Source organism: Eleutherodactylus coqui, chromosome 12, assembly GCF_035609145.1.
Source record: "Eleutherodactylus coqui strain aEleCoq1 chromosome 12, aEleCoq1.hap1, whole genome shotgun sequence".
NCBI lineage: Eukaryota > Metazoa > Chordata > Amphibia > Anura > Eleutherodactylidae > Eleutherodactylus > Eleutherodactylus coqui.
This window is the reverse complement of record NC_089848.1, coordinates 57,407,160-57,551,338: the sequence shown is the minus strand read 5'-3', so window position 1 is coordinate 57,551,338 and position 144,179 is coordinate 57,407,160. Positions and strand designations below refer to the sequence as shown.

General features: G+C 43.1%; 1 protein-coding gene across 2 annotated transcripts; it reads left to right on the top strand.

The window, feature by feature from the left end:
- The first annotated feature begins 45,863 nt into the window (after positions 1–45,863).
- COLQ (collagen like tail subunit of asymmetric acetylcholinesterase) lies at positions 45,864–140,498 on the top strand. Of its 2 annotated transcripts, XM_066584611.1 has the most exons (17): positions 45,864–46,172; positions 83,779–83,894; positions 86,852–86,953; positions 89,296–89,340; positions 94,735–94,761; positions 98,347–98,418; positions 100,199–100,261; positions 103,920–103,946; positions 109,972–110,016; positions 110,406–110,441; positions 116,300–116,380; positions 125,153–125,240; positions 125,762–125,880; positions 126,573–126,692; positions 128,723–128,828; positions 132,878–132,980; positions 138,645–140,498. In XM_066584611.1, the coding sequence occupies exons 1-17, from the start codon at positions 46,067–46,069 to the stop codon at positions 138,712–138,714; spliced, it is 1,326 nt and encodes a 441-aa protein (XP_066440708.1). In that variant the 5' UTR covers positions 45,864–46,066; the 3' UTR covers positions 138,715–140,498. The 2 variants fall into 2 exon arrangements, with proteins under 2 accessions (XP_066440708.1, XP_066440709.1); XM_066584612.1 differs by lacking the exon at positions 103,920–103,946.
- Positions 140,499–144,179: the final 3,681 nt, after the last annotated feature.

Sequence of the window (144,179 nt, the reverse complement as noted above, 5' to 3'; positions counted from 1 at the left end):
GCGCAAGCCTGCTGTAACGCTCAGCTGCGTATTAATTAGGACTACTACCCCCAGCAGATAGATACTGTAGGCAGCGTATAATATTATGTATACTGTTTCCCTCTGGCGGGATGACGGTGCTGATGTAACAGAGACAGCAGATCCAGGAAACAATTTTGCGCAAGCCTGCTGTAACGCTTAGCTGCGTATTAATTAGGACTACTACCCCCAGCAGACACGCAGTAAACTGAAGACGGTCACAGGCAGCCCAAATATAGTATTTTTCCCCAATTTTTTGGAAAAAGCCCACTGCCTATATAGCCTGAATATCTCTTTCCCTGCCTCACCAGTACTGGCCCTATACTCTGTACAATGACTGCAGACTGAGGATGCAATGCTCTGCACGGCCGATATACAAAAAAAAGCAGCCTCAACAGTACTGCACACTGTCAGATGTGGCCCTAAGAAGGACTGTTGGGGTTCTTGAAGTCTAAAATCACTCCTAACGCTCTCCCTATAGCAGCTCCGGCATCAGCAGCACTTTCCCTGATCTCTGTCAGAATGCATCTGTGGTGAGCCGCGGGAGGGGCCGATTTATATACTCGGGTGACACCTGATCTCCCTAGCCACTCACTGCAGGGGGGTGGTATAGGGCTTGAACGTCACAGGGGGAAGTTGTAATGCCTTCCCTGTCTTTCTATTGGCCAGAAAAGCGCGCTAACGTCTCAGAGATGAAAGTGAAAGTAACTCGAACATCGCGTGGTGCTCGCCTCTAGTAACGAGCATCTCAAACACGCTAATACTCGAACGAGTATCAAGCTCGGACGAGTACGTTCGCTCATCTCTACACGCAACATTTTGCAGCTTTTTTTGCCTTTTCATTGTTGTTTTTCAGAACTTTATCAAAATTACTGTGGCCAGATATTACTTTATATTAATATTGTAACATTTTGTAGCATTTTCAGAGTAGTTTCCTAAAAATGAAGCAAGCTTTGGTTTTGTTTGTTTTTCTTGATAGGACTCAAAAAATACCAGAAAAAAAGCACATTTAGGGCTTATTCACAGGAGCGTATGTTGGCCGTCATTTTCACGGCCGGACGATATACGGTACCATCTGAGGCATTGGCTTGGTGTATAGGACGTCGGGCGGCAGGAGACTCTGCTGTCTTTCCCTTCCCTCCCGCTCACCGCCTCTCTGCAAGGGGAGGAGGCGGGACGGGGCAGGAGCTAGTGTGCTGAGCTCCTGCCCCACTCCACCCCTTGCCGTTGTTTGCAATAGCAGGGGTTGGGGCAAAGCTTAGCTCCATCCCCATTCCACCCCCTCCCACTGCAAACAGCGGCAAGGGGTGGAGAGGAGAAGAGAAGGGGGAGAGAGTTTAGCAGTCACGCTGCCTAACTCCCTCCCACCTCCCTTCTCCGGCCGCTGTAATTGGCTCCCATAGGCCGTAGTCCGGCCAGGAAGATAGTTCCTGCCCAACGTAAAAGCTGCGGGAATACGCCTGTGTGATCTGATGCATTGGAATTCAATGCATCAGATGGTAGCGTATATCAGCTGTGAAAACGCCGGCCGATATACGCTCGTGTAAATAAGCCCTTAGGCTAACTTCACAAGGACAAGTGCGATATTGGGCAGTGATTCACGGCCTGATATTGCGCTCGCCAACATATTAATTCCCCGCGGATGCGAGGTGTTTTTATATTAAAACCGCCTTGCATTAATTTGAGACTGTAGCGATCCTACGCCACAGCTGACAGCCATGCCAGAGGATCGCGGAGTTTCTCCCAGTGCTTTCAGTGGGGAAACATCGCATCGGGTGCACCTAGCGCATGGCATAATGCTGCCGTTGGCCCTATTGAAAACAGTGAGAGATTCAATGCGTGAGCACGCACAAGATAGAACATGCTCTGATTTGTTTACCGCATTGCAATGCCATGCAAGAAAACATCAATCATGTATTTGACTTCATTCAAAAGAATGGGGTTCGTATTCGCGCAAGATTTGTGTGTCTCGCAACGCACAAATCTCACTCATGTAAAGGCAGCCTTACAATGTATTAAAATTTAAAAAACATCAAAACTGCTTGAAAAAATTGCAATACACTTGAAATTCTTGTTTGTTTTTTTTCAAAAATTAAAAAAAAAATTTGGAAAAAAATGGCATATGTGAAGGACATACATAGAGATCATAGCAGGTTGGGTGACAACGCCCTACTTAGGTCCATCCAGTCAGATGATCATCCTTTGTGCCGTCTTGTAGAGCTATGTGCATTATCCTTCTCATAGCTCTGTATCCGCCTGTCTCATGTTATGAGGTGCCGCTGTCAGCTCATCAGTGCCCCCACAACATAATGACTTAGTTCTGCTACTGAATCTGTGTTATGAGCTTGGTTCTGGGGCTGTATTTCTGTTATCAGTTTGTCTTTGTAATTGTATCTAAGTACTGAGGTTAGTTTGTGGTGTATTTATGTTAGAAGTTTGACTCTAGCGCTGTATATGTTATGAGCTTGGTTCTGTATTTATATGCCAATCTTGGTTCTGGTCATGTAATTAAGTACTGGGCTTGATTCTGGTGCTGCATTTATGTTATGAGCTTATTTTTGGTATATCCATGTAAAAGCACCCTTATGGTCCATGTATACATAATAATTATCGCTCAAAATACGTTCCAGTGATTGAATTTGAGCAGTAATCGCTCAGTGTAAATGCGGGGGGGAAAAAAAATTAAAAAAATAAGAAAAAATCCCTCACTATTCGCTCACTTGTTATCACTGACTTTCAGTCAGCATAAAAACTATTGCGGGATCGCTGGCTTCTCGTTACGTGTGAATACTCCCCGTCAGCACTTCACATAGAAGGTGAAGCACTGAGTGAGAACCCAGTGAGAAGTCTAAACGCTCTGCATGAGTGCTAACGACCCTAGCGGTGACATCAGTGCTCATGCAGTCGGTTAAATGACCGTTGGCCATTACTGCAGCTTCATGGGTCATTTTGCACAATGGACAGAAGCTGACCCATTAGTCTCTATGGAAGACTGTTCTAGGCATGTTCTGTGACTTTGCAGAGGTCATTGTACATGGTGATAATCGCAGCTTATCTACTTCCTATTGTAAATGATGAATCCTAGATATAGGTATTGTCTTTCAGTAATCCTACCTCTGGTGATAATTATGAGATGACTGCTGAAAAGGTTATTTTTTCGACAGAATAGGAATGTCAGACTATTAATAGGCGTAGTGGTCAGTGTGAAGACTGCTGGACTTTAGGATCTTGTTTGAATATAGATCATGAGATTTATTTATTTAAATGACCAAAAATGACTTAAAAATGTGTTTAACATAAAGACTTAATTTTACACTGAGAAGGTACAGGCTCATAAAATGGAAGAATCTGTCTCAAAATGGCCGCTAGATACAAAATGGAGCATTATAAGATATAAATAAGCTTGTGTGTAGTGAAACAATAATTCAAGCAGAAATAGCTTTAGAACATGAGATACGGTACAATGTCTAATGATTTGTTTCTATTCTTCCAAGAACCAAGCCTAGTACAATCGTTATCAGAAGAGACTCCCCCACGCCCTGAGCTTTGGGAAAGAACGAATCATGCTAATAAGACGCTGCGACCATCTAAACTCATAAGGGAGGACGAGATAACGTCCGGGAGGAATAAACATTTGAAGGCCATATATTCTCACGTTGCGCTATTACTGAACAATGCATGATTCTTAAATGTTTGTCTAAGCCAATGAGATTAATGCCGTGACTAATGACGCATTCCTTTCCTGTATTAGAAATATACCAAGTCAATAAACGCTCAGAGTACGTACGCCTTAAGCAGAGTGAGCTGTATACTTGCCGGGGCTCTCTCTACGTATCTGAGGAGAACTGGAAACTGACTCTTTGTGTAGTTCTTGGCCTCCTTGGTGCACCGGATACGAATTGATTTGGAACCCAAGGCTTGAAAGGTTAATGTGACCGTGCAGCGGTCCTTAACACAATCGGCCATTTTTCTGATGATGCATTCCCTCTTAACAGCCGACCAGGTTGCATGTTGCTCACCTCTAGTGACACACCATCCTGATGATACAATCCAAAGAAAGGATTGTTGAAACGCGTTGATGGGGAGTAGGGGAACTATGCTAAACATACCCCATGTTTATCAAAAGATCAGTTAGATAGATAAAAACAAAAATCTTAAAAAAAATCTTACTGACCATAAGAAGAGAGGTTTATTTACATAGAGATGTTATTTACTGGGCTATAGATCATCTCATGTCATAGCTACCGAGACTTTTATCAACAAGTCAGTGGCTACCACATTAGTTGAATAATACCATGTGGGGCTAGTGAAGAGCACATACACTAGTAACTGGTCAATTATCGGTAGATCCTTATATCTGGATCATGATTAATTTAAATGATCAGGACATACTAGGTAATAGGTACTACCAACTTTAGTTGATACTTGTGTGAACTGGCTCCAATCATTTATCTTGTATGGGACCACACATGTACAACTAAGAAGATTGCCCTATTGGTGTGCTCTAAATCAGGAGTATAGACCTTATTGTGGCAAACTAAAAGTATCTGAGCGGTCTAACTCTTGATGATTTGAATGATAGTTCGTTCAGGTGGGCATTATTGATCGTAAGACCTACGTACCGAGCTATGACACATATTGTGCTATAACATCTATTAAATTACAGTTGAGAGAATATATATTTGAAAAAAAGGGACATATAAATTGCCCGGTATAAGATCAACTCTCTTTTTTATGTTGTCTGTGGACACGCCATTCTTTTAAATATTGGAAATAAAGGTTATATTTTAATTTTATTGGTCCTTTCGGTGAAAATTCCTCTTTAGTTAAAAGGACATTGCTGTCACGGTGACATTGCATTCCCTCTTAAGGCCACTTTTACATGGGCATCATTTTGACGCTCCGTTAGCCGCGCTCAAAAATTGTGACTGTCGGAACATAAAATCAAATGAAAGAAGAGTAGCCACGACCAAGTCACAGCTATTCTCTGCGATTTTTCATGGCCGGCTGCAGTGTCTTGCAGTGAACCGAGGCCGCAGCCCCAAGATCCCTCGGTTGGAAGAACTACTTAAATCACTTTAAATGCTCACTAGAGGCACCTATCATTGTTTAACAGTGCTAGCCGCTATTAAACTCCCTCCCCCTCTCTTTTTCGGTTGGCTCCCATAGGAGTCTGTGGAGCTTCCTGCATAGTGCTGTCAAAACATAGGACAAGACCTATATTTTGACATGAAAGAAAGTCGGGCGATGAAATAACGCACCTATGTTTTTGTTTTTTTCCTTTCTTTTTTTCAGGCGCTTAAAAAAAATCATTCAGGGAACTCACAGGAAATCATTGGTTCTAATAAATGCAATATTTTGACGTGCCTACTTTGCTTCAAAAAGACACATATGTGAAAGAGGCCTAAGTGTGTGTACTACCAAATTTGTTATATATACACACTTTATATGGACCAATACATAAGGCCTCGGTCAGACAATCTTTTTTGTGCACCAATAGGCGCACAAAAAACAAATGGCCGCTCGCATGTGTCAAAATCACAGAAGACGCAAGCTTCATGCGCACGAAAATCGCCCATTCATTAAAGCAGCTGCGCATTAAAATGAACAGCTGCTCCAGGAGGAGAGAAAAAAGAAGCCCTGCAAAGCTTCGGGATTTCCCCATAGCAGAGAGAGAGCAGAGCTATGGGGGATTAACCCATAGCAGAGAGAGATGGAGCGGGGCTATGGGTTAATATCCCATAGCTCTGCTCTCTCTCCCTGCTGTGGGGAAATCCCCCATAGCTTCACTCTCTCCCTGCTATGGGGGATTAATCCATAGCCCCACTGTGTCTCTCCCTGCTATGGGGATCCCTGAGGCATATCCCCATAGCGCAGAGAGAGTGGGCAGCGCTTCTCACAGATAATCCTCATAGCAAATATAGAGGGGTTGGGGCTAGAGGGTGGATTCCGCTAGCCCCTCCCCATGCTTTCGGAAAAGCCCTGTAACCCCACCCCTGTCCCTCTGCCCGCTAGAGGGAAATCTCTTGGGGAGAGAGAGGGAGGAAGTCTCCTATTGCCCCCCAGCAGGGGGACATGAGGAATACCGCGCGGCTTACAGCAGGGCATTTAAAATGTGCTTTCTGGGCGGCAGGTTTTAAATGTCCTGCTGTAAACAGTGGGGAATCTATTCCCTGCGCAGGAGTTTCTATAAACTCCTGCTCCCATAGGAGTCAATGGAAACTCTTGCACATCGCCCACCAAAGATAGGTCCGATCCCATCATTGTTAGGTGCGCGCCGTTCACCGTACCTAACATTCTCTCATGTGAGTGCTTCTATAGGAACCCATTGGTTCTTTTAGAAAGGCTCTTCTTGCTTATTGGTGCACAAAAAAAAAGCTCGTCTGACCGAGGCCTATACAATTAAAATTTAATATAGGTTCTAATGAAATCATACTGCATCTTCTGGTCTATAATTGAAAACAGGATATTAGTTCCTGTATAATCCCAGCATTTTGGTCTTTATGACCTTCTATCAATGAAAAATGGCTGTGAGACTGTGTTGCATGAAAGAGCTGCCCGGACTATATTATCTAGTTTCACTCTAGTGGTAGAGTGGGCTGCACATCTAATCACTCATGTTCTCAAATATTCCGTGTGCTGATGAGCGCAACTCTTTAAATCCATCAATAAACTTTTCTTTTAATGTAAAAAGGAGAAGTTCTCAATGCTGGAGCTGCCTTTTCCTCTACTTAAAAGGACAACGTTTCCCGTAACTTGTGGAGTGTCAGAAATGTACAAGCCTTTTCACCAATTTCCCAGGTTTATTACCAGAGTCCATGGTATCCTTTGCACTGAGGCTTCTCTAACTGGTGTATGCTGTTGCTTGATTCTATCCGATTCCAAACAATCATTACCCACAGAGAACAGACAAAAAGGTTGCATGGCTGTGATTGTGATTGGTTTTTAAGCGCCATGGCTCAGCCAATCAGAGCTGGCGCTAGATAAACCAATCAGAGGCAGCACTTCCTAGAGGCGGGCTTGTTAAAACCCCTGACCAGAAAGCCTTGCCTGAAGACCAGTGCACGGGGACCTGCAGAGAATACATCCAGGAAGGAAGGCTCCATAAGAAAAAAAATGGGCAACAAAACCTCACAAATTGCTGCAATATTTAGCGCAATGTCGCAGGTTACAAAACATCGCTAATGTGAAGGACCCATAGGACAGCCTGGGCTTCACATACATACAATTTATAGCACTGTCGCATTTTGAGAAAATTGTGCAATTTGGTCGCCCCTGTGAAAGCGAGCTTAAGGGGGCTTAACGGTCCCACATCATCTGAAATTGGAGAAGACAATGGCTGATCATGTTGATATTAGCATGCCTAATCCTCCTTTATCCTGTCAAGGGTAATTGGGAGCAGTTTATCACCGTGTAAATAAACCTGCGCACACAGATGACACACATGAGCTTATTGGGGGAGATGAAGGCTGTCATTGAAATAAACAAACATTTGAGTGACTGCTATATTATGAGTACAGTGAACAGATTTCCATTTTTTTAGGGTATGGCAGTGTTACTGTTGTCCACTAGAGGGCAGAATAACCAAGCCTTTTTTTTCTCTAATAGACAATTTTGTACGTGAGATTTGGCTGGCAGACTTCATTAAGATGGAAAGCTGTATCTGACAGCTTCAACACCCAGAGTTTTGAGGACACTTGAGTCATTAGGCCTCATTCATATGGGTGTAAATACAGCGCATATTGCATGTGTAATGCACAGTGAATAGCACCCATAGGGTTTATTCACATCTGCATATTTTTCAGAGTCTTGTGGTCGCGTGTAGAAAATAATTTACAGTATGTCCTATTTTGGTGCGTATTACACACTGAAATAGGCCATAGAAATTAATGGGCCAGCGCAAATATGCAGTAAATATACAGGGAACCTACTTCTTTGGACATCAAAACAATGGCCTTTCTGCATATTTTTTGAGCATGTAAATAAAATGCAGAAAAGCCGAATAGGTGATTTTTTTTTGGTCTGTGAATATGCCGTGTCCTCAAGGATCAAAAACCGCTTACGCCCGTATGAATGAACCCTTACTGTAAACTGTGTAGAGAGGAGCAGAAGTTAATTTCTTAAGTTGAGTATGGGTGACATAGACCCATTACAGAATAAACCAAAGACCTGTGCTACTATTGAAAATTGTGAACAGCGGGGCATCCACGATGAAAACAACCTAAAACCAGTGCTTGCAGAGCTCAAGCATTGGGGGTTGGTAGTTCCTTTCTCTGTTACAGTAGTGCATTGCAGGGCAATACTGTGATATCCAGTAGCAACTGAGGCGATGAATGAACACTGTGTCCTTGACTCACAGACAAGGTTACATTTTGCAAGTTCCGCTGCCCTACTTTTCACGGTTGCCAGGAGCAGTGCAGGTCTTTGGTTTATTGTGGCCTGTTGAGAGATACTTTATCTCTTTGCGGCTGAACGATGGATTTTAAGTTCACCTTAAAATCATTGCTCAGACAAAAAGTGCACGATGGCAGCGTTTACACATAACGATTACCACTCATTACCGGTCGTTTGAACGAATTTTGAGCAATAATCGTTATGTGTGAATGGGCCTCAAGAAGTGAAAGAAAATTGATATTTTTTTGATTATTGCTGTGCTCTAGCTTATACTTGAAAGACTTTGAGACTAGATTCACACGGGTGAGCATGATATAGGGCAGAGAAACTTGGCCCGATATGGCTTTTGCCAATATGTGATTTTTGCAGCAATGCAGAGGGTTTTGGGGGGGGGGGTTTCATTAAAAAATTGCATCGCCTCTGTGAAATTACAGTCGACTCAAGTGTTAGGAGCACAAGTGTTTCCCACTAACTTCAATGGAAAACATCACATTACAGTCGCTTGCACATCGCACGGCATGCGTGTGCCATGTTGTGCCTTTTAAGAGCCCCATTGAAAACAATGGACGAGGCATTCTGAGGGAACGCCGAAAAATTGCTTGTGTGAATGAATCCATTAAAAATAATGGATTTCATATTTGCGCAGGCTTTGTGTGCTTTGCAGAAAACTCGCGCGAGAATATCGTTCGTGTAAATGCGCCTTGAGAGGGATACTTTTTCTTTATTTCATTGGCACATTACAAAGTTATTACACTTTGGCGAGGACGGCTAAATGCATTAGTTCAAATTAAGATATCTGCAGTTGGCAGCCATGTGAGTCATTGCTACTGGCTGAACCACATTGATCTACTGTAAATTAATAAAAGATAGATTTCTATGTAATATAGTCTGTAGAGAAAAAACAGCCCTACAGGGGTGTTGCTGAAGCACTGTCAAACTAAATGTTTAAAGGGATGATACTCCGGATAGGCTGCCAGTTCCTATAGCTAAGGATCCCTGTTGATTGGCCCCACTGCACTAACAGCAGGTCAGACAGAGATCATTGCCGGTTTAGAATCAATGGAAGCTGAAGCCGGCTATTCCATTTTTGCCTCAGATAGTGGGGTTGGACATGGAAGTGTAATAGTAGGCTCCAGCCCCTATTGATTTCAGCACCCATTGACTTCTGTGCCCAATGATGGTGTCATCAATCTCTTTTGCCCAGAAAACCCCTTTAATTAGCTCATTGCTTTTACTGCCAAACTCAAGTTACTCTTCCAGTCATTACCTTTCGCCTTAATAGTCTTGCTTCAGAAAATAAATCCAACTTCATTAAAGGGTTTTTCCGGGCAGCTCCCGCTGTCCGTTCAGGGATACACAGGGGTTGGCGCGCAAGCCACTGCTCCAACCCTTGTGCAGTGGTCGGCGTTTGCAATTGCAGGCGCAGCTCTCATTGAAGTCAATGGGAGCTACGCCTGCAATTAAAAAAATAGGCCACTACATGGGTTGGAGCAGCGGCTTCTGCTTCAATCTCTGTGTATCCCAGCACTGACAGCAGGTGCTGCTTAGAAAAACCGTTTAACCACTTCAGTGGCAGGTTTATTACCATGTCATGCCTCACGGGGCAGGATTTTAAAATCAATCAACAATGCAATTAAAACCCCGGGAGATTTTAGATGACAGCTCAGTGCTTTGCATATTTCAGCACTAGAGCTGTCCACGGAAATCTTCCGGGGTTTAACTGCATGGTCAGTTGAGCAAACCCCGGAGATTTTTGAGGCGTGCCACTAAAGGGGTTAATAGAAGAGCCACCATAGGAACCCCCCTCTTAAGTGCAAGAACGAACAGCCACTCTTACAGAGTATCTTTCACTCTAGCAGTCTCAAGCCATCCATGTATTACATACATTTATCAGGCTGTAGCTTCTCCTTGCAAAATCAGTTGTTAGCTGGGAATGATGGAACTCAACCTTGCTATGTGAATGAGATTTATCATTCAAGTATTGAACTAAATTCTAAAGCTAAAACCACTGTAACACTTATTGACATAATTCTATCCTAGCCAATGTAAATCATCATATTCAGATGTACGTACTTGTAGTATGTCTATTATATAATCCTTTCATGTATAATTTAATCATTACTCAGCTCCCTCATGCACAGAAAACACTGTCTTAGTACTGCTGCTGATTGGTAAGAAGCATGGCGTACTAAGCGGTTCCCCCATAGGTCAATACAACTGTCTCCTCAACAACTACCTGGCTGTACCGTACCTGACTATAGTAATCTTGTTAAACCTGCTTTTCTTAATGTGCCAAGTATAATCCACATCCAAGTCATACTCTATTCAGCATACAGTATATTACAATGACTTAGTTTACAAATCATTGGCCAAAAGTTTACAGTAAATCTCATATAGACAAAATTTGCTTCTGCACAATGGGAACTTGACGCATTTTGGGCACTGTGGTAACTCACCGTAAGTATTCATACTACCCGAATGTTAAACTGATTTTATGAACTCTCATTCAGGCACTTCAGTAGCAAAATTGCTTTGTTCTCTGGGCACTCAGTGTTATTGTTTGTGGTTATGCAGAGTGTTTTCCCATTGATTTCCCTTTAAAAAAGATTCATCCCCAATTGGGTCAAGTAGTTTCATGCAGTTTTCCAACTTTGGAGATGATGCGTCCCTCTGCCTTATTATGCAGTGTGGGTGAGCACCCTAGCTTTGTCCAAAATTTGAATGAAATTATAGTAAACAAGCAGAAAATCTTATTTTCAACTTAAGGGCTTATTCAGATGACCATATATCGGCCGGGTCTTCATGCCAGCCGATATACGGCGTTCTTCTCTGCAGGGGGAGGGGGCTGGAAAAGTTGGGAGCAGTGCACTGAGCTCCGCCCCCCTGCATTATTTGCAATGGGAGTGGGCTGGACGGGGGCAGAGCTAAGTCACAGAACCACCTTCTCTCATTGTAAATAGTGCAGAGGGGCGAAAAAAGGGGTGGAGAGGAGGCAGAGAGAGGGCGGGAGCTCAATGCACTGCTTCAGGCTCTTCCAGCCTCCTCCCCCTGCAGAGAGGGACGCCATTTATCGGCTGGCGTGAATAACCGGCCGATATACGGTCATCTGAATAAGCCCTAAAGGGGGCTTCCAAGGCTAAAATAAAATAAATTTATTGGTATGAAATAGGCTAAAATTAAAAAAAAAAACTGTATTCACCCAATGCTCTACAGTTGCCCTAGTCCCCACTGCTATGTCCCTTGAAGCTGCAGCAGCAGTCAAATGCCATTCAGTGACTGCTGCAGCCAATCACTGTCTTCAGCACTTACTTTTCGTGACACTTGTTTTAATTCTAGCTCTTTCCCTGCCCATTTTTTTTCCTTTTTTTTAATTTCAGAAAATGCCTTAAATAACCAATAAGTTGGGGATTGCTTACTATGTAATTAATAGTGCAATGTTTATCGATGGAGGTGACTTTGAAGACCTGAAAGCATGAGTGTGTTGTTAAGGCAAATATCCAAGAATTAAGAATGTGAGGTGAATTAGGGTAACCTCATAAAGTTTTGCACGTATCACTGTTTGGCTTGGATGCCTGCCAGATGATCTCTCAGCTAATACCATCAATTGCTTTTCAATGTCACAGCCTTGTTAAAAACTAGCAGGCAATGTCTGCAACTCATATGGTAATGGAATTTAAAGATGCACAGCAATTTAACTGTCAGGTGTCCTCATTAAAGGGCTTTCTTAAAGCACCCAGCACTACTTCAATAGAAATCCAAGTCACTACAGATGATGATAAAAGTGCAGTCAATTGTCTTGCGTATACCAAAAAGGAGAAGGGATTATCAAGTTTGTTTGGTAGATTATTATTTTTTTACCCATTTGATTTTCTGATTCAACTCAGTGAAAAATCATCCAGCAAAACACTAATGCCTCTCACACAGGCGCTATTTAGTGCGATTAACGTGGCTAATACGCTGTGTTAATCGCGGTATAATGCTCCCATTGAAATCAATGGGGCCTCACAGACATGTGTTCACTTGCTTGCAGCGCTTTCAGCAATTTTCAAGCGCTGTTTGCTCTATATTTGTCAATTTAGTGCAGCTTATCACCCGTTACAATGATGGAGTGCACTCAAATGCGCCATTGGCTGCAGGGAGCTGCAGCCAAAAGCAAAAGTAAAATCACGGCAAAGCGCCAAATTAATGTGAGAGGGGGCGTATGACTGCGGGCATTTGGAGTCTTTTTAAAACTGATTAGTTTTTAACTGAATGTGGACTGATTACAAATTGAAGTATAACTGATGCATGCATGAAAATACCTTTTTTGGGGCTATTGTATTTGCAGGTCATTTCACACGCCATGATTTTCACTCTGGGAGGTCTATCAGAGCTCTTCCTCCAAGCTAGCACAGTGCAAACTATACACACTCCTGGCTGGTGGGTGGCAGCTGGGCTTCTTCCTCCCCCTCCTCTATCCGGTGCTTCGCTTCCCTCCTCCTCCCTCTCCCTCTTAGGGTGCATTCAGACAATAGTATATCGGCTGGGTTTTCATGCCCAGCCAATATACGTCGTCCCTCTCTGCAGGGGGAGGAAGCTGAAAAAGCCGGGAGCAGTGCACTGAGCTCCCGCCTCCTCTCCACCCCTCGCCTCCTCTCCACCCCTCGCCACTGTTTGCAATGGGAGGGGGCAGGGCGGGGGCGGAGCTAATTCCATGGATGTAGCTCCGCCTCCGTTCCACCCCTCCCATTGCAAATAGTGGTGAGGGGCAGAGAGGGGGTGGAGAGGAGGTGGGAGCTCAGTGCACTGCTCCCGGCTCTTCCAGCTTCCTCCCTCTGCAGAGAGGGACAACGTATATCGGCTGGGCGTGAAAACCCAGCCGACATACAATCATCTAAATGTGACCTTAGGCTGGGTTCTCACATGCCGGATTCCCGGCGTAAATCTCGCGGTTTGGCCGCAGCGAAAAACCGTGAGATTTCCGCTGGGAGTGGCGCTACTTCAAAACCCGCAGCACTTGGCCCCAGGTTTTGAAGCGACCTGGCCACTCGCTCTTCCGCTGCGGCTGGCGCTCCCATAGAGGAGAGCGCGGCCACAGTGGAAGAAGAAAAAAAATGAACATGCTGCGGCCAGCGAGTACGCACCGCAGTGTCGGCTTCTGCCGACTTTGCCGCGGCGGATTTGCCGTCCCGTGTGGACGAGCTTTCAGAAAAACTGAAAGTGAATAAAGTCAAACTGAACCCAAACTGGGAGCAAAAAAATGTATCCCTCTCTATGGGTCCTCTTTGCTTCAGTTTTTTAATTTACAAAAATGGCTAACAAAGACTGAGGGACAGACGCAGATGTGAAATCACCCTAAGATTACATTCACATGGGCACGCATGATATTCGGCCAGTTTTCATATAAAAACTCCTTGCACTGCAGGCGGCTGCAGACGACCGTATATCGGCTGGGTTTTCACGCCCGTCTGATATACGGTGTCACTCTCTGCAGGGGGAGGAGGCTGGAAGAGCCGGGAGCAGTGCTCTGAGCTCCGACGTAATGGGAGCACGCCGACGTAAAAGCAAGCATGCTTCTATTCATCGAAATGGGCACTAAAGTCAATCGGTTCAGTATGTGCTATTTCTGTGCGCAAATGCACAGGAAAGTAGAGCATTCTGTGTATTGTTTTGCATGAATGAAATGTGCTTGCAAAATACGCTTACGTGAACGATTCCACTGAAATAAATCGGTTCTATTCACTGCACAATCTCTGCTCAAATACACGTGTGACACGGGCCAGAATCATGGCCAGATATGTGTAATGAATTAGGAAAAAATATAGTCCATCTATGTCAGGGGTGTCAAACTCATTTTCACCAAGGCTTATGGTGACCTTCAAAGGGCCAATTGTAAGACAGTATAGTAAGGGCCTGTTCACACAAGCGTATTTGCACACATAATATGCAGTGAATAGAAGCCATTGATGTCAATGAGTTCATTAACATGAGTGTATATTTTCACACAGCATGACCTATTTTGTTGCATACTACGCACCCCAATAGGCCATTGAAGTGACTTGGCCGCGCAAATACATGGTGAATGCGCAGGAAACCTATGTATTCACTGCATATTTGTGCACCATTTCAGTGGGCTCATCTGCGTTCTTTTTTGTGTACCCAAATTTGCAGGCATAAGCGATTTTCGATTGCGCAAATACACAGCGTATTTGTGCAACTGAAATACGATAACGCCCGTGTGAATGAGCCCTAATAGTGACCCCTATGGTGGTCACAGTAGTAATGGTGACTCTGATAGTGGCCCCAGTAAAAATATTGACCCCCACAGTGGCCAAATTAGTAATAGCACCCCCCACAGTGGCCCAAGTAGTAATAGCGCCCACCACAGTGGCCCCAGTAGTAATAGCGCCCCCCCACAGTGGCCCCAGTAGTAACAGTGACCCCCACAGTTGCCCCAGTAGTAACAGCAATCCCCACAGTGGCTTCGGTAGTAACAGGGTACCCCACAGTGGTCCCAGTAGTAACAGGGTACACCACAGTAGCCCCAGTAGTAATAGCGACCCCTACAGTAATAATAATGCCCTCAGTAGTAATAACCCCACAGTAATATTATCCCCCTCGGCAATGTTAACCCCCCATTGTAATATTAACCCCCCCCCCTCAGTAATATTATTCCTGTCAGTAATATTATCCCCCCTCAGTAATAATATTATCCCTGTCAGTAATATTAACCCCCCTCAGTAATATTAACCCCCTTCAGTAATATTAACCCCCATAGCAATATTAAACCCCCTCAGTAACAATATTATCTCTATCAGTAATATTAACCTCATAGCAATATTAACCCCCTCAGTAATAATAAACCCGCCTCAGTAATAGTAAACCCGCCTCAGTAATAATAAACCCGCTTCAGTAATAATTACCCCCCCTTCAGTAATATTAACCCCCCCCCAGTAATAATAGTTCCCTCCCAACCCATATACTTATCTCCTCCTTGCTGTCAGCGCCGCACCCCCTCTGCTCGCGCTGAGACAGTGTGCACACTGACATCAGAGTGCTACCTCCCCGAGTCCTCTCCTGCGAAAATGAAGAGCAGGGGACTTAGGGGAGGAGGATCCCTGCTGCACACTGACGTCAGAGTGTGCGCCGGGATCAGCGCTGCCAGCGTGATTACCAGCGGGGAACTGCAGCACCCCAGCTGGTAATCTCTACAGTGGTGAGCGGCCATCGGCACGCCGCGGGCCAGATAAAATGAGGCAGCAGGCCGGATTCGGCCCGCAGGCCTTGTGTTTGACGCATGTGATCTATGTCATCTGATCTTAGGCAAGGAGCTGACATGGAATTGCAGGCGGACTGGCATGTATGTGAGCATTTAAAATATCAAAATGTGTGTTGCAGGTGAAAATTACTGGCCAAAGGTTTGCTGCTTTGGAATGACAGCCATACATTACCCAAGACACTTTGAATGTCTTGCAATGTTGGAATTGTGAGATTTTGAGAAGTGCTACTTTTAATAAAGACTTGCTTTAAGGCAGCCTTCACACGAGCGTTTTATTGTCGCTATTTTGCCGCGATAAAACATTGGTCGAAAATCACGACCATCTGAAGCGTTGGATTCCAATGCATTTTTTTCGGATGGGCGTTTTTTGGGTTTTTTTGTGCGTACAATTGGACGGCCAGAAAAGATAGCGCATTCCCGGATGCTCCCATAGACTTTTATAAGAGCCCATGAGAGCTGGCAGAAAAGGGAGGTGGGAGGGAGTTTAGCAGCAGCTTACTTTGCTACACTCCCTCCCTTTCCCCTTTCCGGCAACTCCCATAGGCTGGGGAGGGAGTTTATCACACTAGCTCTGCTAAGCTCCCACCCAGTCCCACCCCCTCCCCTTGCCAGCAGCCGGCAAGGGGCGGAGAGAGGGAGGGACTTTAGCACACTAGCTTCCACTGCCTCCCCATGCCGGCAGCCGGCAAAGGAGTGGAGAGGGAGTTTAACAAAGCTGAACTCTCTCCCCTCAGCTGTCTAAATGAGCATCATAACGGGAGATGCAGCCACGACTTGGTTGCGGCTGCCTCTCATTCATGCAATTTTGAGCTGTGATGCGGGCGGCCGAAAATCACAGCGTCCGTGTGAAGGAGCCCTCATTCTGATGACAACATCAAAATAAAAGTCAGGGGGAAAAAGCTACTTGAGATGAATAAATGTTTTCATCTTGGTCTACTGTCTTGCTTTCGCAACAAAGTATGAGGTGATAAAAATAGGTAGCACAATTAATTGTAACTTTAATTAAACTACAAATTGAAATAACAAAGACCCTAAGGCCTCCTAACCACTTGCATTTTTTTTAACGCTGCAATATCGCTGCATTTTTTAACGCAAATGTCAATGGGACTTTCTAATTTTAAAAACTAGAGATGAGCGAGCACGCTCGTTTAAGGCTGATGCTCGGTCTTGTCGAGTAACTGATTACTCGACTGACCACCATGCGGGGGGGGGGGGGGGGGGGGCGGGGGTGAGCAGAGGTGGAGAGTGAGAGAGCTCTCCCCCCTCTCTCAGAATTCCCCACATATGTTGCCACATCTCGGGTCATAAACAACATATTTCTTTCAGTGATGTTACTAGCATAGACTACTGTAAACCTGTATAGCAGAATAAAGAAGAATGTAAGTAAAAAAACGCACTATATTTACAAATTAGACATATCAGATTTTCCCATAATGTAGCGTACGCTTTTCACTCCCGCTCTAGAACAGGATAAGTGTGGGGTGAATTTAGAAAAATTGCAAGTATTTCAGATAATGAAACTTCCAACACTTTCTCATAAATGCTACAATAATATATTAGAATCTAAGATTGAGCCGTGTATCATGAAATCATGCATCATTTCTGATAACTGTATACCATCTATACCATCAGATTATAGTATTTCTGAAGCCTCCTTGTCTCCTCCCATTGTTTGAGATATTCCAAGTTGAACTTCCTCCAGTTGACTAATCACATTGGTATGTCAAGTTCCTCTTCTAAGTAGAGGATAACAGCTGAAGCTAATCCAGCTTCATTTTGGCATTTTCCAGGGCTCTACAGACAGGGGTGCATATTATGTTGTTATTTATAATAGCATGCTTTGCATTAATAGTCTTCTTACAAGTCCAGGTGGAAAACCAATATCTATCCATGTAACTCCATAAGTAATAGTTGAGTAGGTTTTTATGCAATGCCATTTGTAAAATTCATTCAGAGTTTGACAAATTCTATAAAGATGGATTTCTTACAGAGATTCTGTATTGTGGTTGTGCCACTTTAAATGTAAACGCGAAAATATATTCTATTTGGGGAGTTTTCATTTCAACAGAAAAATCAATATTTTCGTCTCAAAGTATTTTATTAAGTTTTCAGTTTTAACAGTAAGATATATTCTGAAATATCCCCACGCAGGGGGTCTTATATAACAAGTTTGTGATCAAAATGTAAAACTTTTTTTTTTTTTGAGAATAATTTTTTAAGATTGTGAGTTCTCTGGTACATAGCAAGTTTACATGTATTTGAAAATGACATAACATTTATTAAACAAAATGAACATTTGTGAGTCCACACTGGCTGATCGTGTTTGTTAATTTGCTTAGTTTGTGAGTTGTCTCTCCCCCCCCATCCGTTACTCCCCCCTCTCGCTTATTATACCTTATGTTGCAGTTTGTCTTTAACCTTTTACTTAAAGGGGTTGTCCCGCGGCAGCAAGTGGGTCTATACACTTCTGTATGGCCATATTAATGCACTTTGTAATGTACATTGTGCATTAATTATGAGCCATACAGAAGTTATAAAAAGTTTTATACTTACCTGCTCCGTTGCTAGCGTCCTCGTTCCCATGGAGCCGACTAATTTTCGCCCTCCGATGGCCAAATTAGCCGCGCTTGCGCAGTCCGGGTCTTCTTCTTTTCTGAATGGGGCTCCGTGTAGCTCCGTGTAGCTCCGCCCCGTCACGTGCCGATTCCAGCCAATCAGGAGGCTGGAATCGGCAATGGACCGCACAGAAGCCCTGCGGTCCATGGAGACAGAGGATCCCGGCGGCCATCTTCAGCAGGTAAGTATGAAGACGCCGGACCGCCGGGATTCAGGTAAGCGCTGTGCGGGTTGTTTTTTTAACCCCTGCATCGGGGTTGTCTCGCGCCGAACGGGGGGGGGGTTTAAAAAAAAAAAAAAAACCCGTTTCGGCGCGGGACAACCCCTTTAAGTACGTATCCCTGTTTTTGAGATTGGTCGGTCTCTCTTCCTAAGTTTTTCGCCAGGGCATTTGTTCTCTGTGGGGTTGTTGTTTTTTGGGTTTTTTTTAAGGTTACCTTTGTCCTTAGGCTGTGGGGTTATTCCTTTCTTGCTTTTCTTCCTTTTATGCACTAAGGGGTCTGGCCAGGCCTGGAATTTCCAGGTATTCCGCCCAGGGTCTCCAGGTCTTTATAAATAGTTCCATGTTATCTTCTCTCATGGCTGTTAATTTCTCGTAGAGCATCATTCTTGATACACTAGCGGTTATCGGTTCTAGAGAGAGAGTGGGTTTCATCCATTGGGATGCAATATAGATTCTCGTTGCCATATATATTTGTTGAGAGAGTTTATGTTGTTGGTTGTTATAGCCTTGTCAAAGCCTTGTCACATTTGACATAGAAACATTGGAATTCGCAGATGTTGAGAAATCACACAATGAAAGGATAACCCCTATGCACTCCATCAATCTCAATGCATCCTGATGCCATGATAAAGATAGTTTCCAGCACAAACATCCTTGTACTAATTACTAGTGTGCATGACATGCTAAGTCAGCACACGGTTCATGACCAGGGCAGTGTGTTCTTCTCTGAAGGCCTTAAAGGGATCTGCAGAGTGAACCAATGTCAGTGAACCAAACTATATCTCTCACAGCCTAAAGGCTTGTCAGCTAGTAGACAGATAGATGCCACCGGGCGGAACACCTTGTCCAGAACCCCTGAAACAAGTCTGGATACTTCTTTCCATAGCCTGGCCACTCGTGGGCAGGTCCACCAGATGTGGGTTATCGTGCCCGGGCTGTTACATCCCCTAAAGCAATTTGGGGAGGTCGAAGGGGAATATTTATGTTTTATTGTAGGTACTATATATGATCTGTGTAGGATTTTAATTGACGATTCTGCAAGGGTTACTTGGTGACTACCTTTTGTGATAGAAGTGCAGCAGTGATGCCAACGTGGTAGTGACAGGGAGATGCCAAGATCTGTTGCCCAGCGTAGCATGTAGGGTAGTTTCGTTTCCCTAATGGGCTTGTTAATGTTAGAGTATAGTTGCGATATTATGCCTGGCTGGAGTGGGGCCCATAAACATGTTCCTTCGAATGGCGTTGGGACCAGTGGGGGATCAGTGGGGTCTATTAGGGAGCGGAGGAAACTGTAGATTTGTTTCAGTTCAAGCCAAAGGTGGTCTGGGATTTTATGTTTTTCAGTCAGTTGTTGAGGGGAGAGAAGCTTACCCCAGGACATAAACCGGTGGATTGACGTGAGGTGGTTGGTTTTCCACCATTGGTAGTTTTCTTCTCGTAAACTTCAAGGAAGGGCTTGATTAGGGATGATTGGTAGTAGCGGGGAAGTTTTTGAAATCAGGGCGTACTTAAATCTATTTCTTCTCCATATTAGGAATTGGTGATGAGTTAATGGGGCCAGCTGATGTATATTGATGGCTTTCCACCTTCTGTCCCAGAAGATATTCTTTAGTGTTACTGGGGCCAGGAGGGCGGTTTCGATATCTACCCATAGAGGCCTTTTGCTCCCTGCGGATATGGCTGGAATTTGTGCTAGTTGTATTTTTTTAAATTAGCTACGGATAGGCCTCCGATTCTCTTGTGGTAATGCATTATTTTTTGCTTTATTCTGGGTTTTTTGTTTTTCCAGATGAAATGGGAGATGGAGTTTTGCATCTCCTGAAGGTCTCTTGCGGGGCTTTCTATCGGGAGGCATCTGAATGGATAAAGTAGGCGGGGTAGAATGTTCATTTTTATTGAGCTGATGCGTCCTATCCAAGAGATGGCGTGCTGTGTCCAGTTTTTCAGTTCAGCTTTTAATGAGGCGAATAGAGATGGGTAGTTCCATTTGTATAGATTGTCTAAGTTGTGGGTGAGTTTGATGCCTAGGTATGTGATGTAGTGTGGGCAAGCTTTGAATCCGAAATTTAATTCTATCAATTTCTGGGCGTGGGCAGGTATATTGTGAAAAAGGGCTTCTGTTTTTTCCATATTAACTACCAATCCAGATACCTCCGCAAAAGAGTCCAGGGTTTTTATTAGGTTGGGTAAAGAGGTGAGTGGTTTCGTTATGGTGAGGAGGATATCATCCGCGAAAAGGCTGACCTTGTATTCTTTATTTTTTACTGATAGGCCTGATATGTTTGGGTTATTTCTAATGAGTTGAGCGAGGGGCTCCATCGCCAGGGCGAATAGCGCTGGGGACAGGGGGCAGCCCTGACGGGTTCCTCTTTGTACCGATATTTTGTTTTCTATCGATGTTGGGAGTTTTAGCTCTGCTGAGGGGGTCGAGTATAGTGTACGCAGGGCTGTGATGAAGTTACCGTGGATGCCTACTTTACCTAGTACTTGAAATAGGTATTCCCACAAGAGGCTGTCAAAGGCCTTCTCAATATCTAGGGCCAGGGTTAGCAATGGATTTTTGTGCGGGTTGGCGGTGTGTATGAGATTTAGGACTTTCCTAATATTGTCTGGGGCTTGTCGGGAAGGGATGAAACCTACTTGATCCTTGTGTGTCAGGGACGGGAGGTAATTGTTTAGCCGTTTTGCTAGGATGCTGGTCAGGATCTTATAATCTATATTCAAAAGGGAGATTGGTCTGTAATTTTTGGGGGAGGTGTGATCTTTATTTGGTTTGGGGATGATCGTTATGTGTGCTTTTAGAAATTCGTCAGGGGTCGGTTTGCCTAATAAGATGTTATTATAGAAGCGTGTTAGGAGCGGTGTAAGGAGTGTGCTAAATTTTTTGTAGTACAGAGCTGTTAATCCATCTGGGCCTGGTGCTTTTCCTGGCTTTAGGAGTTTGATAGTTTCTTCTACTTCCTCCATTGAGATGTGTTGGCCTAAGTTTTCGTTTTGATGTTCTGCGAGTCTTGGCAGTTGTATATTTCTTAGAAAGTCCTGGGGGGCCGAAGGGGTTCTTTGAGGCTTGTATTTGTATAGCTTATTGTAGAAATCTAGGAAAGTATGTGCTATTTTATCTGGATTTGAGGTGCATGTCGCCTTGTTTGTTCTGATAGAGTGGAAGGAATTGATTTTTTCTTTTGCTTTTAGGCGTGCCGCTAGTAATTTATCGGGTTTGTTAGCTAACTTAAAGTAGATTGATTGTGTCCATTGCAAGGCTCTTTCCGCCTGGGATGTATAGAGGAGGTCAATTTGGAGTTTAGTGTCTCGTATGTTTTTGATCAGAGCTATACTGGGGCGTTGTTGGTTAGCCACTTCTAATAGTGCCAGGCGCCTCTCCAAGGCTTGCAAAGCTTGTGATTTTTCTTTTTTTTTAATGGAGGCGATTTTAGATATCTGTCCTCTCATAAAGGTTTTGTGTGCCAGCCAAATCCACACCGCTTGAGATGCTTCATTATCGTTGAATGTCATGAATTCATTAAGTTTTTCTGAAATTTGGGCATGGGTTATAGGGTCTTTTAATAGGGATTCATTGAGCCTCCATCTTCTGGTATTAGGTCGGGGGGGTGAATTTATGAATTGCGTGAGGACGAAGTCATGATCTGACCATGCGCAGGGGATGTGTCTGGCTTGTGCGAGGGAAGGTAGGAGGTGAGTTGATACTAATGTCCAGTTGATACGTGAGTATGATTTATGTGGAGCTGAGAAGAAAGTATAGCCTTTGTTCACACCGTGGGTCTCTCTCCAACTGTCCGCTAGTGCTAAGTCTTTTAGTGTAGAGGTTATTGTGGCTCTTTGGGAAAGGCTGATTTTGTCTTGACTGTGGGAGGAGCGGTCCAAGGTCGGTGATAGGACCATGTTGAAGTCCCCCATCCAGTAGATTGAGGCTTGAGGTAGTGCTTTGATTTTTCTAGATATATGCATAAATAATTTGTAGGGGTTATCGACTGGGGCGTATGAATTCACTATGATTACGTTTTGCTTGTGCAGTATACCTTGTAGGATGATACAGTATATCTTCCAGATGCATCTAGCTCTACTTTATCAATTGTTATGGGAAATGAATTGTGTAGGAGGATTACAACTCCCTGATGTTTTTTTGTTGTTACCGAGGAATAGAAGCGAGAGTATTGGGGTGGAGGTATCTGGGGGCTGAAGAGGATGTAAAGTGAGTTTCTTGGAGGCAGATAATGTCAGGTCTGTTTTTAATGTACTGCATAAACGCTTTTTTCCTTTTAAGTGGGGAGTTGAATCCTTTGACATTGTGTGATATTATGATGGCCATTGTGGTGTGGAGGGGGGGGGGGGGCTGAGCTTGCTTAGTATTTTGTTGTGTCTCTTGGGGGCTCACATAGTGATGTGTGGTGTGTGAACACAGTGTGGAATCACGTTTCTGCATAGCAAGTAACATAAAATACAGTGTAACAAGGGTCAGATTAGTGACCCGAATTGGGTTCCAAAACCCAAGGAGTCCCAAACTGGGCTTCCCTCTTAACATTTGGAGGGAAGCATCCATAGTCTGGAAGGGAGAGGGCATCAAGTAACTCCGCCCCGTCCCAGTGCTAAGTCACAGTATAGAGTTAACAGAAGTGAATGAACCTATAACTTTAGTTCGTTGAACTTAAACTTAAACGAACTGAACAGCCCGAGGGCTCTGTATTCTGTCTAGTTCGGTGCCCGTCCGAGCGGCCCCCAGAGCATTTTGGTGCTATGTATGCCCTGTTTAATTCTCTGGCAGTCTCATACGTGTGTTTGGGGTGCTACTGGGCCCCCTCGGACACGCACCGACAGGCAGACAGGCTTTTACTATATACACTACCGTTCAAAAGTTTGGGGTCACCCAAACAATTTTGTGTTTTCCATGAAAAGTCACACTTATTCACCACCATGCGTTGTGAAATAAATAGAAAATAGAGTCAAGACATTGACAAGGTTAGAAATAATGATTTGTATTTGAAATAACATTGTTTTTACATCAAACTTTGCTTTCGTCAAAGAATCCTCCTTTTGCAGCAATTACAGCATTGCACACCTTTGACATTCTAGCTGTTAATTTGTTGAGGTAAGCTTGTGAAATTGCACCCCACGCTTCTAGAAGCATCTCCCACAAGTTGGATTGGTTGGATGGGCACTTCTGGCGTACCATACGGTCAAGCTGCTCCCACAACAGCTCAATGGGGTTCAGATCTGGTGACTGCGCTGGCCACTCCATTACCAATAGAATACCAGCTGCCTGCTTCTGCTGTAAATAGTTCTTGCACAATTTGGAGGTGTGTTTAGGGTCATTGTCCTGTTGTAGGATGAAATTGGTTCCAATCAAGCGCTGTCCACTGGGTATGGCATGGCGTTGCAAAATGGAGTGATAGCCTTCCTTATTCAGAATCCCTTTTACCCTGTACAAATCTCCCACCTTACCAGCACCAAAGCAACCCCAGACCATCACATTACCTCCACCATGCTTAACAGATGGCGTCAGGCATTCTTCCAGCATCTTTTCATTTGTTCTGTGTCTCACAAACGTTCTTCTTTGTGATCCAAACACCTCAAACTTGGATTCATCCGTCCACAACACTTTTTTCCAGTCTTCCTCTGTCCAATGTCTGTGTTCTTTTGCCCATCTTAATCTTTTTCTTTTATTGGCCAGTCTCAGATATGGCTTTTTCTTTGCCACTCTGCCCTGAAGCCCAAAATCCCGCAGCCGCCTCTTCACTGTAGATGTTGACACTGGTGTTTTGCGGGTACTATTTAATGAAGATGCCAGTTGGGTACCTGTGAGGCGTCTGTTTCTCAAACTAGAGACTCTAATGTGCTTATCTTCTTGCTTAGTTGTGCAACGCGGCCTCCCACTTCTTTTTCTACTCTGGTTAGAGCCTGTTTGTGCTGTCCTCTGAAGGGAGTAGTACACACCGTTGTAGGAAATCTTCAATTTCTTAGCAATTTCTCGCATGGAATAGCCTTCATTTCTAAGAACAAGAATAGACTGTCGAGTTTCAGATGAAAGTTCTCTTTTTCTGGCCATTTTGAGCGTTTAATTGACCCCACAAATGTGATGCTCCAGAAACTCAATCTGCTCACAGGAAGGTCAGTTTTGTAGCTTCTGTAACGAGCTAGACTGTTTTCAGATGTGTGAACATGATTGCACAAGGGTTTTCTAATCATCAATTAGCCTTCTGAGCCAATGAGCAAACACATTGTACCATTAGAACACTGGAGTGATAGTTGCTGAAAATGGGCCTCTATTCACCTTTGTAGATTTTGCACAAAAAAACAGGCATTTGCAGCTAGAATAGTCATTTACCACATTAGCAATGTATAGAGTGCATTTGTTTAAAGTTAGGACTAGTTTAAAGTTATCTTCATTGAAAAGTACAGTGCTTTTCCTTCAAAAATAAGGACATTTCAATGTGACCCCAAACTTTTGAACGGTAGTGTATTATAACTTGTAGAACAATGGTCTGCTGACGACATAACCGTGAGCGGAGAAGGGAATGAAAAATCAATATTTTAAAGCAATTTCTTTACGTAGATGACATCTTTATATAATTGCAGTTTTGCAAAGTCATTATTAGGACAAGCCGGGATAATTATCAATCATGAGATCAATGTCTGTGTATAATATGAGGCCCAAAAGGGAATATTTGCAAAATCTACAGTATAATTTAATTAAAGCGAACATGTCACTTCCCTACAGAACCATAAACTAAGTTATGGTGCTGTTAGGGGATGTGACAGAGTCGGGTTATACATTTTTTTATACTCAACTGCTCCTGTGATCTGACTCATTTCAGAGTCCCATGCATTCGCTCTCCTATACAAGTCCATGGGAGATTACGTGCACAAGAATCTGAAAAGAGTCGGATTTTCCTGTGCCAAACAATCTTCACCGGGTGACAGCGCTGGATCGCGGGTGAGTATAAAAATTGTCACGCAGCCTAACAGCACCATCAGGGCTGTTTCAGACGACCGTATATCAGCCGGGTATTCACATCGGCCGATATACGGCGTCTGTCTGCAGGGGGAGGAGGCTGGAAGAGCCGGAAGCAGTGCTCTGAGCTCCTGCCCCCTCTCCATCCCCTCTCCGCCCCTCTGCACTATTTTCAATGAAGGGAGGCTGGATGGGGGTGGAGCTAATTCCCGTCGACTAAGCTACACTGTACGTTGATATGCCTTTTGATTTTATATATTTTGGATTTTGGCCATTACTGAAGTTGCTTCCAATTAGCAAAAAAAAAAACTTAAAAAAAGATGGTTTTCGTTTGTTTCAATTAAAAATATTGCTGAAGCAATGAAGCACAAGGTATATTCCTTAACGTGTACCCCTACTTTTTAAATGTACAGAATAGGCAATTGTAATCATTTTTGCAATATGTTTTATCAGCCTATTCTGTACATTTTTCTTAAAAAAGGCGAAAAAAATCCCTCTTCAGCTGGGTGAAGATGGAGCTGAGAAATGCGTCTCCACCTAGCTGCTTAACAGTCATAACAGTAGAGGGCGCTGCATCCAGGTGTGTCCGTACCTGTTCTCTACAGAACAGATGCAGATACAAATGTTCTGTTGTGTATTACAGTATAGCAAGAAGACTCTATATTCTTTATTTTCGGTAATGCTGTTACCCCTGTGTTCCACCATTCGCTTGGGCATTCAGTTCAAACACATTCTTTATTTTTTTTACAGGATCGTTCAGTCGTTGTTATTCACTGGAACAGTGAACTGAACGATGGGTATTTAAACCGAATGATTAGCGAACGAACCAGCAATGTTTCTCATGCTTGCATGAAATGAACAATAAGCAAACAAATTATTATTCATTGCTCGATCGTCTGTTGGGTTTAGGCCGCATGATTATAGTTCAAATTTAAGCAATTTTTTTTCTTTGATGATATTGCTCTGTGTAAAAGGCTGTCCCAAATTGCACTTATGCTAAAAAAAATGGAGTACAAGTAGAGATGAGCGAACGTACTCGGTAAGGCCGTTTTCGCAATCGAGCACCGCGATTTTCGAGTACTTCACTACTCGGGTGAAAAGTACTCGGGGGCGCTGTGGGGCGGGGCGTGGTGGAGCGGGGGGTAGCAGCGCGGAACAGGTGGGAGCTCTCTCTCTCTCCCTCTCCCCCCCACTCCCCTCTGCAACCCCCTGCTCACCCACAGCGCCCCCGAGTACTTTTCACCCGAGTAGTGAAGTACTCGAAAATCGCGGTGCTCGATTGCGAAATCGGCCTTACCGAGTACGTTCGCTCATCTCTAAGTACAAGGCTTACACCAAATGTATATGGTTTAAGTGCTTTTAATGCTTATTACACAGTTTTGAATAGTATCTACAGAAATGGGCACAGCTAAGAGGCACCATCTTATTAACCTTGGCGCAAAATAGCGGACATGGTACTCAAGCCATGAAGTGGCATAAAGAATAGAAACGAGCCTAAGATGCCTAAAGAGTTACACAATTTGCAACATGTTGACAGCCGCTACATTCAATCAATACTACTGAACAAAATCTTATTGTATCAGTTTTTCTCAGACTGTTCCTCTTATGTATTGTTATAGTTTGGTACGCAGAAGTTGACTTTAGAAACATTAACAGTTCCTGGAAGAGAGTATTGTATGTAGACTGTGTCCATGAACAGGGAATAGACACATAGGGGCAGATATACTAGTCAGTGTAATAATAGTCTTTAAATGCAGCAGATTTATCACAGTAACTCTGCTGAATGATAAATCTGTCGAAGTTTAAGGATGTCTAGTCTAACTTTAAACCACTTGTTAGTTGGCTTGGTTTACGCCAAAAACTGCACCAAATGTTGGTGCAATTCTGTACATTTAGGCCATGCCCCTTTTCCATAAAGCCATGGACCTTTGTCAGACATGTCGCAAAAAGTGTTTACAATTTATCATAAATGTGGTGCAATGTATGTTAGGCAGTTATCATTTTTTTGCGCTATTGCGCCAAAAATCTGTCTAATTCTCAATAGTAAACCTGCTCCTTGAGCTAACTTCACCCGGGCGAGTGCGATATCAGGCTGTGAATCGCGGCCCGATATTGCGCTTGGCCACATACGATTTCCCGTATCACTTCGGGGAATTGGCTGTCATGTGCGGCAGAGCATCACAGCATGCCCCCCATTGTTTTCAATAGGGAGACACCACATTGCACTCGCGTGCACCTAGCATGCGGTGCTATGCTGCTGCCGACCCCATTGCAAACAATCTGTTATCAATGGCCAATGTTTCCTGACCACTGCCGATATTTTGTGGCTCAAATCATTATAAGTAGAAATGAAGGGAATTCTGTCACAAATTACTGCCTGGGATTTTGGTGTCAGTAAAGAAGAGATTTGGGATATCCCCTCGCAAGAAATTTGTCGCACATTTCATTGAGTCTAATATCAACCCGATCGTCATGTGCGACCCTTCTGACACGCAATAGTTGATTCCAAGGTAATGAATACTTCATCGGGGGCCGGATGTAAACTATCATAGGATAGTAAACTATTGCGGTCCGTTGTTTTAGTACATACGTCGGTAATTAGACAATTATCCACCTTTCTGACCAAGACATCTAAAATTGGATTTCGCTGTTGGATTGGGTCAAAGTAAATTTGAGTTCCGAATATATTCCATTCAATGCCACGTAAAATGACTGGAAATCCGTAGCAAAACCCTCCCAGAGCATGAAAACATCATCGATATATCGATGCCAGCATTTAGTATGACCAGAAAATGTTGAGGAATACATGAATTCATCTTCAAATTGACACATATATACATTGGGTTAGGTCGGTGCTACATTAGAGCCCATTGTGGTGCCCTGTCGCTGTCAGAAGTACACCCCCTCGAACAAAAAATATTCTATTGCAGAATTACTACCACACTGACACATCAGTGAAGGATTTTCTGGAATGACATGTATTACTGGAAGTGGTCTATGTCTATCACCACACTAGCAATTGTCAAACAAGGGCCCCTATATACTGTACTATCCCTGCACATTGTTGCTGGGGTCTGTTCTTGCCACCATTATTTCCAGACACTTTGCACCCAGAAGGTTCATTATATGACTCTGAAAATGTATTTTATTATTTACTGTAATCCGTTGATCATCTACAAATGTTGGAACCACAAATCATTGTTTATATATGCACTTAAAAGCGCTTTGTTCTAAATATGTCCACTTAATGAAGACTCATAAATGGTATTCACAGTTGCTGGGTTTTGGTTTTGGAAACTCAACAGGCGAGCACTGTACTTCTGTGTTTTACAATAATGTAGTGCAGTGTCATCTAGTTTATATTTAACTTCCCAGTCCTTTAAGTCTTGGCCAATGGTATTTACAATTACACAAAAATAGACCATACTGACTCATATCTATTGCGCTATGGGAAACAAAACAACAGTGTGTCTAGAATAGAAGAACCATCGTATGCACCAGGATGGATAAGGCAGCAATTCATAAGATACAGTGTGGTACTGTCTAGCCATAGACAGAAAATCAGACAGAAGTTAGAGGATTATGAGTATCCCTCTTCTCTTCCCTGACCTATTGGCAGTGGTGAGCACCAGGGGTGTCACTAGAGACCTACGAACCACAGAGCAAACTTTGGACTGACCTCTCCCCTAAGGCATTACTGCATAACCCAAAAATAGTATGCTTCTTTTCCCACACTACACATTAATAGTCAATTGTCGAAGTGGAGACACATAGGAGCAGATTTATGAAAACTATGTAAAAGAAGACTTGTCTTTGTTGCCCATAGCAATCAATCACATAGCAGCTTTCATTATACGGGAGCACTATGAGGAATAAAAACTGTGCTGTGATTGGTTTCTATGGGCAACAAAGACAGTTTTTGCGTTAAGACAGTTTCATAAATCTCTATAATGGGCCGGATTTGTTAATGTCCAGTGAATATGTAGCCACCAGTCATTGAACAGTCTAACATTGCTGCCAGTTTGCAGTCTAGTGTAAATGCTTTCTACTTTCGATCTACAGTCTAGTGTAAACGTTGCCACCGCTCGGTCCACAGCCAGTGTATATGCAGCCAATAGTCCATCCAGTTTAATGTAAATGCTGCAATCAATCAGTCCAGTCTAGTGTAAGCTCTGCCACCAGTCGGGCCACAGTCCAGTATATACAACACCCCAGTCAGGCCACAGTCTAGTATATACAACACCCCAGTCAGGCCCCAGTCCAGTATATACAACACCCCAGTCAGGCCACAGTCTAGTATATACAACACCCCAGTCAGGCCACAGTCTAGTATATACAACACCCCAGTCAGGACACAGTCTAGTATATACAACACCCCAGTCAGGCCCCAGTCTAGTGTATACAACACCCCAGTCAGGCCCCAGTCTAGTATATACAACACCCCAGTCAGGCCCCAGTCTAGTATATACAACACCCCAGTCAGGCCACAGTCTAGTATATACAACACCCCAGTCAGGCCACAGTCAGGTATATACTACTGTAGTCAGGCCACAGTCTAGTATATACACAACACCCCAGTCAGGTCTCAGTCTAGTATATACAACACTCCAGTCAGGCCCAAGTCTAGTATATACAACACCCCAATTAGTCCCCAGTCTTGTATATACAAGGTCCCAGTCTAGTATACATACTACCCCAGTCAGGCCACAGTCTAGTATACATACTACCCCAGTCACGCCACAGTCTAGTATACATACTACCTAAGTCAGGCCACAGTCTAGTATACATACTACCCAAGTCAGGCCACAGTCTAGTATACATACTACCCAAGTCAGGCCACAGTCCAGTATACATACTACCCAAGTCAGGCCACAGTCTAGTATACATACTACCCAAGTCAGGCCACAGTCTAGTATACATACTACCCAAGTCAGGCCACAGTCTAGTATACATACTACCCAAGTCAGGCCACAGTCTAGTATACATACTACCCAAGTCAGGCCACAGTCTAGTATACATACTACCCAAGTCAGGCCACAGTCTAGTATACATACTACCCAAGTCAGGCCACAGTCTAGTATACATACTACCCAAGTCAGGCCACAGTCTAGTATATATACTACCCAAGTCAGGCCACAGTCCAGTATATACTACCGCTGTCAGGCCGTAGTCTAGTATACATACTACCCAAGTCAGGCCACAGTCTAGTATATACTACTGCAGTAAGGCCACAGTCTAGTATACATACCGAACTACCCAAGTCAGGCCACAGTCTAGTATACATACTACCCCATTCAGGCCGCAGTCCAGTATATACTACCGCAGTCAGGCCACAGTCTAGTATACATACTACCCAAGTCAGACCACAGTCTAGTATATACTACCGCAGTCAGGACCCTGTCTAGTATATACTACCGCAGCAAGGCCACAGTCTAGTATATACTACCGCAGTAAGGCCACAGTCTAGTATATACTACCGCAGTAAGGCCACAGTCTAGTATGTACTAGCACAGCCAGTCCAAAGTCTTGTTTAAATTCTTCCTATGTTTAACATGTAGTCATGTTAACTTTTAAATTGGTGACCAAAGTCAGTGTGCCCCCACACCAGGGAACAGAGACAAGTCACTCCAATTCTCAGGCCAGTCCCAGTGGTTGTCAGCCCCCTCCTTATTTCACACTTTTCACATACTCTAGTAATCTATACCACATATCACACTTTTACAGTTAATGGATTATTCCCCTCTCAGCACTGTAGCTCCTATGCACAGGATAGGGGATAACTTGCTGATCAGTGGGTTTCCAATCACTAAGACACCCACAGATCCCGAACTTTCAGCCTTAGTATGTCCTGAAGTTCTAGCAGCGTAACCCATGCATGCCTGCCTTGCTCCATTCTCTTCAATGGGACCACCAGAGATAGTCCAGCTATTGGACTCCCACTGATCAGGAAGTTAGCCTTTGGATAGCGGATATATTGTTATTTAATAAATTAAAGTTTATTGTAGGAAAACTACCTTAAGGCCGCCTGCAGACGGGACCCGACCCGAGCCCCTGCAGGGACCAGTGTGATGCTCATCTCTCCCGCGGCTTCAGCTCTTTGATGTGCCAACTGCTGGCCAGCCAACGCATGCGCAGAGCGGAGCCAGCGGCCCGGGAGTGACATTTCTCTGCGGGCCTCTGCGAGACCCGCACAGAAATAGAGCATGCCACGATTTGTTTTTCGTGTGTGATTTCACGCGAACAAATCCCGGCCGTCTGCATAGGATTGCGTATTGTAATGCAATCCTATGGCAGCGACCACAGGCAGAAATTCTGCGGGAAATCCTGCCGCAGAATTTCCGCCTGTATGCAGGGAACCTTATAATGGGTTTTTGCATACTGCTTGATCACCAGCAACATTATGTATAACATACATTATTATTATTGTACCCTAATCGGCACTCCACAACCGGACACATTATTCAGCCATTACCCAGCTGCCTTGGTCTGCAGGCAGCCTGGATATTTTAAATAGCCGCAGAAACATTACCTTGCTCACATACGCACAGGTACAGTGCTACACTACTTCGAGTCCAGAGTGCAATGCTTGCATACGAGCAAGGAAAGAGAGTGCCAAGCTGCTTCAATATGACAAAATTGTGGCACCACTGGGATCAATCGAGTTTCCCCCTCTCCCTCCTTGACAAATTGGTGGCAGCGTTGGGACTGATCGGGTTCCCCCCTCTCTCTCCATGATAAATTGCTGGCAGCAGTGGGATTGATCAGGTGCCTCCCTGTAACTCCCTGACAAATTGGTGGCAGCGGCGGGATCAATTGAGTCCCCCCTCTCTCTCTCGGACAGAAAGCTAGCGGACCCTTTGCGAAAATTGCCACGAGACTTTTACAAGGTTTTGACTCAGTGCTAATATATAATTTTTCTTTGGAATAAGGATATACTGTGTGTACCCTCAGGCAGCCCCCCTTCTTTTTTATGTTTCGTTGCTATATTCCTGGTAATTTGAAGACTAACTACAGAAATGGCAGCTGCCTAAGAGGACGAGACCAGGGAAGCGCTGATTGCTCGCTGCGTGGAGAGAGATCTGGATGCGACCGAGATGACAAGACGCCAGATGGTAACCCTGCTGATGGGGGACGATGTTCAGCAGCAACTCACAGCAAGGCCCATGCAAGGAATTGATGTTTCCCCAGCAAAGGCAGCAGTGGACTGAGCCCCAGAAGTTTTAGGTAGCACCTGCTCTCAGGAGGACATGAACTTGCATACGCACAGGGCCCTACAACTATTGAGAACAACGTACCCAGATCGGTGCATGCAGCTCATTCTCCAGCTGCAAGAGGCTGCAGAGCGCAAGGCAGAGAGAGAGGCTGCAGCTGCAGAACATCACGCAGAGCGTGAGCACCAGCTGTGGGTAGCAGAGCTCCAGGCACAGAGTCCAACACCACAGACAGGTGAGTCCTGTGGCACGAGGACCATGCAAACCTGGCAAGAACACTTCCCTGTCCTAGAGTAAGACTGGGACTTGGGCATTTTTCTGAGAGGTTTTGAAAAGGGTTTGCTGTCAGTACTAGCTGCCTACTGAGCAATGGGCCAGGTACTTGACCCCAGGGCTCAAAGGCAAGACCCTGGAGATGTTTACGGAAATTTCCCGAGAGCAGAATAGTAACTAAGAGGTCATTAAAGCAGCCCTCATCCGGCAATACAACCTGCTGAAGGTGCAGCTTCTGAAGACTTGTACGGCCAACATCTGCCAGTTCGTCTTGAACTGTGACTCCAAAGCCACGAATGAAGCCACCCGGCACATGGACAACTACATCGCGAACTGGAGGCGGGATCTGCAGTAATCTGGAATCAGCTGGGAAGGGGGTTAAGCAAACAATAACTCTGACAGAACCTCCCCCTTGGGCCTAAATCCTCAGGGGGTCTGCTCCCTCGCATGTCAGCACTACCTGCCCAGGCAGGAAGAAGAAGGCTCCCTTCCCCAAACCCCCTGGGTCTGTTGCAGATATTCTCCTGGCAGGTGGGGGTGGTAGGAAGGACACTGACAACCTGCAAGCAGTCACTGTGGGAAAGACTGACTGGCGGCGCTGCGTGACACTTGTGCAGAAGTGACCCTCATCCGCCCTGAACTCGTGTACCCCAAGGATATCATTCCTAGGAAAATGCAGACCATTAAAGGAATGGGGGACGCCATCCCTACAGCCCATGACCTGGGTCTATTTGGATTAGGTGCGGGGAGGAGTTTGCGGGAGATGGGGGTATGTGATAACCTGCCTACAAATGTATTGTTGGGGATGGATCTTGAGCGTTTAGTGGATCGGTATGAGACAGCTGAGTGCTCAAGATCTGATGACATGTACAAGAGTATTTATTAATCATCAGAAAAAATGTGATATCAGCAGCACAAAAAACTATACCAATTGTTGGGAAGTGTTAAAGATGCACACTCAAATAAGGGATTCAGACTCCAAATCAGTCAGCATAAAAAGAGTCCATGAGCAGCGTATAGGGGGCAAAACCTTGCATCAGTATCGAGGCATCTTTATTTTCTCCACACAGATACACAACGTTTCGACCACATATAGCAGTCTTTATCAAGTTAATAAAACACTCAACGGATGTACATTAAATAAAGCACATAAACCTATCACAGGCCACCACTTAAAACTAACCTCCCACATCTAGGTGCGGTAACTCGGCAACTAGGTTTCTCTCATCGACTATTAATCACGTACAAGACAACTATCCGTGTAGATCCCACGTGAACTTCGTAAACTCACACACGTGCAGTGTGGCAATTGAGATGCCAGCCTGCCCGACTGAACATCCGTCTCAATTCAATGGGGCAGGCTGGCGTCTCAATTGCCACACTATGCATGTGTGAGTTTATGAAGTTCACACAGGATCTAAACTACCATCTTCTACACTGTCTAACCCTCAGGGTACACTGGCATCACAATGCGCACAGTGCTGACGTGGGTTTCACCACAGCAAAGCCTGTTCATACCACCACAAGGGGTGGTGCGAAAGGCAGACGTCCACCAGTACTAAACAACAGTCTAGAAGTATGCCCAGCTGAATGTGGAGAGGTGGTATCTCCCCAAGGTCTAGCTGGCATACTGACTGTCACCCACAACCAGAGTGCCCAGAACTCAGGAAACTCTCTTCTGGACCCTCTCCCTCCCCATCCAGGTGGGCAAGCAGGACAGGGGATAGCTTAGAGCCTGCTCTGGAGGGGCCCCATGGAGATTTGTCCTTACCTCCCTCCTAGCTGCCCCAAGCCAGTAGTTCCAGGTCACTGTGCATTCCGATGCCAACTTGGGGGTGTTAAGGGACCTTGCGGGGGAACCTCCTTCTGTGTCCGATGAGCGAGAGGTCCTGGTGGATCTGCTAGCTCCATCCATCGAGAATGCAGATCTCAACCTGCGGATTTCTGGAGACCAGCGGTCCCAGCTGCAGGAGGTCCTGCTTCCCTTCCTACCCACCTTCACTGGGAAACCAGGGAGGCCCCACTTGACAGTTCACCAGGTGAACACTAAGAGCCGCCCCCTGGTTAGTTAGTCTGCCTTCTGAGTCTCCCTAGAAGTGCAGGAGCAAATGAAGTGGGAGCTTGAGGAGATGTTGCATCTGGGAGTCATCCAAAAGTCCCAGAAAGCATGGACTTCCCCTGTAGTTCGGATGACCTGGTTTTGCATGGACTATAGGAGGTTAAATGCCATCACAGTATCTGATGCTTATCTGATGCCTTGCATTGATGAGCTATTAGACCGGCTAGCCAGTGACCAGTCCTGTAGGCCCCGGACTTCACCAGGAAGTTTGTGGTGCAGACCAATGCCAGTGCATATAGCCTAGGTGCTGTTCTCAGCCAAGTCAATTCGGGCAGAGAGGAGCACCCTGTGCTATATCTCAGCCGCTAGCTCCTACCCAGAGAAGTGGCCTATGCCACTATAGAGAAGGAATTTATGGGCGCGACTTTACTATTGTGGAGACCACAACTCCCTCAGCTGGTTACACCAGGTTGCGGGGCGAAATGGTAGACTTCTGCAATAGTGAGCATGGCAACGCTGATGGACTATCCTGTCAGGTGGAGGCAGCGGAGATGGGCATAGTAGGTGGTCTTTGGGATCAACCTACCATGCCCATTCAAAAAGGGGGAGGTCTGATAAAGAGACTGGTAGACCGTCAGCCATTTTTATTGTGTGTGTCAGACCATAGACCTATCTCAGGTTCCATTTTATATCCACTGTATTATTCCATTCAGACTTTCTGTAGTTAGGTTGCCCTTTCACCCATTTCCTCACTCCTGCCTTTCGAATGGCAACCGGTCTGACCTTACCCTGGACAAGAGCTGTGGTGTAAATAGGTCTATTTGATTTAGAGTTAGCATGAGGAAACCAAATTGTGTGACCATTTACTTGTTAATGCAATCTAAGGAAAATTATCCAACTAGATGCTGAGTTCTCACAGACACTCCGGCTCCAAGATTGAAATTAGGGGGAAATCTTTTAATAAGGATTATATTGGTCGTGTGAAGGTCCTGGCCCGATATGAATTATATTTTTGCAGAAAAATGGCCGTTACTTGCTGAGTAAGGAGTGCATATAGATGCATCCTCCTCTCACCATGCAGGTAGCTGACTACCAAATGGAGGAGCCAATAACACCTGTGCAGGACACCGATAAGACAGCCACTCACACTGCCTCTTGATAATGAGGGGGGTGGCTCCTTGGCGTACACTCCAACACATAGTGGATACAGGGTGCCAGACCATTCTGATATATGTAGTTCACCATGCAGACCAGCAACCTATTAATGACGCCATGATAATTCGGCGGGTTGCCCTGCATTTCCTTCAGTGAACCACATTGGTACTGCCACCCTGGGCTCCCCTTGGAGTCTCAATGCCACACTGATTCTGCATGCGGGAGGTCCGCAGCGGATTATAGCTGTGAGACAGGCTGGTGATCCTGCGTATGGTACTAACCTGTATTGCAGATGACCGTGGAGGCTCGCAAGTGGTCATGTGCAGTACAGGTTTTTTTTTTTATTTCTGACACGGGTACCCACAGCCCATATGCAATGTTAATTGCGTAGGGGCTGGGGTTCAGACGCCTCCATTGACTTCAGTGGAGGCCGCCTGTGCAGATTCCGCGGTAAAATAGAGCAGGGCGTGATTTTTTTTTTCCCGCTTGCAGAATACACAATTCATATAGGCGAGTGTGAAGGGAAATGTAAAAATACATGCTTTTTAATGCGGACGTTAATCACACAATCCGCCATTCAAATCTGGCTGTGTGAGACCAGTCTTATGGCCAATTTTGATCCACAGTATGGACCAAAATAGGACATGCTGAGATTTTTTCCACAAACGCAAAATACACAAGTGTGAATGCCTCAATGCAAATCAATGATGTTTATGCTGACTCTATTACGTACATGAAAAATTCACATGTACTACGAAGTGTAATAAAATCACGGGTTACTGTGACCTTTAAAGGGATTGTCTTTATGGAACAAAACCTTAAATCATATAAAAGTCATGGGTGATTTTAACAAATCGCAAAAATTCCAACGTCGTCGCAGTCATAACTTTACTGCAACTGGAATGAGACCAAATTTTTCCAAGTAGTAATGTGCAATTCATCAGACAATCTATAGAGCTTGTAGTTGTTTTCTGAACGACCATGACTTTGGCTATAGAAGGGATAGTTGGGCACCAAACCAATCAGCATTCCAGTATTCTTCAAAACCAGGATGTTGCAAAAGGTATGCAGGATGAATGCCATTCTGCAAATATTGTTCTTATGGCTTATTCACACAGACATAGTCCTCCTTGTGCTGTCTGCGTGTGCAGCTGACTACACTTGGACAGCAATCCAACCCATTACAATAAAAAGGGCTATTGAGTTACATGCTTTTTTCACAGGGACTGAAAAAAAGTGCATCCTATTCTTGTCCAATTTGTTGTATGACAGTCAAAAAAACCCAAAAAGTCGAAGAGCACACAAACAGACATCCATCCGTATGCACTTCATTTTTCACGGATTTTTGCTAAGTGATGCTAGAAAACTGGGCCTTCTTCCGTATCTTGTGTGCAAGAAAGACAGATGATACACCCGTGACACAAGTAACAAACAGGGACACACCACAGACCAAAATCAGAAATGCCTTATGCACTGCTGTACCAGAGTAGCAAAAATCCATAAATTCCTGGAAAGTCCATAAAAATAGCAGACTTTTTTTTTGCACCTGTGATAAATTTTTAAGCTTGGTAAGCATGTGCATGTTGTCATGATTGTGTTACAACCTGTGTGTGAGGCCAACTGTCGCAGGCTGGTTATTGCGGCCAACTTGTAACATATAAATCCTGTGAGTGACTGCTGACTGTAACCTACCCTGAGGCAGTTACCGGAGCCACCAGATGTGGCTCTCTATCCGAACATACGGCTGGAGTTGGGAGGGTGTAGTGCGTGGACCTGTGACAGTGGCACTTACCAACTCCTGGTCCCGGAGGGAGTTACCGCAGTATAGGATAGAGTTAGTAGTCCTTAGGATGAGGGGGGTAGTAGTTGTCACTTCATGACGCCACCGTTCCACACACCGGCATTCATACACGGCGGATTAATAACACTGGACAAGTGTATCGTACCTCGGGTCCTCAGGAATGGTAGAGGCCCGGTAAAACTTTACTAGTGACTTTTAAACACAATACAACATACTTTAGCAGGCAGACTTTACAGTGCAGGCAAATTAGTATTATTCAAACAACTTGACATGAAAGTCAATGGCCACAGAATGGCAGTAATGATCACCCCGCTCTCATAGACTTCAGCACATGTGGGTGTCAGTTAAAGGTGTACCACTATACGGTGATCCAGACTTCAGATGACCGCATAGGAATCATAAAACATACTTAGAATTATCTTCAGAGGTGTAGTAGACTTCTTCACTGATCTTGTTGTAGAAAACGTATAGTCACTAGAAGAGGTAGTTACTTATAATGGCTCTCTTGGGATAGGAGTTTTGGGGAAGAAACATTTAGGCCTCATGTCCACGGGGAAAATCGGGCCCGCTACGGATTCTCCATGTAGAATCTGCAGCGGGTCCCTCCTGCCCCGCGGACATGAGCGCTGAAAATACAAATAAATGACAATAAACTCACCTCCCATCTGCTCCGTTTCTTCTCTTCGCGGCGGCGTCATCTTCTCTCGTCGCGGCCGGATCTTCATTCTTCGGCTCGGCGGATGTGCACGATGACGTCGGTGACGTGCCCCGCGCATGCGTCGGGCCGAAGCAAAATGATCCGGCCGCGGCTGAGAGAGGATGGCGCGGCGCCGAAGAGAAGAACCGGAGCGGGTAAGTAAAATGTGATTTTTTGTGTCCCGCGGATCCGGACGGCTTCCATAGGCTTCAATAGAAGCCCGCGGGAGCCGTCCCCGCGGGAGACCCGCATGAAAATGGAGCATGGTCCAGATTTTTTCATGCTCCATTTTTTTTTAAATCACTTTTATTGACGATCCGCGGGTATTTATCTACCCCGCGGGTGGTCAATGCATCCCTATGGGGTGCGGATCCGCGGGCAGGAGAAGAGTTAAAATCCGCAGCGGATTTTAATTCTTCTTTTCCCCGTGGACATGAGCCCTAAGGCTCACTTTCGTGTGCTTCACTTGTACGACATGACACAGAAAGAGATACATTCAACATGCAGCAAAGCTCACAGGCAATGATTTTAAGGGGGTTAACCCTTCAGACACACACAGAGAACAGACATGACAGATTTACACAGTGCATCCACATAAGACATACATGTATGACAATTATAGAGAGGTCCAGAATGATGTTGTAAATATCAAAATTGTACACTTAATTGTACTATATTTTACAAATAATCTTTATGTTTAGAATAGTTTTTCTATTTGCCTGTAAATAATTTTGCCTTTCCATGACTTTTTGATACGATGAAAAAATCAGGTTGGCAACCCCTATATTATATGTGTAGTTCCTCACATCAGAGCAGCACTCAATCAGTTACAACTAATTGAACACGTTCATCAGAAACGATTATTTTGGTTATGCAGGCATAACAATGTATTGTCAGATGTCAAAAGATCAGAAATCAAAGTGGTATTACAAAATGGCACAAAAACATAATAATAAATAATCATTCTGGCTAAAATGTTCATAAGAATTAAACCCTCACAGCTCCTCTCAATATTAAAGGGGTATTTTGAAAAGGGACTTTTCAATTTTTTTTCAATTTTCAAAACTGATAGATTGGTGGGGGTTTGACTGCTCAGACTCCGAGAATGGGGGACCCTGTGCTCTCCCTATTTCACAGTTCAAGTTACAGTCTTGCATTTCTGTAGTGTAGTGGGGAATGGAGCCGCTGGTTGCACATGTACAGTAGCGCCTCCATTCTTCTCAATAGCGCAGAAAGCCGTGCGTTGTGCTCAGCTATCTCTGTTTGCCCCATTGAAATTAATTCATGGGCGACGGGCAGGGCCTGGCATTTAGAGCTGGAGAAGGTCTTCACATGGCGCTCTAAGGTGCGGCCAGATAAGACAAATATATTAATACACTTGTACCTCTTACTACATAGTCACTCTAAGGGTGCCTACCCACTGGCGTTCGCAATTTTCGTGCGTGAAAAACGCAGCGTTTTCCGCGCGTTTTCCGCGGCATTTTCGCACCTTTTCCGTTAATTTCCATTGACATTCATGCGTGCATTAAGAGAAAAATAAGGACACATATGCAACTGACAGTTCGTATGTTAAAAATTGCAACGGACTGAAAAAAAACCCGCAAGTGGACAGGAACACATTCAATTCTGATTGCTCTTCAGAAAAAACGCAAAGGAAAAAGAATCGCAAGTGGGTAGGCGCCCTAAGCTTGGCACATAGTTTACTTAAGGCTCTTTTACACGGTCCAATAAATGACTCAGAGTCCTGCATTATGCGGGTATGTGAACTATATCACTCAGTGTGAATGCTTGCCTGACTGAGCACCAAACAAGAATTCTTGTGCTTCTCATTCGTGGTTCAGTTTCTGCATGCAGAAAACTAGAAGACGGATCTGCCCATGTGAACAGGCAGCCGTTCACTTATGAATGACTGCCTGTTTACTGTGAATGGAGGCGGTGCCAGAACGATCCTCGACCCACTCCGCCTCCATTCACTACCCATGATTGTTCCTGTGCAAAAGCACAGGAATGATCATCGCTGGGACGAGCTGTCGGAAATCTATGCCTTTACAGGTCTTAAAAGGATCCTTAGTCGGCATTACATATGCCAGACGAAGATCTGTATCACATGGGCATATTGTCACAGCGTTTTGTACAATACGCTATGAATAGTACACATTGATTTTAATGGATACGTTCGCATGAGCGTGTTTTGCTCGTGCATTTTGTTTGCGCAAAACAGTATGCAGCATGCTCTATTTTCCTGCGCATTTGTGCATGAAAATAGCACATATTGAACTAATGAACTTAATTGCCCATTGTAATCAATGGGAGCATGCTTGCAGGCGCAAAAAATCACAGTAAAGTACGCACAGGCGTGTGCAAAAATGTGACGCCCATTATGCAAATAAGCAAGAAAATGCATGTGTAACGGCCCCTTCACACTGGCAATTGCGATATCGCCACAAGAAAACCGCGACAAAATCGCAATTTTTTCCCGCGATTTTTGAGTGTCAGCACTGCATTTTCTCGCAAAACATCACTGCTACTTGAGATTTTTTCACGCACTTTTGCTGCAATTAGTTAGCGTGAAAACCAATTGGACTTTATAATGTTAAAAACGCATTGCATGAAAATTGCAAGTTCGTGCTTTGCGATGTGATAAAAAGCAGGCTCCATAAGGAAGCATAGGAGATAAAAAAATCACTCATGGCAGAAAGATAGGGCATGCCGCGATTTTTTTTATCGCAAAACCGTATGAGTGAAAATATCACAGATGTAAAGGAAACCATTGAAAATCATTGTTCTCAAAATTCTGTGTTTTTACTAACTCTCTCATCGCGTGAAAAATGCAATATTTGTCTGTCAGTGTGAAGGCGCTCTACATGCACCTGTGTTGCACAGCCTAAGTTAATATACCCCAGTATATTTTGAAAGCTAGCTGATATATCCGGCTGCGCCCAAGTTAATTTGGTACAGGTGTTTACCTGTTGTTTGCACTGAATATTTTATCAAGTCATGGTTACTCCAGAGGAACCAAAGAATAAAATATGTATACACAGAGAAGAGCGTTAGATTCTCCTCAGACTGCATGTACCAATGTCCCTCTGCAGAATGTGCCACCCCTCCAACTCTCCTCACTTTCTACCTTTAAAGGTAATGCCTTTTTTTATTCAAATTTAACCCCAGACTGAAGGTTGCAGCCCCTTCTTAGCCTTAAAGGCATGCTTGATCCCTGCAGTCCATGGCCGCTTTCGAATATGCTATACAGCCTTTCAGTATATTCTTCTCAGTATATACACATAGAGGTGAGGTAGGTTCTCCTCAGTATATACACATATAGGCCAGGTAGGTTCTCCTCAGTATATACACATAGAGGCCAGGTAGATTCTCCTCAGTATATATACATAGAGGCCAGGTAGATTCTCCTCAGTATATATACATAGAGGCCAGGTAGATTCTCCTCAGTATATACACATAGAGATGCAGTCGATTCTCCTCAGTATACAAATCATTTCCCTAGGCTTTATGATTTCTAAGAAAAGAACTATGCAATGTATCGCAGATTTTCACAGTTTTTCACGCTTAGAATTTTAATATTGAAGTTGAAACCCCTTTACTTTTCCTATTAGGATGTAAAGAATGGTCGTGGCAAATTTCAAGTTTAGTTTTAGTTTTGCACTCAGCATTAAATAATCGAGTTGTAACCCCTTTACTTTTCCTATTTAGGACCTAAAGAATGGTAATGCAAGATTTCAAGTGTGAACGACATCGGGAAGTTAGAGAATTACATTAAGTACATTACATAGGGGTGTGCTTACGTTTGCACTTAGCTTTGAATAATCGAGTCGTGACCTCTATACTTTTCTTATCGAGAACCTAAGGAATAGTCGTGCCAAATTTAAAGTGTGTATGACACCAGAAAGTTGCAGAACAAATGGGGTGCACTTACTTTTGAGTAGCAAAAATTAGCATTGAATAATCGAGTTGTGACCTGCTTATTTTTCTATTTAGGACCTAAGGAATGGTCGTGCTAAATTTCAAGTTGGTACGGCATTGGGAAGTTAGAGAATTAGATTAGGTACATTACACAGGGGTGCGCTTACTTGTGCGCTTGGCAGTGAATAATCGAGTTGTGAACCCTATGCTTTTTTTTCATTGAGGACCTAAGGAATGGTTGTGCCAAATTTCATGTTTGTAGGATACTGGGAAGTTAGATAATTAGATTAAGTACATTACATAGGTGTGCACTTACTTTTGCACTTAGTATTGAATAATTAAGTTGTCACCCCTTTACTTTTCCTATTTAGGACCTAAAGAATGGTTGTGCCAAATCTCAAGTTTGTAAGACATTGGGAAGTTAGAGAAATAGTGGCCAGTCAGTCAGTGAGGGCTTTTGCAGATAGATAGATAGATGAATGTGTATATAATATATATATATATATGATACAATCTTGTGAGCTAAAGGGTGACTACCCACTACAGGTTTTTTTCTGCAGGGGTCTATGGGACTTGTAATGTTAAAATTGCGATCGCGCAAAATTGCGATTTTGCGCGATCGCGATTTTAACATTACAAGTCCCATAGACCCCTGCAGAAAAAATAAAACGCTGCGAATTTCGCAGTGAAAAAAACCTGTAGTGGGTAGTCACCCAAACCCAGAAGTAGATCCAGCAGGATGGAAAAGTAAGGGCTCCCTCACTGGCGTATTTTTCATGTGCGTAAAATACGCAGTACACTGCAAGTAAGCATGTATATGCTGCCTATGTTAGATCCCCATAGCCTATATTGGTGCGTATTATGCATCAAAATAGGACATGCTGCTGTTTTTTTCCCCCACTTGCATAAGGCCCCCTGCACACGGGCGGAAATTCTGCGGCGGGATTTTCCGCAGAATTTCCGCCTGTCACGCCTGCATAGGATTGAATTACAATATGCAATCCTATGCAGATGGCCGCGAATTGTCCGCGTGTGATTTCAAATCGTGGAATGCTCTATTTCTGCGCGAGTCTCGCAGAGGCCCGCACAGAAATGTCACTTCCGGTCCGCCGGCTCCGCTATGCGACGGCTGGCCGGCACATCAGAGAGCCGGAGCCGCGAGAGAGGTGAGCGCCACACTGGTCCCTGGAGGGGCTCGGGTCAGGTCCCGCTGCGAAAATTCTCGCAGCGGGATCCGACCCGGTCGTCTGCAGGCGGCCTAAGGCCTCATGTCCACGGGCGGGTTTGATTTGCGAATCCCTCACGGGACACCTGCGCTGAGATCCGCAAATCAAGCTGCCCATAGAGAGACTTGGGCGCCCACAAAATAATTAAAGCATGCAGATTTGTTTTGTGGACCTTTTCCACTGCACATGTGGGTGCGCCCGCCCACATCCACAGAGGAGACGACGGAAGATCCGGACTGGTAAGTAAAGTCCTCTTGCCGCGCGCAGGGCGGGATTCCGCGGCGGGCTCCAGCCCATGGAATCCGATCCACCCGTGGACATGAGGCATAGGGTTTAAACAGATGGCCGTGATTGTGGGACGTTTTGCAGGCGTGAAAACACGACAAAGCGAAGCCAGTGATTGCAATGATTTCGTTTTCACGGCCAAAATTCTTGCGCAATATTTCTATGTGCAAGAATAAAATAGGGCTTACCCAATTTTTCTGCGCGGATTTTATACCTGCGAGAAAATATGGACCTATTTTTAAGCTTAATTTTTTTTTACCGTGCGCAATAGTGCAAAGTTTAAACAATTAAGGAGGAAAAACACTTTTAACAGATTGATGCGCAAATACGCTCCCAAGCAGTGAGCATATATGCATCTGCGCTCGTCTGTCGAAGCCCTTATACATGTGTGAAAAAAAATAACGCAAGTGTGAGTCCCACTAGACATTAAAGGGCCTTGAGCACCGCGTAATACGCAGGTGGCATATCCCCGTGTTACTGAGCCCTCAGTCTACATTGATTTTGGATGAGCGCGATATTGCGCCACGAAACCCTGTTCGATATTGCGCTTGTCAACGTGCGTTTTACCATCGGGTACAAGACGTTTTTCATGCAGAAAACCCCTTGCCTCGCTTCTGTGAATCAAACGCAACGGAGGATCGCAAGTATTTCCCATTGGAAAACAACGCATCGCGCTCGCATCACACGGCATAAGGTCCCATTAAAAAAAATAGGCGATGCTTTTCTGAGGAACGCGAAAAAATAGGTTTTTAGTTACCTCGCAGCATCGCTCATATAAATGACTCCATTCAGAAGAGTGGAGTTCATATCCGCACGTGTTTTGTGTGTCTCTCAACGCACAAAACTCGCCTGCGTTTTGTGCTCATATACATGTCGCCTTCAGGCCTCATGCCCACGGCCGTGGCGGACTCCGCCAGTGGAATATCACAGCAGAGTCCGATATGGTGCCCCCTAAAGACGAGTCCTATCTGAAGCACCAGCGCGAATGCGCAGTACAGCGCATGACGCGCCGGCAGTGGGCGATGACGTGGCCGGTAGTGATGCGTAATCACGTGATACTAATGGACAGCTTCAATTGACAATGGAAGCCGGACGTGCGTTTTTCCGAGGCAATTAGAGCATGCTGCGATTTCTTTCACGCTGGTAGAATTCCGCAGCTGAGCTATGAGGTTCAATAGACCCTAATAGCTGAGGGATAACACCGCGGATTTCCGCAGCGTGCAACGCGGCAGAAATCCGTCCGTGGGCATTAGTCCTTAGTCCTTTCATATTTCCCATTACTTCTGTATCTAATTTCTGGTTTTGGCTAAAAAAAAAGGAAATCTCTGACAAAAACTGTGTTCCCCCCACAATACGCTGATGTGAAACCCCCTTGCAGATGTATGGCAGCTCATGTAAAGCTGTTATTACACGGGGGGCTGACTGGTGGTCGTACAGCAAGACCCCTGAGAAGGGCATATAGTTTGACTGTTATCCCCGAGGGTCACAGTGGAGTACAGAGGTGACTCTCCCTGCCCGGCCATCACTGCCGCCGGGCCGCGTCCTCCTGACAGGTCTCGGCGGTGACGCAGGACCCCTCACTGAGGTGATTCATGGCCGCCTCCTGTCTGTTGGAGGTAACAAGCCGTTCACCCGTCGGAGGCTTCCCTTGTGTGAGCCATATTGTCTTAGCCAGCCGAGCCGTGTGAGTTATATATATCAGAGGGGCAGACTGGCTGCCATTGGGCATGTCCTCCCTGCGGAGGGACACAGGGGGGTCACACTGTACTTCACTAACAGGGCAGACTGGAGGCAGAGCCCTGCTGCCCACTCAGGGCAAGGTGGCAGCCACAGCAGGCAGTAGTCAGACACACACCCACTCGCTGGGTGGAGGCAGCAGGGTGCACACAGACACACTGGCACAGGCACAGTCACTCCTGCACACACATCCCCCTCAGCCTGGGCTCAGGGGCTCTGCCTGCCAACATGCTTCTGCTCAGACTTATGGCAATGGGATTTTACCTGCAGCTCTTCTTCTGCCTCATCCTCTCTCAGACTTCCTTCATTGACAGTGTCTTCCCAATTCCTGCAGGTAATGAGTATTCTTATGCATGTGCCATCCTAGCTGCAAGACCCCCATAGGGCTGCAGTGGGACCCCCCAATGTTCTGCACTGGGCAGTAGAGCTGTCTGCATGTTCCCTTCTATTTTGGTCAGGGGGTCGCCAGAGATTAGAACCAGGAAAGACAATTATTTCTATTAATATCCCTATTAGAGGACTCAATGCTTGGCAGAATGCAGGGTGATTTCTGATGAGGCTTATTAGAAGAACACCCTGTTCATTATAAAGCCGTGCATGGGAATGTTTGCTTAGAATGCGATATACGGTATATCCTGTGCTGGTCATTTTTATGGATGTACTAGTATCTGCAGTGATTATCATATTGGGATGATTATATAAGGCTGATAAATCCTGTAGTTATTGCTATTGTAATTTATTGCATAGCACTCGCTGTCTTGAAATGATGATGGCATAAAAAGGACCTAAAATAGTTATTGTATATGATGTATATATAATAACCTATCATTTCAATAGATTAAAATAATCGAGTTCGTAAAAGCAGAATGGATGATATATCACATTGCGGTGCAGACGGATTCTTCTTTGCAGTGGAAGTCCGTGTTGTCTCATATATTCGCACACGGCAAAGGAGCCGTGGAAATGTTTGCAATTGAAAACATCCTATTCGTATATTTAAATGGGATTGTTTCTGCGAAAGGCGCATGCGAGTCCTCTGCAGCCGATGGGACTGTTGCAAATCTGCTGCCTGTGATATATGTACTTATAGTAATGACACTGTGTCCTGCAGTCCTTTGTTCCTAGGTTGCATGCCAAATGGTGATTTTTTTTGGGGGGGGGGGGGGGGGGGGGAAATAGGAGTGGATTTGATCTGCATATATATATATATATATATATATGCAGATCAAATGCTGCATCAAATTAATTACAGCATGTGTTTAAGACACTTTTTTCATCAATCTTGACATATTTGCAAAGGGTTAAGAGGAAGGGATGTGTGAAAGACAAGTTGATAAAAGTATCCTATTTGAGTGCCATTTTTATATCCTAGTGGTACAAGAACAGCAGCCATAAAGTAGCGTAGGGAAAGGAAGTGTATCTAGAATATCTTGTTGCACGTTTATCGTACTACGGGCGTCATTTTTTTTTTTTGCAAACTCCTAAAATTATGCATTCTGTAGCAGTTTGGTAAAATCTCTTGCCATTATTGTCTTGGTGGACAATTGCGCCGCTACATGTAAATTACATGTAAATTAGACCTGCAAAACTTCTTACTGTATGTCGTCTCGCTCCCATCAGCATTGAACCTGTTACTGATGACATTTCTCTCCATTATTTGTAAATGTGATGTTATTGTATGTCTTTGGATGTAAGCTTGCAACTAAGCTCCAACAGCTATTTCCTAGTTCATCATTTCACATTCGTGGAGTGATATCTGGATACTTCTGAGGCAATATTCCTAGAAAGTAAAGTATCATTCTATTTTATATTTCATAATAAAGCAATAGTTTGTGTTTATGCTTTTATTAGGTTTTAGTTATATTTTGACTTTTAATAGCACACGGTGTTTCATTCTGGAGCGTTTGGCTTTTTTTTTGTTTTATCATGTTTGGAAAATGCTAATATTTACATTTTCCAAACTTTTGAGATCTTGTTTGCAGTAGATATATTGTATCAGTTAATGATTTTGTTATAATGGAGCCTGTTGTGCAATGGATATTTTACATTATGTGTGATGTATCAAATACTACTTGAGAAAATGCCATCAGTAATACTAAAGATTAGAAGACAGCGCTGGTACTGCATTGGTATCCAGTGCCAAATGGCAGGAGCATTGGCTTTCAGCCTTCAGCAGTAAGAAGAGACTTCCTGGACCAGAGCTGATTGCGAAGCGAATGTAGTTTTTGTTTTAGTTTGGATCTTTTTTAGCGTTTACTGTTCTTTAGATAGCAATTAGGGAATTTAAGCAAATTTAAGCAAATTATAGATAAAAGTGGCGGATGTACAGTAATTTATTGTCCTATATTTATCAAGTCTATACATAATGTGTTGGGTGTAGCAGAAGTGCTGCAATGTGTGGTTCATAGGGTGCAATTAAAAAAAAAAGAATAAAAAAAATATATATATATATATATTTTTTTTTTTTCCACTGAGCACATTCAAGTGCTCCTACTTTGTTCAAGCATCTAACCTAGAATAAATGTTAATCTACAGTGAATAATACAACATCCTGGATGCAACTGCAGGTGCACCTCTGTACACAGGTCTATGACCGTATAATGCATGCTAAGACACCATGAGGCATTCTTATGCAATCTGCACAGATACCGTTGCTTATACCCTTCAAAGGAAACTTCTATATTTTCTAGAGAGTCCTTCTTGCATTTGCCTAGCAATAGACACAGAAGGAAGTGGGCGACACCTTTGAATCCATGATGATTATCATCTATCTCTCTGCAGAAGTGTTGTGATGTGGAGCATCTTCGGGGCACATACCTATTGCCAATCAGAACTGCAATCGGCAGTGCATTTATTTTAAAACAGGAAGCACTGCAGTGGGCAGACCTCCAAAGTTCCCTAAATTATGTCTTCAAATGTTATAGGAATATCAACACCTGATATAATTAGTCCAATCGCATCTATCATCTCTGATACCATACAGTACCCTTTCAGTTTCGGCCTGCCTCATTCAAGATAGGCGAAAATTGGTCCACAGAGGTGCATTGCAGTCCATGGCCCGGCTTTACCTTCTCCAGAACAGGGTGGAGGAAGGCTACCAGAAGCCAAAGGGGCAGGACACTCTGCAGAATGTTAAAGTCATCCGTAGCTTTACTGAGGCTCCTAGCTTAGAAAACTCTGACATGTCTCTAAGGAAGGCTTGGAATATAGACACGAAGCTGTGACTAATTCATTATAAAGATACAATCTGGATCAAGCACGAAGAAAAAAGAGAGAAATATTGATATTTTGGAACTGGTTCCAATATAAATGTTTATTTCCCCAAAGGGTTGAATTCGGAGACTACTTACATAAAGCATTGCCTATGTCATGGAACAAATCCGTTTTTGCTCCAAGGCAGAAGGCACAATGTAGTTATGTTGGTCATCTTGTATAAGTAGTACAGAGCAGTAGATGTTGGGTACTCTGGCAACTCATGCATTGTAATTAGTAATTATGCACTGTTCTGTTGTGATATTATGATGCCATGCCTCCTTGCCATAGAAGTCATCCTCCTGTCCAGCGCCACCACTCTGTTTTGAAAATGGTCACCTATGGAGAGCATGTAATGCCTATGCCAGTTCCCTGTTCCTCTGCACCTGCATCCAGGAAAGAAACTGATGCAGTGCATCTCAATGAGAGGTAATGATGGACAGGGTCTCATGCGCCCCTTCATTGGTAACCACTTTCAAGATGGCGCTATACAGGAGGACGACTTCTATGGCAATGGGGCATGGCATCATGAAAGAAGAGACCAATGCAGAATACTGTATTAATAAGTATCCAATATCTACTGTCCTGTAATTCTTACATATAAAGTGGACAACCCCTTTCACCCCTTAAGGACGCGCCTCTTTTTTTTTCATTTTTGTTTTTTCTTCGACACTTTCATAAAATCGTAACTCTTTTATTTTTCCAGCAATGTAGCTTTCTGAGGGAAAGAGACTAGAGATGAGCGAGCACGCTCGGATACAGCAGTTACTCAAGCGAGCATCGCTCTTCTCGAGTAACTGCTTACAGGTATGAGTGTGCTTGGGGGGGGCGGCGGGGATGAGAGATATGTGATGTGATGATGAATCTATGAACTTGAATGTTTGCATATCTGCTGTTCTGTCTTTTTTAAGCCTTTTATTGATACATTTAGATCTAAATAAAGATATATTACTGTATAGAATTTTGCACCCAGTTGGTTGTTTGATTGGTAGATTCTATTTATTATGTAAGTAGTAAGATTCAGAAGTATATTGTTTATATACAATAATGAAATGAATTGTAAATACATACAGATAATGCTAGTTCTACAGTTTGGGCAGCTAAGGAGACTTTTCAAACGTCTTGTACTGCAGATCCTAATTTGTGCCAGCTGCAGACGTACGAGATAATTGGCATCTTCATGAACAGTCATAGTGCAGTGATTCTGTGTTGGTTAAACAAGTACGTTTATAACAAGCTTTAAAATCATTTACAAAACAGAAACAAATCTAGAAAATATAATAATGTGACAACCGCATAAGGCCGGGCTCACGCCAGCGCCATTCCATCAGGTATTACCCGGTTAATGGAGTCAGTGAAAGTACATTGATTATTATCATTGATACATTCACACTTGCGTATATACATTGCGTATAATACACGGGTAGAAAAGCACGCAGCATGTTCTATTGTACTGCATATTACACGCGATAGACCCCTATTGTTCTCTATGGGCACATAATATATGACTGCAGATGCAGATGACTGCGGAGGCTCGCCCCAGTACTTGGTTGTACAAACTTTGTCAAAAATTGCATCCCTCAAATGTTTCTGTAGCCATCTGTGAGGTTCTTACACCCGCCCACATGAGGTTCCTGCACCCGCCTGCGTAAGGTTCCTGCTTTGGCCCGCGTGAGGTTCCTGCACCAGCCCACAGGAGGTTCCTGCACCCGCCCACATGAGGTTCCTGCACCCGCCCACATGAGGTTCCTGCACCCGCCCACAGGAGGTTCCTTCACCCACCCACATGAGGTTCCTGCACCCGCCCACATTAGGTTCCTGCACCCGCCCACATGAGGTTCCTGCACCCGCCCACAGGAGGTTCCTGCACCCGCCTGCTGGCAGTTTCTTCCACTGCTATTCTCTCAAGCTCTTGAATATTTGCAGGGTTACTTTTCAACTCTCTCCAAAGATTTTCCATTGTATTGAGCTCAGGACTCATGGCGTGCAGTTTAAAATAATCCATTCTTTTCCTTCTTACCCATTCTTCTGTACTTTTGGATGTGTAGCTTGGATCATTATCCTGCTGTAGGACTCAGTTTGATTCACTCAAATCTGGTTTTCTTGAACCTTGGAGCACATTTTGCTCTAAAATGGTCTGATATCATCCCCACAACATTAGAAATCCTCCACCATGTTTTTCTATAGGTAGTTTGCACTTTACTTTACGCCGAATGCCCACGAACAGATTATCGCTGCAGAATTCGCGGTCAGACACCCGCCGCGAATTCCGCAGCAATGACTGTCCATAGACATGCTGTGTTAAATGATTCTCCCCTGCCCACGAGCAGAAATCAACTGCGATTTTCCGCTCACAAGGGAGAATCACAGCACGTTCTATTGTAGTCAGTGGAAGCCTTCCGTCCCACGATACTTCCACACTGCAGAAGTATCGTGGGAATCCACATCACAGCCCAGCGCTGGCGTGTCATATGCTGCAGTCGACAGCCAAGACGCCTGCGACAGATCCGAAGTGGTGAGTATAGGGTCTCCGGGGGGCGCCGGGTCTGATTCTGCTGCAATATTTCGTTGGAATCTGACCCGGCCGTGGGCAGGAGGCCTTATAAGCTTCATTTCATCATCTATAAACATAACACTGGTATGCATTGCCAATGAGCTCTAGTTTGGTTTCATCTGTCCATAGGCCATTTTCCCCAGATGGGTTGTTGTTTGTCTATGTAAGTTTTGCCAAAGTTCAGTCCCTCTCTTTAGTCTTTCTTTAAGCACTGCGCTCCTCCTCCCGACCTTCGCTCATAGAACCTGTTTTGCTCAGCGTGCAACATATGGTACAGGTTGAAACCATCACTGCAGATGCCTCCAGCTCAGCTTGAAGTTCTTTGGATGTTGTATGTGATTTCTTTGACCATTTCAACCCAACTTTACATAGGGTTCTCTCATCAATTTTCCTTTTTCCATCAGATCCTGGAAGATTATTGTTTGTTCCATAAATAGCAAACTTCTTGATAACATTTTGAAGCTTTGAAGCTGGGATGGCAACGCTTTTGGCGATAGTCTTGTACCCTTAAGGGTTCACACACAGCGACAGCCCCATTGAAAACATAGGTAGTACATTGCGCTCTGTTGATACAGCTGTGACAGCTACGGCAGGGGATTCCTTCATCCCCACGGGGATAAAGGAATGCCTTGTTACAGCTGTCACAGCTGTGGCAGACGTCCGCGATGCCATCCCATTGCTTTCAATGGGGCTGGCGCTGCTGCAGCCCCATTAAAAGCAATGGAATGAAGACCACCACCGCAGCGATGATTTTCGGGAAAGGGCTTGAAATTGGAAAATCAGCCCTAGTTGTAAAAAAAAAAAAGAGAAAAAAAAAATGAACTCACTCCACCTCTGGCAGTCGTCTTCTGTCTCTGATTGGCTGAGCACTGTGACTAATCAGAGGCAGCGCCAAGCCGTCATTGAATTGGGATTTTTCAGTCCCCGGCCTCCAGAACACAGAAGAAGACTGCCATGTCAGGGGAGCGCGATGTACTCCCTATGGGCGATATCGCAGATTTTTCTTAGTTCTGCGAGGCTTAGTGAAAACATCGCAAATGAGAGTGGAACCATTAAAAATCATTGATTACATTATCATGTGTTTTCACTCAGTTGTACATCACAGAAAAATCTATTGCCAGTGGGTGTGAGTCCTAAGGGCTAATGCCCACGGACAGATTTCTGCCGCGCTTTACACGGCGGAAATCCATTGTGTTATCCCACAGCGATTAGGTTCTATTGAACCGAATAGCTTTCTGCCTTTCAATGTTCACGCTGTGGAATTCTACCACGGAATTCCGCAGCGTGAAATAAATCGCTGCGCGTTCTAATTTCCGTGGAAAAACGTGCAGCCGGCTTTCATTGTAGTCAATGGAAGTCATCCATCACGCGATACTTCCGCCGTCGCATCATGCACTGCACATGCGCGCCGTACGGGACTCGTGCGGCAGATCTAGAGAGGTGAGTATAGGGTCTTTGGGGGGCGCCGTGTCGGACTCTGCTTGATAGACCCATTCCAAAATAGGTAGAAAATGATTTGTAAATCAATTGGTGCTGTCCTGGATAAAAAAGCAACTGGATTTGGGTCAGGATTTGTTTGTGAATAGAAAGGGGTGCTGTGGAAGAAAACAAATCCCCCAACCTTAGGGATGACCAATTACTTTTAAAACTGTGCCAGAAAAATCTGAAGGCATGCTCCAAATCCTACAAATGGAACAAGGTGGTATCAAGTTAAAGGGTATGTGTCATCAGAAAACGACCTATTGTATAAATCATATTTTTGTGTTAAACGTATTAAGAATTTTCGGTAATATCAAATTTTTTTCCCCCACAATCTGTATGTTGGAAATTCTGTTCCAACCTCTGTGTTATTGCAGCCCTGACAGCTGGCACCCACACAGCTGATCGGTCAGGGTCCCGGGCAACGGACCCCGGCCAATCAGCTATGTATGACCTATCCTGATGATAGTCCTCAATAGTATTTCACTGGAAAACCAGTTTAATACTGATCATAGAGCCTGATACTTCCCGATATCTGTTATAATTTTGCAGCAGTCATCTTACTAACATCACAGGCAGGATTACACTGAAAGGTGACACCTATATGTCTATAACACAGGATCCACAATACACAATCAGCTGTGACTACTTCTTCCCCCTTCCTGCACAATGACCTCCTCACAGGTCACAGCGCATGTCTAGAACAGTCTCCCATCTTGTCCATTGGGTGAACGGCCCATGAAGCTGCTGTAAAGCATACCTCTAAATGCTGTTAAATGTAGCTCAGGAAAGATGGCCGCACTCATAGTCATGTATAGACAACAAAATAAGAAATTCAACGATCAGAAAATTAAACCATTAGAAAAATGTAATATGTATCTCTATTTGGTTTTTAATTTGTTGATATAATCCCTTTAGGCCGGCTGCACACGACCGGGTCGGATTTCGCTTGCATGAGCCCGTAATGGAATCCAGCCCTGTGCCCGGCCGACATCTGCACGTACCTCTCATATTTTCTTTTCTGTAATGCGGATGATCCGCATGACCCGCCGTTGGACATGCGCAGTACCGATTTTTTTTCTGAAACCCCTGCTTTTCCCATTTCTTCGCCTAGTAATGACGTGGAATCCGCGACCTTTCCCTAATCTCAGTTGCAGAAGGGCCGTGGGTCAGACTGCTTCCCTTGACTTCAATGGAAGTCATCCATGCGGTGCCCACACCAAAATAGAACATGCAACGATTTTTTCTCCGCGTGCAGAAAATTAAATTTTCTTTCTGCTCGTGTGCAGAAAAAAGCGGTTTTCTTTAGCATGCTATGGGTGGTATGTGCCGCGGAATCCGGAGGCAGACTCCTGCTCCAGATTCCGCAATGCCCATGTTCAGCCGGCCTTAAAGGGGTGGTCCCGCGAAAGCAAGTGGGGTTAAGCACTTCTGTATGGCCATATTAATGCACTTTGTAATATACATCGTGCATTAAATATTGGCCATACAGAAGTTATACACTTACCCCCTCCGGTGTTGGTGTCCCCGTCTCCATGGTGCCGACCGAAGCCTTCTGCCTAGATTAGACGCGCTTGCGCAGTCGGCTTCTTCTGTCCGCTGAAGGGGCCACTCCGGCGTGCTCGCGCCGCACAGGTCTTCTGCGCATGCGCAGAAGACCTCTGCGGTGCGAGCATGCCGGAGCCGGACAGAAGAGGGCAGACTGCGCAAGCGCGTCTAATCCAGGCAGAAGAAGGCTTCAGTCAGCGCCATGGAGACGGGGACGCCAGCACCGGAGGGGGTAAGTGTATAACTTCTGTATGGCCAATATTTAATGCACGAAGTATATTACAAAGTGCATTAATATGGCCATACAGAAGTGCTTAACCCCACTTGCTATCGCGGGCCAACCCCTTTAAGCAGTAGGGCTGTGAAGAAGAGGCTGTGCGATGCTGGTAACAAGTTTATCCATTCAGGAAGAAGCAGTTTTTGACTCCACAAATGAAGGCTTAGGCACCTTTTGCACGGAGCTGTACATCATTCGAACAAGTGAGAGATGACAGAGTTCGCTCATGCAGCCTGTTTTTACAGGCAGGTAAAGTGTTTACAATTGCATTTGCATATCGTTAAGTCATTTACTTTCACTGTACCTACTAAATGATCGCTCTTCACATGCAACAACGAGTAAACAATTATTTTTATGACTGTATAAAATTAACAAATTCTCACTCATCATTCAATCGACGCCCCTGTCACGCCCCTAGCTCCCTATAGGCTGACTTCTGTAAGGTCCTAGCAGCAGAGTGTGTATTGATTTTTGCCAGGCCTGGAGGGTTAGGGTTAGGGGCTCTTTTTCCTTTTACGCTTACATTATTAGCTGTAAATACTTCCATGTTAATCTAAGCCTAACAGGAAAAACTAACCTTAACCCTCCAGCCCTGGCAAAAATCAATACAGACACTGCAGCAATGAGTTTCCCTGGAGCAGCTGTCCCCCTTCCATTTCCCCTGCCTAACCGGTAGCTGCCACCTCCGCTCACTGTGTGATCCTGGTGACGCTGGAGGAATCCGCCTGCAGTGAGGCACTGCCTCCGCTCCCCCATTGCTCTGGCTCTGCTGCCACTGCTGCCTCCGCCATTCCAAGCCTTGCCGCTGCACTTGGGGGATTAAACACGCCTGTGTGTTTCCCGCCACCACCGCTCCCAGGCTTGCCTCTGTCATCCCCTGCCGCTGGCTCTGGATCCCTGCATCTCCTGCTGCAGGTGCTCCCAGTCTTGCTGCTGTCGGAGAACCTTAATGGCCTGCCAGGACCTGCACGGGAGCCAGCTCTGCAGCCAATCAGGTACAAGGGGCATCACCTGCCTGTCCATCTTGTCTCCCCCACTACTTACGGTAGTGACAAGATACAATAATACCGGGAAAAGATGTGCGTCTACGATGAGTCAGCGATTGAAACAATAGATGATCATTGCTTGTATAGAAGAAAGAAGTCGGGAGAAGAACTCCTAGAGGACTGCCCTGTCCAAAAAAGTTAAACATCCAGACAAGCTGATGGTCTGCGGTGTCATCTCAGTAACGAGTCCAAGTTGTTTGCACGCAATAAAAGGAATGATGGATCAGTGCCAGTAGCTGAATGTGTTTAAGAATCCAGATTTAATCAGCTTAATGAGTGGTTTGTGGATTGGAAGTGCATTTTCTTACAGGATGGAGCTCCTTGTTGCACAGAAAAAGTGTGATGCATGTGTTTAACGAGTCCTTTAACGAATTGCAGTAACAATAGCCCAGACATGAGCACAATAGAGAATATTTGGTGCAACTGAATTAATGCAAAAAGACTTGTAGCCAACAGAGTTAAACTATTTAAGGGTTCTTGCACATGATCGTAAGTGTAAATGTTCACTAATAAACAATGTATTTGCGCAGTCAACGTTTTTTTGCGCACACATACGGTCCCGCTAGTAATACATCATGCTGTTATCATTACCCAGCCCCCCGTAATCACCCATAAATATTTAACATGTGTGACGAGATGATATCCAGCGGTGTTTTGGGTACTTTTTGGCTTTGGGAGATGGTAGCTGAGGTTGGAGAGATGTCTTCTGCTGACGAGGATGCCCTTTAGCTGTTGCGCATATGTGGGCGGCACGTGAGATGGCAGAGTTTGTTATGAGAAGGAGGATATTCGGGGTTCATTCTCTGGGGTCACAGAGGGCCGGCCTCTGAGTAATGAAATTTATGAGCAATTCCATCTCCAAACAATCGAAGAGCCTCCCAAAAGGCGACTGTCCTAACCAATATCTACAATGTCTGTTGTTTCTTCCCTGCAATTAGCTGCAAACTTCATAGAGTCTGACAGGTGGCTGCAGTCAATCGATGTTTGCCAAACATGTTCATTTTCAGAATTCGTGCACATTACTAACGCACCCATAGACTCCTATGGGGCCTTTGGTGCGCAATTCCGCACAAAAATAGAGCATGTCACGTATCTTTACCCCCGGCAGAAACCTGTGCAGAAAAGTGAGCAATGTGGGATAACCAATTAAAATCAATGAGTTTTAGTGGATGCAGTTTCTGCGACCGAAATACTGCGCTCAAAAACGCAGGAGACCTAAGAGACTATTGAAAGTCTGCTACCACAATCCCAAATAAAGAACATGATCATAAAATCTTTTCGCGGAATGCCAGGTAGGGTGAAAATACTATTAAAAGCCAACGAAAGGACTCACAAAGTATTAAAATATGTTGTTTGCTTGTATACAGGATTTTGCTAATTAAACTTTGTTCTATAATTCACTGCCAACTACATTTTAAGAAAATTATTACAGTTATTTAGTATGTGTGTATATATATATATATATATATATATATATATATATATATATATATATAGTAATTTAAATTGTGAAACTTGCTAAACACCTTATTTTGGGAGATGTTTTAAATGGTGAAGTTAGGCCCCATTCACATCTGCATTAGGGCTTTCTGTTTCTCAATTCCATTTTAAAAATCCCCGCCTCCAGAAAGCGCTGCCTTTGATTGGCTGAGAACTGTTATCCATCCGAGGCAGCGCTCAGCTATTCATTGAATGACGGATGAGCGCTGTGTCTGATTGGTCACAGCACTCAGCCAATCAGAGGCAGTGTTTTCTGGAGGCAGGAAATTTTCAATCCCTGGCCACCAGAATACAGATTAATAGAGATGAGCGAGCGTACTCGTTAAGGACAGATGCTCGAGCAAGTATCGTCCTTTTCGAGTACCTGCCTGCTCGCCCGCAAAGATTCGGGTGCCGGCGGGGGTGAGTGGTGGGTTGCGGGAATGAGCAGTGGGAAGCGGGGGGGGGGGGGGGGGGGTTGGGAGAGAGCTTTCCCCCGTTCCCCCCCCCCCCCCCGCCAGCACCTGAATGAATCTTTGCGGGCGAGCAGGCAGGTACTCGAAAAGGACGATACTTGCTCGAGTATCTGTCCTTAACGAGTACGCTCGCTTATCTCTACAGATGAAGACTGACGAGGACGGGGAGAAGAGCCCGACAGCGGAGTTACATTTTTTTTATAACAGTTAGGGATGATTTTCGGGATAGGGCTTATATTTCAAGCCCCCCCCCCCCAAAAAAAAATCATCGCTGCAAGGGTTGCCTTCATCTCATTGCTTCCAATGATGCGGCAGCAGTGCCGGCCCCATTGAAGGCAATGAGAGAACATTGCGTTCCTCTGCCACAGCTGTGACAACTGTTGCAGGGAATTTTTCGTCCCTTGGGGAATCCCCTTATCACTGAACACTGTGACAGTTCTCCCGCGGGGATAAAGGCATCCCCTGCCACAGTTGTCACAGTTGTGGCAGAGGAGCGCGGTGTTCTCAGTATGTTTTCAGTGGGGCCGTCACTGTTGCCACCGGCCCCATTAACAACAAGGTGAAACATCCAGGAGTTTCACATCCAAAGAATCCCCTGCTGTCACAGCCGCAGCAGGGGATAGCGATGCTCTCTCGTTGCTTTCAATGGGGCCGCACTATACGTGCGAATTTGAGGATCATGTGCGAGTTGCGAAACGCTGTCCTATTTTTTGCAGGTGCGAATTTTATTCACATGTAAAAACGGACACGTGGCCGCTTTCATTGGAATGCATTGATTGTAATAGATGCGAATTGAAAATGCAACTATACGTGCATTTAAAGCACCTATACCATTCAACTGAACTTAACCCCTTAAGGACCAGCGTGTTTTTGTCCTAAAGGACCAGACACTTTTTAGAAATTTTACCCATGTGGTGGTTTTACTGGCCCTTTTTTTTTTCTTCAGTTACCAAAATTATTTTTGCTGCATTTTTTTTCCGTGACATATAGGGCGATTTTCATATCTTTTTTCACATTTTTTTTGTTTTATTTTGGGCAAAAGGCTAAAAGAGGATTTTTTAAAATGTATAGTATTTTTTTTAAATTAGTATATTTACTCTAAAATAAAGTACAGATGTTTTAATATATAATTTGTATAGTCTCGGATTACTGGGCACATATGATGACGGTTTTAATAGCGTTTGCGGTGGGTCATTTTCTTCTTTATGTATATATTTTTATTTTATTCTGTAATTTTTTTAAACTTATTTTTGTAACAATTTTTTTACCATCCATATCTACTATGACGTCATATAAGACCTCTGGGGGACATTCACATTGCATTTCTTTTTTTTTTTTATTTCATACTTTTCTACTGTAGCGGGGCATCCATTGGAAGCCAGGTTACATGGTAAACCACCACCCTGTAGGGACAATAGTCGCTAACAGAGCTGATCAGGATTAGCTAGGACCCTGCAGCTCTTCTGTGACAGAGGGCACCTGGCGGTCTTTAGTACATAGCACTCATTAAGCGCTATGTAGCTTGGAAAGGAGCAGGCAAAAGCGGTTAAAAACTGCTTCTCACATGCCCTCCGGGTCTTTGGCTGTGTCTGACAGCTGAGGACCACCAGCTCCTGCTTGATTGCAGGAGCAGAGGCTTTAATCCTGTGCTGTACTTCTATTATCGGCCTGGATTAAAGCCCAGGACCAAGTGGCATATATTTACCTTCCTTAAGGGGTTTAAGAGTAGCTGCACTTTTAACTAACTTTTGACATGTCATGGAGACATGTCAAAAGTTTTGATCAGTGGGAGGTCTGTTGCTGAGACCCCTGCTGATTGATAGAATGATGGGGCCTGCAGCACTCACCTGAGCACTGTGCCTCTTTGACTGTCTTTTTTGCTTTATGGCTCCTCTTGGCAGCTGAAGATGGCCGCATTAAGGTTTATAAAAAGCTTGTTTTAGCTGTCAACAGGGGTCTCAGCAGCAGGCCACTACTGATCAAAACTTTTGATATGTCAATGAGATGTCGAAAGTTAGTTAAAAGTTACGCTTTAAGGGCACCTTTGCACTGGCGAAAAAATCGGGCAATTTTCTTGCACTGCGAGAGTGAGTGAAAATGCATTGATTATGAGACCAATATATTTCAATGGTCTCATTCTCAATTGCGATGTTTTCACTGCTGTGATGCTGTGTAAAGAAAAAACGCAGTATGGCCATTCGTTTTGCAATATCACCCATTATTTCCAATGAGGCCGGCGTCAGCAGCGCTGGCCCCATTGAAAGCCATGGGAAAAGATTGCGATCCTCTGCTGCAGCTGTGACAGCTGCAGCAGGGAATTTCTTCAGCCCCGCAGGGATGGGAGGCTGTCACATCCATGGGTTCAACCATGTACTCAATGAGGCCTGCTGGATCTGCGCCAGCTCCAGTGAAAACATAGGGAGAACAGCGCAATCTCCTACGACAGCAGCGGCAGGGGATTCCTTCATTCCCGCGGGAATTCCCTTTAACACTGACAGCAGCGATGATGAAGGGACTCCCCGTGGGGATGAAGCAGCAGCACAGCAGTGGCAGGAGATCGCGATGTTCTCCCATTGCTTTTTAATGGGGCTGCCACCCCATTGAAAGCAGTGGGATGAAGGGTATCCCTGCAGTGATGCGAGACTCTTTTTACATGAAAATGCCTCGCATACAGGGGTTTTTAGAAGGTTTGTGAGAGTGATATCGGGCTGTGAATCACCAGTGTGCAGGAGCCCTAAAGGAGTTGTCATCTTTTTTTGTAATTCCCTTTTGTCAGAAGGGGCCGACAAAAATAAGTTAATCACAGTTTGACACAGTATTGCGTTCCCCAATATGACTGTAGTGCCATCAACATACTGTAGGTTGCTAATATTTATTCTTCCAGTCTTGCATATAATAATCTTTTTCCAATGATGCATTTTCAAATTAAAGGGATTTTTCTGGGCATCAAAAAATTAGCCACAGGGAATATTGTAAAATAATGAAATAAACCATATCCACCTCCTTAAGTGGCCACCTACATCCAGCAAAGGAGTTCCCCATCCCCACCAGACTGATCCTGGAAGAACATGCAGCAGTCATGTGGTATTCATTGGGCATGTGACTGCTTAACCAATCATAGGCTTCAGCAGTGATTTTGCCATGAACAGTACATGACCGCTGAAGCCTGTGATTGTCTGATCAGTCACGTGCACCACATCTTCTTCCAGGATGAGACCAGTGGGTACTGGAGCTCCTGCACTGTACAGAGGGCCACATAAGGAAATAAGCCATACTCCTCTCCTTTTTTTACAACATTACTTGCCCCTGGTGATAGCTTTGTTTGACTCTTGTTAATCTGGACCCATTCAGATTTCCTATTTTTTGTCATGATTGTGGCTTGTTAGAATGTAGATGTTTTTTTTTAAGGGCCGGCTTGTTACAAAGGCTGCATTCCTCACATTCTTCTTCCTAGGGTCAGTGAAGGTCAGGTCCCTGTGATGTAGCATTCACTGACTAGGAAGGAATGCTGATCTATTGCAGAGACAGCACACATCAGCAGCCTCTGCAATAGCTCGACACTCACCGTGCTGGGCTGTGAACTGTGACGTAACATACATTGGCTGGCAGGAAGAAGACTGCCTGTGAATGTACGTAACCTCACAGGAAGCAGAAAAATCAGACAGCTAGAGGTGAGGTGACCTCCCCCCAGGACTGCAGAAGACAGGAGAAGATAGTTGAGGTGAAGTAGACTGATGGGGAAGCAATAGGTAAAAATGGATTTTTTTTTTTAATGACAGAACTCTAACAAAAACTAGCTGCCCCTAAATATCACCTTAGGTATCAGTTAGTGTTTACCACTGTTGGCTTTGTTTTCCACGTTTGCATTGGCTTCCTTTAGATGCTTTAGTTTCCTTCCATACTTACCTTTCGCAATAGAAAGATCTTTTTGTGGAACTGATCCTACTGTACAATTGCAAGAAAAAATAAGTGAATCCTTTGGAATTACCTAAATGTATTGCATTGATTACTAATAAAATGTGCTTTAATTTTAATAGAAAACACAAGTATAGACAATCTAACTAAACTAATAACACATAAACACATAACATTTTTTATACATCTTAGAATTCATTGTTCCCTGAATGACCGCAAGGTGTCCAAGCACTGATGCAACAAAGCAGCCCTAAACCACGTTGCTCCCTCCACCATGCTTCACAGTTGGAATGAGGTTTTAGTGTTACAAGCATCCGGTTTTCTTTTTTCCACCAGTGTTACGTATCTGCTGAATAGTTCCACTTTTGTCTTATCCGTCTGTAAAATATTTTCTCAGAAGCATTGTGGCGCATCAGCTGTTCTCAGGAAAGCTTAAAGGGGTTGTCCCGCGCCGAAACGTTTTTTGTTTTTTTTCAATAGCCCCCCTGTTCGGCGCGAGACAAACCCGATGCAGGGATAAAAAAAAAAAAACGGGTAGTACTTACCCGAATCCCCGCGCTCCGGTGACTTCTTACTTACCTTGTGAAGATGGCCGCCGGGATCTTCACCCTCGGTGGACCGCAGGTCTTCTGTGCGGTCCATTGTCGATTCCAGCCTCCTGATTGGCTGGAATCAGCACACGTGATGGGGCGGAGCTACGAAGAGCCGCTCTCTGGCACGAGCGGCCCCATTTAGAAGGGAGAAGACCGGACTGCGCAAGCGCGTCTAATCGGGCGATTAGACGCTGAAGATTAGACGGCACCATGGAGACGAGGACGCTAGCAACGGAACAGGTAAGTGAATAACTTCTGTATGGCTCATAATTAATGCACAATGTACATTACAAAGTGCATTAATATGGCCATACAGAAGTGTATACCCCCACTTTGTTTCGCGGGACAACCCCTTTAAGGTTGGGGTCTCATGGGACGGAATTTCAGCGGAATTCTCGCAGAATGGCCGCACGGAAATTCCGCGAGAATTCTCCCGGAGAAACGCCGCTTTATAACCCACGGCCTTTCACCGTGGGTTTTGGAGCGGTTTTGCCGTCGGCATTCCACTGCGGCTTTCTCCCCCAATAGTAAGGAGAGAGCCCGCAACGGAAACGAAAAACCTAATAGCTCAATGTACACGCTGCGGAATTCCGCAGCGTGAAATTAATCGCGACATATTCTATTTGCTGCGGGAATCCGCGCAGACAGCTTACATTGTTGTCAATGGAAGTCGCCCGTCACGCTATACTTCCCCGTCGGCTGCGTCATGCGGGAGCTATGGAGGTGAGTATGGGCTCTTTGGGGGGCGCCGTGCCGGACTCCGCTGCGGTATTCCGCTTGCGGAGGCTGTCACGACCGTGGGCATGAGGCCTAAATAATTTGTCTGCAGATTGTTGTACACCCAGGTGTTTAGTAATACATTTGTAGCCTTTTTCACTTCATGCATCTCTACCATATAAAATGTTTTCTAAGGTCTTCTGAAAGTTATTTGCATCGAGGCATGGTTCACACTAGCCAATTTTTCTTGAGAATAACACATTTGTCATAACCAGGCTTTGTGTCCCTTTATTTAATGGACAAAACAAATTGGAAACATGCACTTTCACTCTCACCTCCTTGATTAACCCCTTAGTGACCAAGCCTGTTTGCGCCTTAATGACCAGGCCAAATTTTGGAAATCTGACATGTGTCACTTTCACATGGAATAACACCGTAAAATTTAACTTTACTTATTAACATTTTGAGGAACACTTTGTTTTCCTACACAAAGCCAAGATTGCAAAGGCTCATAGGTGTCAGAATGATAGATACCCCCACAAATGACCCCATTTTAAAAAGTACACCCCTTAATGTATCCACTGAGGGGGGTCAGGAGTACTTTGACCCCACAGTTTCTTTTCAGGAGTTAATGCAATTTAGAGGAGAAAAAATATTTGCAAATATGTCATTTTAAAGACAGGATTTTTTTCTATAGTGCACATGAAAATGAGGATTTGCAACCCAAAATGGATACCCCTGTTTGTCCTGTGGTCAGAAACATACCCGTTGTGGCCCTAATCTTGCACAACGGAGCCCAAAACAAAAGGAGCAGCCAGTAACTTTCAGAACAGACATTTTGCTTGTATTCAAAAATATACCCATTGTGGCCCTAATCTTCTGTCTGGATGCACAACAGGGCCCAAACCGAACAGAGCTTCAAACTTTAACTGTCTTTTAACTTTTATGTGATCGCCATTATCCATTGGATAACGGTGATCATGTGACCAAAGACCGCTCACCGTGGCCCTCAGTTACCGCTCCAAGCTCATAGCTACCTTTAGTAGCCAGGAGTAAGGAGATTTTAAATTTCCTGGGCCCTCCTCAGCTTCTGCGCTTGTGTCCACCATTTTGGCAACAGGTGCATGCGCCAAAGCTGGGGAAAGGTCCATGGATAAGAATTCCATCAGGGCACATTGCTGCAGGCCTTAGGTAAGTAATTTCACCACTTCTCACGGTTCGGATCCGTGACGGGAGGTGAAACGTTAGCGTTTTTTTTACTTTTACGTGATCGCCGTTGCCCATTGGATAACGGCGATCATGTGACCAACCCCCCTTGGGCCGTACTGCGGCCCCCCTTGAGATCTCCAAGCTCTCGGCTACATTTAGTAGCCAGGTGTGGGGAGATTTTAAATTACCCCGGCTATCTGCGGCTTTTGCTCATGCGTCTGCCATTTTGGCAATGGACACTTGCGCAGAAGCCGGGATAAGGTCCGCAGATAAATCCGGGGGCCTAAGATACTTAATTTAATCTCCCCTCATGGATATGATCCATGAGGGGTGATGAAACAAACTTTTTTTTACACTTTTTACATGATCGCTGTTATCCATTGGATAAGAGTGATCATGTGACCAGCAACCGCATCTCCCGGTGACATATCCCTGCTCTCGGCTACTCATACTAGCCGGGAGCAGAGAGTTTTTAAAATTTCCCGTGCCTCTCAGCCCTCTGCGCGTACGCGTGATGTAACAACATCTGGCTTGCATGCACAGATGCCGGCGTCAGGTCCTGTAGGACCAGAGCACCGGGGGACATCACGGAGGATGGGGGTGAGTATTCTCAGCGTACCTGTCGCTTGTTGTCTTTCCGTGAACTGTGGATTTTCCGCATGGCTTGCCGTCAGACATGCACAGTAGAGTTTTAGTTTTTTTTAAATACCTGCTTTTCCCTGCTAAGCAATGACGTGAAATCTGTGACCTTTCCGCAATGTCAATTGTGGAAGGGCCACGGGTCGGACAGCTTCCATTGACTTCAGCGCTTTTTCTTCCTTGCACAAGCCGGCCAGCTGATCGGAAACTGAACTGACCCATTACAGTCAATGCGGTCTGTTTGGCGCTGTTTGGTCCTGTCCTGAGCCATTCGGCTGCAGGGATTACCCTTTCCTGCTCCCCAAAAAGAACAGGAAGTGGAACCCCAAGTGCCGATGTGAAACCATCCTAACTTCATGCTTACTAAAGGTATTCTGCGCAGACAATTGCCTTGCTTTGGAAATAGTGACCTCATGTACAGCATTAATATTTTTGGTCATCATGTCTCTTTTTCATATGGTGTTAATATTGAGCTGTATTGCCCTACATCCCTGTGTACCTGCTGAGAGTAATGTCGCATTGTTATACTTGTGCGTAATCATAGTGTGTGACTTTGATAAAACATGATACGGTGCATCATGCCATCCAGTGCAACATGCTGCCAAGTAGACATAGTCCAGTTAGGGCTCACACTCACTTGCAATAGCGGTTTTGCGAGGCTGCGTGATTTTGTATGACATTAAAATTAGAGATGAGCGAGCACGCTCGGATACAGCAGTTACTCGAGCGAGCATCGCTCTTCTCGAGTAACTGCTTACTGGTCAGAGTGTGCTCGTGGAGGCGGCGGGGGTTAGCAGGGGAGGGGGAGAGAGAGATCTCTGTCACTCTGCCCCCCGATACCCCACGCCCCCCCCCCCCCGAGCACGTTGGACCAGTAAGCAGTTACTTGAGAAGAGCGATGCTCGCTCGAGTAACTGCTGTATGCAAGCATGCTCGCTCATCTGTAATTGAAATGCATTGAGTCTAATGTAGCTGTGCTCATTTGCGATGTTTTCACGTCTGTGAGGTTGCGTTTTTTCTCTCGCATGCTATGGTCCTATTTCTTTGCGATGTGCTATTTTCTTCTCGCCCAGGTAAGTCAATGGAGAGCTGCAATATCGCATCGCAAAACGCATGAGAGAATGCGATGCGATGGTGCTATGTTTTCTGTGTGACTAATGGGAAGGGTGGGCTTTGACAAGGAAACAGCAGTACGTCAGCAGTGCAGAGGAATGTTGGACAAAAGCAAGACCATAAAAAAACACAAGAGCGGCATTAACCCCTTCCCGCTCCATGACGTATAGGTACGTCATGGAGCAGCGGGGTATGTATGAAGAGAGGTTGAGTGGCAACCTCTCTTCATACAGTGCGAGCGTCAGCTGTTTATTACAGCTGACACCCGCGGGCAATAGTCACTATTGGCCGTTCGGCGGATCGCGGCTATTAACCATTTAAATGCCGCTCTCAATTCTGACAGGGGCATTTAAATCCCTCGAACGATGTTCGGGGGTCCCGCACGTCCCCTCCGCGGTTAGATCAGGGGAGCCGTGCAGGTGTCATGGCAGCCGGGGGCCTAATGAAAGGCCCTAGGGCTGTTTTTACTAGACTGCCTATCAAGCCATCCCCGTGGGGTGGCTTGATAGACTGCCTGTTAAATTGCAGTATGACGTAATGCTGTAGCATTACGTCATACTGCAGGAGCGATCAAAGCATCGCATGTTAAAGTTCCCCAGGAGGACTTCAAAGTAAAGTTAAAAAAAATTAATAAAGTTTTTTTAATAGTAAAAAAAAAAAGTTGTAAAAGTTTAAATCACCCCCCCTTTTGCTCTATTAATTATTAAAAAATCTAAATCATAAAATAAAAATATGTATTTGGTATCGCCAAGTCCGTAAAAGTCCAATCTATCAAAGTAGCGCATTATTTTTCCTGCGCGGTGAACGTCGTCCGGAAAAAAAAAAAAGAACGCCAGAAATGCACTTTTTTAGTTACCCTGTCTCCCAGAAAAAAACAATAAAAAGCAATCAAAAAGTTGTATGTATTCCAAATTGGTACTATCGGAAACTACAGGACATCCCGCAAAAAATGAGCTCTCGCCTAACTACGTCAACCGAAAAATAAAAAAGTTATTGCGCGCACAAATGACCGCAGAAAATAATTGAAGAAAATTAAATGTCTTTGAAAAAAAAAGAGTAGTATAGTAAGAAAAAACCTATACAAGTTTGGTATCGTAGTAATCGTACTGACCCATAGAATAAAGTTATCATTTCGCTTTTGTTGCCCTTTGTGTGCCTTAGAAACAAGACACACTAAAAGATGTCGAAATGTGTTTTTTTTTTCATTTTACTTCACTTAGAATTTTTTTTAAGTTTTTCAGTACCGTACATTATATGGTACCTTAAATAGCACCAGTGAAAAATACAACTCGTTCCGCAAAAAACAAGCCCTCATAAAGTGACGTCGATGGATAAATAAAGGAGTTATGATTTTTTTGAAGGGAGGAGGAAAAAACGAAAATGGAAAAAGAAAAAGGGCAGCGTCATTAAGGGGTTAAATACTCCTACCATGCGATGCGAGTTTTCAGAGAACAAAAACGCATCGCAATTGCACAAAAAATGCAAGTTCGCACCTGCGATATCATTGCAATTGCTTTCTCGTAAAAATACTATTGCTAGTGAGTGTGACCCCTTATAGAATTATTTCCTCTACTGCTCTCTTTCTTGCACTGTGACTGCAGTCACAGTGTTATTCACCTATAGAATAACTGCGCTTTTTACAAACTTTTGACATGAGACGGATTACACATGACAACAGGCAGTGGAAAGCAAATTAGGAGACCTTCTGGTGTCTCGCTCTTCGGAGCAGTTATTCTGCTCAAAAACATAATTTTAGGTAAATAAAGTGAAATGCACTTTACTAGTTATCACATTGGCTATCAATAAGCACAAGCTTGTTGAAAATACAAAGCCTGTTTAATCAATTATTCAGGTTTTACAACCTTTAGACTGACCATATATTAACCGAGTATTATGCGGGCTTTGTACGCCCATGAAAATGCGACGGCAATCAATTACATTGTCTTACGCAGTTTCGCTCGCATTAGTTTGTTGGAATTGCGTAATACACGAGCGCAAAAAAGAATGCAGCATATTCTCTATGACTGTGCAAATGCACGGGCCAATATCCAATTACATTGCGTATGGGCAGCGAGTATACACGTCATCGATGAGCGATGGCGCAGGAAATATAAGCAAAAAAAAAACCAGGTGTACTGCACATTTTTGGTCTACTTGGATTCTATGTTTAAACCTTTCCAATCCACTGTCTGACGTCTAGACATTCTGATTGAAGACTGTACAGCTCCGATGTTGGAAGACATCCGGCAGGGTATTCTTACTGTATATTACTGGCTGCTCTGTTGTCGGGGGCCTCTCCAGCATATCCCATACCGTAGTACTGGCTCTAGCCACCAGATGGCGCCATTGTATAATGGCAGAAAGAGAAAGCCCCTAGTAAACTCTGAATCCAAAATTGAATTGCAAAGGGTTAACTTTGCAATAGTATAGGAGAATGTCCACACAAGATGTAATTTCCACAGTAGACAATCCACTACAAATCTGTTGCAAAATTTGCATTTGTTGCATGTGAATTTGCCATAGATTTTAGTTTTGTAGCCGATGCTGATTTCACCCCCATTTAAAGATATAAAAATGCACAACATAGATTGACATGCTGTGGATTTAAAGTTATATGAGCAATACAAGAATTTACTAAAACAAGCATGGCACAAGAAGTGACAGGTTCTGTTGATCTGGATGATATCTGTTCTGATTGTAGACAATGTATTTCCTTTTCTTCTCCACACAGCTCAGATCGCCATATTGACTTCTTCTTATGACTGGGGTCTGCTGCAGATACATCTTTGGTTCCTTGCTTTTGTAGCTATTCCAAGCCTCTATAACAAAGAAATTCAGACCCTTAAGGCCACTCCCACACATGCGTTTACAAAACGCTGCATCCAAACCTGCAGCGCTTTACAGCGTTTTCAAACATGTTACAGGGATTGACAGTGTTTTTTTAATACACCCTATCATTGTGATGGGCGATGGGGTGCATTTAAAAGCACTAAGACGCACAAGAATAGAGCAGACAGCGCTTGAAAATCATGGCGTTTCTAAACCTTTGAAGCCCCATTGAAATCCATAGGAAATCCACGGTTAACGTGGCATATGAAACGCCATGCCAATCGCGGTAAAAAGTGGGCTGTGGGAGAGCCTTAAGACTATGGAAACCTTTGTGCATGAAAAATCAATTCACACATCTTTCTAAGTCCCTGCAGAAAAAATGATGCACTGAGTTTTTGTTTTCACGTATTTAAAAATCCTCATATTTGCTGTGCCTCAAATCCTTCATTAGGATTTCTGGCTGTAACATAGCAACATAGTATGTAAAGCTGAAAATAGACATATGTCAATCCAGTTCAGCCTATGTTTATCCAGAGGAAGGCAAAAAAAACAAAACAATTAGGTAGAAGCCAATTTTCCTCATTTAGAGGAAAAAATTCCTTCCTGACTTCAATGTGCCAATCGGATCAATCTCCGGATCACCCACCCTTCTGAGGTTATTAATGATTATAACATATAACATTGTAACACTCAAGAAAGACGTCCAGGCCTCTCTTTAATTCTTTTATCGAATTTGCCATCACCACGTCCTCAGGCAGAGCGTTCCATAATTTCACTGCTCTTACAGTAAAGAACCCCTTCTATATTAGTGATGCAACCTTATTTCCTCTAGATGTAGAGGGCGCCCCCTTGTTGCAGTCACAGTCCTGGGTATAAACAGATAATGAGAGAGATCCCTGTACTGTCCCCTGATATATTTATACAGAGCAATTAAGTCACCCCTCAGCTGTCTTTTTTCTAAACTAAATAATCCCAATTTTGATAACCTCTCTGGGTATTGTAATCCGCCCATCCCATTTATTACTTTAGTTGCCCAGCTTTGTACCCGCTCAAGCTTGGATATGTCTTTCTTAAGTACCGGTGCCCCAAACTGCACACAATATTCCATGTGTGGTTGGGAGGCATTCCCAGCCCTGATCAGCAGAAGCTCAGCTACCCTGACCTCTCCTTTGTCAGAGGCTGTATACCCTCACCTACTCAGCACTATACAGTGCTATCTCTCTGTTTACTAGTAGGGGAGAGATTGGTAGTAGTAGAACAGATAAGTAGGTTGTAGTTATTTACAATGCTGCGCTGTCTCTAGTTTAAATGATGATCTGGATGGAGAGTAGAGCATGACAAAACAGTATTACTAGAAAGTGCAGCATACTAGGGTATGGAGGCTGGTGAGATGGTCGGCATCTTCCCACATCTCCAAACACTGTCATACAGCCCTCTGTAATAAGTGTTCTCCCTCCAGACTTATCACAAGTTTGTTATCCTCTTTTCCCACTCAGAACTTGGAGTGACTGCAATAAACAATGACACCCTGCTTTCCATAGACTGCCTATCCCTGTGTGGAAGACTTACATGAGCTTACAATTAACAGTGTGCTGTCTTCTTCCTGTTACTGCAAAAAGCCCCTGAGTGGTCTTTTCTCTGAAATCCCTTACTGTGTAATTTGTCTCACTTACAGCAGGCCAGGGGAGTGGCTGAGAAGTTTACTCTCACTTATGGATTTTGCTAATATGTCGTTCCTCCAACCTGCAGTGCCTTGGAAAACAATACAAGAATAGAAACCAAACAATCATACATTTTTAATGAAAACCAATCACAAAAAGTCTTCCTTTCCAAAGATACTTTGATTAAAGAAAGCAAAAAGTGCCAAAGTGTACATAACATTTAAATGAATTCAGACCCTAGACCAGATCCTTAAATTAGAGGCGTAACTTGAAGGTCCTGGGCCCCAATGCAAAACTTGTAACAGGGCCCCCAACTATAATGCTTTACTCATAGTATCGGGTTCCCTATATAGAGAAGAGAGGCCTTATGGGCCCCCTAAGGCTCCTGGGCTCGGGTGCAACCACATCCCCTGCATCCTCTATAGTTACGCCCCTGCCTTAAATAATTCCACATCCAAAACTAGATGCCTAAATTACTGATGAAGATCCCAGGTCAAACCCCTACTAAATTCAGACCCCAGACCACACCCCCTACACAAAGTGAAGACCTCAACTCAGCAGCTGATTTAAGAAATCAGCATAGTGATCAGGGGGCGTGGGGGGGGAGGGGGGGGGGTTACCCCCGGGGGGGTTACCCCCATTGGCCATCCAAATCTATCATGTATAGCATTGTGCATGTATTCACATTGTGAATGTTTAGCTCTCCTAGGTACAACCAGAATGCTACCGTATGTCTGTTCTTACATTTGAATCCGCTTGTCAATGCATTTCATTTCAACCAGCTGTCCCTCTATAAAACAAGTAACACATTTGTGAAAGGAAAATACAGCAATCTTGTAAAGCATTAAGTTAATCACATCTAATAGTGGGTCCATTCTTGAGTGATGACTTGTTTTTCCATGCGTTACAAAAATACTTTTGGATAATTTCCAATTATGCTTGAAAATCTGTGGCCTTAGAACACCTTTTTATTTATGTCATCACATGTCTTTCCATGGCAACAGATGTAAACAAATACTGTATAGGTGTTACAGGGTCACAAGACAGTAACCAGGAACTACAGATAAACATCTCGGGGAGGAATACTCTCATGTATTCCAAATATTTCACCACATGTGACTGAACAGAATGACTGGCAGGAGTTGATCAAAGTTTCCGGGAGATTCATGTATTTCGCAGCATCTGTTTAATTCATCAATCAAACTTTTTGAAAGAGTTTAACAATACAATGCTTTACCAAAAAAATGTACGTTGTTTACGGCAGGGGAATAGCAATTTTTTTGCAATTGTTTAAAATTAAAACAAAAAAAAAACACGGATAATGTAGTAAAATAAAATATGCGCTGTTTTTCATAAGTTGCAAGTGATGTCTTTTTATATGTTCACACAACCTTCGCAAATTAAAAGAATAACTACCCTGTTTCCCCGAAAATAAGACAGTGACTTATAATAATTTTTGTTCCAAAAGGTTTAACTTTTTTACATGTATAGCTGCCTGGACACTATTTAAATTGACTTTTTTAATTAACTGTTAGCAGGGCTTAATTTTGGAGTAGGGCTTATATTTCAAGCATCCTCAAAAAGCCTGAAAAATCATTTTGCATCCTCAAAAATTCTGGAAAATCATGCTATGTCTTATTTTCAGGGTATGTCTTATTTTCAGGGAAGCAGGGTATATTTTTTTATTTTCTTATTTCGAGTTCAAGCCACACTGAAGGAGAAACACTTCACGTCCTATATTTTGGCTAATCATATATTGTACAATATTAATTACATGTCTTTAGTGAAAACCCTATACCGATAGAATATCTCTCCGGCGTATATGTTTCCAAAAGGATCTTGTTTTTTTCAGCTTCACTGTAGAGTGTTGTCAGCCACCCTATTCTGTCCTGTCTAAAGTAACTTGCAGATTGATATATGGGTACATATGGCATATGTTTACATATGCTTGCCAAATATACATTTAGAGGAAATATAAAACTTCATTCCCTGCTACCGGGGAATATATAAAAAATGAAAAACAACTCTTCCTAGAAGTAGTCTGAGCTCAGCTGTAACTAACAAAAATATATTTTAACTTTGATTGTCGACTTATCTTATTGCCTTCGAATTAAATGTTAATAATAATCATAGCAGTCGTGATGATGGGAGTCGGAATAGTGATAAAGTATCGTAATACATATTTTATGGTTGTTCATTTAATGGCACTTTATAGAATATCACTTTTTGATATCTTCATAAATTCCTTCATACCATCCGTCATATCACGGTGTGCAGTATTACTATTATAGTTAGATACTGCTTTTAGATTTACATTTCTACACAGAGTATTGAATGTTATATACTCTGGACTATCTGTGTGTGTATATTACATGTTCAGATACACCTATCAATGTATACTGTATGTAATATTAGCACTAGAATTCTGTAGTGCAATGTAACGGCTTATGTCTACATCACTAAAAACAAGCGTGTGTGTTGTATGTAAATATTATTTTTTCACTAATGGGTTTGCTAAATAAACACGAGGAAAAAGTTACTATAGTGCATTCAACCAATCCGAATAATTTTAGAGCACATTGGAATTGCAATATAGTTGCTCTCTGCAACTATATATATATATATATACACTAAATATATATATATATGTATATATATGTGTATATATGTGTGTATATGTATGTACTATATGTATGTATGTATGTAAATATTATTTTTTCACTAATAGGTTTCTACACAGTTCTTTTTTAGAATTTTGGCTATTTTCTGTCTGATTGTCAGAGCTTGTAGACTTCATTTTTCACGAGAAATGTAAGAATAATAAAGCTTTTTAATTGTACGCACACAGAATAAAGGAAGGGAAGTTAAAACGGTATATCTCTGTTGCTAGGTAAAATGTCTGTTTGTTTAAATATATCCTATGGCCGCATTCTTTCTAACCATTTTATGTGATGACTAGAGTTCAGCGAACATACTCTGCCCAGCTTGATGCTCGTTCGAGTATTAGCGTACTCGATGGTGCTCGTTACTCGAATGAGCGTCGAGCCGTGTTCGACCCCGCCCCAGTTTTTGGCTCCTCGCCGCTGTGATATGCCTGTTTTTGCCCCTCCCCGCCGCGACGCAGCGCATGTCATTGGCAAATTTTTCAGCTGGCAGGCAGGGGGAGAGAGAGAGAGACGAACCTAGGAAAAAAAAAAAAAAGCTTGGCACCCGAAGTCCCACATACAAAAGTGCTTGAGTCCCCCATTGTAGTCAATGGCGTTCGTTACTCGAGTAGAGCTCTCAAATTTTACAAAAAGCTTGACTCGAATAATGCGGACCCGAGCATTTGGGTGCTCGCTCATCTCTAGTGATGACCATGAGGGGCATGCAAATTGCGCCATTCCGATTGCACCTGTAGAAGCAAGAAGCAAAAAAAGGTCCTTCTTTTATATAAAACATGCATTTTCATACTGTTACACTTCAGGGTATAATACTGTGCTGTAGATATATCACTCAATCCTGAGTCTGCTGTGTTTACAACTTCTGTTGGTGTCGATAAAAAACGAACTGTTTAGAAGTAGAAAGGACTATTTAACATTAAGCTGTGGTACTTGATGCCACATTATAATATCAACTCAAATTCCATCCAAAAGAATGTATTTCTTCGCACGTAAAAATGAGTCCATTTATTATGTTTTGACAATTTAAATATTTGTAATAAAATACAAATGTATGTCGGACATTTCTGAAGTTGGAACAAGCTGAGTAGAGTTAAGATGTTGCCTATATAAATGTAACCCAGTGTCATATGCCTATGGTTTTCTTTTTTTTCGGGGTAAGTAGGCTTTAGCAAGCAATGAACTAAAATAGTAACACGATGAAATACAATTAATGAGTAATGAATATTGGAGGTATTTTACCTGAAGTTTGCTTACATAATAGTTTTTTTAGAATTACGTCTTGGGTTGAAAATCTTAGGAGGATATACACATCCAGTAGAAAATCAGCCTTGTCGAATGAAGCAGTAGATGAAATCTGTAACTTTATACGCTGTCATGAAGCACACTTACTGGTAAGCCAGCTGATGTACTGCATCAAGTGACTTGCAATAATTCATTTTTCGGTGTATGGAATCATACAGCACTTAATGAGGGCATTTCTGATCCCATGTAATTCTCTACGCTGGATAATTCAGAGAATGTGCCATTTTGCACTTTTTATACATAGCAGCTGCTAACAAATGCTACTTAGTATTCAGGATATATTAAGAAGGCATTCCATTTGTCGTAGGACATCTTATAATATTTCCTAAATTATTACTGTTTGTTGAACGGAGTTTCAAATAATTTGCTACTTTGACACTTTACAATAAAAATTAACATTTTCTGTTACCAACGGATTTTGAGTCTATGACTTATTAAAGATGAAGCGTCTGCTTTCCAGACGTGTCTGTCTTAGGAAATTCTTGCATTCCCAATAAAATAATTCCCCATAAGATAACAATTCCAGAGAATCTTTTCTTGGGACTTTGTATAGTGTTATCCCTTTGTTGTTCCTTCTGGAAATGTAGGAATAAATTTAGCCAATTTAGCACCTTTGGGGGAACAAATTCCTTCTCGGCTCCATAATGACAATCAGAATAATCCCTGGTTGAACATTCTGAAGGTTCCTACCTGACACCCACACCCTGATCAACAACCCCGCTGGTTATTTAATGTCTATATCCTGTAATATCATAGCGCTCTAGAAAGACATCTAGTCCCCTCTTAAACTCCTGCATCGATTTTGCTATCACCACGTCCTCAGACAGAGAGTTCCATAGTCTCACTACTCTTACAGTAAAGAACCCCTTCTATGTTGGTGATGAAACCTGCTTTCTTCTAGACGTAGAGGATGCCCTCTTGTTACCGTTGCAGTCCTGGGTATAAACAGATCATGGGAGAGATCCTTGTATTCTCCTCTAATGTAATTATTAGAGATGAGTGAACATACTCGGTAAGGCCGATTTCGCAATCGAGCACCGCGATTTTCGAGTACTTCACTACTCGGGTGAAAAGTACTCGGGGGTGCTGTGGGGCGGGGGGTTGCAGAGGGGAGTGGGGGGTAGCAGCGCGGAACTGGTGGGAGCTCTCTCTCTCTCCCTCTCCCCCCCACTCGCCTCTGCAACCCCCCGCTCACCCACAGCGCCCCCGAGTACTTTTCACCCGAGTAGTGAAGTACTCGAAAATCGCGGTGCTCGATTGCGAAATCGGCCTTACCGAGTACGTTCGCTCATCTCTAGTATTTATACATAGTTATTTGATAGAAAATAATAACAAGCATATACTCACCTTTCCCGAGTCCCTGCATCAGCAGCCGTGGGTCTCCCCTGCAATGCGATGTTTACAGGAAGTCACAGGCTGCTGCAGCCAGTCCTTGATTCGAGAGCACAAAGTCAGATTTCAAACTATATTTTTTAGGAAACACAGCAGCGTGTCAGAATAAAACATACATGTGCTGATTGGGCACATCTGTCCCGAGTTCATGCTGCCCGTGGTTTGGGCAGCATGCCCTCAGTGATAAGTTCACTTTAAGTGATGCACATTGTATTTTTGTTAGGGCACAATTCTGAGGTGCACATACACGTGCATTAGCATTTATTTTCTACAAATTCCTAATTGTTGAAAAGATACAAAAATTACCAAATTTGTCTGTATCACTTAATTTCTTCCAATTAGTATTTAATAAATGTAGATATTGAAAACAAATCTTTGGGTATTTTTTCCTTTCATTTTCTCCATTATTGTATCTGTTTTTTAAAAGAGTACAGCCAGAAATTGCCCCACCCCAACTAGTTTACCACTTTTGTGCTGCGGTGCATGGCATAGAAGAGGTTAAACAGCAAAGTTCAGAAGTTTTTCTCATCTGCAATGTTAGAGTGGTAGTATGGATGTGTTTGGTAGCCGTATTCCTACTCTGCACTGGTACGATTAGGCAGGCTTCACACAGGCAGTATTCGCTGTGGGCTCTCCACAGTGGAAATCTGCGGCAAAGACTCTGAAAATTCGCACTGATTAAATCGGCACTATAGATGAGCGAGCATACTTGTTAAGGCGATTTACTCAAGAGAGCATTGCTTATTTTGAGTACCTGCTGGCTCGTCCCTGAAGATTCGGGGGACTGCGGAGGGGGGCGGGGTAGAGAGTGAGAGAGATCTCTCTCTCTCTCCCTCCCGATCCCCTCCGCAACTCCCCGCTCACCCCTGCGCCCCCCCCCCCCGAATCTTCAGGGATGAGCCAGCAGGTACTTGAAAAAGGTGATGCTCTCTCTCGTAAATCGCCTTAACGAGTATGCTCGCTCATCTGTAATCGGCACCTAAATGGTGCCGAATTGACCGTGAGTTTTGTAATAGGCCTGCCACAAACTTTAACTCTTGCATTTCAAGAGTTGAAATACACATCATAATTAGGCACCCTCCGAAATCAGTGTTTAGATTAGAAAGTATCAGTGTTTCGATTATTGTCAAATTAGTGCCTAGGAGAGGTTAAAATATGTTTTTGTAGTGAGTAGAAATGCATTAGAGATGACGTAAGTATTCAGTAATAATAATTTAAACTAAACATCTAAAAGTCCAGAAAACTGCATAATCGTGAACTTTGTTGGTCCTGCAATAAGATTATCATTAAGGCCGTCTGCACACGAATTGGTCGGACTCCACATGTGGGAGCCCGCAGCGGGATGACATGGAATCCGCAATCTGTCTGCAACGCCAATTGCGGACGGGCCGCAGGTCAGATGGCTTGCATTGATGGAAGCCGTATATGCGGGAACCGCATGAAGATAAAGCATGCAGCGATTTTTCCTGCACTCACAAAAACCACAGTTGGTTACCGCAAGTGTACAGGAAGAATCGATATCCCATAGCATGCAAGGATGATATTTGCTGTAGATCCGCGGTGTGGATGTCGACTGCGGATTCTGCAATGCAAATCGGTTCATGTGCAGGTTTCTAATAAAACCTAATGCGCATTGCCTTATTATGGATCTATGTTGTATGGATCATCATACGGCACCTCTAAAATTCTGTGGGCTCCTTTTGTATCATGGTATGGCTCTATACGTGTGCAAAGATTTTGGAATAATTTCATCATTGATACATTCATATTGCCATATTAGGGAGTTATTATCTCCTAGAAAAATTGCTACTGCAGGATAAGTCATCGCCATTTGGTGCACCCTGCGATTGTACACAGACCGGGGGGGGGGGGGGGGGGGGGATTTAGTCAGTAAAATTTGGCATAGAAAATTTGAAGATTTGTGCTGGTGCTAAAAAAGTAGCAAGTTTTTTAAAAAGTGGGCAGAGACTGGCATAAATTAGTGTATATTAGAAATCTACTCCAGTTCCAAGCTTGCGTTAGACTTCTTTCTTGGCACACAGACAGCTTTGAGATTCGTCTCAGATGAAAGCAATGGTCTGCCAGCAACCCCTGCAATGATTTTCGGGGAAGGACTTTAAATATGAGCACTTCCCTGAAAATCAACCCTAGCTTGTGTAAAAAATTAAAAAAAACTTATACTCACCTCTCCGCCGCTGCCGGGGCTCATATGTGTCTTCTCTGCTTGGTCCCCGCCATGGTAGTGAATCCCCGCCTCCTGAAAGAGCTGCGTCTGATTGGCTGAGTGCTCATGCAAATAAATGCTCCTATGAATGAGGCCTAAAGCACATCTTGCACTTGCAGGAATCATATTGAGGGAGACTTCACACAGGCGTATTGCAAAATACGCTCTCCTGATGCAACTATTCAGCGCAGTTGCTGAGGGTACTGCACCGAATACTGTGCAGATTTGCACAGGCACCATTAGTTCACATGATTTAAAGGATGCGGTGTGTACGGCTTTGGCAGTATTTTGCATATACCCAAGTATATATATATATATATATATATATATATATATAGGCATATTTGCACACCTCCCATAGCCTTTTATGGGGCAGTTTAATGCTCGAGTGAGCACAAAAAAAGAGCGGGCCCTCTTTTCTTGTGCCCGTGAGATTCGTGTGTGCAAAAAAAAAAGAGAATGAATCCATTATAATCAATGGGTTTTATTCTCCATGTGGAATTTTTCTGTGTGTAAAAACGCACTAAAACGCACTTATCTGAAGAAGCCCTAAGACAAGAGTTTTAAATACTAGTCCTAATTTTCCCCAGAGTGTCTAAAAGTGTGTAATATGGACCATAGGGCCTCCGTGTGCCGCCTACAGGCTCCATGCACATGGCTCTGCTTTGTGCGTGAGACCTAAAGCTCCGTAAATAAGTAGCTTTGTTTTTATGTCTTTCCTAAGGTCTGTTTTTATGCAGGACTGAATCATAAGTCACTCTCTCTAATAAGGACACGGGGAAATTAATACAAGCAGGATGTCTAAGGGAGTGTGGGAAAATAATGAATGGAGGCGCTGAAGTAGTGTCAGTATGCGGTACGTCATGTGTATCACCCAGCTTGTTTATTATTAGTTTTGATCTTCTCCCAAGTAGGAAAGACACCTGTGTTGTTATGTCAGCAGCCTCTCTTCAGAATGGTTCAGCCAGTCAATCAGTGTTCATATAAGCCAATGAGTCACTTGAATTGAAGACAAGCCTTCAGGACAGGTGGCGCAGGGTACATGAATGTGCAAGCGTTTAACGAGAATGTCTGTGAAACCTATCAGGCCCCTACTATAAACAAAGAACAGAACAATTAATCCGGCATTGTGACTAAAAATGACAAAATGATACAATTCTGAGATTCTGGGACAAGGTACTGACAACTGTGAAATTCTAATTACTCGCTTTGAATATCTGACAACTTTCTAGTTATATTATCTTAGAAGCTTGTTTTCATTTGTTAAGCCCCATTTACATGCAAAGATGATCATGATAAATTCATTCAAAAAATAGGGAGAATGACAGTTTAAGAGATTGTTTTGCATAAGCTGCTAATCGGAACTAATGTCTATTAGCAGCTTATTAGCTTCATTTGCTGTATGCAGAAAACAGGATGTCTGTTATCTGCATACAGCCCTATGTTCTGCTGTGGGACTGCAGCTGAATACAATGTTATCAGATCTCCCATGGAGAATCACAGCGTGCAGTCCCTGCTATTAGCTCTCTGTCCGAAAGATGGATTTTAAACTCAACTAAAAATCATTGTTCGGATGAAAAGCAAATGATTGTAGCATGTACACGCAATGATTATAGCTCAAAAGCCATCATTTGAGCGAATTTTGAGCAATAATCGTTGCGTGTCAATCGGGCTTTACATTTGAAATACAGTATTTTAGTAAAGTAAATTCTCTAGTGACTTCCTTAATCACACTTTATCAGCTTTGCATGCAAAATAACAGCTAAAGTAGGCTTTGATTTCAAGGACTTTAGAAAGAACATCACAACTTCTCAGCTGTGAGTATAAGTAAGGACCCCTGCCCACAGGCATGATTCCGCTGGCGGTAAATCGCTGGCGAATCACGCCGTCTAAAGCTTTCCATAGCGTTGCTATGGAAAGTGCCGCCCCCCTGTCCACGAGCGGAGAATCATTGCAATTCTCAGCTCGCGGCCGGCAATTCGCAGCATGCTGCGAATTTCCACGATTCTCCCCAGTCAGCCTATCTATCAGACAGCGGAGATCTGTCTGCCGGCTCCTGCTCCCGGGCGACGGAGATCAGCCGCAGGATACTGCAACGCCTGTGAACAGGGGGCCTTAAAGGAAATCTCCTCTCACCTGCAGTTAGCATCCTAAACCAATCCTAACCAGTGATGTGGGATATATAGGCAATTCTAACCAAACCTTTTTTCCAACTGTGACTCCAATGGCCCTAAAATGCACATTTTTGCACAGCACAAGCAGTTTGCTGTTTCTTTGTGGTTCACTTGCTGCCCTGATCCGAGCTGTCTCCCCCTGCATTGTTGCAAACCAACTTGGTAAAAGACTTACGTCTTCAGCTTCCTTCAGCTGGAAACGCCTTGCGTGCTACTCACTACGCTTGGGCTGTGTTTTTAAAATCAGTGCATGTGCAGTAATGTTCCCTGCCGTGGCTATTGGGCTCGTTGACATCACATACATGAACTTATTCCACAACTGCAGCGCAGACATAGTAGCTGGAATGCAAGATATCTCTAGCTTGATGTTGTATAGTGACATGCCAAAAGTCATGGGATAGCCATATATAAATTGATTATGAAGTGGCGTTAAATGAGGTGATGGTTTTGGAACACACAAACCTATATAAGTTTAGGTGTTATCTTGTGAGTGAGGTTAAACACCGGCCAGTGTTCTCCTGGCAAGATGACATGAATTATTGGCGTTGGAATGAGGCATGATAGTAGGTGCCAGGCGGATGGAAATTCCATTTCCGAAGTTGTGCAGGCATTTAACATTCTACGATCCAGAGTGTCACGTCTGTACTGGGAATACATCATAGAAGGCAACACCATCCGCAGTGGTACCTTCTGCAGGTGCTTAATGATCGCGAACGGTGGTGTCTGTCTAGAATTGTCCATACAGATGGACAAGCAGCTCTGGCAGAAATCACATCCATATTCAATGCAGTAGGCCACACACTCATATCCCACAGGTCAGTGGAGTATTCTTTAGCTTCCATGGAATATGGGAGCAGAAGACCGGGCAAAGTGCTTTTGATAACAACACAATATCAAACATAGTGCCTCACCTGGGCTCTTGAGGTTGCTGACTGGACCCTAGAGGACAGGCAATATGCGGCATGGTTCAGTGAGTCTTAATACCAAATATTATGTAGGCTAGTGGTGATTCCATACTAGTGAGAGGTGTGTTCTCATGACATGGGTTGGGTCCACCTAAACACATAATTGACCAGTTCCCGCTATGTTTCACTGCTTGGTGACCATTTGCAGCTCTTCGTGGGCTTCATATACCCCCACAATGATAGGATATTCTAGCAGGGTAATACACTGTGTCATCAAGACCAAGTTGTCCAGAATTGATTAGAGGAGCATTCTTGAGAATTCCTATGAACGATGTGTCCTGCAAGTTCACCTGACATGAGCCCAATCGAGCATTTAAGGGATGTGTTGGAGAGGTCCATTCACACCTGAGATCCTGCACCTAAAAATACCACAGAGCTGTGGGTGGCTATCTAGATGGCATGACATGAAACGAATGCACAAATATTAGTCTTCTGTTAGACTGATTCATTAGTAGTTGAACGGGAAAAAAGATTCTACTTATTGATTTCCATGGAGAACGACTAGTGCAGTTGACACCTCAGAATGAAGGCATCTCTGTCTTTTCATAAACATGTGCCAGTATCTATTGATCATGCAATGGACCACATTCTCCACCTTGAGACTTCTTTATATTTTTGTAATGCTTAAGGGATGAGCTGTTTGCTTGTTGTACTGATAGAATGATTTCGTATTTAGCATTCAATTGCAATATGCTGTTATGATTACCAGGAGTTCTGCTGTTTCATTATCTCCTATCTACTAGTTTGTTAGAATAGTTGATATATTATGGGCCTCAAAGCTGATTTAAGGCTGAATGGAGCAGGGTGTGACCCTGTGCCCCATGCAGTGACCTGTACCTCTGCTTACCTGTCCGGAGTCTTCTCTATGCTCTGCAGATGTTTGGCTGGCGCACAGCCGCACGTGTAGTGCAGAGCCATAAAACTGGCAATGACGGGGATAGTGTGAGCCTCTGCAAAGACTAGAATAGGACATGCTGCGATTTCCACCCCGCGAGCGGAATATCGCAGTTGATTTCCACTCATGGGCATGGAAACACATTTTTTAATGCATGTCCTATGGGCTGTATTTGCAATTATTTTGAAACAAAAGGGGTGGGGAAGATACAAAAAGTACAGGGGCAGGCGGTGGAGCAAGGGGTAGCACAGCAATGGGCCGATAACATGTGATATACAGTTTTTTCGACAGAAATGGGGTGGAGGTAGTACAGGAGGTATGGGGCAAGAAATGTACATGATAGGTAAAAGTGGAAAGCCATAAGGAGGAGCAGGGGGTATATTGTGGGGCTCGGGGACTAGATCAGGAGCTTTGGTATGCCTCTATAAGGAGGTGTGTCTTTAAGGCATGTCTGAAGTTCTGCACATCAGGCATTGTCCGGATGTTTTTGGGTAGAGCGTTCCAGAGGAATAGTGCTACTCTACAGAAGGCCTGGAGCCAAGCATATGAGGTTCGTATTAGAGGGGTGTTTATACTGAGTGTGTTAGCAGAGCGGAGCGCGCGGCCTGGGTGATGTATGGACAGCAGGGAAGCGATGTATGGTGGCGCGCATTGTGTGTTTCTTCATTGTGGGATCACAGTGCTGAAACGGGGCACCCAGTGAGTGTCAAACGCAGCTCCCCGGACTCCCTATTCCATCACCTTTGAGCCCTATAATGTAGTTTATGGGCGTTAAAGGTGATGGCAGGTTTTTTTTCATGATTTCATGTGTTCATTTTGTCTTTGTGTGTATACAGAAGTTTGGAAACATTACATATTTTATACTGCAAATCACTAGTCAGAAACCTCTCTGGGAGGTTTCCAACTAAGAATAGAAACGTATCCCAACTGAAAAATTCTATAGTTAACCCTTTCCGATCCACTGTCTGACGTCTCAAGACATTCTGATTGAAGGCTGCACAGCTTACGACGTCGGAAGACGTCCGGCAGGGTATTCTTACTGTATATTACTGGCCGCTCTGTTGTCGTGGGCCTCTCCAGCATTTCACATACCACAGTACTGGCTCTAGCCAGCAGATGGCGCCATTGTATAATGGCAGAAAGAGAAAGCCCCCTAGGAAACCCTGAATTCAAAATTGGATTGCAAAGCGTTAATCCACGATAGGCTAATTTAATGAAAAACTGTCATACAGGCAAAAATATTTGGAGGAGGCCAAAATGTGAACGTATTTCCATATTTCAAGAGTTAGTTGGAGGACTGAGCAGTTTTTGTTTTTGAGTGTTATACAACAGAAGCTTCATTCAGATGTATCTCTTGAGATATCCACCAGACGTATACCTCTGAGGTTTGAATGTACTATGAGCAGAGTTTTATATTTGAAGGGGGTACAATGGATTTGAATATACCAAAGGAACTGAAGAGTTTATTTGCATAATATTTTAGCAAAAAGCAGTTTTTTAAATACATTTGTAATACATTTTCAAATTCTTCTTTACAGCTTTTAATTCTTTAGAACAAAAGAAGAGGACTAGTAGTGGAGGATGTTGTCTCTTAACGCCTCCGCCTCCACCAATTTTTCCACCACCTCCATTCTTCAGAGAACGCAGAAGCACAGTGAGTACCTAAGACCAGTGGAGATCAACCTAGTACAATATAAGTGCCTCAAATTCAGGCCTTGACTTCATCAAATGACCACAGAACACATTCAGTGAGTGCTTGAAGGGCTAGACATATATGTTGATTCACAGATAACATATAACTTATTGATATATCCTGTGTGTGCAAAGATAACAGCAAACTCTAAAGCTCCGTTTACATGCAACGATTATCGGTCAAAATTCGATCAAACGATGTCTTAATCGTTGCACGTAAATGCTACCATCATTTACTTTTTGTCTGAACAATGATTTTTAGTTGAGTTTAAAATCCAGTGTTTGGCAGGAGAGCTGATAGCAGGGACCACAAGCTGTGATTCTCCACGGGAGTGCTGATAATATTCAGCTGCAGTCCCATGGCAGAACAAAGGGGCTGTGTGCAGATAACCACCTGCTGTTCTCCGCATACAGCTCAGGGAGGCTCATTTACCTGCAAATGAAGCTAATAAGCTCCTAATCGGCATTAGTGCCCATTAGCAGCTTATGCAAAACAGTCACTCAAACTGTCAATCATCCTATCTTTTGAACGAACTTTGAGCAATCATCTTTGCGTGTAAATGGGGTCTAAGGAACAATTACAAGTTGAAGTGACATTTCTGGACCGAAGTTGGGCCCTCAGAGCCTTCTAGTGGGCTGAAGGGAAAATCAGTCTGATAATGCTTGATGGAATATTTTACAGTGAATGGTTTGTACAATGTGGCTCCATGCAATGCTGAGTCAATAACCCATTTAAAATACACATGTGATGTGCTTAATAAAGCTAAAGTGATTGAAGAACTAAAGAAAGGGTTCCCATGTATCAGCGAAGACAAAAATCAATTAGTGATTTATTGGAATTCAGGATTCTTCATCTGGTAGGTTTTCTATTCTGCCCTTGAGAACAATTACTCTTGGAAAACCTGCCACAGAAAGCTAAACACAATCTAGCTAATAGAACCTAGTGAATTTCATTAGTGCAGCCTTTACTGATTATACAGGCTACTCTACCAGAAGGACGTTCCAAAAGAAATAAAACTTCTCTCCTGGGTTGATTGGGCTTACTTTTTACCAGCACAGTACAGTAGCCTTGTGCAATCATTAACATGACAAATCATGCATCGTCCATATGTTAAATCATAAGTCATTGTCATTAATCACAGGCTTCTATACAAACTGTTCAGACTGGATGTGTTATGATGTAAAGCTACATGCAGATTATGTATCAAGTGGCTTTGTTACATCAGACCAGGACTTAATAATATTGTCCCAAGGGGACGAATACCTACACCAGGTATAAATCCGGATAACATAAAATAGATAAGCAAAAATGGTGGCAGGGAAAACTAATCCTGTGTCTACAAAACTGACGGGTTCTACATAAAAGCCAGGCTGTGGTCCCAATAACAGAGGCCCCACAACAGGGACCTGTCTGTCCCTAGATGGTGACTAGGGTGGTGACAACTGACAGATGGCACTCACAGTTGACAGAGATATAGAAGGGTACTGTTGTAACCATCCCATAGACAAAATAAACAATGTGGACTTATCTGACAAGTTGCTTGACCCACAAATGCTGACCCTGACCAGAACTTCCATCGATCAGACGAATAACTGGTGCCCTCCTAAAGGAGGGGCTGGAATAAATACACCTTCATGATGGCTGATTCGCCGACTAGGGAACACTTCTCTGCCGGCTACTCAACCAACATACCAGCAAAAGGAAGTGCATTGGTCAGCGCCCGGTGCCGGACCCAATCCTGGACAAAGGCTTGCGTGCCACAACAGTACCCCTTATCTGAGGAGGGGCACCATGATTTGGCTTAGAAGGATTTCTTTCATGAAATTTCTTCACCAGTCAATATTAACTTCAGAAGCAGGAACCCTTATCCTTTCTTCAGGAGCGTATCCTCACTAATGTACAAGGTACTAGAACCAATTCCTGACCTGATGCAAGTCAATAACACAGCTAATCTTAAATTGCAACACTGGAGGAGGAGACTGCTCATGTACAGAATGTATTCATTTCTTAATGAAAATTTATGAACGGCACCTGAGATCTTAACCCTTTCCAATCCAATTTGTATTACGGTTTTACTAGGAGGCTTACTCTTTTTCTGCTGTTATAAAATGGCGCTATCTGCTGGCTATAGCCAGTACTGCATGAGGTGCCACATTGGATAGGCTCCGACAGCAGAGAAGCTGGCAATATACAGTAAGAGAACCCCGACGGACGTCTTCCAACATCAGAGCTGTACAGCCTTAAATCATAATGTCTTTAGACGTCAGACAGTGGATTGGAAAGGGTTAAAGGAATTGGGAATCTGCAATCTAAAGGATGCCGCATTGTAATCTCTTTGATCTCATATGGACAAATAAGACGTGGGCCCAATTTAAACAATGGTAATTTGAGGTCTATGTTCTTGGTGGACAACAAGACCAAATTCCCCACCTGAAAATCAGGACCCTCTGAACAATTTTCGTCGGTAGTTCTTTTGTAACTCATTTACTTTTATCAACTTTGAAACAACATTAGAAAATTAGCGAAAACATGGATAAAATCCGTACTTACAAAAGAAAGGGGAGGTACCGGTAGATCCCAAGGATCTATTGTTCAAAGCAAACTCTGCCAAAGGTAAATACACAGACCAGTTTTCCTGAGAGTCAGCAACAAAACACCACAAATATTGTTCAATACTCTTATTAAATTTCTCTGTTTGACCACGACACGCAGAGGGAAATGATAACTGAACTTTCCGATGACCACACAAAGGAGCACCAACATTATAAAACAAGAAGTAGCCAGATGGTGCCACCAGGAAGATGTAGTACACTGATTGCTTACAGTTGGGAAAAGGATGCATGGTCTTTAGTAAATTTCACAGATTCTTGATGATCATTTTATTTTTGAAGATTTATTATGTTTGTCTTTTTTTTAAGATACATGACATGGATTATACAAACTCACCTCTGGAATTAAATCCCACAATTCCTGTATGTGTACCAGGCCCACCTGGGCCGGAAGGACCCCCAGGACCTCAGGTTTGTAGATGAGGGGACTTAAAATCAAATTCTCTTAAGCAAATACATGCACACACATTGGAGGCATTGAAAAGTTTATTTTCATACATAGATAAAGCTTTTGGAAAATTATAACTTGGGTACCACATGTATAATGATACAGTATGTGCCCGATTAGTCCAGAGAAACTTCAATTAATGTCACTTACTAACTAACTTTCGGATATTTCCTATATCAAAGACGTGTGTTAATCGCCCTGCTCTTTTGTCATGCCTTAATTGATTTCATGGTGGCCTTGAGTTTACCTGTCTGTGGTACTGAATTTCTTTAAAAAAAACCAATATATTCTCCACTTAAAGGGTTTTACCAGATTTCCAAAAAGGTTTGGTACCATGTTAGCCAGTAGAGCAATGTGTGATTGTTTTCAGTAAGAGAAACCAAGTAATCTTGTAGATATGATACCTTTTAATGGCTAACAAAAATACATGATGTTAGAGCAAGCTTTCAGGATATCACCCCCTTTATCAGGCTAATGAATGAAACTAGTTTGGATGGCACATAATGTATGTAAGAATTATGTGCCATCCAAACTAGTATCATTCATTAGCATGACGAAGGGGGCGTTATCCTGAAAGCTTGCTGTAACATCATGCATTTTTGTTAGCCATTAAAATGTATCATATCTACAAGATTACTTGGTTTCTCTTACTGAGGACAATCATACCAGATTTCAATAAATGGCACCCGCCACGGGCGGGTTTGAATTGCGTTCCCCGTGGCGATAATCCTGCTGCGGGGAACGCAATGCACGCTTTCCATAGCGTTGCTATGGAAAGCGCAGCCCCCCTGACCACGAACGGAGAATCATTGCGATTCCCCGCTCAACGGCGGCAGATCGCAGCATGCTGCGAATTGCCTCGACTCTCCGCGGTCAGCCCATCTGTCAGATAGGCTGACCGCAGAGATCCGTCTGCAGGCTCCTGCTCCTGGGCGGCGGCTCCCAAGCAGAGATCCACCGGGGGATACCGCAACGCCCGCGGACAGGCAGCCTTCAGCTTGTGCATTACGTGACAGGTGTGGCAGACATGTGAGGTACCCACATGACTGCTCCTTTCATTATTTCCACCTTGTGCTTATGTACATATATATAGAAGAGCTTGTGGGTATGAGCTTGGTTTTGCATGGGGGTAGGGCAGACAGACTGTTTTGCTGCATTACAATCTGGAATCCAAATGAATTTACTTTAGATTTTATGCAATGGATTTGATCATTCCAAATTGCTCACATCGTATGAATTGCGCTCAACCAGCCAAAACAGGCAAAGTGCAGAATGATTTTCACCTGCACACTTCAAAGCAGAAGGCAGATTCCATGTCAGATCTTTAAATAGACCACATGTGTCTACAGATGGAAGTATCTGTCTATAACACCACTATAAGCCATACACTCCATTGTACACCGAGAAGAGAAGGCTGCGCACCAAATCTGACATACAGAAGTCGGAGCAGTTTTGTCTTAAGGATGGGAAATGTCTCGGTGTCTAGATGTGCTAAGCTAATACGGTAGTTATAACCCAAGAGACTCGCATCTGTAATTGCAGCAAAGGGTGGCTCCACAATGTGTTGACTTTCAGGGGTGGGCATAAAGTTATCTGTTCTTGTCCTAATTATTGTTTATGTCACAGTAAGATATATTTGCACTTTCAAAGCATGTTGTATAAAACAAATGGTGCAGCTCCCTTCCCCTAAAAAAAAATCCATTTTAACTTCAGGTTGTAATGCAATAAAACAGGAAAAATATAAAGGGTGGCGGATAGAGATGAGCGAGTATATCGCTAAGGCTAACTACTCGAGCGAGTAGTGCCTTAGCCAAGTATCCTCCCGCTCGTCTGTAAAGATTCGGGGGCCGGCGCGGGTGGCAGGTGAGTTGCGGGGGGGAGAGAGGGAGAGAGAGATCTACCCTCCGTTCCTCCCCGCTCTCCCCCGCCGGCCTCTGCCGGCCCCGAATCTTTAGAGACGAGCGGGGAGATACTCGACTAAGGCACTACTCGCTCGAGTAGTTAGCCCTAGCGAGTATACTCGCTCATCTCTAGTGGCGGAGGTTGAATACTTTTGCAAGTCAGAGTATGTAGACATGACTGGTTGTATTCTTCTTAATCACTGATGTAATGATGTGTGATAGAACTTTAAAACAGACAAACATGCAATAGAATTTAATTTGTAGAATAGTAGAATCCATCATCTATTCTATATGTTGCCTGGGTACTTCCAGGGGCAAATACTTCAAAATCTTAATAGCATCTAATGCATATGATGTCAGACAATATATAGTGTATGATATTTCTTTCTTGTTTCCATCATTAGGGGCCTCCAGGTTTTCCAGGGACAACTGGACCAAAAGGAGAAAAAGTATGTTGCTTATGCGCCGCTTTTGACAGCTATTTATACAGCTACAGTGAATAATTCAGCGGTTTTATTAATTGATGCTGTATGACCTCTTTAATCCAAGTGCCAGACTACAGGTTTTTAAGCTTGGTTTAACTTGCTTGTGTCCAAATAACGAAGGCAATTCCTTTATTCCGAAAACCCTGGTAAAAGTGTCTCCATTTATTTAAAGGGGTTATCCAGTGCTTTAAAATTGGCATAAGGATATGGCCATACTGGTATGCCATCGACATTAGATCAGTGGTGGTCTAACTCTCAGCAGTCTCGCTAATCAGCTGTTTAGTGGGGCCGTGGCATTGTTTCCCATCCATTGTTTACCAACACAGCTTAATACCTTTAGTAGCATCTGTGGCTAAAATTGCAGTCACATTCACTTTAATGGGACAAAGCTGAAGTAAACTGTAATGCCAGTATATGATCTGGGAGTGCCCTGCCATTCAGGATTTTTGGGGAGAGGTCACTAGCCTCCTCTCCGAGATCTTGAGAATCCCCTTACCTTTGAGTCCTGAGATTTCCCTGTTTGGGGTACTTGATGAAGAGATCTGGCAACACCACATAAGAATATTCCTGGGGGAAACTATGTTCTTAGCTAGGAAAACTATCCCTTTACGATGCATGGATCGGAAAAATCCCTCATTGTCTACGTGGAGGAAACTGGTTAATTTAGTGGTGCCATTTAACTACTTGGTCTATAAAGGACGTCAATGCCCTGAAAAGTTTGAGAAAGTATGGGGTCAGTGGTGCAATTCCTCTTTCACTTGTTATCCTCCACGCTTGCTCTCTTCGTCAATATCAGAACTCCAGAGGGGCTTCTGATGACTAGTCTACTTTGAGATGAGACTCATGATCCTCTGGATATATGTTGACCATGTTAATTCTGGTTGCCCAATCCTGGTAATTGCTGGGCGGGGTTAGTTCTCTCTCCCCTCCCTTGCCCTTTCTGTACACCAAATTATTGTGCTTCATGCACTAAATTTATGTTTTGCCTGTATGTGGAATGTACATACTTCAATAACTGTAATGCCAGTCATAACTTCCACTAAAAGTATGGATTTGTGCGGACAACCAATTTAGCGGTTGCTGCAGGTCCAAACAAATGATCAGTACTGCTAAGAGTTAGATCCCCACGAATTTAAGATTGATCGCTTATCTTAAGCAGAGGCCATCCATTTTAGAGGTCTAAATAATCTGGTTACAGGACAATATTTCTTCAATAGCTCCTACTGTTTTAAAATGACATCACCACCCTTTCTCCTGGCATCAGCGCTCTTCTAGGTACCATGATGCCAGGAGTTCAGAACGGAGATGCTACAGCCTCTGATTAGCTGCAGCGGTCAAGTGACTTCCACTGTTGTCATCTACCATAATAATCACTGGGAGGGGTGACATTGCTGGATCTCCACGGCAGAAGACAGGTAAATATTAACATGTTTGTTATTTAAGGGCACCGGGAGCTATTGCAGAAATGTTGTCCAGTAACCCGACAACCTCTTTAATGTCTTCTGAACTGTAATTAGGCTTTACGTCTTTAATATTTTGAAGAGCAAATGTAATTGGCTGGAGAACAACTTCAGTATGTTAGGTTAGTGTTCCTTAGGGTGAAGTCACACGAACGTGTATCGGCTCGGTTTTCACACCGAGCCGATATACGTTGTCCTCGTGTGCAGGTGGGGGGGGAGGATGGAAGAGCCAGGAGCAGGAACTGAGCTCCCGCCCCCCTCTCTGCCTCCTTTCTGCCCCTCTGCACTATTTGCAATGGGAAAAGGCGGGGCGGGTTGCGGGGCTAAGTTCCGAGAATTAGCCCCGCCCCCGTCCCACCTCTCCCCATTGCAAATAGTGCAGAGGGGCGGAGAGGAGGCAGAGAGGGGGGCGGGAGCTCAGTTCCTGCTCCTGGCTCTTCCAGCCTCCCCCCCTGCACACGAGGACAACGTATATCGGCTCGGCGTGAAAACCGAGCCGATATACAGTCGTGTGGCTTCACCCTATAGAAGTGACTTCATGTTAGCTGCCAAGTTGGTGGCAGATCTAAATACCGTTGTGCCCTTGTGGCATTAGGGATGGCACAAAGACTTGACAGTAGGATTAAATCATTATCACTAGTAGTTAACTCTATGTGAATTGGTCATATCCTAATTAATAGACTTTTTCTGTTTTGATATTCAATATGGCTCAGCTTCACCTGTTGTATTTGAAAGTGGATGTTAGAAATTGTTCAGGATCTCTAAGATCCGGAATGGAGATGAGCGAGCCTACTCGGCCACGCCCCTTTTTCGCCCGAGCACCGCGATTTTCGAGTACTTTTGTACTCGGGCGAAAAGATTTGGGGGGCGCCGTGGGTGAGTGGGGGGTTGCAGCGGGGAGTGGGGGGGAGAGGGAGAGAGAGAGGGCTCCCCCCTGTTCTTTGCTGCTACCCCCCGCGCCGTCACGCCTCCCCCCGCCCCCCGGATCTTTTAACCCGAGTACTGAAGTACTCGAAAATCGCGGTGCTCGATCAAGTAAATACTCGAAACAAGTAGATTCGCTCATTTCTAATCCTGAACAATAAGTGTTAGGGTTTTCACGCCGGCCTAATATACAGTGTTCCTCTCTGCAAGGGGAGGAGGCTGGAAGAGCCAGGAGCAGTGCACTGAGCTTCCGCCCCCTCTCCTCCCATTGGCACTATTTGCAATGGGAGGGGTGGGATGGGGCGGAGCTAAGTAACTGAACTTAGCTCTGCCCGGTCCCACCCCTTTCAATTGAAATAGTGCAGAGGGGGCGGGAGCTCAGTGCACTGCTCTCATCTCTTCCAGCCTCCTCCCCCTGCAGAGAGGGACGCCGTATATCGGCCACGCATAAAAACCTGGCCAATATACGGTCGTCTGAAGCTGCCCATAGGGTGCGTTCACACACAGCTGATTTGCAGCAGATTTAGTTGCAGATTTTGGTGTGGATCTGCAGCCAATTTCATGTCTTAAATTTGAATTCAGTTGAAAGGGTGAAATCTGCTGCAGATCTTCACCAGAATTTGCAGCAAATCTGCGACAAATGATTGCACCCATAGGTAATCTGTGTCAAGATAGCCTTTTTTTTATTTATAGTGAGTGGGGGTGTAAACAGCCCCAGAGTTGTTATTCAGTTACAAAGTTGGTAAATTATAAGCTTTACCTAAATGTTACCCTTGTTACATGCAGGACCACATTAGTAATTGTAATTGCATGTTGGAAATCAAGATTGGCCTTGAGGTTACTATAAACCAGATTACTGCCTAATTCAGAGACACTTCACTCACCTCATTGAATTTTACTTGACAATAGAAAATGAATCACCATTTTTAATTATTTCCTTATGAACCCCTTAAAGCATTATTCCCATCTCAGCACTTTCTGGGAGAGATGAGAAACCCACAATTAGTTTCCTGACCACCTCTCGGAAACAGTCAAGTACACCGCCTTACACTGTTTCTGTAACTCGAATTGAAGTGAATGGGAGTTACAGAAACAGCATAGCACAACATGCTACACTGTTTGCATAACTCCCATGTTACAGAAACAGCATAGCGTGGTGTGGTCCGCTGTTTCACTTCAATGAGATGTAAGGAAATAGCCAAAAGTTGATGCGCTTGGCTGTTTCCTTGAGGTGGTCTGGAAATCAGCTGCAAGTTTCCCATCTCAGCCTGGAAGTACTGAAATGGGAATTAAGGATCGTCTCTTTAAGGATCGGCTTACTTTGGGCTTTCAGGACTGAGTGATTTATTTTTTTTACTCCTTTTCATTGACATTCCAAGAGCTATCACTTTTTTGTTTTCCTGTCAATAAAGCTGTATCATGGCTGGTTTTATGTAGCCTGGGTTGTAGTTTTTATTGGCACCATGTTAGGGTATCTATTTATCGATAAACTAAGTTGGACTTTTTGACAAACATCATTCACATATGAAATCCTTTGCAGACTCTGATCAAAAACAAGGAGATTTCAAATTTCAGCTTGAGGAATTCAGCATGCAGTTATGCATAAGAATCGAATATAATTAAGTAAAACAACAAAATAAAAATAGTCTATTTAGATACTGATTGCCTATTGTATCAAATGTGAGACGCTTCCAGAAAATAGCTGATTTTGCCACAGCGAACCAGGCATTTCCCACACAGCAGCCTCTGCAGGTGAAATGTAGTATTACAGTGCAACCATTCAGATGAATAGCCCTTACAATATATGGACGTCTCAAGGTTGTCAGAACAGGAACCATGTGTTTTACAGATCGCACAGCACCAACAGGTAACCTGCTCACCCAAGACGTGTCCAGGAATAATATGTAGAAATGAAGAAAACAAGGAAATTCTGGACCAGACGTTAAATTCTGCCTGTATGTCTGCTTTTACACTGCTGTTGTATTATTTATTAGTTTGCTTGATTTTATAGATGAAGCAATAAAGGATTGAAAGATTTTAATACATCAGAATTTCCTTGTTTTCCCAGATTGACTCTCTGTTCTCGCTCATAGAAGGGGGTCCTGAGTGGGGTAGACCCCCACAATGTCCGTGTCCCCAGTTTTTCCTAATAGTGAATATGGACAACAGTTTTCTTCCTGAGACAGTTGCTTTAATGGAAAGGAATCCGTCACTATTAGTGATGAGCGAGTATACTCGCTAAGGGCAATTGCTCGAGCTCGAGAGAAAAGGTTCGGGTGCCGGTGGCGGGGGAGGGCGGGGAGGAACGGAGGGGAGATCTCTCTCTTTCTCTCTCCCCCCCCCCCCCCCCCCGCTCCCTCCTGCTGACTGCCGCAACTCACCGCTCCCCCGCGCCGGCACCCGAACCTTTTCTCTCATGCGGATAGGTACTCGCTAAGGGCAATGCTCGCTCGAGCAATTGCCCATAGCGAGTATGCTCGCTCATCTCTAGTCACTATATTTTACCCCCACTAACTGCTGTAATAGCTGAATAGGTGAAATTACACTTATTCCGAATATGTAATTTTTATTTTAAGACTCAACTGGAATTCCTCTGCAGTCAACCCACTGTACCAGTGTATGAGAACGACCGGTATTAAGGCCGAATGATTAGCGAACAAGCCAACGATAACTTTCATGCTTGCATGAAATGAACGATCAGCAAACTAATTATTTTTCGATCATTGCTTGTGTTTACTCTGAATGATAATTATCGGTCAAATTCAAATGATCCAGTGCTTTTTTTGAACGCTAATCGTTCCATGAGAATACACATTTAGGAAGAAAGGGAAGTCTACAGAACAAACACCCGATCAAAGGCTGCACATAGGTGCTGTGCGCAAAGAACACAGCCAAGTTTTTATTTTCCACTGGGGGAACGCTTAAAATATTGTTTATCTGTTAACACTAATCCTAGGCTTTTTCTGCTTTACAGGGTGAGATTGGTAGGCCGGGAAGAAAGGTAAATTTTAGCTTTTAGTACTGTTTAATATACTTTATGTATATCATGTGCTCATTGTAGAGATGAGCGAGCCTACTCGGTAAGGCAGTTACTGGAGAGAGCATTGCTCTTCTCGAGTAACTGCTTAGTGATCCGAGCAGGCTCGGGTGGGCTGCAAGGGGCGGGGGGAGCGGCAGGAAGAGTGAGAGAGATCTCTCTCTTCCGCCCGCTCACCCCCACAGCCCACCCGAGCCTGCTTGGATCACTAAGCAGTTACTCAAGAAGAGCCATGTTAGCTCGAGTAACTGCCTTACCGAGTAGGCTCGCTTATCTCTAGCTCATTGTCCTTCGAATTTAGAATGGAGGTGTAGGTGATGTTATTGTTACGTTGTATCTAGACTACCCTTCACCTTCCTTTTTAATACATTGCTCTGTAGAAGGACCTTGGTTTATATTATAGATTTGTTGTGTATTGAAGTTATAGACAGGAAAGTTAGACAGGGCAGTGGATAAATAGATGGACAGGCGCTGATAAAAATGGTATTTTAAAGACCATCTGTCACCGTTCCTGACTTGTTTGTTTTAGTAAATAATTGTATTTCTCATGAATTAACAGTCCTGGACCATCACTCTGTATTGTGCCGTACCTCTGTTATTAATCTGGGAACTTTATAACTATACTGTCAAGTGAGTGTTACCATTCCCAATGTCAAAAGATCGCTTCCCTACACGGTCTGGCACTGATTGGACAATGTCAGACTTTGCTAACACCCAGTTGTCAATTTATTCATACATTTTTTGGAGGACTAACAAAGGAACAGCACAGCTTAGAGTTCTAAGAAAGGATGCCCAGATATATTGTTTCATATAGAATCAAGGGTGTAACTATAGAGGGTGCAGGGGATGCGGTTGCACCCGGGCCCAGGAGCCTTAGGGGGCCCATGAGGCCTCTTCTCCATATAGGGAGCCCAGTACTATAAATAAAGCATTATAGTTGGGGGCCCTGTTACAGGTTTTGCATTGGGGCCCAGAAGCTTCAGGTTATGTCTCTTTGCAGTATTGTTTAGGTATGGGTTTGGGTACAGATACAGGTAGAGGGGGGGCAGCTCACGTTTTGCATCAGGGCCCCTGAGCCTTTAATTACGCCTCTGTATAGAATATAGTATTTATTAAAACAGACATTTCAGAAGACACGATAGGTGCTCTTTAAATAACAGACCTTGTCATTGCAGTTGATATATGTGTCACAGGGGAATCATACTTGGTTTTTAAAGAAGATGATAATCTCTCATTTGTTTCTATCAATGACCCAATTTGTCTCTGCGATTTAGTTTCTATCAATAACCCCATTTCTACTAAGTACACTTAGTAGTCTGGGATGTGCTGGCAGTCAGATGAGTGCATCATAAAAATACTTTGTACGGGCTGTGCGAGTCTGGAGTTTGGATGCTCAGATAGTAGATACCCTACTGGTAAGCTACAAATATCCTAGGTCCGCACATGGTCTGCAACATCATATACATCCTCTCTCTGTCGGAAGTGTACAGATTTAGAAGCAAAAGAAGAAAGTGTTATTTATAAACCAGACTGTAACTACTTTAACAGAATAGGACGACACTGTGTGATCTCTGCTGGCCATTAGCTGACTGCATTAACACGCATGTCATTGTATATGATTAAAGTATTACATGTCCTGCACTTCTTTGCATTTACTAAAACACATTTATATACTACCGTTCATAATAATGGTGTATCATGATCATTAAATCATTTCGCAGTCTGCATGGTTAACCATTTGAACTGCATACAAGTAAAAAAGAGAGCATAGAACACAAGTAGCAATGTGTTCTCTGTTCACCTTGACACATTTGCTGCCTTTATCCATGCAGATAAGCTGTGTGCTTTGTTTCTGCTTTCTGAATACAAATCCCTAACCAACAACCTTAGACTGCCTGTCCACGGGCGGAGATCCGCTGCGGGAGCCGCCGCCGGGAAGCAGGGACCAGCTGATGGATCTCCGCGGTGAGCCTATCTGACAGATAGGCTCACCGCGGAGAATCACGGCAATTCACAGCATGCCGTGATTTGCCGCTTGCAAGCGGAGAATCGCTATGATTCTCCGCTCATGGACAGGGGGGCTGCACTTTCCATAGCGACGCTATGGCAAGCATGCACTGCGTTCCCCACGGCAAAATTATCAATGTGGGGAACGCAATGCAAAAACGCCCGTGGACAGGCGGCCTAGTGTTCATAGCATGGAGGAAAAAGCGTTACTCATCTCCAACCCTATTATTTTGCAATTATAAAATGGTCCATTCAGGCTGGGACTACTTTACAACATTTGGTCACCAGGCAGTAACATTAGCAGTACAACTGTGAAACCTAATTGCCTTTGAGAAATGAGGTTGCAGACAACCTTCCAAACACTGCAAAGATTATGGTTGGGTCGGATTTTTTGCAACAGTAATGCTACATTTTATTTCTAAAAGTTGCCATGCAGCCGTAGTCCAACTTTACATTCTCTGATTCTCCTTAGGAAAGGAGTCAACACTATGTTTTTTAATTCTAGAAAGTTAAAAATCTAAGTTAGAGGCTAGGTGAGAAATATCTATATTTCCTATAGTATATAGACTGATGTAGACTTAAAAAAAACTATTGTGTTCCAGGTGGTCAGTTAATAAATGCTTATGTTATAAATTGCTCTATTTCTTACGCTCTCCTTGAAGGGTTTTTTTTTAGGTGTGACTTTAAATCCCTTTTAAGTGTCTGTTAATCTTTGCAGGAGCTTGGTCAGACGAGCGGGTTTTTTTAGCACATGTATAGGAGTGCTAAAAAAAAAAATCGCACATCGCGTGTAGAAAAATTGCATGACCAAGTGCATTTGCACTCATATGTACTATCTTTTGCAGGTGCGATTTTTTAACGCCTCTAAGAAACGGACATGTGACCGCTTTCATTGGAAAGCATTGGTTCTAATAGAGCTGATTTTTTGATGTGCCTATTAGAGTTGAGCGAACATACCCTGGCGAGCTTGATGCTTGTTTGAGTATTAGCGTACTCGATGGTGCTCGTTACTCGAACGAGCATTAAATCACGTTCGACCCCGCCCCAGCTTTTGGCTCCTCCCCGTTGTGATGTGCCTGTTTTGAGGGAAGGGGAGAGAGAGAGAGAGACGAACCAAGAAAAAAAAAAAAAAAGCTTGGCACCCGGCGTTCCACATACAAAAATGCTTGAGTCCCCCATTGTAGTCAATGGGGTTCGTTACTCGAGTAGAGCTCTCGAATTTCACGAAAAACTCGACTCGAATAACGCGGACCCGAGCATTTGGGTGCTCGCTCATCTCTAGTGCCTATACATGTGTGAAAAAATCACCCGTCTAACCGCGGCCTAAATCTCCTAAATTAATGTAGCATTAAAACGGTTGTACAGGACTAGAAAAACAAGACTGATTTCTTCCAAAAACAGTGCCACACCTGTCCACAGGTTGTGTGTAGTAACATTTTGAGGAAAAGCAGACATATTTTTCTACTCCCCACAACCCCTTTAAATTATGGTGGACTTGGTTGTATGCAAGACGTTTCATGTGTTTATCTTTTTAACTTCTAGGGCAAGACTGGTCCTCCTGGTGTACCAGGTATGCCAGGCCCTTTAGGACCACCAGGACCAAGGGGACAAAAGGTTTGTGTTTTGTGTTGCTGAAAAAACATTGTGAAACTTTTGTGCTACAGAATTAACTAACGTTACAAACTTCTGTGGATAAATAAATTGTTTTTGGTCGTATCATTATTTTTCACTGCGCAATGTTTTTGTACTTGTAAATCTTTTTTTATCTCCTTACAGTATTTTTTTGTGATTATTTATTGTGAATTCAATTATGTAAGACAAAGATGGAGACTGTAACAAAAAACACATCCACCAAATCAATTAAATGTGCATCACTACCATACAAGCAGAAACACATGGCAACAGCATTCATATACATGTAATATCTAAATAAAATTGCATAACTCTTCTGTATATTGACCATATAAAATGCAAACTGTTAGTATTAGGAGTCCTAGTAAGAGTAGCCCTAAAAAGGACCGTTGGGGTCCTTGAAGACAGGATCCTACTCTAACACTATCCCTATATCAGCAGCAGCACTATCCCTAATCTCTGCCAGCATACGTCTGAGGCAAGTCGCAGGCGGGACCACTTTAAGTACTCGGCGGTCACCTGATCGGCCCAGCCACTCACTGCTATGGAGTGGGATGGGGCTGGCACGTCACAGCAGAAAGTGGTAATGCCTCCCCCGCATGTCTATTGGCTAGAAAATGGCGCTAAACATGCGGGGAAGGAAATGCAATTGACTCGAGTACCGCGTGGTGTTCGTCTCGAGTAACGAGCATCTAGAGTACCCCAATGCTCGAACGGACATTAAGCTCGGACGAGTGTGCTCGCTCATCTCTAATTTAGGACCTATCTGAAAGTATTGTCACCTGGATGTGGTGGATGGGCCCAAATGCTTTGATCAAAATATGCGCCAAGAACTTTGCATTTTCAGGTGGTTAGTATATACAAGAGTTATGCAATTTTATTCAGATATGAAATGTGTATGAGTGTTTTTGCCACGTGTTTCTGCTTGTACAAAAATGGAGACTGTGGTTGATACTCAATGTTAGGGTGCCCATAAATCTTAACTGAGCATTCATCCAACACTTGGCTCATCAACACCTTGACACACATGCATGTTCAGCTGGGCATGCATGTATTTTAAATGTACAAAAGGGAGAAAGACGACGCTAGAGTATCTTATCATCTTGAGAACAAAAGGATCGGATAGTTGAAATCCAACTGCCTGAACCTTATCTCCCCCAACATCTGCCATGAGGAGATTTGGAAGACCACCATACACGTTAAATGATTGGCTAGACCTGTTGAAATTGGCAGGTTCAGTCGGTTTGCTTCTAATATGTGTGTCCAGTCTTCATTTTTTGTTAATATGGTGTTTAGCAGTTTTGCTCTTATATAACACAATTATGGCAAAGAAAGGACAGACAAGCTAATTTCTTTGCCATATTCTCATTTGCACAAGAAAAGACTGGAAGAAATGGGATGAAACTGAAAAACAGGAGACACAGATTAGATATTAGAAAAAACTTTCTGACAGTGAGGGTGATCAATGAGTGGAACAGGTTGCCACAGGATGTGGCGAGTTCTCCTTCAATAGAAATGTTCAAACAAAGGCTGGACAGACATCTGTCTGGGATGATTTAGTGAATCCTGCACTGAGCAGGGGGTTGGACCCGATGACCCTGGAGGTCCCTTCCAACTCTACCATCCTATGATTCTAAGCTGCCTGTATAAATGGACATATGAAAGCCTTTTCATAACATTCAGTAGGTAAACGTATGTATTATTAGTGCAACAACTAGTCCACACTCCGTCCTTCGTTAATTTACACTTATTTTGTTTACAGGGTGAAAAAGGGGACTCTGCATCATTGGGAGGACAAGGATCAAGAGGACCAATGGGCTCCAAGGTTTGTTAAAGCTGCCATGTCTAAAAACTCCTCGGTACTGACATGTTTGAATGTTACTCAACTCCTTTCTGGAATAAGCAACAAGCAGATTGTTTACGATATAAAACAATAGTCCTAAAAATCAGACAGGAATCTACCCCAGAAGGTATTGTATAGCGTAAGGCGTTTCTAAAGATGTAATATGAAATAATATCACATGACACCAACTTTACTGAACAGTACAAAACAGCAAGGAGGTGAAGAAAGGTGAAGGATATAGCATAATAATCAGGCATGGGGAAGCTGATAAGGCAAAACTATGAATTTATTGTATGTATCCTAACTTCATTCTTACATAAGTCGTTGTTCGGTTACTGCATGTACCATGCATCAGTTTCTTTGACGTAGAGATCAGCTAAACACAAACATATGACGGTACATGTCATAAACATACAAAAATTGAAGCTCGTGCACATAAATTTTTCTAGTTTGCAACATTTGAAATATCGGCGCTTGTTAGGAAAACAAGGATTCTTGAGACTATAACAAAGTTGTATGAAACAGTGGAGGTAGAGGGGGTGGGGGACGGTCATAAGGATAGGAAGTTGTAGGAGGGAAGGAATGGGGGGGAACCAGGCTATACCAAATTATTTGTAGTATTTGTAATACTGAATAGCTTTCTCATTATAAACTGCATAATATGAAGCTGAAATTCAAGCTATTTCAACTGCAGCGTATGAACTGACACATTGATGTGTCTGGGAGAACAGTTGGAGGCCGCCACTTTGTTTTGCTGATCGTGGGGTGCCTAAAGCTAGGACTGCTACCAGTGACACATTGCTGGTGTATCCTAAGAATATGTCATCCCATGGAATTTTCTGAAAAGCCCTATTCTATTTAATAAGAAACCAGCTCAGATCAGGAAGAGGATAACTCTCGGAAAGAAAAATATCTTCCATTAACAACTTTTTAGGTTCACACCCCCTCCCAGTTCCAAATATACTGTATGTGGGAATAATAATATTAACAATAATATTGCACCATACTTAAAGGGAATGTGTCATCATCAGGAAATAAACTAATATGTAAATCAAGTTTTTATATTAAACATTTTTTTAAATAATTTGTGAAGATTTTTTTTTTTTTTAATTTCCTAAGTCATGATCAGTGTGGCCAGTAAACCTTATAGTAGTTTGACAATACCTATGCTGTAGAGAAAACTTTTCAGTAGTCATCTTATTATCATCACAGGCAGGAATACAATGAAAATGTGACACCTATATATAGAATACACTATATGTTTCCTTTAGAATGACCTCTGCAGAGCTCACAGAACATGCTTAGAAGTCAATGGACCCGCTCTTGTGCATGAGTTCTCCTGTAAAATAATTCTAAATGCTATCAACTACAGCAAAGGCAAGATAGAAGTCCCATAGTGATATACAGACAATATAATAAAAAAAATCTGCAATCAGAAAATAAAGCCAGATTAAAAACTTAAAATGTGTAAATTAAGCATTAAAAACCAAAAACTTGTAAATAGAGATGAGCGAGCGTACTCGCTAAGGCAAATTACTCGAGCGAGTATTGCTATTTTCGAGTTCATCCCTGCTCATGCCAAAAGATTCTGGTGGGGGTGAGTGGTGAGTTGCGGGAGTGAGCATGGGGGAGCGGGGGGAAGGGAGAGAGAGAAATCTCCTCCCCGTTCCTCCCTGCTCTCCCCCGCCTCCCCCCCCAATCTTTTGGCACGAGCGGGCATGTACTCGAAAATGGCAATACTCGCTCGAGTAATTTGCCTTAGCGAGAACGCTCGCTCATCTCTACCTGTAAACCTTTGGATCAACCTCTCTGTCAGAGACTCTGTGATAATCTAATCAATGAGGTTATGTTATTTGTTCATTATAACTACTACAATTACTTTGTAAAATCTTTTCAAGAAAAATTGAATGTTCAAAAAAAAAACTTGAGATATGCTTTACTCTCTGGTTTTAATGAGTGAAAAAATATAGGGGACACATTTCCTTTAAAAGTTAGTAGAAATCTAAGCATTAGCCATTTACAATTAAAGGGGTTGTTTTAAAGAGTCTTCTACAGGTGGCTCTTCTGCTTGGACCCACCACAATTGTCCGTTATCGTTGGAAAGCAGTAAACTAGTCGGAAATTAATTGATGCATAGCTCCCAGCGAAATGTTCTCAAGTCCTCCAGAGAGCTGGGTACCCTCCATTGTTATGTTCACAAACCCTCAAGCAGACAACCCCTTTATGAATTAAACTCTAAATTGGTCATTGTTTGCAATGTAAAATCAGACAAAGTACACGGCAAATGAAAAATAGCTCTGATATTAACCAAACACCAAATACTAAATCTACCAATTGTCTTTTAAATTGTACTTAATTCACAATAACTGGAAAAAGTCAATGTTGTAGGAGCTGATAACTGCGGGACCCGTTATGTGTTTTCTCAATTGATATGCATTTTACTTAGTTTTGGATTAACAAAGGTCGTAATGTCATTGTTTTCTATGTATTAGAAATCTCACACTATGTAATTTGTGTTTCTAATTTGTTAGGGAAAGCTACCCCTGACTGCAGAATATTCCACCCTTCATTCATATCCCAAATACAAAGCATTTCTCATTCAAGTCGCTGTATTCCAGCCATAATTCCTCATTTATATCACCAATCCAAAATGTGGCATAACTGTCAAGTTCTACTATGCATGCTGCCATCAATTACTAAAAACGGTTTCTATGTTGCTACTTTAATTCTTCTTCGTGCGATTGAAATATCTCAATCCATGATTTGGAACTTTAATGAGGAGGTAACAGGAGTTTAGTAGTAAACTGAAGCATTGGGACAGCTTCATCCAGCTATAGTATAGTATGCTTATTTTCCTTAGTTTTATGTTACTACCACCCTAAAGCCAATACTAACACACATTTTTGCAGTAGTTCTGCATGGCAAGATATATGTTAAATCTTTACTAGAGATGAGCGAGCATACTCGCTAAGGACAATTGCTCGATCGAGCATTGTCCTTAGCGAGTACCTGCCCGCTCGGAAGAAAAGACTCGGCGGGGGGCGGGGAGCTGCGGGGGAGAGCGGGGAGGAACAGAAGGGAGATCTCTCTTTCCCTCTCCCCCCCCCCCCCCCCCCCCCTTCCTGCTCTCCCCTGCTCACTGCCGCAACTCACCTGTCACCCGCGCCGGCAGCCAAACCTTTTCTTCCGAGTGGGCAGGTACTCGCTAAGGACAATGCTTGATCGAGTAATTGTCCTTAGCGAGTATGCTCGCTCATCTCTAATCTTTACCTTACGTTGTAGAGGTTAGATGTAGTCAAGTATGGCCAACTTAAGTGTAACTTCACTATAGCAGTTAACCTGTAGTAGTAAAACTGTTTCTGATCTAAGAAAGGCCCAGTTTGGCTTAATAAAATTCTAAACATTGCTCCAGTTATTGAGCAAAATAATGGGAAAAAAACAACAATCTAGAAATGGTTAACTTGCTATGGACCAGAAAGGACAAGCTCTATTTTTCATTTGCTATACTTATCTATTATGTGCTACAATTACTGTATAGTTCGAGTTGGTGATAAAGCTTTACTCATTGTTTAACTATACAGCATGTTTGATATTTTGTTTCTGTTGCACATTTAGATAATATGTCTGCAATTTCTTTAAGGGTTTTCCTGGCATGAAAGGAGAACAGGTCAGTGGCCCTGCCTAAGTACTAACCAGAGTTTGTGCTAATTATATCAGAGAAGGAAAGTCTCTAGATTGCAGTTGTCCAGGATCAATTAAAAAAAACAACCTAATATTCAATGTTTCATTGCTTTTTGAGCTACTATTGATTTTGTATCCTGACAAACTGTGACTAGGAGAGTAACTTAACCGATTTCCTAAGGCACAAATACAGTAGAAGTAGAGGACAAATGTACAATGCAGGGGATAGGTCCATCTTAACAGGTTTACTAGTAGTGACCTACCAAGACTAGAAAACAGGAACGAAACAGACAATAGTCTCAGTGACCTGTTCAGGCAAAGATAACATGTCAGTATTTGTTATGTGCTTCTTAACCCTTTCCAATCCACTGTCTGACGTCTAAAGACATTCTGATTGAAGGCTGCACAGCTCCGATGTCGGAAGACGTCCGGCAGGGTATTCTTACTGTATATTACTGACCGCTCTATTGTCGGGGGCCATACTGCAGTACTGGCTCTAGCCAGCAGATGGTGTCATTGTATAATGGCAGAAAGAGAAAGCCCCCTAGGAAACTCTGAATTCAAAATTGGATGGCAAAGGGTTAAGGTACCTTCGGCAATGAGCAACTGTTGTTCAGATAGTCGCTCAGAAAAGTCGCTGAAGCATACAACCAACAGTTGTTTAAAAGCTTTTACACAAAGCTCTTATTGTTCATTAGTTGTTCACCGAGGTATCGTTCATAGGCGGTATCTCCATGCAAATTCGTAGATTATTTTTTAGTTGAGCTGAAACAAAACGACTAGTGAGCTGATTATGACTTGCCATCCTGTTGGAGGCAGTGTTTCACACAGAACGTCTGTCGTTTGCATTTGCTCTTGCGAGAGATTATTTGGATGATAGTCATCCTGTGTAAAGCCGCCCTTAGCTGTTTATATTTTAGCTTCCATAGAGTGGCATGAAATCTATGGCAGAATCCGCATGTGTTGCATGCAGTTTTGGCTGCATGTTTTACACATTGCATAGTAACTGATGAGATAAGCATCAAATCAGGATATAAAATCCACAACAGATATGAACATCTGCAGCATGGCCTCATATTTGAAAGGTTTTTACCTGCTGTCTCTGTCAGCTGCATATAGACTAAGGCATAATATGACGTTATTTGTAAGCACCGGGACTATGTCAAGAAGGCTAGATAATTTCGAATCAACATAAGTCTTTTTGACTTCATACATTCTCTTTGTGTCTAAGGGCTACGCTTTAAGAATCCTATTTACAACCTAAGGCCTCGTTCAGACAAGCATGCATGTATGTGCACACAAATCCGCGTGTCCATGGACATGCCAGAACACGGTGAATGCAGGTCCATGCCCATTGCCTTCAATGGGCTGCCGACAACCACTACAATGATTTTCAGGGAAGGGCTTTAAATATAAGCCCTTCCCTGAAAAATCACCCCTAGCATGTGTAAAAAAATTTAAAACTATATACTCACCTCTCCGCCACTGTCGGGGCCCAGGCATGACTAGCTGCTTGATCTTCTGGCAGTGAAGTGAAGTTTTTTCAGCAGGTGGGAATTTTAAATCCCCGCCTGCTGAAAGGGCTTTATCTGATTGGCTGAGTGCTCAGCCAATAACAGGCAGCACTCTGCCACTCATTGTATGACAGCTAAGCGCTGCCTGTGATTGGTCAGAGAACTCAGCCAATCACAGGCAGCACTTGGCCAGACCTATGCGTGTATGCATGTCCTATGTTTTGCAGGTACGCACATTTGCACGCCTGTAAAAACGGACATGTGAACACAGCATAGGAAACCTATGGTTCTAATAGACCCGTGGTTATGTGCGCATGATTGTAAGTACATAAACACACTTGTCTGAATGAGCCCTAAGGCCAAAGTCAGAAGAGTGGGTTTTTTTCGCACACCGCTATGTGCGCACAATAAAATTGCATCTATTAGAACCATTGGTTCCCTATGCAGTGTTCATATGTCTCTTTTTTACAGCGACAAAATAATCGCACCTGCAAAAGATAGGACATGCGTGCACCAAAGATTGCACGTAAAGATTCCCTGATGGGAGCCCCCTTAACACTGAACACTGTGACAGCACTGTCACAGTGTTTAGGGATGATGGACCTCCCCGCGAGGCTAAAAGAATCCCCTGCCACAGCTGTGGCAGAGGATTGCGATTTACCCTGAAGCCCTCCCTGAAAAGTACTTTTTCCATTTAAAAATCCCCACCTCCTGAAAGTGCTGAGTCTGATTGGCCAAGTGCTCAGCCATTCATTAAATTCAATGAGTGCTCATCCAATCAGACCGAGCACTTTCAAGAGGCGGGGATTTTCAACATGCATTTTCTACATGCGTAGAGTGCCTTTTGTTTTTGCACACATAGGCGTGCTGAAAAAAAAACGCTCGTCTGACTGAGCCCTAATTTTGAGAAAAAGAAAAATAGTAAAGCTAAAATCTATGGTTGTCATAGCATTGTTAACATCATTACTTTGTATTTCCATTTTGTCCTCTACTTCCACGTTGTGTTTTGCTACATAGGCATTTTGTGGGCATGAAGTGAATATTCTTACTTGGCAGTCTTGTGACATAATTTTCTCTGCTTTGTATAAATTCGATAAAATCTGAGCCATTAAGTTCATAGAAACCTAGGAGATTAATGGCTTTACAGGGTAAAAATAGTAGCGCTAAATGTTGAGAATTATTAAATAAGAATACATTGTTTGTTATAATCTAAATCACAGGTGTCAAACACAAGGCCCGCGGGCCGAATCCGGCCCGCCGCCTCATTTTCTGTGGCCCGCCGGCTGTGCAGTAACTTCCCTCACTCCTCCGTGCTGCTGTCAGTAAGTGATCTTCTCTCGGCTTGTTCTGTCTAGTGCAGACAGTAATAGAGGAGTGCCGATAGCAGGCTGACAACGGCCGCGGAGGAGGGAAGAAGACTGCAGAGAACATGATCTCTGCAGCGAGGAGAGCGACGCTGAGGAGGAGCAGCTGCAGGGTAGGATCCTGTGTGTGTGTGTGTATATGTGTGTGTGTGTCTATGTATGTGTGTGTGTGTGTGTGTCTATGTATGTGTGTGTCTATGTATGTGTGTGTGTGTGTCTATGTGTGTGTGTGTGTCTATGTGTCTGTGTGTGTGTGTTTGTATATATATATGTGTGTACGTGTCTGTATATATATATATATATATATATATATATATATATATATGTATGTGTGTGTGTGTCTGTACGTATATGCGCAGAATGGTGTGCGTCTGTATGTGCAGAATCCTGTGCTTCTGTATGTGCAGAATAGTGTGCGTGTGTATGCGCAGAATGATGTGCGGGTGTATGCGCAGAATGGTGTGCGCCTGTGCAGGTGTATGTGCAGAATGCTGTGCGTCTGTGCGGGTGTATGCGCAGTATGCTGTGCGTCTGTATGCGCAGAATGGCGTGCGTGTGTATGCGCAGAATGGCGTGCGTGTGTATGCGCAGAATGGCGTGCGTGTGTATGCGCAGAATGGCGTGCGTGTGTATGCGCAGAATGGTGTGCGCCTGTGCAGGTGTATGTGCAGAATGCTGTGCGTCTGTGCGGGTGTATGCGCAGTATGCTGTGCGTGTGTATGCGCAGAATGGCGTGCGTGTGTATGTGCAGAATGGTGTGCGTCACTGGCCACTATGGAGGACCTTATTACCAATCAGGCCACTGTGGGGTTTACTTTTACTTTACTTTACTGTCTTACAATTAGAATCGGCCCTTTGAAGGCAACCATAAGGCTGATGTGGCCCTCAGAAAAAATGAGTTTGACACCCCTGATCTAAATGAACCAAGTATCTAAATGAAGACATTACTTCATAAAGTACATTTTCTGCATCTGACATGTGACTTTAATAGTGATGAGCGAGCATTCTCGCTAAGGGCTATTGCTCAAGCGAGCATTGCCCTTAGCGAGTACCTGCCCGTTCGAGACAAAAGGTTCGGGTGCCGGCGCGGGGGAGCGGTGAGTAGCGGCAGTCAGCAGGAAGCGCGTGGAGAGAGGAAGAGAGAGATCTCCCCTCCATTCCTCCCTGCTCTCCCCCGCAGCTCCCCGCCCGCTGCCGGCACCCGAACCTTTCGTCTCGAGCGGGCAGGTACTCGCTAAGGGCAATGCTCGCTCGAGCAGTTGCCCTTAGTGAGTATACTCGCTCATCACTAGACTTTAACTATCGGCCAAATACAATCAAATAATTTACTCTCTAGTGGCTCGTGATATTATCCAGGGCCTAGGGGAAGAGTCCTGGCAGGGAATGTGTATTGTGTGCCAGGAGGGCAACCAACAAGCCACTTTGCCCCGGGCAAATGACAGTATTTAAATGCAGGGCTTGAGCAGCAAACTGAATGTTTCAAGGGAAGACTAAATTACACTCTTTAGTTATTCAACTAAATAAATGAAATATCCAAATGGCACTGCAATTCTAATATTTCCAGAATGTTCTGTGCCATTAAGAATTCACTGTTTTTATCTCCTTAAGTGGGGAATATGAGGATCAGCAGCAGGTAGCATGTCCAATTGTAAGATATATCAAGTATTGTAATTCCAAAACCAAGTTCATTTATAAACATTTCAGCCCCCAGTTTTAACCCTTTCCAATCCACTGTCTGACATCTGAAGACATTATGATTATAGATGAGCGAGTATACTCGCTAAAGGCAATTGCTCGAGCGAGCATTGCCTTTAGTGAGTATCTCCCCCGCTCGAGACTGCAGGTTCGGGTGCCGGCAGCGGGCACGGAGCTGCGGGGGAGAGCAGGGCGGAACGGAGGGGAGATTTCCTTCTCCCTCTCTCCCCCTCACCGCTCCCCTGCGCCGGCACCCGAACCTGCAGTCTCGAGCGGGGGAGATACTCGCTAAAGGCAATGCTCGCTCGAGCAATTGCCTTTAGCGTGTATACTTGCTCATCTATAATTATGATTTAAGGCTGTACAGCTCCGATATTGGAAGATATCCATCGGGGTTCTCTTACTGTATATTGCCAGCCTCTCTGCTGTCGGAGCCTATCCAACGTGTCACCTCATGCAGTACTGGCTTTAGTCAGCAGATAGCGCCGTTGTATAACGGCAGAAATAAGTAAGCCCCCCTAGGAAAACCAGGATACAAATTGGATTGGAGAGGGTTAAGACTATACCATTACAGCATTACATATGTTCATATCTATAAACATATATTTCCGATATCAGTATATGTGAGGAGTGTTTTTCAAAAATGAGTCGGCTCACTAGGAATTGTTTCTGAGAAAATCCAAAAAACTGAAATAATACTGTAAAAGAGTTGACTTCATCTTAAATCCAGTAGAGGCGGTAGGCTTAATATAGGATTCACACAGCTCCTTAAAGTTGTAAACTTCCCAATGATTGAGATAGTGTGGAACAGTTCCCTGTTTTGCAAACTCATGAAAATTGCCTTTTGGGTTTAAAATCTTTTTTTCCCCATGACATTCTTTTGCTCTGACAGATTTAAATAAAATCAGTGAGGGTGATCAATGAGTGAAACAGGTTGTCATGGGAGGTGGTGAGTTCTCCTTCAATGGAACTCTTCAAACAAAGGCTGAACAGACATCCATCTGGGATGATTTAGTGATCCTGCACTTGAGCAGAGGGTTGGACCCGATGACCCTGGAGGTCCCTTCCAACTCAACTATTCTATGAAAATTGTTATACAACAGGAAATAACTCACTTTGCTTAAATTTCACCTTGTAGGCATGTAAGCAGAAGCAAAAGAAATTGTACTGTATCATAAGGGGCATAATCTTTAAAAATTGACTCATTTGGGAAAATCACTCCTCATATGTTTTATTGACATGTTTCCATCTGATTGAAAATTCCCTCATTCATAGAATATTCTGCTTCTATAGGTTTAATGTGCAGTCAACGGAATAGAAACTTTGTTTTAATAGTTAAGTAATTTGAATATAGTTTGCTTCCTGTCTATAGGTAGGTCAGTTAGTAGTATACAGCTGCTATAATATTTAATGTATTTTCTAATATCTTTACATTTAGGGTCTAAAAGGAGACATGGGAGAAAGGGGTCCTAAAGGTGAACAGGTAGGATGCTCCATTACTGTGGTGAAGAGGTTTTTGATGAATTAGACCGAAAATATTTTTTAAGGCTTTATTTACAATTTTATGTCAATAAAAAGACAGAAAATCTTTATCCACGTTCTCCTGGCAAACACAGGGTGATCCTTGTAGAAAGATCTGGCAGATTAGAAGATATCGAACTGTTCTAATATCCCGTGATTATCCTTTTTGAAGCCTGAACCTTATTATTCTGCATTGTTTAACATAAGATGATGGGAGATTATTGCATATGTCAAAGATGAACACTGGAACTACATTGAAGTTAGCCAGGGAGAACTGAAATACTGTAGATGAGGAATTTGTAGCATGCTTTATGAAAGAGGTGTCCATATATTTGTGTTTATCCTTTTCAGGGCTTTATGGGTCTTCCAGGAATGCTTGGGCAAAAAGTAAGTGCCTCCTTTCCTAACTTTTAGTAAGTACTTCACAAGTCATGGAAAGTGAATTGTGTCATTTGAGTTTGCCATTTCAGATCTTTAACCCACCATCATCAATACTTAATATTAGCTTTACTTTTATTTTAGCAAGACTACATGGCATGTATAAAAGGGTGTTGAATTCCGAAATCAGAGCAGTACACTGCCTTAAACACTTAGTAAGTTATGATTACCCTCCCAACACAGGCAAATTAACAACCTTCAGGGAACACATGCTTATACAGAAAAGACTGTCAATCAGGGGCGTAACTATAGAAGGTGCAGGGGATGCGGTTGCACCTGGGCCCAGGAGCCTTATGGGGCCCATAAGGCATCTCCTCTCCATATAGGAAGCCAAGTACTATAAGTAAAGCATTATAGTTGGGGGCCCTGTTACAAGTTTTGCATTGGGGCCCGGGAGCTTCAAGTTACGCCTCTGCTGTCAGTCAGCCTGTGTGGGGTAAGCAGGACCCCCACTGTTTCTTCTAGGAATCCTAGCAGAATTTATATTTTACTGACAGATCTTGCTCCAAATCATACAAACCTATATATCCCTGAGCTGGGCTTCTCACCTTCTGTTATATCCTGCTTTCCACTGCTCCTAACACCTAACAGACTGGTTAAATTGACCCAGGTGGTGGCAATTCATCGTTATGACCATCCAGCTTCTTGCATTCCAATAATGCGCCCCTCTCAAACTCTGGTAACGGGGTGACATCTCTTCTCTACGTCGTAGAGGCGTCTAGTGGTCAACAAGCTCTACACAAGCAGAAAAAGAGGTCACTACACACAAGGAGCCTCCGAGAGCCTCTTTAAAGGCCCAAGGTTGAAACAACTACTAGGTCTTCAGGTGGCAAGACCGTTCATCCAATCACACCACAACTCTTAACATTTGCATATCTATCTAAGATGTAACTGCATGCCGAGTTTTGCAGCAAAACGTCAACTCCCTCTAGGTCATTGATTTTTTTTTGACAGTGAGTATAATTTTCGAAGGGTACATGTTATATGTTTTAGGTTTTTATCCTAGGATTACACCCAAATTGCCCCTGAGCAACGTAACCACTAACATTTAGGATACCCTTAATTGTTATTCTGTTGTGGTCCATGCTAAATAAATTATAACCACAGCTGACTACTGGAAGAGATGTAAGTAATGATATGCTTGGTTGGTTTTCAAGGCTTCCATCCCTCATTTACTTTCTCATGTTACAATAATTTACCCTTTGCTTTATGAGCTTGTGTCACCTCACAGCCTATGTTCCATATACTTTTGACAGTGAGAAAGCTGCAATGCATTTGCATTATCCGCATTACCGCTCTTAATAACCAGCTAAATATAGCATTACTTACTGGCAGCAGCTATGTTATCTGTCATAATCATATAATTTCTAAATAAGGATCATACTAAGGAAATGTGTTTTGTTTCTCTAACTTGAGGATGAACCCACCAAGGGAAAATTATATAATGACCATAATTGAATCTAGAACTAGAAATTCAATTGTATTTCATGTTGGCTTTGGAAAATAGAATTGGAAGGATAATTTATGGTAAGATATAGCATCAACCTCCCCAGGCAGCATCGTTAGCAGAAATAGATCCATGTGTTGAAATGTGATATATTTCATGTACAGTACTTCGCTTTATTGCATACAGATTCTGAAAGAAATCAGAAACATAATCCTCGATAGGGACAATAGAGGGGCGCTTTCCTATATCAAAATTTAGGCATAAGCACATGAGAAGTATCATAGACGGCCTTCCCTCCCCTTATGTGTTTTCCCTCTCGTCTCTTTCTAATCTTTTATTTCTTGCCATTGGTCCTGTGTTGTTATCAATGATTTGGTACTGAAGAAAGGAACTTGAACCTATGCTTCATGTGTCTGTGTTAAGATTTGTTCACATCTCCAACAGGGGGCTCCATTTGGTTGGAGCCTGTGGCACAAATCTGGCACAAAATTGTCTGTCAGCATGCTGAGAACCATGTAGACCCCTTTATAGGCAATGGGGTCCATTGGGTGCCAGACCTGCTTACCATGTACAATAACAGACATAGGTGCCAAGGAAGCCTTACTAAATGGACTGGTTCTAATCAATGGAAATTTGTAATAGATTGAGGACATACTTTAAGTTTTTCTAATTTATTACAAATCAACCCCCTTATAGTTTAGGACAAGCTCTGTTCGTTCTGTAGGAAGAGGACATTACAGTTTGGGACAAACAGAACTTGTTCAAATTCAAACGGCTGTAGCTCTGGGTCTATCAGTGCTACTGATATGCTTTCCTTCTTATATTGAAAATATCACCAGAAGCTTGTCCGTAGGACTGATAGAATCGAACCTATAGCCGTTTGAAGTGGGGCCAGGAATTTTAAATTTATAGCTATCATTTCTCAGTGTACAGAGCAAATAGCGAGGGGGATGGGGGATGAGCAGGCAGCATAGAAGATTTGTGATTCAGGGGAGGGTAACATGGACTTTTCTTCATGTTATCACCCCTCCCATCAATCAGAGAGCACCTTTGTTCTCTCTTTGCCAACTAAAAAACACAATTCTGGAGCTTCTTTTCTTAGAACTTTACATCTTGTTGTACCTCTGTTAGTCCTCCTGAAATTGCATAATTTGTCAACTGGATGTTAGCATTGCCTATGTCAGTGAGGCTGGTCCCTACAGCTGGCTCTATTTAAACATTAGTAGGCATTCTGACAATTTCTGCCAACTGAGGGATTTCCACGCAACAGCAGGTTTTTTTTTTGCTATCACACGGCAGCTACCCATGTGAATGGCCGATAACATGCTAATTAAGATCGGGATATGATCACGGCTATTCTTTGGTTGTGTGAAAGAGGCCTAAGTGCAATAAGGCCTTGTGAAAAACATGTATTTGTAACCCTATGTTGGCTAATTCATGTCATTAACAAAGCTGTTATTCAGACTAGATTATATTGGGTTCTTCATACTGCAGGAGCGATCAAACCATCACAAGTTCTTGTCCCCTGTGGGGTCTTAAAAAAAATATTTTTAATTCGTTCATAAAACTTTTTTAATTATTTTAAAAAAATCAATGGTAATGAATGTTTTAAAAAAGCCCTTTTGCCATATATATACACTACCGTTCAAAAGTTTGGGGTCACCCAAACAATTTTGTGTTTTCCATGAAAAGTCACACTTATGCACCACCATGCGTTGTGAAATGAATAGAAAATAGAGCCAAGACATTGACAAGGTTAGAAATAATGATTTGTATTTGAAATAACATTGTTTTTACATCAAACTTTGCTTTCGTCAAAGAATCCTCCTTTTGCAGCAATTACAGCATTGCACACCTTTGACATTCTAGCTGTTAATTTGTTGAGGTAAGCTTGTGAAATTGCACCCCACGCTTCTAGAAGCATCTCCCACAAGTTGGATTGGTTGGATGGGCACTTCTGGCGTACCATACGGTCAAGCTGCTCCCACAACAGCTCAATGGGGTTCAGATCTGGTGACTGCACTGGCCACTCCATTACCGATAGAATACCAGCTGCCTGCTTCTGCTGTAAATAGTTCTTGCACAATTTGGAGGTGTGTTTAGGGTCATTGTCCTGTTGTAGGATGAAATTGGTTCCAATCAAGCGCTGTCCACTGGGTATGGCATGGCGTTGCAAAATGGAGTGATAGCCTTCCTTATTCAGACTCCCTTTTACCCTGTACAAATCTCCCACCTTACCAGCACCAAAGCAACCCCAGACCATCACATTACCTCCACCATGCTTAACAGATGGCGTCAGGCATTCTTCCAGCATCTTTTCATTTGTTCTGCGTCTCACAAACGTTCTTCTTTGTGATCCAAACACCTCAAACTTGGATTCATCCGTCCACAACACTTTTTTCCAGTCTTCCTCTGTCCAATGTCTGTGTTCTTTTGCCCATCTTAATCTTTTTCTTTTATTGGCCAGTCTCAGATATGGCTTTTTCTTTGCCACTCTGCCCTGAAGCCCAAAATCCCGCAGCCGCCTCTTCACTGTAGATGTTGACACTGGTGTTTTGGGGGTACTATTTAATGAAGATGCCAGTTGGGTACCTGTGAGGCGTCTGTTTCTCAAACTAGAGACTCTAATGTGCTTATCTTCTTGCTTAGTTGTGCAACGCAGCCTCCCACTTCTTTTTCTACTCTGGTTAGAGCCTGTTTGTGCTGTCCTCTGAAGGGAGTAGTACACACCGTTGTAGGAAATCTTCAATTTCTTAGCAATTTCTTGCATGGAATAGCCTTCATTTCTAAGAACAAGAATAGACTGTCGAGTTTCAGATGAAAGTTCTCTTTTTCTGGCCATTTTGAGCATTTAATTGACCCCACAAATGTGATGCTCCAGAAACTCAATCTGCTCACAGGAAGGTCAGTTTTGTAGCTTCTGTAATGAGCTAGACTGTTTTCAGATGTGTGAACATGATTGCACAAGGGTTTTCTAATCATCAATTAGCCTTCTGAGCCAATGAGCAAACACATTGTACCATTAGAACACTGGAGTGATAGTTGCTGGAAATGGGCCTCTATTCACCTTTGTAGATATTGCACAAAAAAACAGGCATTTGCAGCTAGAATAGTCATTTACCACATTAGCAATGTATAGAGTGCATTTGTTTAAAGTTAGGACTAGTTTAAAGTTATCTTCATTGAAAAGTACAGTGCTTTTCCTTCAAAAATAAGGACATTTCAATGTGACCCCAAACTTTTGAACGGTAGTGTATATAATATAAATAAAAAAAACAAAAGACATATTTGATATGGCTGCACCTGTAAAGTCCAATCTATTAGGATGCCTTCACACTTTTGATCACAATATCGCTGCGTTTTTTTTAAACGCGAATGACAATAGGACTTTCTAATGTTAAAAACGCATTGCACAAAAATCGCAAGTTTGTGCTTTGTGATTTTTTTTTGCAATGCATTTTCAACATTAGAAAGTCCTATTGGCATTTGCGTTTAAAAAAACGCAGCGATATCGCGATTACAAGTGTGAAGGCACCCGTAAAGTAACACATTATTTATGTGATATCATCTGCAAAAAAAAAAAACAACCCCAGAATTGCTGCTTTTTTGGTCATCCTGTCTCTAAGAAAAAATGTAATAAAAACCAATCAAAAAGTTGTATGTACTCCAAAAAGGTATCAATAGAAACTACAAGACGTCCCACAAAACACAAGCCCTCATACAACTGTGCTGACTATAAAAGTAGTCTAGCACATAAAAAAAGCAACTATATACCGTTAGTATTGTAGTAATCGTTCTGACGCATAGAATAACGTTTTCATGTCATTTTTGCTGCAGTGTGTATACCGAAGAAACAAGACCCCCTCCAAAGATGGCAGAAATTTGTTTTTTCCCATTTCACTCCACTTTTTAGTACATTATATGGTACATTAAATAGTATCATTGATACAATTCGATCCGCAAAAAACAAGCCCTCAGACATCTACATGGATGGATAAATAAAAGAGTTATGATTTTATTAAAATGGGGCCGAAAAAACAAAAATGGGAAAAAAAGGCAGCGTTCTTAAGGCGTTAACCAAACAAATGTCTCTGACCATTGCCACCGCTTACAGTATATGTGACTTTTTTATGGCCTAATTTATATTTTCATATTGTTGGATTCACTTTCTACCACCAGTCCATCATGTACTGGCATAGTTTTCCATGAAACCATTTGCTGTAGGCTATTAATAAATAAAGAAAATATTTTATGGAGAAGGTCTTTAGACATGGGTACTGGAAGAATATTTGAATATCTGTAGATGGGGGTTTATACGTGAATCTGCACTAATCATTGATTCCTTTTCTGTAATAAAAAGGGAGAGATGGGCCCAAAAGGAGAACCGGGAGTTCCAGGAAATAGAGGACCTACTGGTAGACCAGGAAAGCGAGGCAAACAGGTATGGACACACTTTAATTTACATCTTCTTGTGATACATAGTAAAATATTCGGTTAAGGAATGATTAAACTCAACTTACCTTAGTAGATTCAAGATTTGCGCTACATTCTTTAAAGAGAAAATGGTACATGTCTAGGGCAATGGTGCAGGGTAAAGTGGAGTATAAAGCAGTGATATGGAGATAGCTGAAAGACTATTTCACATACGTGGCCCAATTAGAAGGTGGAAAAATATTGTATTTTCCGACGTATAAGACGACCCCCAATTGTCGAATTATACACCGGGAATACAGTGTAGAAAAAAAAATCAATACTCACCTCCCATGGCACTGCTGCAGGCTGTTGCTCCCTCCTCCACGCCGACATGATGTCATTGAATGGCTGGCATTGGTTAACCCAGCGCCGGCTTTCATTGGCTGACGCCGCTGAGTTGGCCAATCAGAGCATTAGCTTTCTAGAGGCGGGGCATTCAAGCCCCGCATCCAGAAAGCAATGCTCTGTCAGTGTGGAGGAGGGAGCGACAGCCGTCAGCAGCGTCACGGGAGGTGAGTATTGATTTCTTTTTTCACAGCGTATTCCCGGCGTATAAGACAACCCCCGAAGATTTTCCTGGGTTAAAAAGTTGTCTTATACGCCGGAAAATACGGTAATCCGCCCAAGACAAGAAAGCACATTTATGTCTGAAAGAAGAAAGAGGGTTAAGCACCTGCCACATTTTAGGTTGTACTTTTTGTCTGCTCAACGTAAATGTCTTGAATGGTAGCCATACATATTTTCTCCTGAAGTTGGCGAAGAAATATAGAAACTTTAAAATTTTGGGGAAATTTTTTGGAAACAGCAGTTTAAGAAGATAGGGTGTACTGGGGGACATGTGTTTTTGATGTTGGCAAAAATTATGCAATTGTTATGGCACACTGCTCTTCACTTCTCGACGCTAATCCACCACTTTCTGAACTAGAATCATAGAATGGTAGAGTTTGAAGACACCTCCAGGGTCATCGGGTCCAACCCCCTGCTCAATGCAGGATTCACTAAACAATGTCCAGCCTCTGTTTCAAGACTTCTATTGAGGCCCATTTAATTTATCTACTGTTGATATAATTATTGTACTACAGTAATAGAATAGGCAATGCTTGTGTCCTCTTTTAACAGTGAGGTCCATGATAAAACCTTAGTCACCTCTGATTTACAATGTATATAAATGGATTTTAACATCACTATCTGAGTTTACAAAGGTTTTAAAGATGTTTTTTTATTGGATAGAATGTCTTTTGAGCCCTAATGCCCCTTTTACATGGGACGATTCTTGTTTGCCCAAGCAAACGAGCTGGTGATGTCAGTGAGAAGGAAGGGCAGGGGATAACTGATGTTCTGGGACCATTGTGATTGCAATATTAGGCATTATAGTATCAAGAAGAGTAATTTATTAAAGTAGGAACTGCAGGAATGTTGTTTTTGTGTGTTTCCTTCATGTAGGCAGGCTGCGCAGGGCCGGGTTGGATTCTGGATGCAGGGTCCCGCACCAGAATCCGACTCTGTGCCTGGCTGGTGACCCGACGTACCTGTGATTTCTTTTCTTCTTCTTCTGTACTGCGCATGGCCCGGAAGGCTCGCCGTTGGACATGCGCAGTAAAGATTTTCTCGCGCTGACGCTAGGTGATGATGCGGATCCCATGACCTTTTTGCAGTGTTCATTGTGGAAGGGCCGCGGGTCGGACAGCTTCCATTGACTTTAATGGAAGTTGTCCATGCAGACGCTGCTCAAAAATAGAGCATGCTGCGATTTTTCATCCGCGAGCGGAAAATTGCAATTGATTTCCGCTCGAGTGCAGGCAAAAGCACATTCCCATAGCATGCTGCAAGCAGTATTTGCTGTGGAACCCAGGCGCAGATGCAATATGCCAGTGTGCAGCGGCCTTATTGTCTATTTATTTCTGTCCTGTGTATATTTACATTACTGGAATTCCAGTGCTGTGCACTAGAGAATCAATATGCCAAAACTTAGGGCTCCTCCACACGGCGAATATTTGCTGCGGAATCCGCGGTTGGTGTCCGCACTGCCAATCCGCAGCAAGTACCACCTGTTACTTCCTATGGAGAGCCAATGTTTCCTACACACGAGGTTGCGATTTCCGCTCGCGGAGGTAAAATCGCGGTATCCTGCGGGCTCTGCACGGCTACTTCCCTTGAAGTCAATGGAAGACATTCAATTGCAGATAGGTTGCGGATTCTGCGCCATCACCTAAAAAAAAATCTGTACTGTGCATGTGCGATGACGAGCCGCCGGGTCTACCCGCAGTACAGAAAAGACGGTGACAGAGCAGGTACACGCGGACACCGCTGCTGCCAGAGCCGGATTCCACCGTGTGCATAACCCCATAAGAAAGTATATAAGAAAAATGATCAGTTTCATTATTGCATCTAGTTCCTAAAAATAAATCATGGACGGTACACTTGATACGAACACCGTGGCACATAGTTCTTTTAAATACTGCTTTGGAATAACATACTGCAAGGGCTGCCATATTATGTTACTAAGTCAATGTTTATCAGTGGTAGACTCCCTGGAGTGTAATATGATTTATCCGATCCATTAAAAAAATCAGCATGAACTCTGAAACCTTCTGTTCCAATGATCCTCCCTAGTAAGAAGATATTATAAGGGTTCTGATGTCAAGTGATTTATACACACATTTGCGGCTTGTGCCGGTTCAGCACAAGACACACGATGATATAATGGAGTTCACAGTCAGTTCATATACAGTAAAGGTTACCTTTTTTTATTTCAATTTTACAAACAATAGTAAAATAAGCCTAAATTAATGGCTAATGTGATCTTTTTGTATATTAGGTTACATATTTGAAAAAAACACCCTTTTGTTAAAGTGCAGATTCTCAAAAATTCTCCCTATGGGATTTTTCTTTATACGTAATCTAGGCACCAGTTTAGGCGAGATATAACAGACTACACTGCTGTAAACAGCAGCATTTTGTCTGCTGACAGATTTTCTACCACTGCTAAAGGGTTTAACTCAAAGGGCCTGGGTGCAAAAGTTCAGCTTGGACCACCCAACCATCATCAAAAATTTGACCCATAGCGGTCGTGAAGGCATCAAGGTTGTCAAGCAGATTACTATTAGTTTCTAAGTACGGCGAGGCCCATGTGAGCGCCTCATCAGTGAGGAGGTTAATGATTAAAAACACTTTCTTCCTGTCACTGGTAAACGAGGTGGGCTGCACCTGGAAATATATCCGACATCGACTTAGGAAACTTCGACAATCTATTGGCGATGATCTCCAGCAAATTTTGGTGGCAATGGCATGCAGACGTCTGGCCCTGAATTACGCATCTTCACGCGTTGCCTCTGTAACCCTTCGGTCTCACGTTGCATAGCAGTAGCCTTTTCCTGGTACGAGGCACAGAACTCTTGGAGCTCTGTGACCTGTTTCCGGAGCGTGGCTACTATAGACTCCATTTTAGGGGGCGTGATTATCTTGTCGCGTCTTAACGATGCTGGATTAGAAGCGCAGGTGTAGTAGCCGAGCTGATGACTGTAGAGTAGTGAGAATAGCCGAAAGTCGTTATCGGTAAGTCACGGTATGCAGTGCAAATGGATGAGGTGGAAGCATAGTCAATGAAAGCCAAAGGTCAGCAGCAGTAGGTATTGGTATGCTTGTAGAGGAGCCGGAGGAAGAGAAGCTTGATCAAAGTGGTGGAACACAATAATCATGCACTGAAGGAGTGGCAAGGCTATGCTTATATAGAAAGTCCTAATTAGTAGCAGGGCAGAGCCAGAACAGGGAGAGAGGAAGTGGATTTAGCAGGAGCAAGGAAGCATAGAACAAGGCTGGGTTTCAGCAAGGAACTGTCCAAATCCTGGATAGCCTAGCGGAGAGAGCTGCCGACTGGAACACAAGAGGTTGTGGGTTCAGGCATAAGCTAACGGGCCACGGCAAGGTCACTACGCATTTGTCAGAACCTGCACTATCTCACTATTAACTAGATTAAAATCACTGAGGTGAGAGAGAAAACACAAGGACATTACTTACTGAAAAAGGAGCCAACAAAGCACTACCTGATAGACTGCAGGGCAGGCTCAATCGCCATAAACCCTAGTAGAATGCAGTGAGCCAGACATTAGTCTGCACAGAACAAGTAGCTCCTCCTTATTGAAGTCTCGCTCTCTGCATTCTACTATGGTTTATGCCAATTGAGCCTGCCCTGCAGTCTATCACGTGGTGCTTTATTCGCTCCTTTTTCAGTGAGTAACATCCTTGTATTTTTTCTCTCACCTCAGTGATTTTAGAACGCAAAACGTCTTGCACATTTTAGATGCTACTATGTTTTTCCTCCCATTTTTTTCAGTATCTGATTCAGGCCCCTTAGTCCCTGAGCCCTTTAGTAGTTGCTATAGCTGTAGTTATGCCTATGACAGCAGGACTGCCTGAGGAGGTCTGAATGTTAAAGGCATTTCAGGGCAACGACCACTTCCAAAAAATGGGGCAAAGAAGTGCTTTATGGAGCCCTGCACATGTTCATACAGACAGCTTGTGCTGCTGTTAAATGGTAACAACACAATCCTGTCCTTCTGACATGCGGTGGTCAATATGATCTGTGCTGGACAGAAACAGGAAGCTCATTAGGATCAAACTTAAAAAGGCTGACAGTGTGCAGCTGCCTGTCACAGTCTTCAAGGTCAGGGCTGGACTGTAGAGAGGTATACACCAGATATGAAAACATTAATTGAGACTAAAATTGGCCTCACCACTACCCTAGACCACCAGGGAAATGTAAGCAAACCTTAAGAGCAACAGCATGGTTCACATTCATAAGCCACTGTAAACAAATATACAGTATTCTTATTAATCCCTCATGCTCAAGAAATATTTGGTATAAACCATTACAGGGGATATCACACTTCTAGCTGTTTCGTTGCAGAAAGAAGACAGCTCTGTACATTGCGCAGTGGTTCAGGATTGGTACTGTTGGCTGAGTCCCATCCACTTCAATAGGACTCAGCTTTCAGTACCTACCCAGGCCACTGCTCAATGTACGGAGCTGTCTGCTTCCAACAGCTACAAGTAGGTCAACCCCTTTAAGCTCAGTAGTTTTTGAAGTGTCATCAGTGTATCCTGGTTACACAGTAAACACCTGAAGAATTTGCTGTAGGTTGCTGTGTCCATTTTGCTTCTTCTCTACCCTGGTCAGTCTTGTAAGATGAAAATTTCCTGAGTTGCCCCTGAATGTTAAAGAGGCGTCAGTGGCTCTATATATGGATGGCCCTGCACATCGAAATGGAATTGGTATAGTACATATCACCTGCAACATATCACTTCTTGATTGGATTCTTCATATGACTGACAAATCTTGAGTTTGGTGCCAAGTAACTTCTCGAAGTCTGTGGAGCCATGATTATGAAGAGTAGTTTCATATATTTTACGCTTTCATGTAAATGTATTGTGCATATTTATTTATAATAATGTGTATGTGAATTAAAAAAGTGCATTAAATGTAGCAGTGCATGCAGTGTGCATGGCCGGTGAAGAGTAACGAATGCGTTGGTGGGACATCTGTTAAGCTTTTCCCCTTCTAGTGCACACATTAGTTCTTAGTGTGCATATCCAGCATACATCTGTATATAAATATCTTTCCCGAAACCACATCTAAATTAAGAAGGTGTTACTTCCGCATCCATTTTGAGATCCGTCTTCAGATACCCCCACCCCTACATTTGCTTTTGCTAAATGATGAATGACATCCTAATCGATGTAGCATTCAGTCATTTGGTTTTTCACTTACTTAAGTATCATGATTCCTATTTACTCCAGTGTTGTTTCTTGCAGTCAGTAATATGGCAGGGTTTCTTCTCTAGCAGAAGACACTTTCTACTTTTGAGAGTAGTATCCACCTCACCTGACCTGCTATGAGGTTGGAGAACTTATACAGGGCAGCACTTGGGTTGACTATAAACAGGAACAATATCTTCATAGGAAATTAGATTGTGAACCGCCATACAGGGCAGGTATGAATTATTACAGTCTATGTATAATGGGGAAGCCCTCCTCCATTTGGAGCTTATGGCTATTAGGAAGATGGAACAATACCTCTGCAGCGCCACCTATTGGATGGCAGCATTCCTGCAAACCCTTTATACAAGTCTTAACCAAGATTGGGAATGGAAAACCAAGCCAGGCTGCTATGTTGATTCCATGGAGTCTCCGAGCCTTAGCAGTCTGTTTTAAGATGATGTATTGCAACATATATTTTTATCTCTTATGGAGTTTTCTTTAAACATGGTATTTCTTTTAGCTTATAAAAGCAAATAAAGTCTTGGGGTGCATTAAGAGGTATAGGGGTGAAGGACGAGAACATTATCCTCCCACTATATAAGGCACTTGTTAGGCCTCACATGGAATACTGCGTACAGTTCTGGTCACCGCTGCTCAGGAAAGATGTTACAGTGCTGGAGGGGGTCTAAAGAAGGGCGACTAAATTAATAAATGCAATGGGAGGACTGGAATACCCAGAGAGGCATCAAAATTGGGATTATTTACACTGGAAAAAAGATGGCTAAGGGGTGACCAAATAACTATGTATAAATACATGAGGGGACGATACAAGGATCTCTCCCATGATCTGTTTATACCCAGAACTGCGACAGTAACAAGAGAGCATCTGCTACGTTTAGAGGAAAACAGGTTTCATCACCAACACAGAAAGGGGTTCTTTACTGTAAGAGCAGTTAGACTGTAGAACTCTCTGCCTGAGGAAGTGGTGATGGCAAAATCCATAGAGGAGTTTAAGAGGGGACTTGATGTCTTTCTAGAGTGGAAGGATATTACAGGATATAAATCTTAATTGACCAGCAGGTTGTTGATCCGGGTCTTACAGACAGGTAGGAACTATTAGGGGTTGATCCAGGGAACAGTCTGATTGCCATTAGGGAGTCGGGAAGACATTTTTTTCCCGAAAGGGCTAATTGGCTTTTGCCTCTTGGGGTTTTTTGTCTTCCTCTGGATCAACAAGGAGGATAAACAGGCTGAACTAGATGGACATTGTCTTCATTCGGCCTTACATACTATGTTACTATCTGTGTGATGATTAATTGACTTTTTCCGGTCAGGCTGAATACACAGGGACAGCAAGATTTAACAGTATTGTGAAATACTGATCTTAAAATTATAGGAAGCTTTCCGTTACAATTTTACTGCTAAAGTTGGTAAAACCAGTTATTAAGTTTAAGAGAGCAATTACTTTTTGACATTGCTTATATGTATGTTTCCCCCCCCCCCCCTGTTTTTTTTGAAAGCTGCAATTACTTTACATTTGTCTTTTCAAAACATTCACTGTCTGTAATGGAAAATCTAATCCGTGGCTGAAACTCTACCCTGTTCATTCCTGGGAGTTCAAAATCTGGTTGATGACAAACTGTAATTACCTCATAAGTAAAGGACAGAGTGGAGCAAAATGTTATCCTATCAGCAGAGATTAGTGACGTACAGATTTCTAATGACCACTTAATATCCCCTCTTCATTTAACTAGTTTGAAATCCAACATTCAGCCTCCTCTAGCGTACAGGCATCTTTACTAACAGTAAGAAGGTCTAATAAAAATGTGGATTTTTCACATGGACACTGTAGTCCTTTGAAAAAGTATTCCTCCCTTGTTGCATATTTGCCACCCTGATTGACTTCTGATTTATAAATAGAGATGAGCGAGCATACTTGATAAGGCAAAGTACTCGAGTGAGTAGTGCCTTATTCGAGTATCTGCCCGCTCGTCTCTAAAGATTCGGGTGCCGGCGGGGAAGAGCGGGGAGGAACGGAGGGGAGATCTCTCTCTCACTCTCCCCCCCCCCCCCCCCCGCTCCACCCTGCTCACTCCCGCAACTCAACCCCACCCCCCACCCCCGGCACCCGAATCTTTAGAAACAAGCAGACAGGTACTCGCATAAGGCACTACTCGCTCGAGTAATTTGCCTTAGCGAGTATGCTCGCTCATCTCTGGTTGAGGCACCTTTAAAACATTATTTTAAAAGAATTAGGAATAATTTAGAATTAGTTTTTGCACATGTGCCACAAACTTAGCTCCTTATTGTAGGGTTCAATACACTTGAGACGTATCATAGGAATCATTTGCTTGGACGTTTTGTTACCAAATGTGGTGCCAGTAGTTAAAAAAGTCAAAGGGTGAGATGGGTCTTGGGGTAACTATGTTTCTTAATGAATTGTATGACCAATTAAAAATGTGTCATGTGATTACTAAGGTTCTTAGTAAAAAATAGGGAATATCTAGAAGGGGAAATGCCTTTTTACTACACGTTGTAATCATTGTGCTACATTATTGTTTTGGCTACATCTCTCTGTTGGGCATGATTGACGCATTATGACTTTATAAGAATATAATCTGAACTTTTTCAAGTAATAGCTTCTGTAAAAATCCATTTACTTCAATTAACCTCTTAATCAATTTCTCCAATTGGGTTGCTTTTTAAAATCTTAGGGCTCAGTCACACACGCCGATCCGCCCGTGTTTCTGCACGATAAGATGGCCGCACTGCAGGTGCGGACGACTCTCCGCACTGGCCGGAAGAAAGAACACATGGCCGGCAATGGAGCCGGTCATGCACAGAGTAGTCCGCACGCGGTGCGGCCGTCTCATCTTGCAGGAACACGGGTGGATCGGCTGTTTACACATTTGTCAGATATTGTGTTTAGTGTATAGTAATGATTATTAGAGTTCACATTATATTCTATTTTATTATTTTATAGGGAGACAAGGGTACGACTGGTTCCATGGGACATATGGGCCCACCTGGAAGACCAGGATCTACTGGTCTACCTGGGCCACCAGGACCAGGTAAAATGAATGACTAGAATACCACATAAAATGCAAAACCACATAAAATAAAATCTTGTAATTATTATCATCATTACTATTTTTATTTATGTGCAAAAATCACAGATCTGGATGAACCATAAGTCAATCAGTAAAGCCAAACAAAGAATCACATATCAAATATTTCCATCATATAAGGAAAAAACATGAATTATAATTGTGCCTACATAGTACATAAAAATAAATAAACATGGCGTCATTAAATGGGTTTTCCAGGTAAGGCCCGCTGTCAGTGCTGGGATACACAGGGGGCAGAGTGGAAGCCACTGCTCCGACCCCTGTGTAGTGGCTGGTGCTTGTAACTGCAGGTGCAGCTCTCATTGAAATCAATAAGAGCTGCACCTGCAATTACAAGCGCTCTGACCCCTGTGCATCCCGTAACCGACAGCGGGCTTTACCTGGAAAACCCCTTTAACAACAGTAAGTACACTAACCTGATTTTGTACAGATGATACAATTAATATTTTGCAATTGTTTCTCAGGGCAACTAGTTGTTGGACCAAAAGGAGAACGGGGACTTCCCGGACCTGCAGGGAGATGTCATTGCAAACATCCTCAGTCTGTAATTGATGAATCATACAATGGTTATAATTACGCCAAGGTAATACTCTACTGAATTCTATAGTGAGGCTGAGCCATGTACATACATACACATGCCATACGTAACCCTTTCCAATCCACTGTCTGACGTCTAAAGACATTCTGATTGAAGGCTGTACAGCTCCGATGTCGGAAGACGTCCAGCAGGGTATTCTTACTGTAGATTACTAGCCGCTCTGTTGTCGGGGTCCTCTCCAGCATGTCACATACCGCAGTACTGGCTCTAGCCAGCAGATGGTGCCATTGTATAATGGTAGTAAGAGAGAGCCCCCTAGGAAACCCTGAATCCAAAATTGGATTGCAAAGGGTTAAATGAAGACTTGCCTCAGATACAGAAAACATCCAGCAGTGCAGATTAATATATTAGAAAAACCAAAATAGCTGCGTATTCTGAACAATGACATATTTATATACTGTATATTCCAGCTCACCGGTTGGGGCTATGCTAATGGAAAAGCTCTTGCATATTACTAGTACAATTACAGTACATTGCCAGCTCCATTGTCACATTGCACATAGCTTCAATTCAGATAATTCCATTGTTAGAATTCTCTTCTTCACAAGTTTATTACTGCGGCAGGCCTATCGCTTCCTTTTATTTCTGCCCTTTTTCCCATAACAGATAGTGTAAATAAAATATCAATAACATAATAATATTGAATTTTTTTTTAACATTTTTTTTATGTCCCCCAGATTTTTCTGGTCAACAGTCAGGAAGAGTTAGACAGGTTGGATGTTGAGAACGCATTAGTATTTCGTAAGGATCGAAGATCCCTTTATTTCAGAGATACAAATGGTTGGTTCCCTGTACAGGTAAGAGATTAATATTTTGGGCATATGGCATCCTTTTTCGCATTGTAGCCCTATAACCCCTTGATTTTTGCATTACTGACTTACATGTCTACAACAGTTATTAACTTTAGGTGTAATCATTTGTTATTAAACATTTAATATTGAAAATGCCACAATAAATAGTATCAATACGAATATCTCAACCCAAACTTGAGAAAACCACATCTCTAGCATATATTTCAATAGCTGGTTGATAGTGCCCAAATTTTCAAAAACAACTAACATACCTTGGAGAACCCTTCAACTAGGGCATCTCACAAATAGGAAAATGGGGGAGGAGGGGAAAGCGGGGGGAGGGGGAGGAAGGATATGGCCTTGCTTCTTCTTGTGAACCCACTAGGGGCCCCATCGCCCAGTCTCCAGCCAGCTCTGAAAGGGATCGGAAGCTCTCATGGATATTCACGGTCTCCCGATATCTTAGGTTCTGTCATGCTCCATCTCATCCATCGACCCCTTTTCCTCATACCGCACTGCCAGAATAACCAGCCGTTATAGCTCGGACTTAATTTTAGCAACGGGTCCGGGAGGCATCAGGAGAAGAGCCATCTCAGCTGTTATGGACACCGTCGATCTGGTCATATTGTTATAAAGTTTCTCCACACTTCTCCATAGGTCTCTGACTGTAGGGCACTCCCACCATATGTGCAGCATTGTTCCTGGACTACCCTGACACCGCCAGCACAAGGGGGAGATCTGGGCATTCATTTGATGCAGCCTCGACGGTGTCCTGTACCAGCGAGACAGAATCTTGCAGTTCTGCTTCTGCATTTTACCAAATTTGGTACTCTTGTGGCACATAAGGAAAGCCCTCCGCTATTCAGGTCTGGGGAGCCGTCTTCCCAGCTCCCACTGCCCTGCATAGCTAGGGAGAGTGTCCTCTATCTCGCCAGCTAGCAACAATTTATATATTGTCAAAATCCCATTTTCAATGGGGAATGTCGACATACACAAGACCTCGAATGGCGTTAGCAGCAGGCCCGTGCAACCCCCGGGTGTCAAGGACTCCGCGAAACCCCTCACCTGGAAATAGCTCAACCAAGCCCCTGGGGGGGTCCTAGAGTCCCTGTTAATATATTTCAGGGGTTTCACCCCCGAGTGGGTCACAACGTCTCTAATTCGAGGGATCGGGGAGCTAGGGAGGGACAGGATACTGCTATTGTGTCCTGTGACCGGGAACTGAGGATTGGCAACCAGCGGGATAAATGGGCTCGGTAAAGATATCAGGCCCTGCCTCGGGGTACAAACCCCCCACGTATTAAGAACTCCCTCCAAAAAAGGCGAGAGGCAGTTATTAACTTTAAAGAGTAGCTGCACTTTTCACAAACTTTTCAGAGAAACATGTCAAAATTTTTGATTACTGGGGATGGCGCTGCTGAGACCCTCCGCTGATGACTAGAATGAGGGGGCTTCAGCATTTACCAGGGCGCTGTGCTACTTCAGCTGTCCTTGATGCTTTTCAGCTCTTCCCAGAAGTTGAAGAAAGCCACACAGCTTTCCATAGAACTCCATAGGCAAAAAGCTCCGAAAACACCTGAAGGGGCACAGCGCTCAGGTGAGCACTGCAGCTCCCTCGTTCTAGCGATCAGCGGGGTCTCAGCAACGGGACCCCCACTGATCAAAACTTTTGACACGTCTCAAGTTTGTGAAAAGTGCAGTTACTCCTTCAGAATAACTACTAGCATAGCAGACATAGCATCTGTAGAGCTCTAAGCTGAATGGCCCCATTGTAAATTCTGTTATGGAGCTCCGTGCCCATTTACACACTTGACACTGAGCAATAATTTCATGCTGAGAAAGAACTTTGCATTGCTCAGCAAGAAGATGACTACCAAATAAAGCAATACTTCATTCCTAAAGTATACAAAATTGGTATACAGTGATGTAATTTTAGCTATGTTTATGTTATATAGTAGAACTATATGGCTTAAAATCGTAATAGATTGCATTGTAATGAAAATAAGCGGTCATTGTGATACATCATTTATTTTCAGCCAACATCTGTCTTATCTGACACCAGTGCCAATTGTGGAGATGGCATAGTCCAGCCAGAAGAGGAATGTGATGATGGCAATCGGATAGTCACTGACACCTGTATAGGTAAGTACATTGAGTAGATTAGAACAGGATATGTTTGGTTCTTCTTTTGACTGTAAATATACTTTAGGTATCAAGCGGCCACAAAACTGTCATCAGACATGATGTTGTGTAGATACAGAGGCAAATTTAAAAATAATGTGCAGTGAAGAGCACTTGTTTTAACCCTTTCCCATCCATTGTCTGACGTCTTCCTATATTCTGATTGAAGCTTGTACAGCTTCAGTGTCAGAAGACGTCCGACAGGCTATTCTTACCATCTATTGCCAGCCATTCCTCTGTCGGAGCCTGTCTGATGCACACACTGGCTTTAGCCAGCAGATGGCGCCGTTGTATAACAGCAAAAAGAGAAAGCCTTTCAGGAAACACAAAATCCAAAATTGAATTGGAAAGGGTTAAGGACGCAGCCCCATGATGATTAGCTGATATTGCTGGGCGAATCTGCTGTCACCTGCATATTGTTTTTGCAGGGACAAGTTAGTATTATAGCTGGCATGGGTTAGTCCTAAGTGAGTCCCTGAATTATGCAGAAATATAATCCATCAGAGTTTCTTAACTCCAGTCTTCAAGTACCTCCAACTGGACATGATTAGAAGATTTCCTATAGAGAGAACACATGTGGCAATGGCAATTCCTAAGGCACTGACAATAATTACATCACCTCTATAATGCTAGGTAAATCCAGAAAACATGACCTGTTGGGGTACTTGAGGACTGGACTTGACTAACACTGTAATAGTTAAACGCATAAATTTTTAATTTTACTAAATGCACATTAGTTAATAAACAGATAACGAACTATGAGCAATGTGCAGGCTAGTTAAGGTTGCGTACACTACCTTAACTATGATATGAAAACTAACGTCCTTCTTTACACCATGTGCTTATACAATTAAGGGTGGATTCAGACGACTCGGTTTTCACGCCGAGTCGATTTACGGTGTCGTTGTCTGCAGGGGGGGGGGGGAGGATGGAAGAGCCAGGAGCATGAACTAAGCTCCCGCCCCCTTTCCGCCCCTTTCCACTATTTGCAATAGGAGGAGGCGGAGCTAAGTCACAACACGTAGCTCTGCCCCCGTCCTGCCCCTTCCATTGCAAATAGTGGCGAATGGCGGGGAAGGGGCGGGAGCTCAGTTCCTGCTCCTGGCTCTTCCATCCTCCCCCCCCCCTGTAGACAAGGACACCGTATATCGGCTCGGCGTGAAGACCGAGCCGATATACGGTCGTCTGAATCCACCCTTAGAGCTTCATATACAGTAATCTACTATACTTGGTGCAATAAAGCCATGCATGCCTAATACTATCTCCAACAAGAACGGTCTTTAACTAAAACATTTACAAATAGTATTGCTTAAACTTGGACTTCTCAAACTTTTTCAACTCGGGACTCACCAGCCTATCAGTGGTGATACTGTGACCTCACCTGCAAACAAATGCTAAAATGGAACTTCCATATTACCTCCTTACCTATGTAGCAGCACCAAAATGATACCTCCTTGCAACGTCCACAGTGCTCTGTAGTAGTACCAAACACCACAGTGTAGTACAGCATACATCCACAACATCGTCAAGAAACTTATATATATGTGTGTGTGTGTGTGTATATACACATATATACACACAGTGGTCTCTCAGCATGCAATAATAATTGGTTCTGAGATGGCCATTGCATTTTGAAAATCCTGTATGCTGATCCTATAACTCTACAGAAAACTGGTAATTAGTTCCAAAGCCCCCAAAATTTCAACCAAAAGTATTACAAAATGAAGATGAAAAAAGAATACAGGTAAGGCAAGTTCTTACATATAGAGCTCTGGAAGAGCTGCTGAGAGGTGTAGATAATTTTCCTGTAGATTAGTGTGGATACATTCCCTGCCTGTAGATTAGTACAGGAGCTCCTGCAGGGTCTGTACACAGTGTACCAGAAAAATCACATTGAGCCACCCTTATCTGGTGTCCAGCTCATCCGGGCAGCACAGTACAAATAGAAGTGCTGCCAGTCAGTGCATACACTTCAGTAAGGGCTAATGCCCACAGATGGATTATCACTGCGGAATTAACGGCCAGACACCTGAGGGACCACTTTATACACTAAATAGCCACATTAGTAGCAACACTCATCTACTGGCACGTTGGACCTGCTTAGCCTTCAAAAACACAGAAATTCGTTGTGGCATAGAATCCACTAAGTGTTGAAACCCAATTTTTGTGCTCTTTTGCCCACTAGAGTCTCTCCTTTCTTTTAAACAGCAATGGCACTCAAACTGGTTGTCTGCTGTTATAGTCCATCGCACTAAGGAATGACGAGTTGTGCATTTGGACACGGTAGTTGCAGCACCAGCGTTGTATTCTGCTGCAATTTGTTTGACTGTGCACTGCCTGTTCATTAGAACAATTCTTGACATCCTCCTCTGACCCCTTTTGTTGAAGAGTTTCCATCCACAGGATCCCCTTTCACTGGGTACTTTTCCTCGGTCACACCATTCTCTGGATACTCTCAATATTGATACATAAGAAAACTCAACAAAGTTGACAGTTTTTGAAATACTGACCCTGGCTGGTATAGCACCGATTACCCTTACTTGATAGAAATCACTCAAGTCACTCGATTTGCCCATTCTAACGTGGATTTACATCAAAACCGATCCATGGAAAACTTGCTCACTTTATTAAATTCTGCATTCCGGGGGTCATGGGTCAACTTTTCATACGGGGAAGCTTCTGTGTTTAATGCCCTATTTGTTTAAAAACAGAAACCAAATGGAATCCACAAATTGAATCTTTTCCGTTTTTTTGTAGTTTCTTAAACCCATTGAAATCAATGGGTAAAAATCCTAAAACTTGAACATATAAATGGAAATTCCTAATGGAGGTGTAATACTTTTGTGAATGAGCCACAAAGTAGACCGATGCAGCCTGATACATGATTATTGCCAAAATAAAGCTCTTCTTCCTAAAACAACTTCCTTATATCAAACTTAAACAAGCCATGTATAACCAGCTGTATGGTATCAATGTCCCCAAGGATATTATATACATATGACATTTGCAAAAGGCGCTATGCTTCCACATGATATATTACTGCCGTAACGTGTAACAGTGTCACTGCCAGTATCTCTGTGAGAAGGATATAGACACTGCAGACACTCTTGTTCACAGCATTCTAGAATTCTCTGTTCAACTGCCCTCGATTCTTGTTCATACAGAAGAAAATCCCCAATGGTTTTAGGTTTTGTCTGCAAAGCTGGCTGACATTACATCCATCAACAATCTAATTATCGCCCTCGCTGTATTGAAATAAAAAGCACATTTGACTGAGCTAAAAGTCCATGTTGAAGAAGATCTGACAGCTCTGACATGTGTTTCAGTATATACTTGTATCCCCCATGAAATAACAATTCTGGATCATAGTTTTCTGAAACCCTGCACTGTGCTGCGTCCCTGGTATTCCTCTTGGAACTTCCCCTTGTCGAATCAGTGTGTCCTTACGTATTCTGGAACTGTCGGGAGTGATTGCACAGTGTCAGAATGTGAGGTGTCACAAGGTAGGTAACAACCAGTTGTCAACTTTTAACCCTTTCCAATCCACTGTCTGACGTCTGAAGACATTCTGATTGAAGGCTGTACCACTCCAATGTCTGAAGGGTATTCTTACTGTATATTACTGGCCGCTCAGTTGTCGGGGGCCTCTCCAGCATATCCCAGTCCACAGTACTGGCTCTAGCCAGCAGATGGCGCCATTGTGTAATGGCAGAAAGAGAGAACCCCCTAGGAAACCCCTGAATCTAAAATTGGATTGCAAAGGTTAAGGATGAATAACACAGGAACTGCACAACACAGAGTTTTAGCAAAAAATGCTCCTGAATTCTTGTAGAACACAAGTTTGTACTAAAAGCAACATCTCAACAGCGCAGATAGGACCTCTCTAATGAACATTTACACCCCAAACCAACATGTAGCCATATTGGTTTGAATTGGCTTCTCACAAACTGATGATAATATGACGGTAATATGATTGTCCCCCTTGTTGTCTCATGTGATTTCTTCCATAGAATGTAAGCGTGCCTACTGTGGGGATGGCTATCGGCAAGAAGGAGTGGAGGAATGTGATGGCAAAGACTTTGGCTATCAGTCATGCAGAACATATCTCCCTGGGTACGTACGTAGTGCCAAGTATTCATGTCTTTACTAAGAGTAAATCTGTTGTTTATTTCTTAAAGAGTTGGATAAACTCATTACTGTTGGCCATAAGATGATTTTTAATCCTTTTTATATCCTGTTCCTTTGTTTACCATTACTACTGTAAAGTCTGTAGTGTCTACTATAACTTAATAAAGGACTGCTGCAGCATGACATGCACTCTGACTGCCATGGGGATGTCTACTGCAGTAAGAAGGAGAATAGGAGCGCAGGGCAGGCTAGACAAGTCCTGGTAGTGGGAGACTCAATTATTAGGGGGACAGACAGGGCAATCTGCCACAAAGACTGGGATCGTTGAACAGTGTGTTATCTTCCTGGCGCTGCAGTTTTCACATTGCAGGTCAGGTTGACAGATTGCTGGGAAGGGCTGCTGGGGATCCAGAGTTCATTGTACACATTGGCACAAATGGCAAAGTTAGAGGTAGGTGGAGGGTCTTTAAAAAGCTATTTCAGGGAACTAGGATGTAAGCTTAGGGCAAGGACCTTCAAAGTAGTATTTGCTGATATACTATCTGTACCAAGTGCCACACCAGAAAGGCGGAGGGAGATTAGGGAGGTAAACAAGTGGCTCAAGAGTTGGGGTAGGACGGAGGGGTTTGGATTTCTGGAGAAAGTTCAAAAGGATCCTAATCGCCTCATGTGAGCAGTTCATTCCCTTCAAAAATAAAAGTAACTCAGCTAAAAGGAAACCAATGTGGCTCGACAAGACGGTACGAGGGGCAATAAACGAAAAGAAGAAAGCGTTCAAACTACTAAAGCAACAAGGCAGCGAAGAAGCGCTAAAATCATACAGGGAAAAAAACTAAATATGCAAAGATACGATCAAAACTGCCAAGGAGGAAGCAGAAAGACGGATCGCAAAAGAGAGCAGAAACAACCCGAAGCTATTTTTCAACTACATAAACAGCAAAAGGATTTGCAGGGAGAGCGCTGGCCCTTTAAAAAACAATGCAGGAGAAATCATTGATGATGACGAAGGGAAAGCAAATCTAATAAACAGTTTCTTCTCAAGTGTGTTCACCAAAGAAACGGAAATGCCACACGAGGAGCAGGGGAATAAAACGAACCCCTCACAAAATATCTCATACCTAACGCAGGAGGAGGTGCGGAAGCGTCTAAAGAAAACTAAAATTGATAAATCACCGGGCCCTGATGGATTACACCCAAGGATACTAAAGGAACTAAGTGACGAGATAGCTAGGCCGCTATACCTTATATTTCTAGACACTATCAAGACCGGAGTAGTACCATTGGACTGGCGCATTGCCAACGTGGTTCCAATCTACAAAAAAGGGAGCAAAAGTGAGCCTGGTAACTACAGGCCAGTAAGTCTCACTTCAGTAACGGGAAAAATTTTCGAGGGGATTCTGAGAGACGCCATCGATGAGTACCTCAAGGAGATTAAGGGAATAACTCCTCACCAGCATGGATTCATGAAGGGTCGCTCATGTCAGACAAATCTGATCAGTTTCTACGATGAAGTAAGCTCTAAGCTGGACCAGGGAGAATCTATTGATCTTGTATATCTGGACTTCTCTAAAGCCTTTGACACCGTGCCACATAATAGGCTAATATACAAAATGAGGCAGCTCGGACTGGGCGAAAACGTGTGTAAGTGGGTAAAAAATTGGCTCAACGATAGAAAGCAGAGGGTGGTAATAAATGGTTCGTACTCTGATTGGACCACAGTCGCTAGCGGGGTGCCACAGGGTTCAGTATTAGGCCCCACTCTGTTCAACATATTTATTAATGACCTGATAGAGGGGCTGCACAGCAAAATATCAATATTTGCAGATGACACAAAATTATACAATGTAATTAATGCAACGGAGGACAATGTGCGGCTACAAACGGACCTGGATAAGCTGGGGGCTTGGGCAGATAAATGGCAAATGAAGTTCAATGTTGAAAAATGTAAGACTATGCACATGGGCAAGAGGAACGGATGTCACAAATATTCACTTAATGGGGTACCACTAGGGAAAAGTGATATGGAAAAGGATCTGGGGGTATTAGTGGATAATAGACTAAACTGGAGTAACCAATGCCAGTCAGCCGCTGCAAAGGCAAATAAAGTCTTGGGGTGCATCAAAAGAGGAATAGGGGCGAAGGACGAGAACATCATCCTCCCACTATATAAGGCACTTGTCAGACCTCACATGGAATACTGCGTACAATTCTGGACACCGGTGCTCAGGAAAGATGTCACAGTGCTTGAGGGGGTTCAAAGAAGAGCGACTAAACTAATACATGGAATGACGGGACTGGAATACCCAGAGAGGCATCCAAATTGGGACTATTTACTCTAGAAAAAAGAAGGTTAAGAGGCGACCAAATAACCATGTATAAGTACATGAGGGGACAATACAAGGATCTCTCCCGCGATCTGTTTACACCCAGGACCACGACGGTAACAAGAGGACATCCGCTACGATTAGAGGAAAGTAGGTTTCATCACCAACACAGAAAGGGGTTCTTTACTGTAAGAGCAGTTAGACTGTGGAACTCTCTACCGGAGGAAGTGGTGATGGCAAAATCCATAGAGGAGTTTAAAAGGGGACTTGATGTCTTTCTGGAGAAGAAGGATATTACAGGATATAAATATTAGGTTAAGTGTCAATCCGGGTATATAGGCAGGTAGGAACTATTAGGGGTTGATCCAGGGAACAGTCTGATTGCCATTAGGGAGTCGGGAAGGAATTTTTTCCCCAAAAGGGCTAATTGACTTCTGCCCTTGGGGTTTTTTGCCTTCCTCTGGATCAACACAGTAGGATAGACAGGCTGGACTAGATGGACAATGTCTTCATTCGGCCTTACATACTATGTTACTAACTTGTCTGACTTTGCTGTTGGCTACAGGTTCTAGCGTAGAGATGGGCTGCATCTGAATGGGGAGGGTGCAGCTTTGCTGGAAAAGAGGATGGCTAGAAATTTGGAAGAGTGTTTAAACTAGGAACTGGGAGGAGAGGGCAACCAGAGAGATAGAGGGGAAGATAGTGTAGACAGAGATCTGGGATTAAGTAATGAGAATGGGGTTGGAGATTTGAGAGGGGTTAGTACATTTAGCAGAACAGTTAGTAGGAATACAATTAATATCACAAGTAATGAAAACTTTCTAAACTGTATGGTGACTAATGCTAGAAGTCTGACCAGTAAGGTTGACGAACTGGAAGCAATAATGTTTGAGGAAAACAATGACATAGTGGGAATAACAGAGACCTGGTTGGATGAAAGCTGTGACTGGGCGGTTAACTTACAGGGTTATAGTCTGTTCAGAAGGAATCATAAAAACCAGAAAGATAAAAGGGTTTGTCTTAATGTAAAATCCTGTTTAAAGCCCACACTACAAAAAGATATATGTGAAGAAGATGAACATGTGGACTTTATAGATAGAAATACGTGGAGGGGAAAACAATAATAAAATGCTCATAGGGGTTTTCTATAGATCACCAAATATAACAGAAGCCATTGAAAATCTGTTACTGAAGCAAATAGATGAAGCGACAAATTACATGAGGTAATTATTATGGGGGACTTTAACTATCTGGATATAAACTGGGAGGCTGAAATCTACAGATCTCATAAAGGTAACAAGTTTCTGTCAATAACTAAAGATACTTACCTTTCCCAACTTGTTCAGGACCCAATTGGAGGGACGGCTACTTTGGACTTAATACTAACCAACAGACCTGACAGAATAACAGGAAACAGCTTGGGGGGCACCTGGAAAATAGTGACCATAATATAATAAATTTCCACTTGTCTTTCAGTACAGAGTTCTGTCGGGGAGCTACAAAATACTAAACCTTAGGGTGCGTCACACGAGCGCATAAACGGCGCGTTTTTGCACCCAATCGTATATACATGACCATCTGAGGCGTTGGTTTTGAATGTATTCGTTCGCACGGGTGATTTTACGGCGCGTAAAAACGGCAACCCGAAAAAAAACGGAACATACGCGACCGAAATACGCGCCAACGCATATTCGATGGCCGAAAAGATAGTTTGCAAAGTAGGAACAAACGATAATACGCTTTCTAGCTCTGGTCATGATCGCTGAAAAACGTTGTTTCCGGCGATTATACGCTGCGCACGTGCGAACGTAAATACGCCTACGCTCGTGTGAATGCACCCTTAGGAAGGCAAAGTTCAATCGGTTTAGTGATGCCCGTTACCTTATTGGCTGGGACAATGTCCTCAAAAATAAGAGTACAGACAATAAATGGGAAATGTTTAAAACCATCTTAAATACTTACTGTGAGCGGTATATACCTTACAGCATGTCCTTTGGTTTTAACGGGAGTCTGCACTGTAGTCTATACCAAGAAAAAAAGTGATGTCACTTCTTATCGCAAATTCAATGGAGAATCAACGCCGATTGGTTTCATTGAGCTGGACTAAATCCGTGTGCAGATCACAGTGACCGCATCTGAAAATACACAGCAGAAATCTATGGCTCAGCCACCGATATTGAGGTGGATTTCATGCAGTATGTGTGAACATACCATTGGGCCACTTTCACACGGCAATGTGGTTGTCAGTATTTGGCATCAATACCAAAACCTAGCATGGAAAAAACTGAGAAAAACTGTAATGGATGTTTTTTTCAGATCCACTGCTGATCTTGGTTTACAAATATTTATGCAAAATGCTGACCAAAATACTGCTGTGTAAACGTGGCCTTAGTTTAATTGTCATCGGGAGGCAATATGGCAAGGGCAGTCCAAATCACAACCTTACTGATTCACCAACATGACCTATTATATAGACTGTAGCAGTGATGCTACTATTGGGCCTGTAGGTGACGGATGTCTCCTTGTAGCACCCTCCTTAGTCATTAAAAAGTAAGAATCAAAAAGACTTAGCTCACTTTTACTGCAGATTTAGGATAAGTACTGGGAAAGCTCCCAACACTTAGGCTGAATGTATGCATAGGCCCATATGTATCCAACATATTCCAAATGAGTGTCTGTATGGTATATCCTGGGCGAGTATGCAACTGCATCACTTTTTTTTTACTGTATATGAAAGCCTAGTCTGCTGTGATTTCCCATACAGAGGGACATAGTAAAAGAGTAGACTGCATGATATAGAGTTTTTTTTTAATGGCCAACGTAAATGGCTTCCTTCAGAGGTGTACTTTGGAGAACACTCCTGCCGTACACCTCAGATGGAACCAAAAAACTAGATGCAAACTGAGAAATTCTCAATGATTGTTTGACGTAAGTTACTTGGAAATATCAGTCACCCACAACCCAGAAGGCTGCATAGACAGCATATAATACCACAGCAGGAGCAAAACCACTATGTAGACACCACTGGCATAACTATAGGGGATGCAGTTGCACCCAGGCCTAGGAGCCTTAGAGGGCCCATAAGGCCTCTCTTCTTCATATAGGGAGCCCAGCACTATGAGTAAAGCATTATAGTTGAGGGCCGTGTTACAGGTTTTGCATTGGAGCCCAGGAGCTTCAAGTTACGCCGCTACATTAAGGAGTTAAGAGAAATTGGAAGGCCCCGAGATCAACTTTTGCACCTGGGCCCATGAGCCTTTAGCTACGCCCCTGGTAGACACCTATATTCTACTGATTTCTTTATTTTCTTTTCTCTTTCCATCAGATCTTACGGACAACTACGATGCACAACTTATTGCTATATTGACTCTACACAGTGTAAGTATTTCACATGAGATCGAAGTGGAAAGGATAGAATGATTCACGATGTCACACAAACATCAGGTGCTATCGTACAAGAAATTCAACAAGATTGAGCAAAATGCTAAACTTAAAGTCTGAGTGAAAGAATATTCTGCTGCTGATGGCTTTTAAGAATCGTATCAATTATGTCTGACTGGAAAGAAATTGGACCACTGCATCCTGTCTTAATAGACCATGCCAACCAATACTCGCCAGCAAAGCTTGTTCGCAGGAACATCACTTACAGGACAAACTGCTGGGACAGCAAATTTCACTCATCGGGAATATTATATTAATGAGACAACATTACCTCGACTTCGCACTGTTATATGTGGAAATCAAACGTTTTTTATTTTCGTTTTTTTCTGCCAACTGTAATTGTGAAAACCGAGCATACTCTGACTTGTGTCGTTTCTACAGAACACTAACCTCTTAATAATAACAATGATAATAATGTGAAAATGGAACGTACTGTATAGACTCTGTTCATTAGAATTGTAGAGAAGGAAGGAAATGGGGCTCCTCGTTCTATGGTGCACGTAGATGGGAAATGAGAAGACGAGGAATGGGATTGCTGGGAAGGAAGGCTGCATGGAGCCGAGAATCAGGGCCTTGCCGTTTCATGTGGTCAAGTTGGACAAAAAGTTGTAGACCAAAGACTCAGTTTTGTGATGCAGAAACTGTGCTGATGTTAGCAGCTGCTTCACCCATGTAGTAGAACTAGAGGCAAAAAGCTACATTTATGGCATAACTACTGTAAGTGAAGAAGCAGTTATGGATAAGATGGCAGAAAATAAGAAATATTAGCAAAGAATATGAAATATTTAGATAAATTAAATAATTTTATACCTAATTATATGTATATACGTATTAGTACCCAGCAAATGATTCTAACTATCCTTAATTGCTGCTTAAAATGATTGCATAGTAATCAGCTGATTGTTATTATTAAATGGGTTGTCCAGGGATAGATTTTTTTTAAAAAAGGGTCTGCTTTATTTACAGAAATGGCTCTAGTCTTGTCCATGTGTTACATTTGGTATTGTAGCTTATCCCAACCCACTTCAGTGGATCGGAGCTGCAATATTATATACAGCCCTTTGGCATGAGCGACGGTGTTGCTGGAAAGAAAGTAGACCCCTTTTTCTAATCCCAGGCAACTGTTTAAATTTATTTTTTTCCTTTTTTTCTATAAGTTTCCCCCATTTTCTGTATGTGACTTGCTGCTCCAGTCATTCTCTTCTTATCTTTTTTTTTTTTTTTACTTATCACTAATGCATTAGTCACATGTTCTGCAGTGTCCTGGTGTTGTCGTAACTTTGTGTAATGTCGGACAGTCTTGGTTCCATGTCTGTTTGGCAGGTTCCAAATATCCCTGTATTGTGCATATGCTGTGTAATTGCTATTGGTGTACATGCTGCCTGTTCAAGGAACATTTATTTATTCAGTATTACAAGGTTTGACTTTAGACTGTTATATGTAGACTTTCAACCAATTTTCTAATCCCTGCCTGATCTAACCACACGTGGATCAGTTTATAGAAACTAAAGTTGTAAGATTTGTAATAGCAGGTGAAGAAGTGATGTGCATGTCTTTACTGATTTGGTGACAGCATCTAAAGAACAAAATCAAAAAGTATTGAAATGCAAAGAAGACGCATTAATATATGTAGTGTTTGTACGCATTTATGTCATTGTATCAACTGGAATCTTCTTTACCTGCATGACCTTGACATTGGAACTTCCCAATAAAATAAAACAAGCTGCTGTTTGCTGAATCAATCTCATTCGTGTCAAATACATACCATGCTCTATTACATGCAGAGATGCAATCTGGGCCCTATTTATGCAAATGGCAGGTCCCTTGAATTTCCTGACATTTGGTAGACTCTTACACATCTTCTAAAGTAAGGGGACCAGTTAAATGAATGGCAACAATCTGATCGTTATTCACATTCTCAAGCACCTGCCATATATTTAGTAGGTTATTGAGGGTGGAGGGAACAGAATACAAATTGAGACCTATGCAGTTATACATAGTGTATTTAAAATATCAGGCAACATGGCTGGAACCAAGTTTGCCCATCACTATCTTCCTTTGGAGCGTTTCATGTTATAGGTGAAACATTATATCTCTTATACGGCAACTGGGGGGTAGTAGGTCAGTTGCAGCGCATGTGAGAGTTTGGGCACCTTATTTACCTGAGATCCTGACAGAAGTACCACCTTACTGCCCTGATGGCAGCACTGATTACATGTGATATGATATATAGAATATTACTATGTGACCACAGCCTCAGGCTATGGTATTGCAGCAAGGCAAACTGAACCTTAAATGAAATTAACTTTTTTTTAGCTAAACATGTCTAAAGGTCTGTGCTGAATAATTTCTTGGTATATCTTTTTCTGGGTTTGAGCTCTGTTTTTCTGATCCAGATCTCCTGCAGAGCTGTTAAATGGTAAATTAATTAGATTCAGACTCCCTCCACCACCACTAGAGGGAGTCTTGAAGTTTACTGCATACATGTATGCCTATTTATTCGAATGTGGGCTACATCCAGTCCAATCTCTTTTTAGTTGGCAAGTAGGCACAATAAGGTAAGCACTATCATTTTGTGCAGTGACTCTAATTGTGTCTTGAACCGAACCAGGACAGGAATTCTGTATTTGTTCCGCCTCCCCAATATTCCATGCTAAGCACTTTGAAGGCTTTCCTCTCTCAGTACCACCTTGTTGATTGCTGGCACAAAGAGAATCCCACCACTAAAGACTTTATGCACTTTGCTGCACCTCATTCCTTATACTCGAAAATTGATCATATCTAGTGTCAATGTAATTTCTTCCATCAATCTTCCATCGATCGTAGTTTCTAAGATCCTCTCAGTTTCCTGGTCGGGTCACTATCCTGTGTTCATTGCATGCTGCTCTCTGATGTCTAGACTCCCTAATATACCTGGTCTATTAATGATTCTTTTTTGGACATTCTGGAAGTCTGGAAGTGAAAATCCAACTAAATGAATACTTTGGGTGGGTTTTTAGTGAAGAGAGGACTTCCAGCAAAACATTTAGAGCTAAAGCAGAGGGTTTTGCAGTCAAAGGCATTTCCTAAGGCGCATCCTTCTGCAACTAACCTTCAAGCACTCTCACAGGCCAACACTGAATTGGATTTTTGCCCCACAGACGGTATTGAGTGCAAACTCCGCTGGTCTAACTAACATTGCTACATATTAAATAATAGACCCTTCACTCCTTTAGCTTGTTTGCACCACCCTGCAGGCTCATTTCACCGCGTTCGCATCGGGCTTAAGACAGTTACTGCTAATCCAATTAGAATCATTTTTGAATTTAAAAAGTTTTTAACTAAACTTTTACTTTGGGTGTCAAGCTCTAGACAATATCCATCATATAACACATCTCACTCACATTTCTCACTCCTAGGGCATTTTTTGCTAAGCTGCTGTTTTTGGATATGCATAAGGCCTTTTATACTTTGGCTTGGTCATATTAGTTTTTGGTACTAGACCAGTGGAATTTTCCTACAAAATTTCTTTTAAACATTTTTATTTAGTTCAGGGCAATTCAGAAAAGCAGTAGTATTTTCAATACAGATGAGAAAAACTTTAGCAATTATATGTCAAGGATGCCCTTTCTAGCCCTTCTGTTTTATTATAGCCATGGAACCTTTATAGCCATCCGTTACAAGCCAGATATTTGGGGAATAGATATGGCATTGATTCATCATAAGTTCTGAATTTTTGCCAACGACATCTTTATGTTGGTGACTTTTACTCATATATCTCTTCTGAATAGACTTTCTGAACTTTCCAGGTTTGGGTATCTCTTTGAACTTACAATTAAAAATGTAAAATCAAAGGTGTTCAATCTCATGTTGCCTCCACAAATGGTCTCTGAAATTGAAGCTCACGTTCCATTTCATAGGTTGCTGGGGTTCTTAGACTATTTGGGAGTCTACCTGACTAACTTCTATATGTCATCATATACTCAGAATTACCCTCCTCATCTCTGCAAATTTAGACTGTTTTTGGAAAGCTGAAGCCATTACCATTACTTCTTTAAAAAATAATTTTCCTTCACAAACATTTATATTTTTTAGAGTTCTCATGGTTCATGTTTGAGGGCATATTCACCTAGTACAGACACAGGCTAAAAGGAGGACTTGAACTTCCAATCTATACAAAGTGCTATAAGGCAGCCCAGATAGCTCAACTGGCTCTTCTTCACTCCAAAACTAATGCCCTTCTTAGGGAGTCCGATTCTGGATCTTTGCTTTCCGATGAACAGGGGTCTCAGTTTGGGAAACGACTACTAAGAGTGCACTAAATATTTTAATTGTAGAGACGTCCTTTAGAGTATTGTTCCAGTAGTATTTGGTTCCCACTGGAATAGCCTATGAGATGCCAGGTTACTCTTCCAAATGTTTTCATGAATCCCTTGATGATGTGCTTTATATGTGGTGGATCTGTCCTCATGTAAGGAGATTTTGGATAAGAGTTAACACTCATCTACTCAATCACATAAGGAATTAATATAAGGAAGGACCCTTGAGAAGCTTTCTTGAACGAATTTCCAATATACCCCCAAATGCTCAGAAATTAATTTCCTTTTTCTTCCTTGCCATTAAATAGATCATTACTCAGGAAAAAGTGTTTGGACTTATCTGAGATAAGAAAAGTCTGAATTAGTACATGATCAACGAGACATTATCGTCTTTTATTGCGGATTGTCATAATAAATTCCTTAGAGTCTGGACCCTGTGGGTGGACTATGTTCTTCCCCCCTAGCAGAACAGATAATTAATTTCCCTTTAGAGGAGCTCCAGTTTCATATCCCTGCGCTACTTGTTCCCCTCACCTTCTTCCTTTTTTCTTCTTCCTTTCTTATACGTCTCTCATCTGTTTGGCTCTAGCCAAACCAAGGTTTCAAAATCTTACTGGTGACCCTTCTCAGCACATGGAATTGTACTGTATTCCTACGTGTGCAATTAATAAACCTGTTTTTCAGCCCAGTTGACCTTGATTTATACGGCACCTTTGAGGGTCATGTGACTGTTATCTTGTTATTTTCCAGCTTTATTTTGGTATTTTCATCTTTGTATCTTGATCAATGTTTACTTTTTATTGTAAAATGCAAAATTTGAAGAAAAAAAAATATTTACATCCCCCCATCCTAATACCATAATACCATAGGCGGCATGAGAAGACATTTATTTCTATAATTTAAGCCTACATCTAGCCAAGAAACTGCCTACTTAACAACTTGGATTCAGTAACTGTTTTCCTGAATGATGACATTAGAAAGATATGATAGCCATATTTCACTACATGGACTATTGTCAAACATCCCAAGACATAAGATGACACTACAGGCAGTATAAAGACCTTGCAGAATAATGCTGACTATCGCTGAAGCCTGAAATAGGGTCACAGTCTTGCTGTCAT

Excerpts from the sequence above, each read along its gene's own strand:
- COLQ (XM_066584611.1), top strand. The coding sequence starts at position 46,067 with ATGCTTCTGCTCAGACTTATGGCAATGGGATTTTACCTGCAGCTCTTC. Across the intron at positions 126,693-128,722 it reads ATGGTTGGTTCCCTGTACAG|CCAACATCTGTCTTATCTGA; the intron begins GTAAGAGATTAA and ends ATTTATTTTCAG. Across the intron at positions 128,829-132,877 it reads AGTCACTGACACCTGTATAG|AATGTAAGCGTGCCTACTGT; the intron begins GTAAGTACATTG and ends TTTCTTCCATAG.